This window comes from Entelurus aequoreus, linkage group LG15, assembly GCF_033978785.1.
Source record: "Entelurus aequoreus isolate RoL-2023_Sb linkage group LG15, RoL_Eaeq_v1.1, whole genome shotgun sequence".
Classification (NCBI taxonomy): domain Eukaryota; kingdom Metazoa; phylum Chordata; class Actinopteri; order Syngnathiformes; family Syngnathidae; genus Entelurus; species Entelurus aequoreus.
In genome coordinates, this window is record NC_084745.1 from 41,673,005 (window position 1) to 41,817,183 (window position 144,179).

The following is a 144,179-nucleotide window of genomic DNA, read 5'->3' on the forward strand; positions in this document are numbered from 1 at the left end:
CTCAGAGTTGTTTGTGTGCCATGTTGTTCCAGACCTCAGCAAATGTTACCCAGGTTGCAACGATTGTAATAAATCAATTAGAAGAAGACAGCCTGTCGTTTCCATTAACTTGGACACACACATCTATACCTTTTGGCCATTCTGAGCCAGTAATTTCCAGAAGTTCTCTCATCCTGTGAGAAGCCTCCATTTTACTAATGATTTCCAATGTTGCAAAAATGTGTAGAATAAAAATGAAAATACAACATTTCTGTCAACGAAGCTTTGCGTCAGCCTTTGATAGTAGGCAAATATAGCTAACATACAGACTTACATCATGTGTTGCCTTCATTCCAACAAGAATATAAGACTTTCAAAGTCATTTTGAAAGTAGGCTACTATAGCTAATATAGACACTTACATGGGCAGCACGGTGGAACAGGGGTTGGTGCATGTGCCTCACAATACGAAGGTCCTGAGTTCAATCCCGGGCTTGGGATCTTTCTGTGTGGAGTTTGCATGTTCTCCCCGTGACTGCGTGGGTTCCCTACGGGTACTCCGGCTTCCTCCCACCTCCAAAGACATGCACCTGGGGATAGGTTGATTGGCAACACTAAATAGTCCCTAGTGTGTGAATGTGAGTGTGAATGATGTCTATCTGTGTTGGCCCTATGATGAGGTGGCGACTTGTCCAGGGTGTACTCCACCTTCCGCCCAAATGCAGCTGAGATAGGCTCCAGCACCCCCCGCGATCCCAAAAGGGACAAGCGGTAGAAAATGGATGGATGGATAGACACTTACATCATGTGTTGCCTTCATTCCAACACGTATATAGGACTATTAAAGTCATTTTGATAGTAGGCTAATATAGCTTATATAGACACTTACATCATGTGTTGCTTCATTATAACACTTATATAAGGCTTTTAATTTTTTGCAGCTCCAGACAGATTTTTTTTTTTTGTATTTCCGGTCCAATATGGCTCTTTCAACAATTTTGGGTTGCCAACCCCTGTATGTACAATGACATGTACATTAACTGTAAAACCAGCCTGCATGTACACAGAGCCCTGGGAACTTTATGAATATTTTTTTTTTTTAGTGCGCATGAATGTGCTGCTGCAACCCAAAATAATAACATGTTTAACCAGCAACATGGTGATGTATTACATGTGCAGTGAAGTGTACATTATTTCTCAAATCAGCACGCACTACAGAGCCAAGGTTTTGCATATTTAAGTGCTTATATAAAGAACTGCAGAACTCTCGTGGAATTATAAAGCATTTAACCCTTGTGTGGTGTTCGGGTCTGTGGGACCCGTTTTCATTTTTTATTAAAAGAAAATGTATACAATTAATTCATTTTTCAAACTGACACTCACTGACTTTGCTCATTTTCTGTGAATAACATATATCAGAATACATATTTAATGACCACACACCATACACCCCCCCTACACATTTATATTACATATAAGATGTCCGGGTCCACTGGAACCGGGGCTAATAGAAGTGTGGAAATTGACACACACACTCACACACGCAGGCACAGACAGGAGGCCGAGACAGGAGGAGGACAGAGTGTAGGTACACAGAACATCAGAGGGTCAAATGTGCGAGAAAATGAGAGCAGACAGTGTTGACAAACAATGTTGCAACCTTGTGTGGGAACCGCAGGTGCAGAAACACAACAGAAGAATCCCTGTGGGATGCAGAAACTAGCAGAAGAAATTTTCCGTGCAACGTTCATATTGTTGTTACTCAGCTAGCGTTTGTGGGTCTGATGGACCCACAAACGCTGGCTGAGTAACAACAATATGAACATTACACAAGGGTTAAACATTGACATAGTGATATGGTACATGTGCAATGAAGTGTATATTGTCTTTAACATTAGTACACACTACAAGGAGGACGCTACATCATGTTGTTTTTTTAGTTGCTACGAAAATGGAATCAAAACACGTACATTAACTTCATGATTTGTCGTTAAATAAGGACTAAAAACATGAGATAAAGTTGCACCTTTCTTATGACACAGAGCAAAAAGTCAAAACCTTCACTTATCAAAGTTGTCCCATCAGGTGGAGGTTCCACAGCGGTCGTATCCAAAACAGCTGACTGTCATTAGTGTCGCAAAGCCTATTTTGACGTGTCTTTTTTAAATTAATGTAGAGTGAAAATAGCAGCATTTTTACGTTCAAACATACAGTAAAGTCCTCTTAGATGGTTAAAAGCCAGCAAGGCAGTGTTGTTAAAGTTAAAGTACCAATGATTGTCACACACACACTAAGTGTGGTGAAATTATTCTCTGCATATGACCCATCACCACTTGATCACCCCCTGGGAGGTGAGGGGAGCAGTGAGCGGCAGCGGTGGCCGCGCCCGGGAATCATTTTTGGTGATTTAACCCCCAATTCCAACCTTTTTGATGCTGAGTGACAAGCATTGAGCTTTTGGAAATGACGGCGCACAACAGTGACGTCATCACAAGTCTCCGTTTGTTTCGTAACGCTACACTTTGGCCAGCGTGAGCAAAAATCTGCGTTTTTAAGGACAAAAGTGTCACACGCTCTGTTTTGTCACCGTTTGTTTGGAGGGTAAGACCATTTAGGTGTTCAGTGTTTGGAGCAGTTAATTGGTTTTTCCTTTGTGTCGTGTGTTTTTTTTCATTGTTATCGCCCCTTTGTTTTCTGTTACAGACCTAACTAACCACTCCCAGGTGTGCGTAATTAACAGGCCTAATTAATCACACCTGTACAGGCAGGAAGGCACTAGCGGATTCCTCCTTGTGGACACAGGACTTCAGATTCATGCTCTGGGTTCTTCTCCTCGATTGCAGTTCTTGTAAGTCCTTTTGCCTTCTTGACCTGGACTGTCTTCTTCCCAGCTAAGGTAGCTACTCTGTTCTTGATGATCATATTTTACCTGTTGCACTATTTTTCGCGATGTTATCTTTTTTGTTCCCTTTTTTTATGCACCGTAGTTTTTTGTTATCTATAACACAGCAACATCTAGGTTGTTATTTCAACTCAAATAGTGTTAAAATCAACACTTTTCCCGAGTTTATATAATTCTCACGGACTTTGAGTTAAAATAACACTTCAATCAATCAATCAATGTTTATTTATATAGCCCGTCATAGTGTTATTTTTTTAACTCATTTATCGTGTTAACTTCTGACGCTTTCTGTGTTTTATGACACAAATGTGATTTTAACACTATTAAGTGTTAATTTTAAACACTAGTTTTGTTTAATGACACAAGTGTATATGTAACACTAAATTGTATAATTCCTTTTCACTGTGTTAAATTTAAACACCGGTTGTGTTGTTTAATGACACAAAAGTGTCGTTTTAGCACTACATTCTGTTAAATACCACATTAACAGTGGTATTTAACATCAAAATAAAAGTACACAGGATGTTTCGAAATCTGAAAATACTTCGCAAGGCTACAGAAAGTTATGAACACTAGTTGCTCTTTATCCCTCACAGCAAAATCTACACAAAAGTGTCCTTAGGGTGTTATTTCAACTCTAAATAGTGTTAAAATCAACACTTTTCCTGAGTTTATATAATTCTCACGGATTTTGAGTTAAAATAACACTTGATAGTGTTGTTTTTTTAACTCATTTATCGTGTTAATATCTGACATTTTCTGTGTTTTATGACACAAGTGTATTATTAACACTGAATTGTGTTATTTTTCACTGTAAGTGTTCATTTTAAACACTAATTGTGTTTTGTTTAATGATACAAGTGTCTATTTAACAATGAATGGCGTCATTCCTTTTCACTGTGTTAATTTTAAACACCGGTTGTGTTGTCTAATGACACAAAAGTGTCTTTAGGGTGTTATTTCAACTCAAATGGCGTTAAACACTACACTTTTCCTTAGTTTATAAAATTCTCAAGGATTTTGAGTTAAAATAACACTTCATAGTGTTATTTCTTAACTCAATCGTTTTAATATCTGACACTTTCTGTGTTTTATGAGGTGTATTTTTAACACTGAATTATGTAATTCTTTTTCACTATTAAGTGTTTATTTTAAACACTAATTTTGTTTTGTTTAATGACACAAGTGTCTAAATTGTGTCATTCCTTTTCACTGTGTTAATTTGTTAAATGTATTTTTAGCACTAAATTCTGTTAAATGCCACATTATCTGTATATATATTATATATTGTACACATATTATTTATATATTCGTATATATGTTATATTTTATATCGCTATATTTAGTCTATTTATACCTGCATTGTCCTTTCCATCCTTACACTTTCCATCATTGTAACTGAGCTACTGTGTTGAACAATTTCCCTTGTGGATCATTAAAGTTTGTCTAATGTCTAATGTTAAAAGTGTTCTTTAACACCAAAATAAAAGTATACAGGATTTTACTAAATCTGAAAATACTTTGAGTCACCTGCAAGACTACAGAAAGTTATGAACACTAGTTGCTCTTTCTCCCTCACAGCAAAATCTAGGGTGTTATTTCAACTAAAATAGTGTTAAAATCAATACTTTTCCCGAGTTTATATAATTCTCACGGATTTTGAGTTAAACTAACACTTGATAGTGTTATTTTTTAACTCATAATCGTGTTAATATCTGACACTTTCTGTGTTTCATGACACAAGTGTGTATTTAACACTAAATTGTGTCATTCCTTTTCACTGTGTTAATTTTAAAGACCGGAGGTGTTGTCTTATGACACAAAAGTGTCTTTAGGGTGTTATTTAAACTCAAATAGTGTTAAAATCTACACTTTTCCTTGGTTTATAAAATTCTCACGGATTTTGAGTTAAAATAACACTTCATAGTGTTATTTCTTAACTCAATCGTGTTAATATCCGACACTTTCTGTGTCTTATGAGAGGTGTATTTTTAACACTGAATTGTGTAATTCTTTTTCACTATTAAGTGTTTATTTTAAACAATTTGTTTTTTTAATGACCCAAGTGTCTATTTAACACTAAATGGTGTCATTCCTTTTCACTGTGTTACATTTAAACACCGGTTGTGTTGTTTAATGACACAAAAGTGTCTTTTTAGCACTACATTCTGTTAAATACCACATTAAAAGTGATATTTAACACCAAAATAAAAGTAAACAGGATTTTACTGAACCTTAACTTACCTTACCGTGGTAGAGGAGTTTGCGTGTCCCAATGACCCTAGGAGCTATGTTGTCCGGGTGGTAGGGTCTCCCAAGGCAAACTGGTCCTAGGTGAGGGACCAGACAAAGAGCAGCTCGAAGACCTCAATGAAAGATAAAAACAAGGAACCCAGATTTCCCTCGCCCGGACGCGGGTCACCAGGGCCCCCCTCTGGAGCCAGGCCCGGAGGTGGGGCACGATGGCGAGCGCCTGGTGGCCGGGCCTGTCCCCATGGGGCCCGGCCGGGCACAGCCCGAAGAGGCAACGTGGGTCCCCCCTCCAATGGGCTCACCACCCATAGCAGGGGTCATAGAGGTCGGGTGCGAAGTGAGCTGGGCGGCGGCCGAAGGCAGGGCACTTGGCGGTCCGATCCTCGGCTACAGAAGCTAGCTCTTGGGATGTGGAACGTCACCTCGCTGGGGGGGAAGGAGCCTGAGCTAGTGCGCGAGGTGGAGAAGTTCCGGCTAGACATAGTCGGACTCACTTCGACGCACAGCAAGGGCTCTGGAACCAGTTCTCTCGAGAGGGGATGGACTCTCTTCCACTCTGGCGTTGCCTGCAATGAGAGGCGACGGGCTGGGGTGGCAATTCTTGTTGCCCCCCCGGCTCAGAGCCTGCATGTTGGAGTTCAACCCGGTGGACGAGAGGGTAGCTTCCCTCCGCCTTCGGGTGGGGGAACGGGTCCTGACTGTGGTTTGCGCTTACGCGCCAAACTGCAGCTCAGAGTACCCACCCTTTTTGGATTCACTCGAGGGAGTACTTGAGAGTGCTCCCCCGGGTGATTCCCTCGTTCTACTGGGGGACTTCAACACTCATGTTGGCAGTGACAGTGAAACCTGGAGAGGCGTGATTGGGAAGAATGGCCGCCCGGATCTGAACCCGAGCGGTGTTTTGTTATTGGACTTTTGTGCCCGTCACAGATTGTCCATAAGGAACACCATGTTCAAACATAAGGGTGTCCATATGTGCACTTGGCACCAGGACACCCTAGGCCGCAGTTCCATGATCGACTTTGTAGTTGTGTCGTCGGATTTGCGGCCTCATGTTTTGGACACTCGGGTGAAGAGAGAGGCGGAGCTTTCTACCGATCACCACCTGGTGGTGAGTTGGCTGCGATGGTGGGGGAGGATGCCGGACAGACCTGGCAGGCCCAAACGCATTGTGAGGGTTTGCTGGGAACGTCTGGCAGAGTCTCCTGTCAGAGAGAGTTTCAATTCCCACCTCCGGAAGAACTTTGAACATGTCACGAGGGAGGTGCTGGACATTGAGTCCGAAAGGACCATGTTCCGCGCCTCTATTGTCGAGGCGGCTGATTGGAGCTGTGGCCGCAAGGTAGTTGGTGCCTGTCGTGGCGGTAATCCTAGAACCCGTTGGTGGACACCGGCGGTGAGGGATGCCGTCGAGCTGAAGAAGTAGTCCTATCGGGTTCTTTTGGCTCATAGGACTCCTGAGGCAGCGGACAGGTACCGACAGGCCAAGCGGTGTGCGGCTTCAGCGGTCGCGGAGGCAAAAACTTGGACTTGGGAGGAGTTCGGGGAAGCCATGGAAAACGACTTCCGGACGGCTTCGAAGCGATTCTGGACCACCATCCGCCGCCTCAGGAAGGGGCAGCAGTGCACTATCAACACCGTGTATGGTGAGGATGGTGTTCTGCTGACCTCGACTGCGGATGTTGTGGATCGGTGGAGGGAATACTTCGAAGACCTCCTCAATCCCACCAACACGTCTTCCTATGAGGAAGCAGTGCCTGGGGAATCTGTGGTGGGCTCTCCTATTTCTGGGGCTGAAGTTGCTGAGGTAGTTAAAAAGCTCCTCGATGGCAAGGCCCCGGGGATGGATGAGATCCGCCCGGAGTTCCTTAAGGCTCTGGATGCTGTGGGGCTGTCTTGGTTGACAAGACTCTGCAGCATCGCGTGGACATCGGGGGCGGTACCTCTGGATTGGCAGACTGGGGTGGTGGTTCCTCTCTTTAAGAAGGGGAATCGGAGGGTGTGTTCTAACTATCGTGGGATCACACTCCTCAGCCTTCCCGGTAAGGTCTATTCGGGTGTGCTGGAGAGGAGGCTACGCCGGATAGTCAAACCTCGGATTCAGGAGGAACAGTGTGGTTTTCGTCCTGGTTGTAGAACTGTAGACCAGCTCTATACTCTCGGCAGAGTCCTTGAGGGTGCATGGGAGTTTGCCCAACCAGTATACATGTGTTTTGTGGACTTGGAGAAGGCATTCGACCGTGTCCCTCGGGAAGTCCTGTGGGGAGTGCTCAGAGAGTATGGGGTAACGGACTGTCTGATTGTGGCGGTCTGCTCCCTGTATGATCAGTGCCAGAGTTTGGTCCGCATTGCCGGCAGTAAGTCGGACACGTTTCCAGTGAGGGTTGGACTCTGCCAAGGCTGCCCTTTGTCACAGATTCTGTTCATAACTTTTATGGACAGAATTTCTAGGCGCAGTCAAGGCGTTGAGGGGATCTGGTTTGGTGGCTGCAGGATTAGGTCTCTGCTTTTTGCAGATGATGTGGTCCTGATCGCTTCATCTGGCCAGGATCTTCAGCTCTCGCTGGATCGGTTCGCAGCTGAGTGTGAAGCGACTGGGATGAGAATCAGCACCTCCAAGTCCGAGTCCATGGTTCTCGCCCGGAAAAGGGTGGAGTGCCATCTCCGGGTTGCGGAGGAGACCCTGCCCCAAGTGGAGGAGTTCAAGTACTTTGGAGTCTTGTTCACGAGTGAGGGAAGAGTGGATCGTGAGATCGACAGGCGGATCGGTGCGGCGTCTTCAGTAATGCGGACGCTGTATCGATCCGTTGTGGTGAAGAAGGAGCTGAGCCGGAAGGCAAAGCTCTCAATTTACCGGTCGATCTACGTTCCCATCCTCACCTATGGTCATGAGCTTTGGGTTATGACCGAAAGGACAAGATCACGGGTACAAGCGGCCGAAATGAGTTTCCTCCGCCGGGTGGCGGGGCTCTCCCTTAGAGATAGGGTGAGAAGCTCTGCCATCCGGGAGGAGCTCAAAGTAAAGCCGCTGCTCCTCCACATCGAGAGGAGCCATCTGGTCAGGATGCCACCCGAACGCCTCCCTAGGGAGGTGTTTAGGGCACGTCCGACCGGTAGGAGGCCACGGGGAAGACCCAGGACACGTTGGGAAGACTATGTCTCCCGGCTGGCCTGGGAACGCCTCTGGATCCCCCGGGAAGAGCTGGACGAAGTGGCTGGGGAGAGGGAAGTCTGGGTATCCCTGCTTAGGCTGCTGCCCCCGCGACACGACCTCGGATAAGCGGAAGAAGATGGATGGATGGACCTGCAAGACTACAGAAAGTTATGAACAGCAAAATCTAGGGTGTTATTTCAACTCAAATAGTGTTAAAATCAACACTTTTCCTGAGTCTCTATAATTCTCACAGATTTTGAGTTAAAATAACACTTTTGATAGTTATTTTAACTCATTAATCGTGTTAATATCTGACACTTTCTGTGTTGTTTTATGACACATACATGTATTTTTAACACTGAATTGTGTTATTCCTTTTCACTATTAAGTGTTAATTTAAAACACCAATTTGTTTTATGTTAAAGAGGTTCATTTAGCCTACTAATGTGTATTTATAAATAGTTGATTTATATAGGCTAGTAAGGTAAAGTTTTGTACCTGACAAGGAAGGCTGCAGAAGCAAGATAGCCGAAACTTGTCAGGTACAAAACTTTACCTTACTAGCCTATATAAATCAACTATTTATAAAAACCAATTTGTTTTGTTTAATGACACAAGTGTCTATTTAATACTAAATTGTGTCATTCCTTTTCCCTGTAAGTGTAAATTGCTAACACCGGTTGTGTTGTTAAATGACACAAAAGTGTCTATTTAGAACTACAATCTGTTAAATACCACATTAAATGTGGTATTTAACACCAAAATAAAAGTATACAGGATTTTATCTGAAAATACGTTGTCCCCTGCATGACTACAGAAAGTTATGAACAGCAAAATCTTGGGTTATTTCAACTCAAATAGTGTTAATATCAACACTTTTCCTGAGTTTATATAATTATCACGGATTTTGAGTTAAAAGGCTCAGTGGCCTTGTGGTTAGAGTGTCCGCCCTGAGATCGGTAGGTTTTGAGTTCAAACCCCGGCCGAGTCATATCAAAGACTATAAAAATGGGACCCATTACCTCCCTGCTTGCACTCAGCATCAAGGGTTGGAATTGGGGGTTAAATCCCCAAAACGCTGCTGCTCACTGCTCCCCTCACCACAAGGGGATGGGTCAAATGCAGAGGATAATTTCACCACACCTAGTGTGTATGTGACCATCAGTGGTACTTTAACTTTAACTACACACCGTAGCTGTAAGTGAAACAAACGCCATTGGTGGATCTACACCTAATATCTATTGTAATGATACCAAGTACAGGAATGTATCTAGTCGATACTGATTACATCGATATTATTTAGCATCACATCTTCTTTTGTTTTCTTTTAATTTATATTATGTTTATAAATTCATGAAATACGTCCCTGGACTCCTGAGGACTTTGAATATGACCAATGTATGATCCTGTAACTACTTGGTATCGGATTACTACCCAAATTTGTGGTATCATCCAAAACTAATGTAAAGTATCCAAACAACAGAAGAATAAGTGATTATTACATTTTAACAGAAGTGTAGATAGAACATTTTAAAAGAGAAAGTAAGCAGATATTAACAGTAAATGAACAAGTAGATAATTCATTTTCTACCGCTTGTCCTTAATAATTTTGACAAAATAATAGAATGGAAAATGACACAATTGTCACGACGTGGACTATGGGGGGTTTGTTTTCCCGAGTTGCAAGGAAAGTTGGCGTGAAGGTATGTACATGATTTATTTTAACACTAACAAAAGGAACAAACAAAAGACGCTGACAAGGCGGAGAACAAACTTGGCTATGAACAAAAACTTACACTTGACGTAGACTAAGGACATGGAACAAAAGAACTGCTAAACGTGACATGAATAAACAAAACTTACTTGGTCAAGCATGGAAAGATCATGGAACTATGGCATGGAACGCGTAATCATGGGAGTAACAGGGGTAATGTCGCCTGGCCGACTGCCTGGCAACTGCAAGCTTAAATAATGGTGACATGATTAGTGACAACAGGTGCGTGACTCAAAATGTGAAACAGGTGAAACCAATGCTTGCTATGGTGACAAAACAATGGTGTGAAAACAGGATCCAAAAAGAGTCCAAAAACCAAACAGGACATAACTTAAACAAAAAATGATCACAGACATGACAACAATATGTTACTGCATATGTCAGCAGCTAAAGTAGGAGCCTTTGTTTGTTTACTTACTAATAAAAGACAAGTTGTCTTGTATGTTCACTATTTTATTTAAGGACTTAACTGCAATAATAAACATATGTTTAATGAAACCTAAGATTTTTTGTTAAAATAAAGCCAATAATGCAATTTTTTGAGGTCCCCTTTATTTAGAAAAGTATTAAAGTACCGAAATACATTTTGGTACTGGTACCAAAATATTGGTATCGGGACAAAACTACTCCTGCCTGTGTTTTGCATCTTGGGACCAGCTAGCCTCTGAGAGAGCATCACCAAGCGTGACACAAAATATATTTAGAAAAATTTGATGCAGTTAAATATTTGAGCTGAGGTGCAACATGATTATGAAGAACGTGTGAGGAGGAGGCAGAAGCAACATGGCCGCCATGTAATCATCTATTCAGACTAGTCAGTAGGAAATGGAGTCTTTGTGTCATTTTTTTTTTTTTAAAGCATGCAGATCATTTGCATGAACCACCGATAAGGAGCCATTAGAAATATAATTACTATTTCTTCTCCAAATACTGTGAAGTCATCTTTTCACCGCTAAATACCGGCGCCTGCCAAACTCTTTTCACGCATGACAGGCGGAAAAAAGAAAATAGAAAGGAGGACTTAAACACTTGCAGAGGAAAAAAATATATAAAAACGCTCCTCTCCGTGGAGATGCGGGGACAGGAGAAAGAGATCCTTCTTGTTTCACCTTCATGCCGTGTTTCATTTTTACTTTTTTAATAGAAGTGTCAAGGAGCTCTCAGGGGTCGTCCATTGGAGATGAATGAGAATTAATTGGAGGATTAGAGCTGCATTCACCCTGCATGCTGCCTGGCCTGATAAAATGTCTTCAGGGAGTGCAGCGCTTCAACGGTCTGACTGACTGGTTTTGTTGGAGCACTGGAAACCACAGCAATATAGTCTTCTTCTGCGGAAATCTATACTGCATTAAAAGTACTATGCAAGCAGCGCTTTTTAGCATTTGCACATATAGTAATGTAAATGTCATCCCACCCTATGTTTTCTAAAGTGTTTAACCACCTGCCTTGACTCACATATGAACTTGAAGTGCCATCCCATTCCTAACCCATAGGGTTCAATATGATGTCGGTCCACCTTTAGCCGCTATTACAGCTTCAACTCTTCTGGGAAGGCTGTCCACAAGGTTGCGGAGTGTGTTTTATAGGAATTTTCCACCATTCTTCCAAAAGCGCATTGGTGAGGTCACACACTGATGTTGGTCGAGAAGGCCTGGCTCTCAGTGTCCGTTCTAATCCATCCCAAAGGTGTTCTAGCGGGTTCAGGTCAGGACTCTGTGCAGGCCAGTCAAGTTCATCCACACCAGACTGTCATTCTTGTCTTTATGGACCTTTATGGACCTTGCTTTGTGCACTGGTGCACAGTCATGTTGGAAGAGTACCAAAATAAATAATTCTAACATCATACTAGCTTTTTCAGCTAATTTTACGGCTATACTTAGAATCATTTATTTTGGTACTTGACACATGCTAACATCGTACTAGCTTTTTCAGCTAATTTTACGGCTGTACTCAGAATTTTTTATTTTGGTATTTGACACATGCTAACATCGTACTAGCTTTTTCAGCTAATTTTACGGCTATACTCAGAATTATTTATTTTGGTACTTGACACAAGCTAACATCGTACTAACTTTTTCAGCTAATTTTACGGCTATACTCAGAATTATTTATTTTGGTACTTGACACATGCTAAAAACATACTAGCTTTTTCTGCTAATTTTACGGCTACATTCAGAATTATTTATTTTGGTACTTGACACATGCTAGCATCGTACTAGCTTTTTCAGCTAATTTTACAGCTATACTCAGAATTATTTATTTTGGTACATGACACATGCTAACATCATACTAGCTTTTTCAGCTAATTTTACGGCTATACTCAGAATTATTTATTTTGGTACTTGACACATGCTAACATCATACTAGCTTTTTCAGCTAATTTTAAGGCTATACTCACAATGATTTATTTTGGTACTTGACGCATGCTAACATACTAGCTTTTTCAGCTAATTTTACAGCTACACTCAGAATTATTTATTTTTGTACTTGACACATGCTAACATCATACTAGCTTTTTCAGCTAATTTTACAGCTACACTAAGAATTATTTATTTTGGTACTTGACACATGCTAACATCATACTAGCTTTTTCAGCTAATTTTACGGCTATACTCACAATTATTTATTTTGGCACTTGACACATGCTAACATACTAGCTTTTTCAGCTAATTTTACAGCTACACTAAAAATTATTTATTTTGTTACTTGAAATGCTAACATCATACTATCTTTTTCAGCTAATTTTACGGCTATACTCAGAATTATTTATTTTGGTACTTGACACATGCTAACATCATACAAGCTTTTTCAGCTAATTTTACGGCTAAACTCAGAATTAGTTATTTTGGTATTTGACACATGCTAACATCATACTAGCTTTTTCAGCTAATTTTACATCTACACTCAGAATTATTTATTTTGGTACTTGACACATGCTAACATCATACTAGCTTTTTCAGCTAATTTTACGGCTATACTCAGAATGATTTATTTTGGTACTTGACGCATGCTAACATACTAGCTTTTTCAGCTAATTTTACAGCTACACTCAGAATTATTTATTTTTGTACTTGACACATGCTAACATCATACTAGCTTTTTCAGCTAATTTTACAGCTACACTAAGAATTATTTATTTTGGTACTTGACACATGCTAACATCATACTAGCTTTTTCAGCTAATTTTACGGCTATACTCAGAATTATTTATTTTGGTACTTGACACATGCTAACATCATACAAGTTTTTTCAGCTAATTTTACGGCAATACTCAGAATTATTTATTTGGTACAGGACACATGCTAACATCATACTAGCTTTTTCAGCTAATTTTACGGCTATACTCACAATTATTTATTTTGGTACTTGACACATGCTAACATCATACTAGCTTTTTCAGCTAATTTTACGGCTATACTCACAATTATTTATTTTGGTACTTGACACATGCTTACCGTTAGTATGCCTATTGTTAACATGCTAGCATGAGCATGCCAGCTTTTTTTCAAGCTATTTTTACAAATTCAGAAGCATTTATTTTGGTGCTTGAAGCATGCTAACATTATTATTTTAGCATTATTTCAAAATTCACATGTGATTTCTACCAAAAATGGCTTTCACTTGTTATAATTATTGTATTTCTACACCTACTGGTGGTTAAGAAGAGACATCTGTTGATGCATGTTCACAGCTTTCTTAAAGCAGGGAACACATTTAATAGGAGTTGCTGTCAGTCACATCTCATGCTAACTGAGCTAACAAAGCTAACGCGCCATAAAAAAACAAAATACCTAGGGCTTCACAAAACCACAACATACCCTAAACTGTAAAAACATCCGGGGAAGGAAAAACTCCAAAAGCCAAAGCTGGGAAAAAGAATGTGAAAGCTACATCAGCACATCAATAATAACCTCGCCAACTAGTGCAAGTCAATGTGACAGTTGAAGACATGGCACAAGAGCCAAGCGTGCAGTTTTTAAAAACGGGTTTAATGTACATAGGTTTTTCAAAGTCTTTCTCCCCCAGAACGTGACTTTTCAGTCACGTCCGTATCCTCTCTGTCCTTCTGCTCCCGGCCGCTTACTGTTAAAGACAACAGTTGATTAGACTAACACGCACCACCTGTGAAATCTAATCACCTGTCAGCTGTGTCTCGCCGTCAGCACTGCCACGCCCCCGTCTGGATGGTGCTCTGTCCTCAGCACCATGGACAGAGGCGGTGACTTTTGCTCCTGCAGGCAGCGCTGGCTACATCTCCCCCCACAGTGACAATGATGTGTTTTATGAAGGAATCACACTTTTTCGTGGCTGTTTTAGAATGGTAGTGTTCATAGATGTATAGTTATCCATTGTAGCACTCTTATAGCAGCAATCACCGTGAAGAAACGGAATTAGATGGCAACACTCTAGCATACTGCCTTTTTGAGAAGTTACATGATGTAGGTTATGTCAAGTATAGGAAAAATAACATTTATTTACATAAGTTATACGGCGTATAGTGATACATCGTTGCTGCTGAAGTCTTGACAAATGACTGCCGCAAAGCGGCCGACAGCTTGACATATGATCCGGGCAATCTGTGAGGTTTCTAATGTGTTTATGTATGGGTGACTTTGGTCTGCACCATTTTGGCCTCAAATACAATTTTCTTTTCTTTCTCTTATAAGTTCCCTTTTTTGGGTAAAAACTACCACAGAGTGGTAGGGTTTGCTGATGTCAATATGTATAATAAAATAATCAAATTAGACTTAGACTTCCATTTTATTGTCATTCAAATTTGAACTTTACAGTACAGGTAAAAACGAAATTTCGTTACATAAGCTCATGGTAGTGCAGGCTAAAAAAAGCAATAAGGTGCATATATATACGTTTTTACTTCTTCTCACTCCTTTTCGGATATGTTTACATTAATGTTTATTTTCATTTCTTGTTTCTTTTTGCTTTTTATTATTACTATTATTATTATTATTATTGTTGTTTTTGTTATTCATTCTTGAATGGCTTTTTTGTTGTTTTTTTGCAAAATTTGTTTGTTTTTGTTTTGTCTACATATTCGAAATAAACATGAAAAGGAAATAAAACGAAAACGAATAAGGTGCATATATAAATAAATACATATATATATATATATATATAAATAATATATAAATATATATATAAAATAAATAAATACACTACCGTTCAAAAGTTTGGGGTCACCCAAACAATTTTGTGGAATAGCCTTCATTTCTAAGAACAAGAATAGACTGTCGAGTTTCACATGAAAGTTCTCTTTTTCTGGCCATTTTGAGCGTTTAATTGACCCCACAAATGTGATGATCCAGAAACTCAATCTGCTCAAAGGAAGGTCAGTTTTGTAGCTTCTGTAACGAGCTAAACTGTTTTCAGATGTGTGAACATGATTGCACAAGGGTTTTCTAATCATCAATTAGCCTTCTGAGCCAATGAGCAAACACATTGTACCATTAGAACACGAGTGATAGTTGCTGGAAATGGGCCTCTATACACTTATGTAGATATTGCACCAAAAACCAGACATTTTCAGCTAGAATAGTCATTTACCACATTAGCAATGTATAGAGTGTATTTCTTTAAAGTTAAGACTAGTTTAAAGTTATCTTCATTGAAAAGTACAGTGCTTTTCCTTAAAAAATAAGGACATTTCAATGTGACCCCAAACTTTTGAACGGTAGTGTATATATAAATAAATAAATAGATTACTGTACATATAAATATATTGCACTTTCTCACATGCGTCCACGTTTATGGATGTATGTTATATTGTCTTTTTTATTCCAGCGAGTTAATCCATTTTGGGGGGAGTTGAGGGGATAATTGTGATGCGTTCAAGAGTCTTACGGCCTGAGGGAAGAAGCTGTTACAGAACCTGGAGGTTCTGCTTCGGAGGCTGCGGAACCTCGTTCTAGAGTCCAGCAGCGAAAACAGTCCTTGGTGGGGGTGGGAGGAGTCTTTGCAGATTTTCTGAGCCCTGGTCAGGCAGCGGCTTTTTGCGATCTCCTGGATAGGAGGAAGAGGAGTCCTGATCATCTTTTCCGCCGTCCTCACCACTCTCTGGAGAGACTTCCAGTCTGAGGCACTGCAGGCTCCAGTCCAGGAAAGAGATGCTGTTGGTCAGCAGGCTCTCTATAGTGCCTCTGTAGAATGTGTAAAAAGGCTAAAGAAAAAATATACATATATTTAAGACAAATCTGTCTTTATTCATTAATTGTATCAACATTTCAGCCTTTTTCTCATAACATTATGCACTTTTGCTTAATTTTTTTTCCATTTATTGTTTAAATTCTACAATTTGCTACGGATCCATAAAAAGGTGCATTCCACAATTTGAACACTGCTGGTTTACTTATTGTTGCCAAACAACACAAGTGTGTTCAAGTTCTTAGAACTTATAGAAGTGATGAGTTGGATTGACTCTGATGGTTTTCTGGGTGTTGCTACTCGTCGAGTAACATTACCCAGAAGTCTTAGCGGTAGAGCGGAACCGAAGAGTTGATGCGAGCATCCTGCAGAGCTGTAAATAAAGTGTGTTTCTGCAGTCCTTGCTTTATCGAAACAAACAACAAACCCAACATTCTGTACGCTTTGCATGCAGTCGTATGCACACTCTTTGGGCTTGTGGAGGCGGAGCTATGCTCACGTGGCGAGTACTTTGGCTTTCGTGACCGCTTGTAAGGCATACACTCAAAGTCACAAATATTACAAAACCCGAAACCAGTGAAGTTGGCACGTTGTGTAATTCGTAAATAAAAACAATGATTTGCAAATCTTTTTCAACTTATATCCAATTGAATAGACTGCAAAGACAAGATATTTAATGTTCGAACTGAGAAACTTTTTTTTTTTTTTTTTTGCAAATAATCATTAACTTAGAATTTAATGGCAGCAACAAAAGTTGGCACAGGGGCATTTGTACCACGTGTTACATGGCCTTTCCTTTTAACAACACTCAGTAAACTTTTGGGAACAGAGGACACCAATTTTTGAAGCTTTTCAGGTGGAATTTTTCCCATTCTTGCTTGATGTACAGCTTAAGTTGTTCAACAATCCGGGGGTCTCCGTTGTGGTATTTTAGGCTTCATAATGCGCCACACATTTTCAATGGGAGACAAGTCTGGACTACAGGCAGGCCAGTCTAGTACCTGCACTCTTTTAGTATGAAGCCACGCTGTTGTAACACGTGGCTTGCTGAAATAAGCAGGGGCGTCCATGGTAACGTTGCTTGGATGGCAACATATGTTGCTCCAAAACCTGTATGTACCTTTCAGCATTAATGGTGCCTTCACAGATGTGTAAATTCCCCATGCCTTGGGCACTAATACACCCCCATACCATCACAGATGCTGGCTTTTCAACTTTGCGCCTATAACAATCCGGATGGTTCTTTTCCTCTTTGGTCCGGAGGACACGACGTCCACAGTTTCCAAAAACAATTTGAAATGTGGACTCGTCAGACCACAAAACACTTTTCCATTTTGTATCAGTCCATCTTAGATGAGCTCGGGTGTTGTTGATAAATGGCTTTGCATAGTAGAGTTTTAACTTGCACTTACAGATGTAGCGACCAACTGTAGTTTCTGACAGTGGTTTTTGTACATGTAAACAAACTACGTTGATTTTAAGGATCGCTGAAATTAGTAGGACAAAACGATGCTTGCCAAATCCTCTCATCAGTGAAGCATGTTTAACATAAACAGTGGGATTTCTAACAATTAGGAAGGTTTGTGTCATGTTTGTCCTCCTACAGAAAATATATTAAAATAAAAAAATATATATTTTTCCATTTTCACACATCTCTGAAAGAGGTCCAGGGAGCTCTAGAGCCGCGGGTTGCTGACCCCCGGCTTAGGGTTTATATCAACACTTTTTTGTTATTGGTATTTTGTTGTTGTTGTTGTTGTTGTTTTTGTTATGATGATAATAACAGTGCATTCTGGCAGCTTACTTTTCCAAGAGAACATCCCTCCATTTTCTACCGCTTGTCCCTTCCTGAGCCCATGTGGTGATATCCTTTACACAATGATGTCAGTTTTTGATGCAGTACTGCCTGAGGGATCGAAGGTCTTTAATATCATCGCCTACGTGCAGTAATTTCTCCAGATTCTATGAACCTTTTGATATTACAGGACCGTAGATGGTGTAATCCCTAAATTCCTTGCAATAGCTGGTTGAGAAATGTTGTTCTTAAACCGTTTGACATTTTGCTCACGCGTTTGTTCACAAAGTGATGACCCTCGCCCCATCCTTGTTTTTGAATGACTGAGCATTTCATGGAAGCTGCTTCCATACGCAATCATGGCACCCACCTGTTCCCAATTAGCCTGTTCACCTGTGGGATGTTCCAAATAAATGTTTGATGAGATTTCCTCAACTTTTTCAGTCTTTTTTGCCACTTGTGCCAGCTTTTTTGAAACATGTTGCAGGCAACAAATTCCAAATGAGCAAATATTTGCAAAAAAAACAACAAAGTTACATACATATTTTGTCTTTGCAGTCTATTTAATTGAATATAGGTTGAAAAGGGTTTGCAAATCATTGTATTTTTGTATTTACCATTTACACAACGTGCCAATTTCACTGGTTTTGGGGTTTGTTTGTACTTATTTAAGTCTCATCAAACATATGTCGACAACAAACGCCAGGTGTTTTAAGGTTCTTCAAAGAAGTTTGGATCTAGTAAAGAAGACCAGTGTCTTTTCTTGGGAAATGTACTAAAAGATTCATCAAATTTTGCTGGGATGTTGTGATTAGCTTGGTGTTGATTGTTACGATTGGACTGTGGAGGACTTTGACAGCTACTGTAACCCTGTGCTATAACGGAAACGTTATGATTAGGTTCACTGTGGCAGCAGCACAGGGAGTCAATGAAATACAGGCTGTAGTTTCCAAGAAATGAGGCATCATCACTGGGGGTCATGGATCATGTAAACAGTGTGCAAGGACAGCGCAATCAACGCTCTACCATCCCACAGCATCACGTCACACGCTTCTGGTTTGGCACTTTTCGCCGTATATGTGCTATGTGGACACCAAGGTACACTTTAGAGGCCTGAATGAGAGCAACATACACCACACACACACTGTCGTTGTATCGTAAACTGGGGCAACACAATCACACGTTTGCAGTTCATTGGGTGAGCATTACAACACCCAAGTCACACGTTGATACGGAAGCTTCTTTTACTCTTGTGTGTATTTTTTCCTCTTCCTTTTTTTCTTATTTAAGAATTTGTTTGTTTTTTAAATTATTGCTATTATTGTTTTTGAAATATGTTTAGATTTGCTGTTGTTTTCTTCCCCTTGTGTGGTGTGGTGTTTTACTAGCCCCCACATTACCAACATTGCAATATGCAATGTTGAAATGCTGTACTTGTGCAAAGACAAAGAGCATACCAAAAGGAAATGTTAATATAAATATTTGTATGTATTTATTTTTAAATCACACTACTGTATCATATGGCACGTTCTTTGGTAAATAGAGCCTTGTACAAAGCTTACTTCAATGCGTATTCACTGGGGTTTGTTTTTATCGGTCTGAGTCATGGTAGTGTTGGTCGTGACCCCAAGATGTAGAGATGACAGGCGAAGTGCAAATCAATTGTATTTAAGGAAAAACAGTCATGGAGGCTCAAAGGACAATTATTCAGCCCCCTCTAAAAGACAGGGTTGGCAATAAATGTGTCCTGATTTGCAAACCGGGAATGGGTGTGTCCTGATTGCCAATCATAAAAGAGCCAGCGCTCAGGCACGAGAAAAAGTGGCAAAAAAGAGACACACAGGAAATGGAAACCAAATCTAGAGCACTCGACAGGAAATATTACTACAAAATACCAGAAACTAATAATTGTCATGAGTGATTATGACACTCAGTTATCAAAAAAGCTCAATTTTTAGGCAAATTTTGATGAAGATGCATTAGGGCGGGGCAGATAAAATTATATCACAATAGACACGTTATCTATATCAATAAAATATGCGTTTGATAGAACGTTCTCTCTATATTTGCATATATATATGTATGTATGGTACTAGTAACTTGACAAAAAAAGGAGTGGTCAGTGAGCAATGGGAGGGACAAGCTTAAACAGCCAATCATGGAACAGCATAAACGATCAAGTTTGATTGCACCATCTCGCTGTTGATTCTCTGCACAGAGTGAAAAGAGAAAATACAAATGAGTGCTGCAAAGAGCGAATAAATTGTCGATAAAACAGAAAAAAGTCACAGAGACAATACGGCAGTTTTATTGATTTTTTTCAAACGGCACGCAGTCGTTAGCCACGCTATTTTTTTTTTCTTTTCAACCCACGTCCGTTCCCTATTCGGATGTACGGAAACAACAGGTAGGAACAAAAGTGCAGGACTGTATGAATAAAATAACAATATAACAGATGTTCTACTTTAAAATAATGATTTGGTCCAATAATACTTAAATAATAAGCACTGCATAACATCAATTAGTTTCCATACTTAAAGTACTGAAACCCTCTACTACCGACCACGCAGTCTGATAGTTTATATATCAATGATGAAATCTTAACATTGCAACACATGCCAATACGGCCGGGTTAGATTAGTAAAGTGCAATTTTAAATTTCCCGCAAAATATCCTGCTGAAAACGTCTCGGTATGATGACGTTTGCGCGTGACGTCACGGATTGTAGCGGACATTTTGGGACACCATTGTGGCCAGCTATTAAGTCGTCTGTTTTCATCGCAAAATTCCACAGTATTCTGGACATCTGTGTTGATGAATCTTTTGCAATTTGTTTAATGAACAATGAAGACAGCAAAGAAGAAAGCTGTAGGTGGGAAGCAGTGTATTAGCGGCCGGCTGCAGCAACACAAACACGTAGCCGGTGTTTCATTGTTTACATTCCCGAAATATGACAGTCAAGCTTTACCATTGGCCTGTGGAGAACTGGGACAACAGAGACTCTTACCAGGAGAACTTTGTGTTGGATACGCGCTACCGTGAGTACGCAGCTGCGGCTTCCAAACATATGATCGCTTGGCCGTACGTGCGTGCCGCTATGTGCATGTCACGTACGTAACTTTGGGGAAATATATGTGCTGTATGAACTTTGCGGAGGTGAACGGTACTTTGGGCTGTGGGATTGAGTGTGTTGTGCGGGTGTTTGATTTGTATTGGTGGGTTATATGGACGGGAGGGGGGATGTGTTTGTTATGCGGGATTAATTTGTGGCATATTAAATATAAGCCTGGTTGTGTTGTGGCTAATAGAGTATATATATGTCTTGTGTTTATTTACTGTTTTAGCCATTCCCAGCTGAATATCAGGTCCCACCCGCCTCTCACAGCATCTTCCCTATCTGAATCGCTTCCACTGCCCTCTAATCCTTCACTCTCACTTTCCTCATCCACGAATCTTTCATCCTCGATCAAATTAATGGGGTAATCGTCGCTTTCTCGGTCCGAATCGCTCTCGCTGCTGGTGGCCATGATTGTAAACAATGTGCAAATGTGAGGCGCTCCACAACCTGCGACGTCACGCTACTTCCGGTACAGGCAAGGCTTTTTTTTCAGCGACCAAAAGTTGCGAACTTTATCATCGATGTTCTCTACTAAATCCTTTCAGCAAAAATATGGCAATATCGCGAAATGATCAAGTATGACACATAGAATGTACCTGCTATCCCCGTTTAAATAAGAAAATCTAATTTCAGTAGGCCTTTAAATACGAATAACAGACCAAATAAATGTTACACAGACAACATAACTTCCTGGAAGGAAAACATGCAAAAAATAGTTCTAAATTTTTTCGGTTTACATTCTCACTTTTCTCTGTTTTGTTAGACTTTGTTAAGCAATTCTTACACATTCCTTATTTCTACACCTTTTATTTAAAGTAGTTATTAAGTGTTTATTGTGATTTTTGAATTTGGTTTACATTGAATGTTTTTTATGGTTGTGTTGACGTTTCCTTTCTTTTCTGCCTTGATTGCTGAGGGGATTATAATCAGAGGGAGGTTAACTTTGAAATAAAATGTTTGCATTTATTGTATTTTAATCCTGGTCCATATTCTCCATAGGTTATAAAAAAATATATGCATTCTTGATATCAACCAATATAAAAAAAACTATATCTAGATAGTTTTCAGCAGTTACCTTATGTTTTTTACGTTACGAGGCTGAACCTTTCTGGTGTGTGTATGCTAGCGACCCCGCCTCCACCCACAGAGACAAAGAGCGTGGATGACTGACAAGAGGCTTCGCTCTGTATTTTTCAGCAACGTAACTCTAAATGTTATGAAGATTAAAGGGGATACAGAAAGGGTTCGGGATTTTGTGGGTGATCCAGATCACCCTATTATTTCATATTGGCAGTGCTATTCCAGTTTTTCAATATTCCTTTAAAATTGACTACCCTTATTGACCTACCGCCCGAATGCAGCTGAGATAGACTCCAGCCCCCCCCCCCCCCCCCCCCCCCCGCGACCCCGCGACCCCATAAGGGACGAGCGGTAGAAAATGGATGGATGTTCTCTTGGAAAAGTAAGCTGCCAGAATGCACTGTTATTATCATCATAACAACAACAAAATATCAATAACAAAAAAGTGTTGAAATAAACCCTAAGCCGGGGGTCAGCAACCCGTGGGTCTAGAGCCGCATGTGACTCTTTAGCGCCACCCTAGTGGCTCCCTAGACTTCTTTCAGAGATGTGTGAAAATGGAAAAAAAATATATTTTTTGTTTTAATATATTTTCTGTAGGAGGACAAACATGACACAAACCTTCCTAATTGTTAGAAATCCCACTGTTTATGTTAAACATGCTCCACTGATGAAAGGATTTGGCAAGCACCGATTTTTGTCCTACTAATTTCAGCGATCGTTAAAATCACAGTAGTTTGTTTACATGTACAAATTTCTCAGACGCTGCCACAGAAAGACGTGTTTTATGCCACTGCTTCTTTGTCTCATTTTGTCCACCAAACGTTCTATGCTGTGCGTGAATGCACACACGTGAGCTTTGTTGATTTTATTGACTTGCTGGCATATTTGGTCAGTGCATGACTGCAAGATAATTGATGCTAACATGCTATTTAGGCTAGCTGTGTGTACATATTGCATCATCATTCCTCGTTTGTAGGTATATTTGAGCTAATTTAATTTCCTTTACTTATGTCCCTTGTGTATTTAATTTATATTTGCATGTCTCATGACACATTATCTGTATGCAATATTGGCTGCATTTCTGATAGTTGTTTGAGTGCCATGTTGTTCCAGACCACAGCAAACGTTACCCAGCTTGCAAAGATTGTAATAAATCAATTAGAAGAAGACAGCCTGAAGTTTCCTTAAACTTGGACACAAACATCTATACCTTTTTGGCCTTTGATAGTAGGCTAATATAGACACTTGCATCATGTGTTGCCTTCATTATAACACTTATATAAGGCTTTTAATTATTTGCGGCTGTATTTTTGGTCCAATATGGCTCTTTCAACATTTTGGGTTGCCGACGCCTGCCCTAAGCTGACATACATGATTACATTTTTTTTGTTTCTTTTTTTAATGGTATATATGAGTTTAACGCACAACTGAGGACCTCACAGTTTTTCCAATTCTTTCAGCATTGCCTTATTTTATTGCCTCGAACCACGTTTGTCTGCTTAAAAGGCTCCGTTTTTTTTTTTTGCTTCAGTAGCTCATAAATACTGCTGTATATTGCTCAGGGCTTCTTTACCCTCTTAGTAGTGCAGCCCACCACATTGCAGACACAATTCTCTTCTCTCTCTCTTTTTGTGTTGGCAGACGGAATTGACAATAAGGCGACGGAAGATGAATTGTTTGTGCCTCCAGTGTTGTGACTCAAGAAGAAAGAACAGATCTGATTCACTGAAAGTACTATTCTTTTTCACAGAAATTGTTATAAAGAACTATTATTACTAGTACAGGAATGAATAGGATAATGTGATAACAAACAATGATATATTACACAGTTAGTGTGTGATGGTAGTTGAAGTCATGCGTCAAAATGCAAATAAGCAGTGAGTACGAATAATATTTCAAGTTGTAAATGCCAGTAATGGCTTCAGTTTCCTTCTGAGAATATGTTTGCACCACCGAAAGATGGGGTGTGTTGGCTGTACTGGGAGCAGCTAACAAGAAAAAAAAACAGGAATTGATGAGGCAAATGGCAAACAGTTGTGCAGACAAACTGACGACACACAAGGGAAGAGACGCCTGTGAAGCAAAAACAATGACGAAAAACTGTATAATAATCACTCCAGAAAACAAAACTTTCTCCACAGCCCTTGAAAAGTGTACGTCCATCAGTGTTGGGACACTGTGTAACGCGTTACTGTAACCCCGTTATTTTTGGCGGTAACTAGTAGTCTAAGGCGTTATTTTTTATATTCAGTAACTCAGTTACCGTTATACATGATGCGTTACTGCGTTATTTATTTTACGTTATTTTTTATATAGTGTCGTCCTTCTGAATGTTCCTGTGTCACAAGGAAGAGGCCCACCGCACGCTCTGTGTGTGTGTGTGTGTGTGTGTGTGTGTGTGTGGGGGGGGGGGGGGGGGGAATGTCTGTGTTTACTAACAAGACATGGCGGAGCCGAAGCAGAGTTTCTTAACATGGAGATATTCTCACTACTTTTCTTTTGTCGAGCACAAATATAATACAATTTTAGTTAAATGTAAGTTGTGTCTTGGATCAAAGATCCTATCTACTGCCCAAAACAGCAATTCAAATCTGCTGAAACACCTACAAAAGCAACATGCTTTGACGAAGCTAGTAAAGAGAGACACACAGCTGCTGTATTTTAACGGAGGGACTGCTAGCCAGGACAACATTGATAGAGCCATTGCAGCGTGTGCTAGAAGACATGCAGGCTATTTCTACAGTGGAGTCACCCGCTTTCAGGCAGCTGGACACAGTGGACAGTGAGTACATAAACATGGAAAGCAAGCTAAAGAAAACACTCAAAATTCTGCCTCTGCTCATCATTCAGCACTGAAGGTACACACACTCTGTCAATTCTCTTATATACATGTACTCTTTCATTCTAGACTTGTAGAGTGTTTGATTATCACATCACTCTAAATGTATAGACTATAAAGTTCACAAACATAAAGAGAGATCCTAGTGGGCCAGGCCAATCTTTCCTTTTCTCTAAACTAAAACTGGGGAAATGCGTAGAGTGTTCTGTGCTTCAGTACAGCGTTGATCTCATGAAGACATGATTTTATTTCACAATTCCTTGAGTGAAAAAAACGCCTGGTTAGGCTTTGTGTGTATAGCAGTGTGTGCTGTATATAGTGACATGACATATCATGTTCGTCCTTCGTTTTCGAAGATGACCAGGTGACTTCACGTTGATTTGTGTGTGCGAAGATGGCTGATGAGGCCAATCCTTGCGCGGAATGACCGGCTGCAGTGAGGGCAGGTTATGGCTGGAGGGTGGCTGGCAGAGAGGGAGGAACTGTCTCTGGTCTTGCGGAGCTGTCGCTTCTGTTCGGCTTCATGGATGCGTTTTTCCTCGAAGTCTGCTACACCATGCCAAACTGCAGAGCGCCAGTTTGAACGGTGTTGGGCATCGGCTTCCCATGTCTCTGGGTCCAGACCACAGCCCTTGAGACTGGCCTCTAGGGTGTCCTTAAAGTGTTTCCGCTGTCCGCCGCGTGAGCGCTTTCCATGGTGCAGTTCACTGTACAGGAGCATTTTTGGTAGGCGTTCATCTGACATGCGGCAGACATGGCCAGCCCATCTCAGCTGGGAACGCTCGAGGATGGCATTGATGCTATCCATCTCAGCCCTGTGGAGGACCTCGGTGTCTGGGATCTTGTCCTGCCACCTGATGTTGAGCAGCCTCCTGAGGGATCTCATGTGGAAGGCGTTAAGCTGTTTAGCATGTCGGCTGTATACAGTCCAGGTCTCACAGGCATACAGCAGGGCGTGTAGGACAATAGCACGGTAGACCTTAAGTTTGGTCCGTAGGCTAAGCCCTCTGCGCTCCCAGATAGAACTGCGGAGTCGGCCAAATGCAGCACTTCCATGCGCTATCCTATGCATGACCTCCTCGTCGATGTTGCCCACGTGTGACAAGGTGCTACCCAGGTAGACAAACTTTTCAGCAGCTTTGAGGTCCTCGCCATTTACGCTGACGAGGGGCTCAGCGTACGGGTCTCCAGGAGCAGGTTGATGCATAACCTCTGTTTTCTTTGTACTGATGGTGAGTCCAAAGTCTGAGCATGCTGTGGCAAAGTTGTTCATGCTCCGTTGCATTTCCAGCTCGTTGGAAGCATTCAGGGCACAGTCGTCCGCAAAGAGAAAGTCGTGAACCTTGGTGGTCTGTACTTTTGTCTTTGCCTGGAGTCTTCGCAGATTAAACAGCCTGCCATCAGTGCGGTAGCACAGGTCTATCCCCATGTCCCCAGACCGGAAAGCATCTGTCAGCATGGCTGAGAACATCATACTGAACAGAGTGGGTGCCAGAACACAGCCTTGTTTGACTCCATTTTCCACATGGAAAGGCTCAGATGATGCACCGTTGTCCTGGACTTGTGCCTGCATTCCATCATGGAATAGAAAACTTGGCCTTGATCTTCCAGAGACACACATGACATATAATCATGTCATGTGTGTCTTCCTTGGGTGAAGCCAGGTTTACAGCTATGTTGTGACAGTTTCACAGTAACTCATTACTTTTTGGTGTAAGTAACTGAGTTAGTAACTGAGTTACTTTTGAAATAAAGTAACTAGTAACTGTAACTAGTTACTGTTTTTCAATAACCAACCCAACACTGACGTCCATAGAGGGAAACTGATACAGTAAAGTTTATTTCCTTAGTATAGAGGCAACGATATCAATAAAGTTACGTAAAAAAAAAAAAAAGCACGTACGTATTGGCAGGGCTGGCCAACACGATCATATTTTTGTTTTTCCCTTTTCATTTGTTTGAAATTATGTTAATCTGGGATTTACCAATCTTTCGGCCACTGGTCAGTATCGGCTGATTTTCCGTGAAAAAAAAAGATGTGATCGCCATTGCCGATTTAATACCTTTTAATGATGCTCACAAGCGACTAGCAGCTAATTATCAGTCTCCGTGCATCATATCCCATAAGTTAATAATAATCACCTCTATTATGGAGAATAACATATAATTTTTCGCATCTTAGTGTCATTGTCATGTACTATTATCACTGAAAGACGAGGCTAAACATGTTACACACCAAAAGCAAGCTTGAAACCGCAGAATAAATAAGTGCTTAGTACTGCAGAGATAAGAAATGTCGATGGAAGTGTTGCAGCAGAAAGTAAGCAGTTATTAACAGGACTAATAAGTTGGTTCAATATATTTGATCAAGTTCCTACAGCTGTAAGTCCAGTTTGCCCATCATGGTAAATGTTCTTTATTTATATAGCACATCACTTCATCTGAGTATATGTAGACATTCAGTACATACTTCATCATATTCACCACTTTACAAACACAAAGCACGAATCACAACCTTGACATGACCTTGGATCGAATCTGTTTACAGCCTGCAATTCTATAAGACAGCTACTAACCGAGCCATGAGAGAATTGACTACTCGTAATCTGTATCATGTAATGTTCGCCGGAAATCATTACTTAAGAGAACTTAAAAAAATGTTGGTTGAACTTATTTTATCAGACATTCAAGGTTCAACACGACGCGTGACGTCACATTGCAGATGCATACATGTGGGTTGACTTACTTTCCTAAGTTAACTGAATTTATTATTATGGGTTTTAATGAGTTTCCACGTTTTTTTCTTGTTGAAGTTATAAGTTTTTTTTCTTAGTTGTGATGGGCAATTTGTTCCGTCAACAATAGTTCTTCTGACTAAAAGCCAAAAGCACTTTTGACAGATATAGAGAACATACCAACCCTTTATTTATTGAATCAAAAATATTGAAATTCAACAATTTGGTGCATTTGCAAACAGCTAAAATGATGCACAAAGCAAACTATAACCTGCTACCCAAGAATGTACAACAATTCTTCTCAACAAAAGAGGAGAAATATAACCTTAAAGGAAAATCTACTTTAAAACATCTGTATGCTCGTACAACACTTACAACTTTTAGTATATCAGTATGGGGAATTAAATTATGGAATGGGTAGGATTAGGCAAAGAAATCAAAGAAAGCACCAATATGATTCAATTTAAGAGACTGTTCAAACTACAAGTGTTCCCAAAGTACACAGAACAAGAATTATGATGAACATCTTGAATCCTTTTTTTTTTTCCTTTTCTTTTTATTGAGACAAAGGTTATTTATGTATTTAATATTTGTATGTTTACTATGGTATATATATATATTTTTTTCATATTTATTTGTTCATTGTTCTGTTACAGAGAACAAGGAAATTGGATACAATTGCTATGGTATGAAAAGGGGTAGGTAGGGGTAGCTCTGCTTCTTCCTACTCCTTTTCGGACGTGCTGTAATGAAGCAACTGGAACTGTGTGATAAAGGACATTGTATCGTATGCATGTTCGAAATAAACTGAAGCTTAACTGAACAGTGTAGATGTGTAGCAATATGGAGGCTTGACTGTGTTTGTATATCACATTGTTTGAGATCCACAGTATTATCTTGCTTGAGGATCTGCTCTCAAGTAGCTTAGTGTGCAAACCGTAGTGTTTTTGTGTAAATACAGTATTTGAATCTTTATTGCTATGCTAAAAGAAGGTAGCAAATAGCTCGGAGCTACTAGTAGTGATGTGCTATACCACTGATTTACATTCCGATGCTATACCAAAATTCAAGCTGGTATCCAATACCGATACTTTCTGCAAATATACCTAACGCGTCTGCAAAAAATTGTATTTTCAATCAACATCTTTCAAAAAAACATGTTGTGTGCTGTGCAAGACAGCTGAGAAGAATCCAAGGATGCAGACGAATGTTGAGTTAATTAGTTCTTCACTGAACAAACAGTTCTCACAAGTTTCTTTGTTACAAAAGGAGTTGACAAAAGGCGACTGTGCAAAATGAGCAGAGTGAAAAAATGGAACAGCTAACACATTAACTCAGACGTGCAAGCAATAATACAAGATAACAAAATGGCACTGAGAAAAGCCAAGACAAGAAAAAAACGCTAAACTAACAGGTTCAACAGAGAAGCGACCAAGAAAACGAGAGATTTGCCGAGTGCCATCCGGTAGTCAGGACACGCTTAAATAGTCCCAGACATATTGGCTACAGCTTGTGCTCGTCCTGCAGGGTGAAACTGGAATCTGGGCAGAAAGAAACAAAGCAGTAAAATAATACAAAACAAGACCATAAAAAAAGAACAAAAAGTACAAACCAAAGCGTGGCTGACGCAACAGTCAAAATGTAAGAAAAAAAGAGCAAAAACTTGGAATTTAATGAGGCAAAAGCTGAAGTTTTTCAATCAATAATAATAATAATGATACACTTACTCACCTGTAAGACACAGTTTAGTCTTTAAATATATTTAATTTACATTTTTTGTTTTAAAAAAGAAAGAAAGAAAAAAAAAATCACCCCTAACCTAAAATATTAAAAGCTCTCACAATAAAATATACTTAATATAAACAAAGTTTAGTTAGTTGATTAGAAAATATAATTATACTAACTAATGAATTGATTTTGAACAATTTCAACAACCATAATAAACTGAACATTAATATATTCGTACAGGCAGAATTTTTGCACACTAGGTCATGCAGGTATTATTCTTTGTATTCTATTCTTACAGGGGAACAACAATAGTAAGAAAAAACAGCAAAATAATCGATATGTAATGAGGAAAAAGCCGACATGTTTTAATTAATAATAATAAACTTAGTCACCAATAATACTAGCTGACACTGTCTGTTTTTAGCATTTTTTTCAAATAAAAAAATAATAAATCAATATGGCCCCTACATATATAGACTTTTTAGTATTGTTTTGTTGGTGGAAAAGGTTTGGACACCCCTGAATTAAGTATGAAAAGTATCGATATTAGGGCACAAAGATCCTGTATCGGTGGTATCGATATTTCAGTATCGATCCGCACATCACTAGCTACTATCTCCCATTAGAAGATAATGAATCTACTCTCTGAGTATAAGGACAACAGCAACAGTGACTATTAATACAACTATAACTCCTCACTTGAACACATGACACCATCACCATCATGCACCGAATTCGTTAGCGTCATCATTTGTGAGTATAAATATTGTCACGATCACTTTGGAGTGTTGAAAGTGTTTGAGTGTGTGTGAAAGGTTAATAACCGTGAGTGGAGAGTTTATAGACACCTATCATGCATACAATACCGTATTTTTCGGACTATAAGTCGCAGTGTTTTTCATCGTTTGGCCGGGGGTGCGACTTATACTCAGGAGCGACTTATGTGTGAACTTATTAACACATTACCGTATAATATCAAATAATATTATTTAGCTCATTCACGTAAGAGACTAGACGTACTGTATAAGATTTCATGGGATTTAGCGATTAGGAGTGACAGATTGTTTGGTATACGTATAGCATGTTCTATATGTTATAGTTATTTGAATGACTCTTACCATAATATGTTACGTTAACATACCAGGCACGTTCTCAGTTAGTTATGTATGCGTCATATAACGTACACTTATTCAGCCTGTTGTTCACTATTCTTTATTTATTTTAAATTGCCTTTCAAATGTCTATTCTTGGTGTTGGGTTTTATCAAATAAATTTCCCCAAAAAATGCGACTTATACTCCAGTGCGACTTATACTCCGAAAAATACGGTACTCATATACCGTATTTTTCGGACTATAAGGCGCACTTAAAATCCTTTCATTTTCTCAAAAATTGACAGTGCGCCTTATAACCCGGTGCGCCTAATGTACGGAATAATTCTGGTTGTGCTTACCGACCTCGAAGCATATTTTTTTGGTACATGGTGTAATAAGTGTGACCAGTAGTTCGTAGTCACACGAGATGTGTAGACTGCAATGACACCAGTAAACAACTCCAAAACTTTAAATGTTCCATTGAAAATATAGAACATTAAACACAGCACTAACAAAACTATCAAAATGTTTTAGTATGACTTTGAAGTCGCACCGCTTAATGGATTGTCAGCCCATTACAGCTACTGTAGTCAGAGATACAAGTATTACTATGGTGTGTGTATAAAGACCGCAAAATGGCACCCATTAGCAGACATATTGTCTGGCGTTTTGTTTCACAATATTATGCAAAACCAACTTGTCTTACTTTCTGGTACCTGCTGATGTGTATTTGAGATTTGTATAAGTCCTGAAAATTGGCGCAAGTCCACCACTGTAGTCCGTGCCGATGCCATAGTCGATAAGCTTCTTCTTTTTCTCTATCTTCTTATGTGTCATTCACCCTCTGCTGTTGCCATTTCTAATATAAAGTAGCGTAAATTTCTAACTTATATCTCACTATGGGAGCGCTAAAAACTACCAGTGTAGTGAGTTTACATTATTCACCCACGGAACTTTAGTTATTAGAGTTCCGGTTGGACGGTTTTTCACGGGACACACTTTCTGCGTTGTTGCACTAGTGAGCCACGGATGAGGAGGTGCTGCTCCGTTATTGATTTAAGTAATGTCTGAATGTCATTAAAACAGTTAGCTCCACCTTTTGACACTTCTTCCACTCCCGTCCTTGCACGCTATACCTCTACAACAAAGATGACGGGGAGAAGACTGTTGAAGGTGAGCCACGGAAATAGGACCGCCCACAAAACGGCGCATCCTGAAGCGACTGTCAGAAAGCGGCTTGAAGATAGTCTTTAAAATATAATCTATGCAACATTTTGACCAAAGAACCACCATTACATGTTATGTAGACCACAAGGAAGTGTTTTACATTTAGAAAAAAAAAATCCTAATATGACCCTTTTTAATGCGCCTTATAATCCGGTGCGCCTTTTGGTCCAGAAAATACGGTAAAATAAAATATTGTGTCACTATTTTGCAAAAGTTAATCTCTTACAGGGAGCCTGGAACATACAGTAATAGAATAAAATAAATACATTTTTTTCCATAAAATTATTTAATTGTAAATTTAACAGAATAAAAATGTATTTGTGTCTTAAAATCTTCTCTACTGCGTAAAGGCCTACTGAAATGAATTTTTATTTATTTAAACGGGGATAGAAGATCCATTCTATGTGTCATACTTGATCATTTCGCGATATTGCCATATTTTTGTTGAAAGGATTTAGTAGAGAACATCGACGATAAAGTTCGCAACTTTTGGTCTCTGATAAAAAAAGGCCTTGCCCCTACCGGAAGTAGCGTGACGTAGTCAGTTGTTCACCTCCTCATATTTTCCTTGTCATGATCCGTGGTCCGGATCATGTTTTGTTTAGTTATGCTGTTAGTTTTGGACTTCCCGAGTTCCTGGTTTCACTTCCTTGTTTTGTTTTGTTTCCATGGTTACTCATTAGTTTTCACCTGTCACGCCACGCACCTGTTTTACGTTTTGAGTCACGCACCTGTTTTCACCAATCATGTCACTGTTATTTAAGTCTACCTTTGTTCATCACTCGTTCTGCCTGCATTGTCTGTGTCACACTGGTTCATGTCTCTTGCTGACCAAGTAAGTCATAGTCCAGGTCATAGCTTCTGCTAACTAGCAGCTTCTTTTGTGTTTTAGGCACGCTTGCCTTTTTGCTTTATTGTTTGTGTTTGTGATAATTTGAGTGATTTATGTTTAATAAATCCAAGCTCACCTTCACGCTGTCGTCCGGAGCCGTTTTTGCATCGGAAGAACAACCCCGCAGCGAGCTGCGGACCACCCCTCGTGACATTCCTATTGTTTTCAACGCAGCTAGAGCGATTCGGACCGAGAAAGCGACGATTACCCCATTAATTTGAGCGAGGATGAAAGTTTTGTGGATGAGGAACGTTAGAGTGACGGACTAGAATGCAGTGAAAGACATATCTTTTTTCGCTCTGACCGTAACTTAGGTACAAGCTGGCTCATTGGATTCCACACTCTCTCCTTTTTCTAATGTGGATCACAGATTTGTATTTTAAACCACCTCGGATACTATATCCTCTTGAAAATGAGAGTCGAGAACGCCAAATGGACATTCACAGTGACTTTTATCTCCACGACAATACATCAACGAAGCTCTTTAGCTACTGAGCTAACGTGATAGCATCTGGCTCAAATGCAGATAGAAACAAAATAAATAAATCTCTGACTGGAAGGATAGACAGAAGATCAACAATACTATTAAACCATGGACATGTAACTACACGGTTAATAATTCTCAGCCTGGCAAAGCTTAACAATGCTGTTGCTAACGACGCTGAAGCTAACTTAGCAACTTAGCAACCGGACCTCACAGAGCTATGATAAAAGCATTAGCGCTCCACCTACGCCAGCCAGCCCTCATCTGCTCATCAACACCCGTGCTCACCTGCGTTCCAGCGATCGACAGCGCGACGAAAGACTTCACCCAATCACAGATGCGGTTGGCGGCTAGCATCGGTTGGTGGCTAGCATTGGCTAGCGCGTCTGCTATCCAAGTAAGTCCTCTTGTTGTGTTGCTACAGCCAGCCGCTAATACACCGATCCCACCTACAACTTTCTTCTTTGCAATCTCCATTGTTCATTAAACAAATTGCAAAAGATTCACCAACACAGATGTCCAGAATACTGTGGAATTATGAAATGAAAACCGAGCTTTTTGTATTGGCCTCAATGGGGAAGCCATACCTCTGTTCTACTGGCTACGTCACGCGCATACGTCATATCCAAAGGAGTTTTTCAACCGGAAGTTTAGCGGGAAATTTAAAATTGCACTTTATAAGTTAACCCGGCCGTATTGGCATGTGTTGCAATGTTAAGATTTCATCATTGATATATAAACTATCAGACTGCGTGGTCGGTAGTATAGGGTTTCAGTAGGCCTTTAACTTAAGTGTAAATTATGTAGAAACATGGTAAACACTGCGAGGCTGCATATCTCCTTTACAGCTGAATATGGGATGTGTATTTTTTGTTTTGAAAACGAGACTATTTCGTTTTCCAAGGGATGATTGGCAACCCGCCATGAAGTCACAGAAGAACAGCAGTTGTGGCTCAGTTTTGAGTGTCAGTTCCAAACCAGAATATGTCTCTTTTGATACCCAGCTGGTTTGTTCTTTACAATGTAGCCTCTGCCCTCACTGTGTGAGGACCTTTTGTTCAACACAACCCTCCTAAATGGGTCACGGGGTGGACTCTGTATGTGGTCGCACTCACAACGGAATGAGGTGACCTCTTTGTGGAGGTGATAAGCACAGTGACAAGATTTAAAAAATGTTCTTTCTTCTCCTCACCTGGTTCCAAGATGTATTGCACTTTTTATTAGCACATTTTTAGTCTTCGCTTCCACTAAAGAAAACTTGCCTAAAGTTGCAAAATATAACACAGCTTGTACAGGTTTAAAACATTGTTTTTAATTGTCCGTGCAGAATTAAACGGTTGTCTTCAGCGACTTTGCTGTTTTTCCGGGATGTATTTAGTAAAAGAGACATTTCCGCTGCACATTTTGCCGTCCAAAAAATGATGGACACTTTTTAATACAGGCAAGTCAAACAATAGCCCCAAGCGAAAAACAGCTATTATTAACGCTTGTCCCTGGAAACCTTCCGTTTCTTGCCAATGTGGTCAATGATTGACAGTGTTCAGCAGCTGATCAATCAGCGGTCAGATTTGCTAACGGGCAGTTGGATGCAGGTGGATGATTGATGGATGTTTTATTGTCATTGCGACATGTACAACGAGATTCAAAGTGTCAAACAGTGCATAAGTGCTGAGCGCCGTGACCGACGGGCTTCAGTGTCTTGGCTGAATGAGCAAGTGTCGGACACCTCGGTCTCCTTAGACGCATCTTAGCTCTTCCATGCAGACTGGATACTGGCCGAGAGTTAGTGGGCGGCCGAGTGTGCAGTCGGCTCTCTTGGTTGCTTTGTTGGGTCTGCTCCTGTCTCTGGCCATGCTCCCCCGACCCCAGCAAACGACGGCGTGGAACACCACAGGGGCTACCACAGTGTATATTAGGGCTGTGAATCTTTGGGTGTCCCACGATTCGATTCAATATCAATTCTTGGGGTCACGATTTGATTCTAAATCGATTTTTTTTTTTCAAATCAACACGATTCTCGATTCAAAAACGATTTTTTCCTGATTCAAAAGGATCTACCCCAGTCTGCTGACACAAGCAGAGTAGTAGATTTTTGTAAAAAACTTTTATAATTGTAAAGGACAATGTTTTATCAACTGATTGCAATATTGTAAATTTGTTTTAACTATTAAATGAACCAAAAATATGACTTATTTTATCTTTGTGAAAATATTGGACACAGTGTGTTGTCAAGCTTGTGAGATGCGATGCAAGTGTAAGCCACTGTGACAATATTGTTATTTTTTTGTTTTTTGTTTTATAAATGTCTAATGATAATGTCAATGAGGGATTTTTGATCACTGCTATGTTGAAATTGTAACTAATATTGATACTGTTGTTGATAATATTCATTTTTGTTTCACTACTTTTGGTTTGTTCTGTGTCGTGTTTGTGTCTCCTCTCAATTGCTCTGTTTATTGCAGTTCTGAGTGTTTCTGGGTCGGGTTTGGTTTTGGAATTGGATTGCATTGTTATGGTATTGCTGTGTATTGTTTTGTTGGATTGATTAATTAAAATAAATAAATAAATAAAAATAAAATAACCTTTTTTAAAAATGAGAATCGATTCTGAATCGCACAACGTGAGAATCGCGATTCGAATTCGAATCGATTTTTTCCCACACCCCTAGTGTATATGTTTTTAAATTATTATAAAACCTTTTTGTAGCTGTATGTAGATATGGCTGGTTGCATCAGCTATGCTCTTTTATTGTCTTTAATGTCCTTTGTGTTCTTTGATGTTTGATGTTTCCCCTCTTACACACGTTTGTGTGCTATGGCATTGAGGTTTTTTTTCTTCCTTGGCCTCATTCTGGACCCCCTCTCTAGGGGTCCAGGCTTAGACTGATTTTTTTTTCTCCCTCCCGCGTTTATCTGTTTCTCACCTATTTTGTAAGGGGCGCCGGAAGTTGGCAGACCCGTCAGCGATCCTGTTCTGTCTCCCTAATAAAGTATTTCTGATTCTGATTCTGATTAAATACATACATTCAAGAATAGATTTAAAACATAGCTCAAATCTAGACATAAAAATAGCTAAAATAAATTCAAACGGGCTAAAAAAAACCAACCTCCAATGCAGTCATCCATCGTCATTTAATTCACATTTGTGTGTTAGAGAAGTTTTGAATTATTGAGTAGAGTTACCGCTGTTGGATAAAAGCTGTTTTTTCCTCTGTTAGTCCTTGCTTTCATCGACCTGTAGCGCCTTCCTGATGGCATCAACTGAAACAGGGAGTGTGGTGTGTCGTGTCCATCAGGATGCATCTGGCTCTCTTGAGGCAGCGGGGACTGAGTAGCTCTTCCATTGCGAAGAGAGGGCAGCCGATGGTTTTCTGGGCCATTTTTCTGACCCTCTGGAGTGCAGTCAACCAAACACCTATGCAGTATGTTAAAATGTTTTCTACTGTACACCGGTAGAAGGACAACGGCAGTCTCCGCTTGACGTTATTTTTCCTCAGCTGCCGGAAGAAGTAGAGTCTCTTTTGGGCCCTACTCTGCGGATTCGCAGTGTTGACGTTCCAGGTCAGGTAGACACCCAAGTATCGAAGGTCTCCTACCCTCTACACCAGGGGTAGGCAATTAATTTTTACCGGGGGCCGCATGAGCAACCCGAGCACTGCTGGAGGGCCACATCTACAATATTTCAATTAAATGTTGCTCAATATTATTTTTGATATACCATAATAACAATAATAATAATAATTAATAATAATAATAATACTTTCATTTAACCTAACTGAACTTTATACCAAAAGCAGATTGCTTTTGATGGTTTTATTTTTGACACTGTTTTACACTACACTTCCTGATGTATAATACAATGCAACAATGTTAATTTCTGCACAGGGTTAATTTAAAGTTTATCCTGCATCCTCTTTAAAAGTCCAACATTTTTCCCCGTCGGATTTGGACAACCATCTGTTGTCACGTCTGCCAGCTTGTCCCATTTCAGTCCTAACATGTCCAAACACGCATTTACCTATGTGAACAAGTCATTACCTGTGGTTGTCTCTTTAATTGACTGCATGGCTGCCAGCTCTTCCATGATTTGAAATTCAGCAGTTATCCAACGTAAGAAGATGAGCAGCTGGGCGGTGTCACGTACATCACAGCTCTCATCCAAAGCCAGCGAAAAACAGTCAAAGTCGGCCGTTCTGTTCTTCAGCTGAAGCTCCAAATTTCCGGGCATATCAGCGCAACAGAGTCCAATAAGCACTCCTTAATAAACTCTCCGTCAGAAAACGCCTTACTTTTTCTGGCGATTTTGTGAGAAATGACGAAACTTGTCCTGACAGCTGCATCTCTGGGGGTGTGAAATATGGCAAACAGTCCTTGTTGGGTTTGCAGTTTTACCATCAACGCATCAGCCTCCCTTGCGCGCTCTTCATCAGACAGATTCCGGTATTTTTCCTTGTGCTTCGTCGTGTAGTGGCGATTCAAATTATATTCTTTAAACACAGCAACCTGTGTACCACAAATTAAGCACACATCTTTACCTTTTAATTTCTGTAAAGAAATACTTGGCAGTCCATGTCTTGTTGAAAACACGCCATTCGTCATCAACTTTTCTCTTTTTAGCGTCTCGGGTGTAAACCGTGCATCACTTGTCGCTGTGCACCTTCACTCACAGGTTACACATGGACATACGTCCAACATTAACACTTTTCAAAATAAAAGCAGCACAGTTGTATTGTGCGCACGACATAGATGTTTTTTAAACTTTATTTTGTTATTTGTGATTGCCGCTGTTCACAGTCACTCACAATCACGCACGAGCATACGTCCACACGGAAGTAATACAAATAACGCTTTTCAAAACAAAAGCAGCACCGTTGTATTGCACACTCGACATAGATACTTTTTAAAATGTATTTTGTAATTTATGATTGGCCTCACGCGGGCCGGACAGGGACGCACAAAGGGCCGGATGTGGCCCGCGGGCCACAGAATGCCCAGGTCTGCTCTACACAGTCCCCTTCGATGTCTAGTGGCAAAATTTCTATTTTGTTCCTCCTGTAATCAATAACCAGCTCCTTTGTCTTTGCTGTGTTTAGGAGCAGGCTATTTTCCTTACACCAAGCCCATAGCTGCTCGATTTGGGCCCTAGAGGTGGGTGTCACCCACAAACTTCACCATGGTATTGCTGTGTTGAGAGAGGGTACAGTCATGGGTATAGAGGCTATAAAGCTGAGGGCTCAGCACACAGCCCTTCGGGGAGACTGTGCTAAGGCTCAGGGCAGTAGATGTATGTCGGCCCACGCTAACCCTCTGCGACCCTGGACGAAGCTGCTTATCCACATGAAGGTGGTGTTTGGTAGCCCCACGTCCCGGAGTTTGTCCACCAGTTTGCAGGGGAGGATGGTGTTAAATGACGAGCTGTAGTCTACAAATAGCATCCAGACGTAACTCTTAGACTTAGACAAACTTTAATGATCCACAAGGGAAATTGTTCCACACAGTAGCTCAGTTACAAAGGTTGGAAAGGGTAAGGATGGAAAGGATAATGCGGGTATAAAGTAGACCAAAAATGTACCCTAGTAGCAATATAAAATATAACATATACTGTATGTAATATTTACATATTATATATACAGTATATAATATATACTGATATATTATACTATATTATATTTTTTATATAATATATACAATATATTACAAATCCCAATTACCATGTACAATATTACAGTATATGTAATAGCTGCAGCAAAAAAAAAAAGGTCAGCATAAAAAGAAAATATACATTACAAACAAAGAGAGGTAGCTAACATGTCAGGTGTCAGGTAATAGACATATATCATCTATTGCTGTATGGCGAGTGATTATACAGCTGGATGGAGAGCGGAATGAAGGAGTTCTTGAATCGAACACTGTGGGAACGAAGCTGAAGAAGCCTGTTGGAGTATGAGCTCGGTCCCTCAATTGTCTGGTGGAGTGGGTGGGCAGGATTTTCCATGATGGCGAGCAGTTTGTCCAGTGTCCTCCTGTCCCTCACTGACACAAACGCCTCCAACTGCGTGCCGATAGTTTGGCCGGCTTTCTGGATCAATTTATCAATCTGGTTTAAGTCCCTTTTGCTGGTGCTGCTCCCCCAACAAACCACTGCAAAGTACAGGGCACTGGCCACAACAGACTGAAAAAAGATCTCCAACAGCTTTCTGCATATATTAAAGCAGTGTGTGGAGGTCTTGCTCCTCCGGGTTCGTTGGACCACCAATCACCGACATCACCACTCCTTTTCAGAGTTTACAACACCGTTTATTTTACAATAATTGGGTTGGATGGTGCAAAAGTCTTTGTGCTTTTCAGCAATCGTCTTTTGCCTCGATTGAGCACATCAATGGTCTCTCTCTCTGCTTCGACTCGTGTTCCACCATCAACCGCTCTCTCCTTCCTGACTGCTGCCTTTAACAGAGCGACAGGTGATCAGACAAACACTCTCAGCTGTGTCATCTACTCACCTGCCGCTAATCTCGAAGCCGATCCTGACACACTCCGCTTCGCTGCAGGTCCGCAAGCCACACCACCCCCCCACACAGTGTTTTTCAACCACTGTGCCGTGAGATACAGCCTGGTGTGCCGTGGGAGATTATGTAATTTCACCTAAATGGGTTAAAAAATATTTTTTGCAAACTAGTAATTATAGTCCGCAAATGTGCCATTGAGTGTCTGCACTGTCTAGAGCTCGGCAGCGTAACCATGTAATACTCTTCCATATCAGTAGGTGGCAGCAGGTAGCTAATTGCTTTGTAGATGTTTGTTGTGATCACAATATGCAGACGACAGCGGGAGGCAGGGTGCAGGTAAAAAGGTATCTAACGCTTAAACCAAAAATAAACAAAAGGTGAGTGCCGCTAAGAAAAGCCATTTAAGCTTAGGGATGGTTATGCAAAATGAAACTAAAACTGAACTGGCTGCAAAGTAAACAAAAACAGAATGCTGGACGACAGCAAAGACTTACAGCGTGTGGCGCAGACGGCGTCCACAAAGTACATCCGTACATGACATGACAATCAACAACGTCCCCACAAAGAAGGATAGCGTCTGCACAACTTCAATAGTCTTGATTGCGAAAACAAAGCAGGTGCGGGGAATAGCGTTCAAGAAAGACATGAAACTGCTACAGGAAAATACCAACAAAACAGGAAAAGCCACCAAAAATAGGAGCGCAAGACAAGAACTAAAACACTACACACAGGAAACAGCAAAAACTTCAAAATAAGTTACGACGTGATGTGACAGGTCGTGACAGCACACCTACTTTGAGACAAGAGCTATAGTGATGCATGGTTGGTTATGGTTTGAACTCATATTCAACAATTGCGAGAATGACTTTTTATTGTCAATATCGGCTGCTAAGTTTCATTTTTGAATGTTTTCTGCTGGTGGTGTGCCTTGGCTCAGAATAGGTTGAAAAACACTGCATTAAAGGACCTAAAGCGGCATAAAGAGCTGTGGCCACGGCATCCTCTGCGGATCTCTTACGGAAACTGGTGAGAATCAAAACCAGGAGGCAAAAAAGATATAATGTGACTCTGAACCAGTTTCTCAAAGAACTTCATAACCACTGTTGTGAGTGCTACTAGCCGGTAGACATTTAAATTAGAAATATGGGGTTTCTTTGGCAAAGGAACTATAGTGGAGGATTTTAGACCATTAGGGACTGGTTGAAGATCTTGGCGAAGATTCCCAGCTGATACCCACAGTCCCTGAACACTTGTCCTGGGATGCCGTCTGTTTCAGCGGCCTTCCTCAGGTTCACAGCCCTCAGTGTACACCTAACATGTTCTTCAACAGTGAGGATTGTGTTGCTGTAGGCTATGAGGTCTGGGGTGGTTGCCTCCAGGGATGCCACACCAAAACGGGTAAAGATGAGGTTAAGCTCCTCCGCCAGTGTGGTTCAGGGTTGGTCCTGTAGTTGATAAGCTGCCACACCTGTCTGCTGTGGTTATGGTCCAGGTGATCGTCTATTCTTCTCTGGTAATCCAATTTGGAATTTGTGATGCCTTTCTTTAGTCCTCGCTATGTCCTCCAGGATCTTATTGGGGTGGATGAACTGCCCTCGAAGCAAACTCCCACTTTTAGAAGGTCACTACGGTTGTAGCTGTAGTTCACCGCACAAAATATACTAAAACTGTGTAAAAAGAGGTGCAAAAAAAGCCGCACCAAGGCGCAGCAGCTTTGTGGACGGAGAGTTGGACCCCAAATATCAATATGAATCACGAGCATGTAAAATGAAGAAAAAGATCTAAACGAGAGGAGCCTTGTGATCCACTTTAAGGTGGTTATGTTGATGACATAAAACATACCACTGTTGAGTGAATAAGAACAAAAATTACTTACTTGTTACTAGGGATGTCCGATAATGGCTTTTTGCCGATATTCGATATTCCGATATTGTCCAACTCTTAATTACCAATACCGATATCAACCGATACCGATATATACAGTGGTGGAATTATCACATTATTATGCCTAATTTGGACAACCAGGTATGGTGAAGATAAGGTCCTTTTTAAAAAAATAGAATAAAATAAGATAAATAAATTAAAAACATGTTTTTGAATCAAAAAGAAAGTAAAACAATATAAAAACAGTTACATAGAAACTAGTAATTAATGAAAATGAGTAAAATTAACTATTAAAGGTTAGTACTATTAGTGGACCAGAAGCACGCACAATCATGTGTGCTTACGGACTGTATCCCTTGCAGACTGTATTGATATATATTGATATATAATGTAGGAACCAGAATATTAATAACAGAAAGAAACAACCCTTTTGTGTGAATGAGTGTGAATGAGTGTAAATGGGGGAGGGAGGTTTTTTGGGTTGGTGCACTAATTGTAAGTGTATCTTGTGTTTTTTATGTTGATTTAATTAAAAAATAAATAAATAAATAAACAAAACGATACCAATAATAAAAAAAACGATACCGATAATTTCCGATATTACATTTTAAAACATTTATCGGCCGATATCGGTAGGCCGATATTATCGGACATCTCTACTTGTTACTGTCAGTTCTTGGTAGCTACCTATTGTCGCAGAGCACCTGGTTCGAACCTCAGTCAGGAAATGTAAAATAAATTGTTATGCAAACTTGAAAAAAATAAGTAAAGTTATTTGTATTATTCTTGTGTTATTTTCTACCAAGAAGTCGTCCCTTGCCATGTTGGCCTTCAAATATTACGGCTTCATTACATTGAGTATTTTAATTGTTTTCTCTAAAGTGGCCCTAATATGCAAAAACAACTTTTCTTACCTATTGGTATCGGTTTTTGTGTATTTAGGATCTGCATATGTCCCGGAAATTTGAAATCGAACCATTAAGGCATAAAACAATCTTGCCTTCCTTCATACTTCCTCCAAACGAGCCGTTCGGAAGTTGCCCAATTTGTGATGTCAACAAATTTCTCCATATAAAGTTTATTCAAAGAGTTGTGTGTGACTCCGCCATTGTAGTTCCTGTGGGGCAGACTGTCTCGTACATGCACATGCATCCTCCACTGCTGCCATTTCTAATACAAAGTAGCGTATAGTTAACTTATATCTGTCCGTAGACTCGCTATGGAAGTGCTAAAAACTACAACATGGCTGACGGGGAGAAAATGCAGTCGAATGGAGGCACGTAAATAAGACCGCCCACAAAATGAAGAGATGGTCAAAAAGCGGCTTGAAAACGATCTGTAAAATATAATCTATGCGACATTTGGACCAAAAACCACCATTACATGTAATGTAGACCACAAGAAGTGTGACCCCAAGCATGCAGTGAATGGCAGGCGGAATGCTGGTAAAACTACTTTAATTGTCACAAGGAACAAACAAAAAACAGCACACCAAGCAACAGTCTACAAAGTACATTGATCCAGCCCTGAAGGAAGGGCCCGGGTGGAACTAAATAGAACTAATTAATGGGAATCAGGTGTGCTGGCAGGACATGGAACAGAAGTAAAGGTGGTTCGAAATTCTGATAAAACAAGAGCACCAGCAGAGAAAGTGATTCTAAACACAGGAAGTTGACAACAAAACCAAAAATCCAATTTGTAGCAATTACTCATTAGAGGTGTTTTAAATGTAGAAAAAGAAAAACATAATATGATCTCTTTAAAACATACTCTGCATATAACTAGTTTAGGTGTTAAATTAAGTCATATTTATGTCTAAAATATGTAAATAAATTTGCCAAGATGTTCATAATTCACAAATTGGTTGAATTTGGTGTGAGCGTGACATCGTAAATTCCTAGAGGCACTGAATATGCATATGCAAGAGTAAAACGATACTAAACAGAGTTAACATAAAAACTGTAATTTACCTAAATTATTTAAATTGAGTGTATTACATTTAGACTCAGAACAAAAGAAAATATGTGCATTTGAGTCAACAATGTAGCTCGTATTTTGACCTCATTGGCGGTCGAGGTAAAGCTCCGATAACTTCAACAAGATGATCCCCAGCGTGCATTTATATATAAGAAAAATACCCCTAGAGTCTGCGAGAGCGGGGGCGGAAGATGACTCACCGGTAGACCACACGGTAACAGACCCTGGAACGGAAACGACAACGAGTCAAATGATCAGCACGATAGTTAATGGAGTAACGGCACTGGCAGGACACAAGTTACAAAGCTGCATATGTGGCTGGAAAAAGTTTACATCAGAGAAGGGTCTCAAGATCCACCAGGGCAGGAAAAAGTGTCTGAGAGAGCTTAGCGAGGGGCCTCGCATTGACCACTACTTCCTCAGAGGTAGGGCAAATCAGTTGAGTGAAGCCCAGCGGCAGGATAGTCACCACAGTCCACAGGGTATCACAACCCCAGACGAAGCTCAATCAGGCACAGTTTCAACAACGAACGTGAGTCCAGAGCTCACTCAACCACAGACAGCAGTAGAGAGGAAGATGAATGGACGGAAGCCTCAAATCTTGTGGCCTAAATCCTGCCAGAAAAAGGAGTGGGAAACCACCGACACAGACCTGGTCCATCTTTTAGAAGGTCTGAAAGGGTGTGTGAAAAAAAGCTGGACAAGATTGGAGAGATTATTTACAGCTATGGAGCGGAGAGATTTGGGGTGAAAAGTAAGAACCTTACGACACAGACGGAACCGTCAGCCCCTCTCAAGTCCAGGAGACAACAAGAGATTGAAAGACTTGTGAAAGAAATAAGGGGCCTGCGAATGCAGTGGAAAAAGGCCACAGAAGTGGAAAGGAAAGGACTTGAAGCACTACAGGGCGACATCAAGCAGCGACTTGCAACACTGCGAAGAGCAGAATGCCTGAGAAAGCAACATAAAAAGAAGGAGCGAACGAGGACTGCCTTCTACAGAGATCCTTACAAGTTCGTCAAAGACCTCTTCGTCAAGGAAAAAACTGGAATCCTCAAAGTACCCATAAGGGAACTAGAGGAGCACCTGAGGAAGACCTACTCGGACAGCCAGAGGCATGTGCCAGCCAGCATTCCAGATGACATGCCACCAATCGAACCACCTGAGCACCAGTTTGAAACGAGGCCCCCCACATGGAGAGAAGTTGAGAGCACTGTAAAGCGGGCAAGAACAGCCTCAGCCCCTGGACCCAACGGCGTCCCTTATAGGCTCTATAATAACACTCCAGGCGTCTTGAAATACCTCTGGAAGCTAATGAAAGTGGTGTGGGAAAAAGGAATTATACCAAAGGCATGGCGAAGAGCAGGGGGGTCCTGATTCCCAAAGAGAAGAATTCCTCAACCATCGACCAGTTCCGCCAGATCAGTCTTCTGAATGTGGAAGAACATATTCTTCAGTGTTGTGGCCCACAGGCTCTCAGTATTCTTGCTGAAGAACAACTATGTTGACACCTCAGTGCAGAAGGCAGGGATAGGTGGTTTCTCAGGATGCCTGGAACACACAAATGTCATCTGGCACCAGATACAGACGGCCAAGAAGGACAAGAAATACCTGCATGTGGTTTTCTTAGATCTTGCCAATGCCTTCGGGTCAGTGCCTCATGAAATTCTATGGACAGCGTTCAACTTCTTCCAGGTCCCTGAGGGCATCACAAGGATGGTCAAAGCCTACTTCCAGGACCTCCAGTTCTGCGTCACAGCACAGGCTAGTACAACTGCCTGGCAGCACCTCGAGATAGGCATAATGGCGGGTTGCACCATCTCTCCACTGGCGTTTACCATGGCAATGGAGCTCATTATTCGAGCATCCCGATGGGTGGTTGGAGGGGAGCGGTTAAAGAGCGGGCTGCGTCTTCCTCCAATAAGGGCGTACATGGACGACATGACAACAATAACAACAACAAATGCATGCACCAAACGCCTGCTGGATAAACTCCAGGGAAACATCAAATGGGCACGAATGGAGGTTAAACCAAGCAAATCCCGCAGTATCTCCATCATCAAGGGCCAGCTCACCAATGAGAGGTTCCACATCAACAACGAGCCAATACCAACAGTTCTAGAAAAGCCTATCAAAAGCCTTGGCCGCTGGTATAGCGCAGAACTCAAAGACTCCAAGCAGGTGGACCAACTCAGGCAGGATACAATCAGTGGCCTCAATCAGATCAATAACACCGCTCTCCCTGGGAAGCTGAAACTGTGGTGCTTTCAGTTTGGGCTGCTGCCCCGTCTCATGTGGCCAATTTCCATCTATGAGGTAGCTCTATCCCATGCCAATCGGCTGGAGAGGCTGGTGAATGCACAAGTGAGGAAATGGCTTGGACTGCCGAGATGTCTTAGCAGCGTAGGCCTGTATGGCAACAGAGCCCTCTCCTTACCCATCTCAAGCGTGGTGGAGGAGTACAAATGTGCCAAATCAAGGCTGGAAATGACTCTCACAGACTCCCGGGATCCATTCGTCAGAGGTGCTGCTCCAACCCTAGCGACAGGGAGGAAATGGAATCCATCTGCAGCAGTCGCAGTGGCAAAGACTGCCCTCAGACACATATAGTGGGGCATGTCCAATATGGCAGAGGGGGCCTTGGTGTGGAAGCAACAACACCCACGTGGCAAAAGGCAACTGCAACCGAACGGCGGCACATGGTGGTGGAGGAAGTGCGCCAGCAGGAGGATGCAGCCAGGTGTGCCAAGGCAGTCTCCCAAGCCCAGCAGGGTCGCTGGATGAGGTGGGAGGGTGTGGAGAGGAGAACAATCACGTGGAACGAAATATGGAGCATGGAGTCTAATAGACTAAGTTTCATCATTAGAGCCACATATGATGTCCTGCCCTCTCCAACCAACCTACATCTCTGGTATGGAGAGGACCCAGCCTGTCTCCAGTGTACAGTCCCAGCAACCCTCAAACACATCTTGGTAGGTTGCAAGACCAGTCTGACTCAAGGGAGATACACCTGGCACCACAACCAGGTACTGAAGTGCTTGGCTGCCGAACTTGAGAATAAGAGAGTGGTCACCAATTCCATGCCTATAAATGCTCAGGCAACCTTCCCACGCAAAACAACTTTCATCCGGGAAGGAGAGAAACGGCGGACCAAGCCATCACCTCCAGACTTGGGCCCACTAAACGTAGCCCGAGATTGGGAAATGCGGGTAGACCTCAGCCAGAGACTTATCTTCCCACCCGAAATTGCAGCAACCAGCCTGCGCCCGGAACTGGTCCTCTGGTCCATGTCCTGCCGCCGTGTCTTCATCGTTGAGCTAACGGTCCCATGGGATGACGCCATCGATGAAGCATTCGAACGGAAGAGGCTGCGATATACCAACTTGGCAGCTGAAGCAGAGGCACGGGGCTGGAACGTGAAGGTGTGGCCAGTGGAGGTGGGCTGTAGAGGCTTTGTAGCCAGTTCCACCACAAGGCTCCTTAAAGAAGTAGGAATCAGAGGACAGGCCCAACGCAAGGCTATTAAAGAACTTTCCACCGCAGCAGAACGGAGCAGTCACTGGCTGTGGCTGAAGCGCAGGGATGCAGCATGGGCTGCCAAATAACCACGTGGTGCCACCATGCGACACACACCCAGGTCTGATCAGCCTGTGGTGGGCCAACCTCGGCAGAGGGTGTCTTGTGATAAATGGCCGAAACGCCCAATGACGTCGGGGAACACAACTGAAGATGTGTTGTACTGGTGGCACCACGTGATTAGTGCCAAACTCCACCCCACCCAAGAGGACATCTCCAACCCCATTTAATTGTTGTGCTGAATATTTAGGGATCTTTAACAACTAGTCCTATTAAGAATCCATTCAAATCCCCAGAGAACAGTAAAATAAACAATTGAACCGTGTCGTTAACGGGGCTACAAAGTGGAGGGGTAAGCACAGGGGGGCCCCTGGGTTTTTGGTAAGTTTGAATATCTCCTTTTTGTCATTCAAATATGAATATTCTAATAACAAAACTAATGTCTTAAATGTTCATATAAAATATAGTCGTAAAAGTTCAATAATAAGATTAAAAACGTCTACCCAAATCCCCGACCAAAAATGCTAAATAGTTCGTTCCACCTGCAAACACGCTTTGAATAATCCAAGTCATCAAAGCTTTACACACAAAACCAACATTTTAGAAGGAGGATGGTGATAGAAAAAGGTAAAAAATATAATAAATGTATATTTGGCGGCAAAGTTTCACTTTGTGGTGCATTCAAGGACCCTCAGTTAAAGACAGATGTTTTAAAAACGGGGGTAACCTTAACCCCCAGGAGATGCACTAATAATTAAAATAATAAAAATGATTATGATTTATATTATCCATTAATAATACGACATGAATCAGATAATCTTCATTTACACTCTGAAATAAAGGAACATTTGACAGATTTATAATCATATCTAAGTGAATAATGACATATTCTGGCAAGTATATATTGAATTTGATGGCACTAAAAAAAGAAAAAAAAATGTTTTCAACAATACCTAATTATTTTATGTTCTAGAACTGTCAATCCCATCTTTAAAAAAAATAGTCAAAAACCCACTTCTTTTAAAGGCCTACTGAAACCCACTACTACCGACCACGCAGTCTGATAGTTTATATATTAATGATGAAATCTTAAGATTGCAACACATGCCAATACGGCCGGGTTAACTTATAAAGTGCAATTTTAAATTTCCCGCTAAACTTCCGGTTGAAAACTTCTAGATATGATGACGTATGCGCGTGACGTCAACGATTGATACGGAAGTATTGGTACCCCATTGAATACAATACAAAAAAAGCTCTGTTTTCATTTCAAAATTCCACAGTATTCTGGACATCTGTGTTGGTGAATCTTTTGCAATTTGATTAATGAACAATGGAGACTGCAAAGAAGAAAGTTGTAGGTGGGATCGGTGTATTAGCGGCGGACTACAGCAACACAGCCAGGAGGACAGAGATGGATAGCAGACACGCTAGCCGCCAAACTCACCTTAACTTCCTCCGTCGCGCCGACCGCATCTGTGATCGGGTGAAGTCCTTTGTCGCACCGTCGATCGCTTGAACGCAGGTGAGCACGGGTGTTGATGAGCAGATGAGGGCTGGCTGGCGTAGGTGGATAGCTAATGTTTTTAGCATAGCTCTGTGAGGTCCGGTTGCTAAGTTAGCTTCAATGGCGTCATTAGCAACAGCATTGTTAACCTTCGCCAGGCTGGAAAGCATTAACCGTGTATTTACAGGTCCATGGTTTAATAGTATTGTTGATCTTCTGTCTATCCTTCCAGTCAGGGATTTATTTATTTTGTTTCTATATGCAGTTAAGCACGTTGCTATCACGTTAGCTCCGTAGCTAAAGTGTTTTGTCGATGTATTGTCGTGGAGATAAAAGTCACTGTGAATATCCATTTCGCGTTCTCGACCCTCATTTTCAAGAGGATATAGTATTCGAGGTGGTTTAAAATACAAATCCATGATCCACAATAGAAAAAGGAGAGAGTGTGGAATCCAATGAGCACTTGTACCTAAGTTACGGTCAGAGCGAAAAAAGATATGTCTTGCACTGCATTCTAGTCCTTCACTCTAACGTTCCTCATCCACACATCTTTCATTCTCGCTCAAATTAATGGGATAATCGTCGCTTTCTCGGTCCGAATCGCTCTAGCTGCATTGAAAACAATAGGAAAATGTGAGGAGACTTTCAACTGACTACGTCACGCTACTTCCGGTAGGGGCAAGGCTTTTTTTTAATCAGATACCAAAAGTTGCGATCTTTAGCGTCGTTGTTCTCTACTAAATCCTTTCAGCAAAAATATGGCAATATCGCGAAATGATCAAGTATGACACATAGAATGGATCTGCTATCCCCGTTTAAATAAAAAAAATCATTTCAGTAGGCCTTTAAAAAGATGTTTTCAACCACATTTTTGCAATAATTAATTTTTTAGGTTATGTAAACATACCATGTGTGTGTGGATGGGCTGGTGACTTTGGTTTTAGAGTGGGATGGGGGGGGGGGGGGGGGGGCTTCAGCTGTCTTGTGTATGGGGGCCCAAAATTTGGTGCTACGCCACTGATGCCATAGCAAATCAAATGATGACAATGACTGCCGCTGTACGTCACATGTCAGACATTGTAATTGCCAATACTTGAGCAAGAACTTGTACGGACCTTGCAAGGTTCCAGGTAATGTGCTCCCATCGGACGCAACACTAAAATGCTAAAAGCCGACTCAGCCATTTGGTATTCCATGTGCGACCGCTTCTCTTAATTAGGATCGTGTGGAATCTTCAACATCTTTTTTTGTTATGCAGACGACAAGATCTTAAGTGGACGGGCTTATCATGGCAGTAATATGTTCAGTAAACAACACTGCTGACACCAATCTATAGACAGAGATGACTGATGTCTTCTAAGGACACTGATGGTTTTAAATGGTGGCAAATTTCGTCCTGAGTATACTCGGGACGAAATTTAAAACGGAACCAAACTCGCCACAGAATGAACTACAAAATAGATTTTTCAAAAAAGATTTGAAAGATTGAAAGATCCGAATTGACTTAACTCTTATCTCAACTTGTAAATCTTAGTTAAGTCAACAATAGTAGTCAAAAGTTGAGAAAACGCAAAAATCTTGTTGCATCATGTTGCCATGAAAATTTGAGTTTTCTCAACTTTTTTTTTTATTTTTTTTTTACAGTGTAGAACATTAGCATGCAAAAGGCCACAATGGGTGCCCTTTTTGTAAAACACTCCTATGTTGATCTATTTAGGTAAATATCAACTTGCATGCAGAGGTGGGTAGTAATGCGTTACATTTACTTTACTTGAGTAATTTTCTGGATAAATTGTACTTTTAATGGAACATACTTTTTACTTATGTATTTTTTTTTCTTTGTTATGTTGAATTTCATTCCGACTTGTTAATATTATCATTATATTTATTTATAATCTATTTCTTATGCCCTTTGAGACACTTGTGATTTAGGGCTATATAAATAAACATTGATTGATTGATTGATTGATGGCTTGCAGAGATGTATTCATTAGGTTTTTTCAAGAGATTTCCGTTATATGACTCTATTTGCTTTTATGAAAAATCCAGAACATTTTGATTTAAAAGAAATTGTATTGTATCTAATTGCTGTGTATTGTAATTAGTTAAACCTTAGTAAAACAAATATGACCTACTATTGTCTATTTACATGCTATTAATGTAGAAATATATTGTACCACCCCTCCATAAGTCATCACTCTGATTTGTATAAACTACCCTGAACTGTGAAATGGGGTGTAAACACAAACCACACAGGTCTACAGGAACCTTTTAGTTCCTGGAACTAAAGTACCTGAACTTTTGGTAAAATAGTGCCTATCGTTTACTCACAAACTAAGAAAAAGAACACTTTTACCACGATGGATATTACCAAACTTATTTGACAATAAAAGCCTGATCAAAACAATCCACATTTTGTGTTATTAATGCATGGAACTTGTATCTAAACATGGAAGTGTAGCTCCTCCTCTGAATGCAAGTGCTCCTAAAGCAGGATTACAAAATATGTATTTCTACAAAATCTTGCGAGACACCAACGCAAATCAGGCATTTTTTAAATTTAATTTAATTTTTTATTCATTAAATCGTGTTTGTCCTTTTTGTGTTGAGCTGTTTAAAAATGTTTAAAACACATTTAATTAAAACAAATTAATTGTGCATTAATGTGTTAAAACTTGGAAATTATCTGTCTAGGGTACACTTATCAATGATGAAAAAGTATATCTGTCTGCGATTATCGCGATTAATTTTGAGTTAACTATGAACAAAATGCAATTAATTGCAATTAAATATTTTAAATATGTTAGACAGCACCAATATGTGTGTGTCTATCTATCGATCGATCGATCGTGCTGTGATGCCATTTCAAAGCCTTTTTAATTCATATTTTAACCTTGTAAAATTGTTCTTTGACTGTGAGTGTTTAATGTAGTGTAAGTTTTTCTGTTAAAATAAAGCCAATATTTACATTTTTCTTAGTTCCCTTTATTTGGAAAAGTATCGACATACATTTTGGTACCTTTACTAAATTATTGATATTGGGACAACACTAGTTCATAGTTAATATTATAATCCCACTGTCTTTATTTTAATGTGCATTCCGGGTGTCCCATTCAGTAAAAAACTGTAAAGTTCCATTCCGTTTTTTTGAGGTGGTCTGTCTTTAGAATTCTACTGGACATTGTGACTTTCCCAAACACACATATAGTACAGCAGAGTTTTACAGCTAAAAGTGTACATATAATGTATACTAGGGTTGTACGGTATACCGGTATTAGTATAGTACCGCGATACTAATGAATCATTTTCGGTACTATACCGTCTCTGAAACGTACCGGTCCCGCACCCTCCCGGGCCTGCGTCGAAGTCAAACCGTGACATAAGCTGATTTTATGAGCAGAGGTAGCGCACACACACGGAGTACTTACAAGCAGACACAGTGTGTAGACAGAAAAGGGAGAACGGACGCATTTTGGCTTAAAAACTAACGTTAAAGGTGAAGTTATAACACTGAAACGCCCTCAGGAAGAGGTGCTTTAAGACACGGCAGTGTTTTAGCTACTTCTAAATCACGGATCCTGGTCTCCATGGCGACAAATAAAGTGAGTTTCTTACAAGTATCATCCCTGCAGGACGAGGAATAGCGAAACATGCTTCACGGTAGCTCACCAGCATCAAAATGTAAACAAACGCCATGGGTGGATCTACACCTGACATCCACTGTAATGATATCAAATACAGGCATGTATCTAGTGGATACTACTATGATTACGTCGATATTTTTTGGCATCACATCTTTCGTTTTTTTTAAATGTATATTATGTTTATAAACTCAGGAAATATGTCCCTGGACACATGAGGACTTTGAATATGACCAATGTATGATCCTGTAACGACTTGGTATCGGATTGATACCCAAATTTGTGGTATCATCCAAAACTAATGTAAAGTATCAGACAACAGAAGAATAAGTGATTATTACATTTTAACAGAAGTGTAGATAGAACATGTTAAAAGATAAATTATGCAGATATTAACAGTAAATGAACAAGTAGATTAATAATTCATTTTGTACCACTTGTCCTTAATAATGTTGACAAAATAATAGAATGACAAATGACACAATATGTTACTGCATACGTCCGCAGACTAATTAGGAGCCTTTGTTTGCTTATTTACTACTATAAGAAAAGTTGTCTAGTATGTTCACTATTTTATTTAAGGACTTAACTGCAATAAGAAACATATGTTTAATGTACCCGAAGATTTGTTGTTAAAATAAAGCCAATAATGTAATTTGTTTGTGGTCCCCTTTATTTAGAAAAGAACCGAAAAGTACCAAAAAGTATCGAAATAATTTTAGTACCGGTACCAAAATATTGGTATCGTTACAACACTAATGTATACACACATACACATTGGCCCACCTGATTCTGTTCATAACTTTTATGGACAGAATTTCTAGGCGCAGTCAAGGCGTTGAGGGGATCTGGTTTGGTGGCTGCAGGATTAGGTCTCTGCTTTTTGTAGATGATGTGGTCCTGATGGCTTCATCTGGCCAGGATCTTCAGCTCTCACTGGATCGGTTCGCAGCCGAGTGTGAAGCGACTGGGATGAGAATCAGCACCTCCAAGTCCGAGTCCATGGTTCTCGCCCGGAAAAGGGTGGAGTGCCATCTCTGGGTTGCGGAGGACACCCTGCCCCAAGTGGAGGAGTTCAAGTACCTCTGAGTCTTGTTCACCAGTGAGGGAAGAGTGGATCGTGAGATTGACAGGCTGCTCGGTGCGGCGTCTTCAGTAATGCGGACGCTGTATCGATCCGTTATGGTGAAGAAGGAGCTGAGCCGGAAGGCAAAGCTCTCAATTTACCGGTCGATCTACCTTCCCATCCTCACCTATGGTCAAGAGCTTTGGGTTATGACCGAAAGGACAAGATCACGGGTACAAGCGGTACAATGAGTTTCCTCCACCAGGTGGCGGGGATCTCCCTTAGAGATAGGGTGAGAAGCTCTGTCATCCGGGGGGAGCTCAAAGTAAAGCCGCTGCTCCTCCACATCGAGAGGAGCCAGATGAGGTGGTTGGGGCATCTGGTCAGGATGCCACCCGAACACCTCCTTAGGGAGGTGTTTTGGGCACGTCCGACCGGTAGGAGGCCACGGGGAAGACCCAGGACACGTTGTGAAGACTATGTCTCCCGGCTGGCCTGGGAACGCCTCAGGATCCCCCGGGAAGAGCTGGACGAAGTGGGTGGGGAGAGGGAAGTCTTGGCTTCCCTGCTTAGGCTGCTGCCCCCGCGACCCGACCTCGGATGAGCGGAAGAAGATGGATGCATGGATGAACATTGGCCCACCAGACACATTTTTTTCCTATTTTTGTCAAAATATATAATATAGCTCTGCCATGCAGTGTGCCACTATCTCTCTATTTAAATGTGGTTATCTGACATAAACTGGATGTTCAGTATTTAATATGTGATGAACAATGAACCTGATTGGGTCAACATGTTGATATCGCTTTGTGTCAATATTTAACATACATCTACGTGGATGTTTCACTTCATTGTGAGCCTTTTACTGAAGCATAGCAGGAGTTCATGTCTCGGGGGTTAAAGGGGCTTCCCTTGCTTAGTCGAGAGCAGCAAAGTGAACAAAGTGTGTTGCTGTCAGGGCATTAATGTGTAAACATGACTCGGAGCTTTCGCTTTCTCTTCAAACTCATGTCGGGAGTCACGTCCCACGGTTCCGAAGCACGTCGTCGGTCCAAATTACACATGCGGCACACACACGTTGATGTTGTTGCCCTTGAGCAAGAACTCTGAAGAAAGCGGCTCTTATGATCCACTAAGCACTTGAAGGCAGAGCTTTAAGTCGAGAAGGAGCTATGATTACGTTGAAGTATGCGGAGACGGTCGCACATTTTTAGACCTCTCTAATCATTATTAGCATCTCTTATGATTCCTACACACCCAAATATTCCTCACCTTTGCACATAGTTTATCTTCATTATGTCAACAATTTTAATACAGCTTTAATTTTTATCCATAACATGTCTTCAAATATGTGCCTGGTCTGAACTCATTAAGTCCTCAGTTGGCAGATAGGAAACATTACAGTCATGTGACTATTAGCGAGTTAGCTAATATCCAACATCTTATATTTTGTAATGAAATGTCAATTTAAAGGAGTCGTATTGGGATTTTTTCTGTATTTGAAACACTTGTAATCGTGGTTCTTTGGACAACATTTTTCATAGATTACAGCATTTTCTGGACCATAGGGCGCACCCGATTATAAGGCGCACACATTTGTGGATATTATAAAAAACGTCCAATCAACATAAAAATAAATAGCCAAATAACGCTCATTTAAATCCATTACAAGTGTTGATGGGAAACATGCAAAAACCTCTTTCCACTATTACAAATGTTTGCCGCATTTTAGCTGCTTGATATTTCTAAAAGATTACAAAACTTTAAGAAGGTCGTCACGCATGTAAACAAGGTAGAAGTTGAACTTTCACATACTCTTTATAACCAATTTTAATAAATTCATTTTAATATATAAATTATATCCATTATATTACAAACCCCGTTTCCATGTGAGTTGGGAAATTGTGTTTGATGTAAATATAAACGGAATACAATGATTTTCAAATCCTTTTCAACTCATATTCAATTAAATGCACTACAAAGACAAGATTTTTGATGTTCAAACTCATAAACTTTATTTATTTTTTGCAAATAATAATTAACTTAGAATTTCATGGCTGCAACACAAGGTAGTTGGGAAAGGGCATGTTCACCACTGTGTTACATGGCCTTTCCTTTTAGCAACACTCAGTAAACGTTTGGGAACTGAGGAGACACATTTTTTAAGCTTCTCAGGTGGAATTCTTTCCCATTCTTGGTTAATGTACAGCTTAAGTTGTTCAACAGTCCGGGGGTCTCCGTTGTGGTATTTTAGGCTTCATAATGCGCCACACATTTTCAATGGGAGACAAGTCTGGACTACAGGCAGGCCAGTCTAGTACCCTCACTCTTTTACTATGAAGCCACGTTGATGTAACACTTGGCTTGGCATTGTCTTGCTGAAATAAGCAGGGGCGTCCATGGTAACGTTGCTTGGATGGCAACATAGGTTGCTCCAAAAGCTGTATGTACCTTTTAGCATTAATGGCGCCTTCACAGATGTGTAAGTTACCCATGTCTTGGGCACTAATACACCCCCATACCATCACAGATGCTGGCTTTTCAACTTTGCGCCTATAACAATCCGGATGGTTCTTTTCCTCTTTGGTCCGGAGGACACGACATCCACAGTTTCCAAAAAACAATTTGAAATGTGGACTCGTCAGACCACAGAACACTTTTCCACTTTGTATCAGTCCATCTTAGATGAGCTCAGGCCCAGCGAAGCTGATGGCGTTTCTGGGTGTTGTTGATAAACGGTTTTCGCCTTGCATAGGAGAGTTTTAACTTGCACTTACAGATGTAGTGACCAACTGTAGTTACTGACAGTGGGTTTCTGAAGTGTTCATGAGCCCATGTGGTGATATCCTTTACACACTGATGTTGCAGCCTGAGGGATTGAAGGTCACGGGCTTAGCTGCGTACGCGCAGTGATTTCTCCAGATACTCTGAACCCTTTGATGATATTACGGACCGTAGATGGTGAAATCCCTAAATTCCTTGCAATAGCTGGTTGAGAAAGGTTTTTCTTAAACTGTTCAACAATTTGCTCACGCATTTGTTGACAAAGTGGTGACCCTCGCTCCATCCTTGTTTGTAAATGACTGAGCATTACATGGAATCTACTTCTATACCCAATCATGGCACCCACCTGTTCCCAATTTGCCTGTTCACCTGTGGGATGTTCCAAATAAGTGTTTGATGAGCATTCCTCAACGTTATCAGTATTTATTGCCACCTTTCCCAACTTCTTTGTCACATGTTGCTGGTTAATGATTATTTACACAAAAAAAATGTTTATCAGTTTGAACATCAAATATGTTATCTTTGTAGCATATTCAACTGAATATGGGTTGAAAAGGATTTGCTAATCATTGTATTCCGTTTATATTTACATCTAACACAATTTCCCATTTCATATGGAAACGGGGTTTGTATTATAATATGTACACATATACTGTATGTATAGGCTTTATTTATACATATATATGTATGTATGTATGTATGAATGTCACTTTGCATGAAGGCGGCTTTCTGCCCCCGGCCTATTTTTTTAAGCCCGATTAGACATGACATACTGTATTTTCCGGACTGTAAGGCGCACTTAAAGTCCTTTTTTTCCTCAAAACTCGACAGTGCGTCTTGTATACCGGTGCGCCTAATGTACTGTAATGTTCTGGTTTTGCTTACCGACCTCAAATCTATTTCATTTGGTACATAAGATAAGTGTGACCAGTCAAACATAAGAGATGATGGCAATATGACTCAAGTAAACAACACCAACATTTTATATGTTCCATTGAAAATATAGAACATTACACACATCGCTCAAAAATCTATCAAAATGTTTTAGTACAACTTTGGTAAGCTATGAAACCGCACCGCTTGATGGATTGTACTGTGCTTCAACATACAAGTATTATCATGGTGTGTGTATAAGGTAAGACATATTATCTGGCCTTTTGTTTCGCAATATTATGCAAAAGCAACTTTTCTTACCTTCTGGTACCTGCTGATCTGTATTTGGGATCTGCATAAATCCTGAAAAATTGCGTGCATCCGCCTTTGTAGTCCGTGGCAACACCGTAGTCAATAAGCTTCTTCTTTTTCTCTATCTTCTTGTTATGGGACATTCATCCTCCGCTGTTGCCATTTCTAATATAACGCAGTGTAAAGTTCTTACTTATGTCTGTCAGTAAACTCGCCATGAAAGCGCTAAAACATACCGGTGTAGTGAGTTCACATTATACACCCAAGGAACTTTAGTTATTAGAGAGTTCCGGTCGGACGGTTTTTCACGGGACACATTTCCGGTGGTGTTGTTTCCGGATGAGGAGATGCTGCTCTGTAATTGATTGAAGTAAAGTCTGAATGTCATTAAAACAGTTAGCTCCATCTTTTGACACTTCTTCCACTCCCGTCCTTGCACGCTACACCGCGACAACAAAGATGACGGGGAGAAGACGCTGCCGAAGGTGAGCCACGTAAATAAGACCGCCTACAAAAGGACGCATCCGGACGTGACGGTCAGAAAGCGTCTTGAAGATGATCTGTAAAACATAATTACGCAACATTTTGACCAAAGAACCACCATTACATGTTATGTAGACCACAAGGAACTGTTTTACATTTAGAAAATAATAATAATAATAATATGACCCCTTTAATGCACCCTATAATCCGGTGCATCTTATTTATGAAAAAAAAATCAAAAATAGACCATTCATTGGCAATGCGCTTTATAATCCAGTGCGTCCTATGCATACTTGCCAATTCCGGGAGACTCCCGGAATTCAGCGCCTCTCCCGAAAACCTCCCGGAAGAAATTTTCTCCCGGAATTCAGCCGGAGCTGGAGGCCACGGCCCCTCCAGCTCCATGTGGACCTGAGTGGGGACAGCGGCGACAGTCTGTTTTCACGTCCGCTATCCCACGATACAAACAGCGTGCCTGCCCAATCACGTTATAACTGTAGAATGATCGAGGGCGAGTTCTTGGTTTCTTATGTGGGTTTATTGTTAGGCAGTTTCATTAACGTCCTCCCAGCGCGGTAACAACACACAACAACAGCAGTCACGTTTTCGTCTACCGTAAAGCAGTTCGTCTACCGTAAACAGCAATGTTGTGACACTCATAAACAGGACAATACTGCCATCTACTGGATAGCCTCCGGAACACTGAAATTCAAGTATTTCTTTTATGTATATATATATATATATATATATATATATATATATATATATATATATATATATATATATATATATATATATATATATATATATATATATCTAGCTAGAATTCACTGAAAGTCAAGTATTTCATACATATATATATATATATATATATATATATATATATATATATATATATATATATATATATATATATATATATATATATATATATATATATATATATATATATGAAATACTCGAGTTGGTGAATTCTAGCTGTAAATATACTCCTCCCCTCTTAACCACGCCCCCAACCACACCCCCCACCTCCCGGAATCGGAGGTCTCAAGGTTGGCAAGTATGGTCCTATGGTCCGGAAAATACGGTACATAATAAGTGTCTTTAATTGAACAATACTGCAGTCTAAAGCAGCACATTTGTCAATATAAACAAGTATCAACAAATTATAGTTGCATATTACTTACATGTTCAAAGGCTCCAAGGTAGAAGCATATTAGACGGTATACAGCACATATGTCAGAGTCAAGGCCCGCGGGCCATATCCGGCCCGCGAGAAGGTTTTTTACGGCCCTTGGGATGATCTTGATTTATTATTAGAACCGGCCCGCAGACCGCAGATCTTTTTTTTTTTTTTTTTTTTTTTTTTTTTTTTAGACCGCAGATCTTTTACACGCACCAAGCGGATGCCGGTCCAAGGTTCCGAAAGGGGGCGAGCGGCCCGCCGGGACGCGCCTGCCGGCCGAAGGGCTGCAGCCCGGCCGTCAGTCGCGGAGCCCGCCGTGCCACGCGCGCCAAGGGGGCGGGCCGAAACCCGGCCCCGAGGCCCTGAGACTTCTGCTTTGTTTCCCCAAACCGCGCGTCACCGCCGGGCCCGCACCACCGTCGGGCTGCAGCCCGAGCGTCGGTGGCGGAACCCGTCATGTGCCGCGCGCGCCAAGCGGAGCGGGGGGGTCAAGCGGGCCGAAACCCGCAGGCCACCCCCTCACCACGAGGCCCTGAGACTTCTGCGTTTGACCCCTACGCGCGGCCCGTCGGGACGCGCCCGCCGTCAAGCCACGAGGGCCAGCCGTCGGGTCGCGGAGCCCGCCGTGCCACGCGCGCCAAGGGGCGGGCCGAAACCAGCGGGGGGTTTCGGGCACCCAACTCGCCTCCCTCCCACGGAGGGAGGAGGGGGGTTTAATGTGAACATTACTGTGCAATCACATATTTAGAGTTTTTACTCAATTCAAGTTTAAAAGTTAAAGTTTAATATTTGTTTTCACTGCATGTTACTTCTCCTTAAACAAAGTGTTGTTTTTGATTTATAGATTTTTGCACTTTATTTTATTGTATTTCAATTTAATTATATTTTAAAAATATTTCAGTTGAGTGGATGATAGAAAATTGCTATTATTGTTTTTTTCTTTGAAGTAAATTTAGCCCACTTTTGCTAAAATAGAAAATATAGGCTACTGATGGTGCCTTGAATACCGGTTTCTTTCATTTAATGTTCATGTTATGGGGATTTTTATATAAAGGAAATGTGTCTTTTGTGTCTGTTGAAAATTAAAGATTACTGACAGAGCCATAAGAAAATATTGCTTTATTTATCTGATCATATTGGAATATATTTGTTAGGTTTTCAGTAGGTTCAATTAGGTTCACTAGACTATATGCGTCATTTAAAAATTTTTCAATGAACATTCGAACAGTCCGGCCCTCGGCTTGTAGCTAAATTTTTTATTTGGCCCTCCGTCCATTTGACTTTGACACCCCTGGTATACAGTAACAAACATGTCCGCATCAATTTACTGCGTCATGAGCTTCAAAGTGGCTGTTTGCAACTTGCTCAATTACATTTTTCAAAGCAAAAAAATGAGCAAGGACACAATTGGCTAGTTTTTGTTACCATTAGTAGTTCAACAGAACACATTGGTTTTAAAACTGTCTGTGTTTTTCCGAAATTACTATGTTAATGTAATAAACCATTTTTCCGGCCTGAAGAAAAATAATTGGTGATTACTCCTGTCACACACACACACACACACACACACACACACACACACACACACACACACACACACACACACACACACACACACACACACACACACACACACACACACACACACACACACACACACACACACACACACACACACACACACACACACACACACACACACCAGCAGTCCAAGAGAAGCAACACATAATTTGCAGTCATGTTGTTGTTATGTTAGAATATACATTCAGTGACAGCTAACACTAACTATTCAAATTGCTAATATAAGCTAACACCCAAAGATAATGCACGTGTTACGTACGTAATTACGTCATTACGCCCTATAAGTCGTAAGAGGGCGGGGGGGTTTAACGTTCAAAATACATTGGAAAGTTAGCGCTCTTTAGGCATCTTTGTGAAATATTGTGAGCATGAGGTACCAACACAGAAACAATCACCACTCTAAAAAGACAACATAAGACCATTCCAAATGGCTAATGATACATAGGTTAGTATTTTTCATATCTACCATTGTTCTCTGTATTTCTGGTCTTGTCATCCTCGTCCAGACAGAAGGGCGACACGGCAGTGCGGCTGGATCAAAAGACGTAGGAGTGTCATGATCTGTGGTCTAGATCATGTTTTTTGTTATTTTCTAGTTGTTGAAGAATCGTTTAGTTCCTGTTTACACTCCCTTGTTTGTTTGGTCACCATGGCAACTCATTGTTTTCACCTGATTCATTTGACACACACACACCCGGCTCTAATCATGACATTATTATTTAAGCCTGTCTTTTTCAGTTAGTCGTCCTGGCAACATGGACATAGTTCATTTCTGTTCATGCTCTGTTGATGTGCTTTTCATGCTCGGTTCATACCATAGTTCATGCTTCATGCCATGCTACGTAAGTTTTGTTTATTCAAGCCACAGTTTAGTGAGTTTTTTAGTTTCATGTCCTAAGTTTTTTTGTCTTTGCTTACACGTGCGTTAGGCATGCTCGCCTTCGGGTTGTTTTCTGTTTTTGTAGCACTCTAAATTCAAGAATAAATCATGTTTTTACCGTTTGCGTAATAATCCACGTCTTGACAAGGAGACGCTTTACTGAACCAAAAGTTGCTTTGTTACAAGCGAGCGTCCTTATACAGGACTGCAGTTCCTGGAGGAGGTCAGGTCAAGAAAAAGAGGCACCCCTAACTTGGAGAAGCCAAACCATCAGTTTTTATATTCTTCCTTCCTGTCTCTGTGTGTGTGTTAAGTCAGGAGAGCACATCCTGACCATAAAAGTAAGTGTCTGAAAATCAACTGCTCTAAGTCATAACTTAAAATTTGGCGTTGGGCTGGACATGTTGTCTCTTCTAGGGCTATCACTTTTGCATTCCAAAGTGCCAATTAGGGCCTCTTTCCTACGGATATCAAACTAACGGGCCTTATCTTATTATGTGCTCAAACTGAAATACTACAATTTAATTAGACTTGGTGGTTTGCTTTCTCCAAGATGAATATAAACATTCATCATACCGTATTTCCTTGAATTGGCGCCGGGAATATAGTATTCGCCTGCCTAGAATTACAGCCGGGTCAAACTCGTTTCGCAAAATAATTAGCGCATGCTTGGCACTTCCGCCGGGTCAAATATGAGTCATTAAATGACTCCCGCCTCCAGGTGGTAGAGGGCGCTAGTGATCCTTCTTGCGACTACCAGTACTGCAGGAGACAGGTACTGCAGAAGAAGACAACAAGCAGCAAGCATGCAGCAATTGTTTGCTTGCACTTTTAACATGGAGGATTACATATCTAAAATAAAACCGTTTTCTAAACTGGACTTTCAATCGAAGCAGGAGGTAATAATTAGAGGAATATCTCCAGAGACTTTTAAAATTGAAGAAAGATGAGAAAGACTGCCTTTGATCAGAAGCAGCTGCACATGGACCCATTTACAAGTAAAGGTAAGATCATAATAACGTTTTTTTTATTAAATGTGTTTTTCATGATAAGGTATGCGCCGGAGTGAGAAGAGGTTTTAAAATAATTAGAGCATGCTTGCTCATTCCGCATGGTTTTGGTAACCGCAGGAGTGAGAAGAGGTTTTAAATTAATTAGCGCCCCTGCGGCTATTCAAGGAAATACGGTATGCAAAACATAACGAGTTAATTAATTCACTTCAATCAAACTTTTTCCAACATTCCACACCACCAAATAACACAAATACATACTATGATTGGTACTGATATCGTAGCAGATCAAACCAATACTCAATCTTGCCAATATTGGTTTGGAAAGTGAAAATCATGAAGATTAATTAATTATGAGAAAATATCGCATACGTCAGCAACAATATTGGAAGCCACTAAAAACCATTTTGAAATGGTTCTATTATTTGTTTTATTTTGGTTGTTTTCATTCATATTGTTATCACAAGAGGCTGCAATATGCAGTTGTGGTCAAAAGTTTACATACACTTGTAAAGAACATAATGTCATGGCTGTCTTGAGTTTCCAATAATTTCTACAACTCTTATTTTTTGTGAAAGAGTGATTGGAGCACATACTTGTTGGTCACAAAAAACATTCATGAAGTTTGGTTCTTTTATGAATTTATTATGGGTCTACTGAAAATGTGAGCAAATCTGCTGGGTCAAAAGTATACGTACAGCAATGTTAATATTTGGTTACATGTCCCTTGGCAAGTTTCACTGCAATAAGGCGCTTTTGGTAGCCATCCACAAGCTTCTGGAAAGCCTCTGGTTGAATTTTTGACCACTCCTCTTGACAAAATTGGTGCAGTTCAGCTAAATTTGTTGGTTTTTCTGACATGGACTTGTTTCTTCAGCATTGTCCACACGTTTAAGTCAGGACTTTGGGAAGGCCATTCTAAAACCTTCATTCTAGCCTGATTTAGCCATTCCTTTACCACTTTTGACGTGTGTTTTTGGGGTCACCCAAGACCCAACCTCCGGGCTGATGGTTTTAGGTTGTCCTGAAGAATTCCTTTTTAATTGTCTCTGTAAAACGCCAGTTCCATTGGCAGAAAAACAGGCCCAGAGCATAATACTACCACCACCATGCTTGACGGTAGGCATGTTGTTCCTGTGATTAAAGGCCTCACCTTTACTCCTCCAAACATATTGCTGGGTATTGTGGCCAACCAACAACATTTTAGTTTCATCTGACATCATCACATGGACAAAGATAAGACTTTTTGGAGGAAAGTTCTGTGGTCTTGTGGAATTGCAGTGAAACTTGCCAAGGGACATGTAACCAAATATTAACATTGCTGTATGTATACTTTTGACCCAGCAGATTTGGTCACATTTTCAGTAGACCCATAATAAATTCATAAAAGAACCAAACTTCATGAATGTTTGTGCTCCAATCACTTTATCACAAAAAAATAAGAGTTGTAGAAATTATTGGAATCTCCATGACATTATGTTCTTTACAAGTGTATGTAAACTTTTATTGTGATATTGATTTTAGGTCTTATCACCCATCGCTAATTGATATGGTTCTCATTCTTATTGAACAGATAATATGTAACAGGATGTTCTAATTTTCACTTACATTGTCCCTCCTATTACCTCCATTTTTATTCAATGCTTGCATCATCACGTCCTTCCCTCATATCTGCGTATCGTCGGCCACTTGAGGCTACAGACACTTCATTTCCTCTGGCGGAGTAATTCTTTTTATTGTGAAATGCGTTGATGTCGATCAGCCTGCAGGGAAACAAATATATATATATTTTTTTGCCACCAAATGTATTGTATTGGCACTCTGCGGCTACTTAAACAGCATTTTTAACCTGGGGTGTTGGAGAGATTGCCAGGTTTGCTGCATATTAGAATTACGTGGCAATATTCCTGCAATATGCAATACAGAGACAGCCTGAAACAGTTGCTTGTGGACAGTCCATTTTAATAACATAACTCATAAGAATGCATGAGTCTTAGGGATGGATTTAGATTTTCACCATTCATAAAATGTGTGTGTGTGTGTGTGTGTGTGTGGGTGTGCGTGTGTGTGTGTGCGCGCGCGGTATGAAGGTCAGATATTGTGCCAAAAGAGATAATTAAATTATTGCACGCCCTAATCGGTGTTTAAAAATTAGTTGCATTAAGAAGGGGTTTTGCATTAATTGGTTCTTAATGTGTGAGCTCAACAGAACCAATATTTCATCTCGCTCGGCTGAGCGCTGGTGTCTCATTAAAGATGAGCAATGCACACCTTAAGTGTAATTGCTTATGCACGGATTATGAATTTTTCAATGTAGCTTAAATTGTGTTTTCCCCTCAAAATAAATTGCGTGAGCAAACTTTGATAATTTATTTTGGGATGCTGTTCAATATGTGATTTTTTTTCCGTCTGCATTAGAGATGTACGATAATATCGGACTGCCGATATTATCGGCCGATAAATGCTTCAAAATGTAATATCGGAAATTATCGGTATCGGTTTCAAAAAGTAAAATTGATGACTTTTTAAAACGCCGCTGTGTACACGGACATAGGGAGAAGTACAGAGCGCCAATAAACCTTGAAGGCACTGCCTTTGCGTGCCGGCCCAGTCACATAATATCTACGGCTTTTCACACACACAAGTGAATGCAACGCATACTTGGTCAACAGCCATACAGGTCACACTGAAGGTAGCCGTATAAACAACTTTAACAAATATGCGCCACACTGTGAACCCACACCAAACAAGAATGACAAACACTTTTCGGGAGAACATCCGCACCGTAACACAACACAAACACAACAGAAGAAATACCCAGAACCCCTTGCAGCACTAACTCTTCCGGGACGCTACAATATACACCTCCTAGCCCGAAACCCCGCAAGACAAATCTTATCAAATAGTTTTTTTCCCCTGAAGCGATCATGACAACCATTGAGGCAGTTAATTATGTTGCACGTTCGCACCATGTTTTGAACCGGTTAAAGAAAAGAACATAACTTTAGGTCAGTCTTGTATTCAGCCATGTAAATAAGCTATTCAGACGCCATCAAGAAGAACCACAATGCAATGCGTCTCCAGGTCACACGACATGCCCTCCATATTGCACGATTCCAGAAAGATGACCATGCACATGACAACTGCACATTTAGACACAATCACCATGATATTTCTGTTTATCAAATACCGTAAAATGAGAATAAGAACTCTGCCGTCATGTTGGAAAATAAATCAAGCACAAACAATCCAGCATGACACTTATTATGCGCCTGTGAAGTGTTGCATTACAGAAATAATCATCACAATCAAAATGCGACTGCCACACTATTTATTTGAAGCAATATTGTTAAATTTTTAAAGGACAGCTGGTGCTTTTACGTTGTGTATTTTTCTACCTGAGACTCCAGCAGTCGGGTTTCACAGCATCATTAACTGGCACATGGAGGAATTCATTTATATTAATGAATTGTTCTTTTTCTATCGCCAGTAATATTTCTTTATTATGGCACGTCAATAAAAAAAAAACAATAACACTTTTTTTTTAACGATAAAGTTCTTTTTCCGAGGCCTCAAGCATGTAGTGCGATAGTAAACTTTCTTTGGTGTCCAATTGGGAAGTTTTAATAGTCATTTTTCTCAAGGTCACTTTCTACTTTTGAGCCCCGAACGACAAGAAAACATATTTTAAAAGAAATCTGCACTTTTTAGAAGGATTTTTGCCCTGCCTTCACAATCAAGACAAGAACACCCTTTAAAGTGTTGCCCGATGACATAAGAGTGCCGCTAAGCCACAGGTGTCAAACTCAAGGCCCGCGGGCCAGATATGGCCCCCGACATCATTTTATCTGGCCCGCATACACCTGGAAATTATATGTGTCTAAAGTACATTAGAGTACTTTGAAGTATTTTTTTAATTTTGACATAAAAAAAGACATAACGTGGACTTTGGGGTTTGTTTTCCCGGAATGCAAAGGAAAGTTGGAGCGGGCAAGGCGTGAAGGTAAGGACATATTTATTTAAACAATAATAAAATGAACAAACGAAAAGCGTGCACAAGGGCGGAAGTACAAACTTGGCTAATGAAAACAAAAGACTAGCACTTAACTTCACTTAACTAGCAATTAACTATGAACATTGTTAACATTCCAAGCCATTGTTCCATGAAAAACGTGCATGGAACAATGGCTTGGAAAGAAAGGTAGCAGAGTTAATGTCGCCAGGCTGACTTCCTGGCAACTATCGGTTTAAATAATACAACATGATTGACAACAGGTGCGCGAGTGCAAAACGTGAAACAGGTGAAACTAATGGGTTGCTATGGTAACAAAACAAACAAGAGTGCACAAAGAGTCCAAAAACCAAACCGAACATAACCAAAACAAAACATGATCACACAGACATGACAAAAAATATATATACTGCTTGAAATTGAATACGTTTTAAACTTTAATAGTGTCCAATATTGCAACAAATTATGCAGTACTTCAGGGTTGTATGGTGTACCGGTATTAGTATGGTACCGCGATACTAATAAATCATATTCGGACTATACCACCTCTAAAAAGTACCGGTGCCCACCCGTCCGGAGCCGTACAGACTTTTCAATAGTTGACAAAATCAAGACAATATTTCATTATGTCCAGTCTTTTACTATTAAGGTGACCATTTTAATTTTCAACACACTGATCACATGTGAATGAAGGGCATACATGTCACACTAAGGGTGGCCGTATGAATAACGCCAACACTGTCATAAACATGTGCCATATAGTGAAACCATAATAAACAACAGTGACAATTACATTTTTGGAGAATATTTGCACCGCAACACAACATAAACACTACAGAACAAATTCCCAGAATTCCCTGCAGCACCAACTCTTCTGGGACGCTACAATATAAAAACAAACGCCATTGGTGGATCTACACCTAATATCCACTGAAATTATACCAAGTACAATAGTGCATCTAGTCGATACTACTATGATTACATCGATATTTTTTTGCATCACAAAATCTTCTTTCGTTTAAAAAAAAATTATATTATGTTTGTAAACTCTAGAAATATGTCCCTGGACACATGAGAACTTTGAATATGACCAATGTATGATCCTGTAACGACTTGGTATCGGATTGATACTCAAATTTGTGGTATCATCCAAAACTAATGTAAAGCATCCAAACAACGGAAGAATAAGTGATTATTACATTTTAACAGAAGTGTAGATAGAACATGTTGAAACAGAAAGTAAACAGAGATTAACAGTAAATGAACAAGTAGATTAATCATTCATTTTCTACCACTTGTCCTTAATAATGTCGACAAAATAATATATTGAGAAATGACAAAATATGTTACTGCATAAGTCAGCAGCTAAATTAGGAGCCTCCGTTTGCTTACTTACTACTAAAAGACAAGTTGTCTTGTATGTTCACTATTTTATTTAAGGACAAACTTGCAATAAAAACATATGTTTAATGTACCCTAAAAATGTTTTGTTAAAATAAAGCCAATAATGACATTTTTTGTGGTGCCCTTTATTTAGAAAAGTGCCAAAAAGTACCTAAATATTTTGGTACTGGTACCAAAATATTAGTATCGGGACAACACTACAGTATATTATCATACTTTCCAAACATGTTTTTGTCTAAAAAAAAATGTAAATACTTAACTTTACAGCAAACAAATCTTGCGTTGTTCTTTTTTAGCTGGGGACCGGTCAACGCTTGAAAATTTGTCCCACGGACCGAGGGGATTGTATTTCTTTATAAAAAAAAAAAAACAAAAAAATCATGTGTGCTTACGGACTGTATCCCTGCAGACGTATTGATCTATATTGATATATAATGTATATATTGTGTTTTTTATGTTGATTTATTAAAAAAAAAATAAAAACATTTTTTTTTTTTTTTTTTTTTTTTTTTAAATTTCTTGCGCGGACCGGTACCGGTGGTTGGGGACCACTGCTTCACAGCATCGTACTGTAAATTGCAAAAAAACTGCTACTGTTTTTTGCGTTAAAATTCGGTTGACTGAGCTGCCAGTTTTTGACTGTAAAATCTACGGTGGTTGTTTTTAACGGTGTATACTGTAAATGGAAAGACGGTACCATTTTTTTTTACGGTAGAAAAACTGGCAACGAAGTTCCCAAAATAAAAAAATATAACTTGTACTGTTTTTCCATTAAAGTAAAAAAAAAAGTTAAAGTACCACTGATAGTCACACACATATGAGGTGTGGTGAAATTACTCTCTTCATTTGACCCATCCCCTTGTTCCACCCCCTGGGAGGTGAGGGGAGCAGTGAGCAGCAGCGGTGGCCGCGCCCGCGAACAATTTTGGCGATTTAACCCCTAAATACCAACCCTTGATGCTGAGTGCCAAGCAGGGAGGCAATGGGTCCCATTTTTATAGTCTTTGGTATGACTCGGCCGGGGCTTGAACTCACAACCTACCGATCTCAGGGCGGACACTCTAACCACAAGGCCACTGATATGATAATGTTATAAAAACCAATGTAAATTTAAAACAAAAATTCTGGCAACTAAGCTGCCAGCTTTTTCCGTAAACCCCCCCTAAAAAAACACAACAGTTGTACTGTTTTTCCATTTATCGTAAAATGTTGTAAACAATTTTTTATTAAAAAATCCCACTATATTTTACGTAATATTTTGTAAATGTAAAGTTTTTACTGTAAAATCGACAGTCTACTTAAAACAATTTATTTAATTAATAATGACATTCAGAGGCAAATTTATACATTATTTGCTGTTACAAAGGGCCCTCTGATGGCAGCAATAACTACGATGTGGCCCTCAATGGAAACCAGTTTGACATCCCTGCTCTAAGCCATGTTTTCGTAGCACTTATGGAAGTGATAATAGTTGCCATGCACGCTTCAGCATACTGCGGTAATGCACACTCACTGGGCTTGTGGTGGCGGAGCTCCGCTCACAGGTTAGTAGGCTTGTATCTGATTAGCGGGGGAAAAAAATGCATCGCGCAAAATACACCTCTCCTTCACTTTAAATACTGTATTTTCCGGACCATAGGGCGCACCGGATTTTAAGGCGCACTGCCGATGAGCGGGTCTAGTCAGGTCTATTTTCATACAAAAGGCACACCGGATTATAGGGCGCATTAAAGGGATATATATATATTTTTTTTTCTAAATTGAAAACACTTCCTTGTGGTCTACATAACATGTAATGGTGTTTCTTTGGTCCAGATTCCAAATACAGGACACTAGGTACCAGAAGGTAAGAAAAGTTGCTTTTGCATAATATTGCGAAACAAAACGCCAGATAATATGTCTTACCTTATACACACACCATAATAATACTGGTATGTTGAAGCACAGTACAATCCATCCATCGGTGCGGCTTGTGTAATGTTCTATATTTTCAATGGAACATATAAAATGTTGGTGTTGTTTACTTGAGTCATATTGCAGCCTACACATATCTCTTATGTGTGACTGCCATCCACTGGTCACACTTATTTCACCATGTACCAAATAAAATAGCTTCGAGGTCAGTAATATATGATATGAGTTGGTGTATATATGATATAAACATATAATATATCAGTATATATCATATACTGTACATATATTATGTAAATATTACATATATGTTATATTTTATATTGCTACTACGGTACATTTTATACCTGCATTGTGCTTTCCATCCTTACACTTTCCATCCTTAATAACTGAGCTACTGTGTGGAACAATTTCCCTTGTGGATCATTAAAGTTTGTCTAAGTCTAATGTGTAATGTCTAAGTCTAAGTAAGCACAACCAAAATTATACCGTACATCAGGTGCACCGGCTTATAAGGCGCACGGTCGAGTTTTGAGAAAATGAAAGGATTTTAAGTTCGCCTTATAGTCTGAAAAAAAAAAAAAAATTCTACTTGCTAAATATAGCAACAAAGTAGCTAAAGTGCATCACGGATACATTTCTGCTACGTCTTATTCTCTGGCAAACCAGGCATGTTTGAACTTTGTGTTACATTGAGTTCAGCTCGCCCTGCGAGATGACAAAAGCTGTCTTTGATCCTACCAAGCAAAAGGCTTGTAAAACTCCACTGTGTAGGATGGGGAGCGACATGAAGGTGTCGGTTTCTTTGATGTATTGTAATCCACAGAAAGATTTTGTCTTGACCCGAGATCTACAAAGCGGAGAGAAAGCAGGGCCTGCCCAAGATCCAGGCACCTCTTTTTTTCTTTGAACTATTTTACGACCTTTTCTTTGAACTGTTTTTAATCAAAGGCGAAGGCTATTTACGACCCCCCTCCCTTAGAAACAGCTGTTGCCTTGTAACCAGGGAATGTCCAAATAAAAGAGGAGGCGTACACTCTTTCGTCAGAGCATGGTGGAGACTGTGCAAGAGTACAGTCCAGACGTTTCTCCTCAATTGAGCCAAATTGAATTCTGTCTCTGTTTAATTCCTTACTTTTTGTCTTGTTTAATAGATGTCATCAGTGTTTAAACCTGACACTCGCACGCTTCCATCATTATTTGTTTATGAGCAAGGGCCAACTAGAAACACCAAATCCGCATTTGTGACAGGCCACGAATAAATAAATATATTTAAAAATTTGATTTGATTGAGTGTTATGCAGTAATTTTTACTGACGATACTTAAAAAAACACGTATTTCGCAAGTTGGTATCTTAGTGTTCATACTTTTGACAACCCCAGTCCCTAAGAAATTTGTCACTTAGGGACTTAATGAGGTCAAGTTGATATTTGTATCATGGCTTCTTGTGGGTTCAAATGCATCAGAGGTTGTGTTGGATACAATAATATTAGAATTCTTCAAATAATACTTACTTTAGTAATGGAAGCTTCTCCACCAACAGATAATGCTCTTTGTTGGAAAATACATTCTTGAAAGGGTCAACAAAATGTGACCTGATGTGAGAAAAATGGTCTGCAGACTTTTCTTTGTTTGGAGTTAGGTATAGTGAGTGTGTTTCCCTCCCAACTGAAGCTCATTAGTTCTGACACACACATGCTATATATAGCAAACATACTGGAGATTTTATTCCCAATGCCTCATGGTAGAAACATAATGGAGGCAGGGCGAGTCCAAAGAAACCTTTTGCATCATTCTCGGGTGACTAAGGTTAGCGGGACAGAGGCAAAGTCAAGGCGACCATCTTGAACGCAAGAAAATGTCAGGAATGACTCAAAGCAAAAATAATCATTTTGCATCAGCCATGGCAGTGTGCCCTTTAAGGACAAAGCAAAAAATGTGCTTTCACGGTAATGTGCTGATGTACAAGGAGAAAAGTTTGCTCTATTTCTTATACCGTATATATACATATACACATACATTTATATATACACACACACTATATATATATATATATATATATATATATATATATATATATATATATATATATATATATATATATATATATATATATATATATATATATATATATATATATATATATATACAGTGGGGCAAAAAAGTATTTAGTCAGCCACCCATTGACAATCAATGGGTGGCTGACTAAATACTTTTTTGCCCCACTGTATATATATATATATATATATATATATATATATATATATATATATATATATATATATATATATATACACTACCGTTCAAAAGTTTGGCGTCACCCAAACAATTTTGTGGAATAGCCTTCATTTCTAAGAACAAGAATAGACTGTCGAGTTTCAGATGAAAGTTCTCTTTTTCTGGCCATTTTGAGCATTTAATTGACCCCACAAATGTGATGCTCCAGAAACTCAATCTGCTCAAAGGAAGGTCAGTTTTGTAGCTTCTGTAACGAGCTAAACTGTTTTCAGATGTGTGAACATGATTGCACAAGGGTTGTCTAATCATCAATTAGCCTTCTGAGCCAATGAGCAAACACATTGTACCATTAGAACACTGGAGTGATAGTTGCTGGAAATGGGCCTCTATACACCTATGTAGATATTGCACCAAAAACCAGACATTTGCAGCTAGAATAGTCATTTACCACATTAGCAATGTATAGAGTGTATTTCTTTAAAGTTAAGACTAGTTTAAAGTTATCTTGACTACAGAATGCTTGTAAAAAGAAAAACAAACTTTATAGAGATTTCATAAAAGTAAAAACAAAGGATGCTGAAACAAAATATAAGGTTTACAAAAACAAATTGATAACAATAATGAGACAAGCAAAAAGAGAATATTATAATAATTTACTAGAAAAAAATAAAAACAATATCAAAGGAACTTGGAATATTCTGAACAAGGTAATAGGAAAAACATCTGGGCCTACAAACCCACCAAGCCATTTTATCAATGAGGATAATAAGATGATAACAAATATGAATGAAGTGGCAAACGGATTCAATTCTTTTTTTGTGAATGTTGGACCCAAATTGGCAGAGAGTATTGGAGAACATAAAGATATACAGAGTGGATGGAGAGGGGGAAGCAAAGTGCTACAGTCCATGCTTCTAGGAGATGTTAGTGAAAATGAAATTGTATCGGTGGTAACAAAACTGAAAAATAAGACATCAACAGACAGTGATGGTATAGACATGATAATTGTAAAAAAGACTATTGACTGTATCATCAAACCTCTTTGTTATATTTTTAATCTTTCTTTTCAAACAGGGACCTTTCCAAATAAAATGAAGGTAGCAAAGGTAATTCCACTCTTTAAAACGGGAGATAAACATAGATTCACTAATTACAGACCAGTGTCACTACTGTCACAATTTTCTAAAATAATTGAAAAAATATTTGTAAAAAAATTAGATAGTTTTATTGAAAAGAACATGCTGTTGAGTGAGAGCCAGTATGGATTCCGGACCAATAGATCCACTGCTTCAGCTGTAATGAATATAATTGAGGATATAGCAACAGCAACTGATAATAAGAAATACACTATAGGGGTATTTATCGATCTTAAAAAAGCATTTGATACTATAGATCATTCTATATTATTGTCCAAGTTGTATTCATTTGGTGTGAGAGGAGTAGTTTTAGACTGGCTAAGAAGTTATTTAGATAATAGACAAGAGTTTGTGGATTTTATGGGTAATACATCTGAACAAATGAGGATTGAATGTGGAATTCCACAAGGTTCGGTTTTGGGACCAAAATTGTTTATTTTATATATTAATGATATATGTGAGGTATCAAAGTTATTGAAATTTGTATTATTTGCGGACGACACCAACTTTTATAGTTCGGGACACGACTTAAAAGCATTATCAAAAATTATTGAACAGGAAATGATTAAACTTAAGAGATGGTTTGATGCCAATAAATTATCATTAAATGTAGAAAAAACAAAGTTCATGATTTTTTGTAAGAGGAAAAGGGAGGAAACGATCAAATTGTCAATAAATGGAATAGATATTGAAAGGGTTTCTGAACTTAGATTTTTAGGAGTGATACTGGATGACGGTCTGACATGGAAATCTCATATTGCACATCTGCGGAAAAAGATGTCTAAGAGTATTTTTATATTAAATAAGGTAAAATATGTGTTAGATTATAGGGCAATGCGTATATTGTATTGTGCACTTATATTGCCATATATCAACTACTGTGTGGAAGTGTGGGGGAACACATATAAGAGTAACATAAAGGCATTGTATCAACTACAGAAAAGAGCTATAAGGATTATTCATAAAGTAGATTACTTAGAACACACTAACATATTATTCATTAATTCAGGTTTATTGAAATTACAGGAGCTAGTAAAGTTACAGACATTATGTGTCATGTTTAAGGCTAAAAGCAAAACATTACCAGCAAATTTACAAAAAATGTTTGTCATCACTTCTGAGAATGAAGAGCATAGAAGAAAAGGTCATTTCCAACATCAGTATTCAAGGACAACTTTAAAACAAATGTGTATATCAGTGGTGGGGGTTAAACTATGGAATTCTCTTTATAATGAGATAAAAGATTGTAAAAATATATTCAAATTGAAAAAAATATATAAAGACAGAACAATAAAATCATATGGACAGCCATAAGTGTTTACATTTTGCTTTATATTTATTAATTTACTTGTTTTTTGCCTGGTTTTGTATTTGTTTTGTATCATCCTGTGAGGTGTACCTGTATATTACTTCTTTTGTATTTTGTTCGGTTTGTACTTCATGAAGTTTTGCACTTGTGTTTTTTTTGTTTTGTTTTGTTTTGTTTTGTTTTCGTTATATTTGGATGTAATTGTTGGTTCACATATCATTAAGTAAGACTATGTATTATGTGAAGGGGGCAGGAAAATATAAGATTTTTCTTCATCCTGCTCCTTCTCAGGCATTGGTGTGTAACGGTGTAACTGAATAATTGTGGTATAATTGTCTATCAAAGATGCACATCAATGAAGGAGATAAATAAAAATGATGATGATGATGATGATCTTCATTGAAAAGTACAGTGCTTTTCCTTCAAAAATAAGGACATTTCAATGTGACCCAAACTTTTGAACGGTAGTGTATATATATATATATATACAGTATATATATATTTATTAGAGATGTCCGATAATATCGGACTGCCGGTAAATACTTTAAAATGTAATATCGGAAAAATTATCGGTATCTGTTTCAAAAAGTAAAATTTATGACTTTTTAAAACGCCGCTGTGTACACGGACGTAGGGAGAAGTACAGAGCGCCAATAAACCTTAAAAGGCACTGCCTTTGCGTGCCGGCTCAATCACATAATATCTACGGCTTTTCACACACACAAGTGAATGCAATGCATACTTTGTCAACAGCCATACCGGTCAAACTGAGGGTAGCCGTATAAACAACTTTAACACTGTTACAAATATGCGCCACACTGTGAACCCACACCAAACAAGAATGACAAACACATTTCGGGAGAACATCCGCACCGTAACACAATCTAAACACAACATAAACACAACAGAACAAATACCCATAACCCCTTGCAGCACTAACTCTTCCGGGACGCTACAATATACACCCCCCCCCCCCCCCCAACCCCGCCCACCCCTCATGCTCTCTCGGGGAGAGCATGTCCCAAATTCCAAGCTGTTGTTTTGAGGCATGTTAAAAAAAATAATGCACTTTGTGACTTCAATAATAAATATGGCAGTGCCATGTTGCCATTTTTTTCCATAACTTGAGTTGATTTATTTTGGAAAACCTTGTTACGTTGTTTAATGCATCCAGCGGGGCATCACAACAATATTAGGCATAATAATATATCGTGTTAATTCCACGACTGTATATATCGGTATCGGTTGATATCGGAATTGGTAATTAAGAGTTGGACAATATTGGAATATCGGATATCGGCAAAAAAAGCCATTATCGGACATCTCTAATAACAATATGATCCTTTAATGCGCCTTATAATCTGGTGCGCCTTTTGTATGAAAATAGACCTGACTAGACCCGCTCATCGGCAGTGCGCCTTATAATCCGGTGCACCATATGGTCCGGGAAATACGGTAAAATTGGTGGAATTGAGCCGTATGAGCAGAACTTGAGTTGATTTATTTTGGAAAACCTTGTTACATTGTTTTATGCATCCAGCGGGGGAGTGGTGCGTGAGGGAGGGAAATGATCTCGATGGAAAGTGGGTTCCGAGGCTGGATCAATCATCAATCAATCAATCAATGTTTATTTATATAGTCCTAAATCACGAGTGTCTCAAAGGGCTGCACAAGCCACAACGACATCCTCGGTTCAGATCCCACATCAGGGCAAGGAAAAACTCAACCCAATGGGACAATGAGAAACCTTGGAGAGGACCCCCTTCCCCCAGGGCAACCGGTGCAATGGACGTCAAGTAGATCTAGCATAATATTGTGAGAGTCCAGTCCATCGTGGATCTAACATAATAGTGAGAGTCCAGTCCATAGTGGGACCAGCAGGAGACCATCCAGAGCGGAGACAGATCAGCAGCGCACAGATGTCCCCAACCGATGCACAGGCGAGCGGTCCACCCCGGGTCCCGACTTTGGACAGCCAGCGCTTCATCCGTGGCCACCGAACCTGTGCCCCCCCCCCCTCCACGAGGGAGACGGGGGCAGAGCAGAGAAGAAACGGCAGATCAACTGGTCTAAAAGGGGGGTTTATTTAAAGGCTAGAGTATACAAATGAGTTTTAAGATGGGACCTAAATGCTTCTACTAAGGTAGCATCTCTAACTGTTAACGGGAGGGCATTCCAGAGTACTGGAGCCCGAATAGAAAAGCAGCTGCTCCGCCAGCTACTGAATGTTTGTGTGCTAAATTTTAGTTTCCTCTGACCACAGAACTTTCCTCCAGAATGTCTTATCTTTGTCCATGTGATCTCAGATAAAACAAAAATTGAGCTGTTTGGCCACAATACCCAGCAATATGTTTGGAGGAGAAAAGGTGAGACCTTTAATCCCAGGAACACAATTCCTACCATCAAGCATGGTGGTGGTAGTATCATGTTCCGGGCCTGTTTTGCTGCCAATGGAGGATTACCTCCAAATTCTACAGGACAACCTAAAATCATCAGCCCGGGGGTTGGGTCTTGGGCGCAGTTGGGTGTTCCAACAGGACAATGACCCCAAACACATGTCAAAAGTGGTAAAGGAATGGCTAAATCAGACTAGAATTAAGGTTTTAGAATGGCCTTCCCAAAGTCCTGACTTAAATGTGTGAACAATGCTGAAGAAACAAGTCCATGTCAGAAAACCAACAAATTTAGCTGAACTGCACCAATTTTGTCAAGAGGAGTGGTCAACAATTCAACCAGAAGCTTGCCAGAAGCTTGTGGATGGCTACCAAAAGTGCCTTATTGCAGTGAAACTTGCCAAGGGACATGTAACCAAATATTAACATTGCTGTATGTATACTTTTGACCCAGCAGATTTGGTCACATTTTTAAGTACCAATGATAGTCACACACACACTAGGTATGGTGAAATTTGTCCTCTGCATTTGACCCAACCCCTTGATCACCCCCAGGGAGGTGAGGGGAGCAATGGGCAGCAGCGGTGGCCGCGCCCGGGAATCATTTTTGGTGATTTAACCCCCAATGCCAACCCTTGATGCTGAGTGCCAATCAGGGAGGTAATGGGTCCCATTTTTATAAGTCTTTGGTATGACTCGGCCGGGGTTTGAACTCAGTAGACCCATAATAAATTCATAAAAGAACCAAACTTCATGAATGTTTTTTGTGACCAACAAGTATGTGCTCCAATCACTCTATCACAAAAAAATAAGAGTTGTAGAAATTATTGGAAACTCAAGACAGCCATGACATTATGTTCTTTACAAGTGTATGTAAACTTTTGACCATGACTGTATGTGTGGATATATATGTTAAAGGGCGCTCTAGTGGCCTGCTTGTCCGGCGGTGGTCGGCGTCTCAGGGTTCTGGGACCCGTTGTCCACCCCGTCTGGATGCCCGTCTTGGTTGAAGCCTACTGAGTCTAGTCTCCGCGTGTATCCTGGCAGCTCGGTGCGCTGCATGCTAATCTGGCATGTTGCAAGGCGGCCAGCTGCCGGGGTAGTGACCTTGTATGTCAGCGGGGTTTTTTTTCATTCTTTTTTCTTCCTCTTTCCTCAGTGGGAGGATCCGCTAAGGCAGTTGCTGGATGTTCCAATTCCATCGTTGGAGTCCCTGCAGGTAAGGTGGGTGTTTCCCGTGTTGGATGGTCCTGCAGCGGCCGACTTGGGTGGGACGGCCTTGGGCGGGCCCCACTATGCTCTCCTTAGGGGAGTTGGGCTCGTGGGGGCCCGGTTGCTGGAGGGGTGGGGCAGTCTTCCCGTCCAGCTGCGGGGGGTCTCTGGGCCCGTCTGGACGTGGCGTCCCGTCTTTCAGCCCAAGTGGGGTGTGGTCTCTCGCTGGCTTGGAGGCTGGCTGTCCCCTGCTTCTCCCATGCCTTGTCCTCTACTGGGCACTTCTGTCCATGGCCTGCTGCTGGCCTGCCGGGTGGTCGTGTCATTAGCCATGGTGTACATTCATTCATACATACATACGCACACACATAGGTACTTACCCACATACATAGGTAGTAGAATCATGATGCGGACTCTCTATTGATCCATCGTGGCAAAGAAGGAGCTAAGCCTGAAGGCAAAGGTCTCAATTTACCGATCAATCTACGTTCCTTTCCTCACATATGGTCATGAGCTTTAGGTTGTAACCGAAAGGACAACCTTTTCGGCTGAAATTAGTTTCCTCCATAGGGTAGCGGGGCTCTCCCTTAGAGATAGGGTGAGAAGCTCTGGGAGGAGTTCAAAGTAAAGCCGCTGCTCCTCCACATCGAGAGGAGCCAGATGAAATGGTTTGGGCATCTGGTCAGAAATCCCCACGGACGCCTCCCAGAGCAGGTGTTTAGGGCCATGGAAAAGACCCAGGTCACGTTTGAGCAGGGGTGTCAAAAGTGCGGCCCGGGGGCCATTTGCGGCCCGCAGCTAATTGTTTACCGGCCCGCCACACATTCTGGAAATACTATTGTAAAAATAATAAATAACATTAAAAAAAGTGGAATGAGAAAAAGTTGCAATGTTGACACAAAAGCTGCCATGCAGGCTGTTTTTTTTTCTTTTGTCTTTCTTCATTTTTCTTTTTTTGCCATTGCTCAAAAAAAAAAAAAAAAAGACAAAAAATCCATGTTATAATGAATTATTTTCAGAGCTCCAATTACTTCAAATATTTCACTTTAAAATGTTTTATGTGGTAAATATTGCATTTATTGTGTAGTAGCCATATAAAAACATCAAAGTTTTCTTTGACAAAAGAGCATAAAACAAACAAAATAATAGTTCCAGCATAAAATCGACAGATATATCTAAAGTTGATCTCGTAACTTAAGTGTTGAAATTAAAAGAAAAACCTAATAAAAATGTATCACTTTATGAGTGGGGCACCTTTTGCATCCCAAATATATTTAGTGATTTTTTATTTATCTTTTCACTGTGATTACTCAAAAATATGAAATAATTAAAATCCTGCATTATTGATCTTTTAGGGCTCTAATTACCAAATACTGCATATTTCAGTTTTACTATAAAAAAACTAAGTTGTTTTTGACAGAAAAGCCATAAAACATTTTTTTTTAATTTGTATTACTTTATATCAACTTGAAGTTGATATAGAGATTTACTTTTAGCGTTAAATAATTAAAAAATAATAATAATCTGACTTATTTTTATCATTTTAATGACTGAGACCCTTTATGGTCCCCGGGACCCCTAAAGGTAAAATAAATAAAAAATGCATATATTTTGTTATGGTTTGAAAATGAAAAATATCAAAATGGCCCCCACATGCTTTGATTTTTCCGTGTGCGGCCCTCAGTGGAAAAAGTTTGGACACCCCTGCGTTGGAGGGACCATGTCTCCCATCTGGCCTGTCAACACCTCGGGATCCCACGAGAGAAGCTGGATGAAGTAGCTGGGGAGAGGGAAGTCTGGGATTCTCTGATTAGGCTGTTGCCTCCACGACCCGACTTCGGGTAAGCGGAAGATGATGGATGGATAGATTAGTTTAGTGTCTTATACTGTATATCGTATGTATGTATATGTGTATACATATATATATATATATATATATATGTATATGTATGTGTGTATATATGTATATATATATATATATATATAATTTTTTTTTTTCTTTTTTCTTTATTTTCATTTTGTATTTTTTTCCCCACCAATTACTGAACGATTTAGTTACTTTGCACTGTGTTCCGGTTAATGATATACATTATCTGAGATAACTCAAGTATCAAAAGTATCGATTGTATCCGTGGTCGGATCATGTTTTGTTTAGTTATGTTCTGTTAGTTTTGGACTTCCTTGGTTGTTTTGTGCACTTCGGGGGTTTGTTTTGGTCACCACAGGTACTAATTGGTTTCACATGCCTCTGATTAGTGTTCGGCACGTTCACCTGCTGTTGAGCACTAATCAGAGAGCTATTTATTCACGTTGCTCGCCCCACTCGGTCTGGCTTCCTTGTTTGCGGTATGCTATTGACAGACAGACAGACAGACAGCAGCTTTATTATTGTCCATTCTTAACATGTACAAGTAACATTTTCGGCACAATCCCAATAAGAGCAGACATACTTTACAGAGGTACAAGACGATTGTTATGTTGGTTTATTCATGTTCTCGATTCCTGTGCTAAGTTGTTGCCTTAGCGTCCCGTGCGTTCGGCACGCTTTTCTTTGGTTTGTTTCTGTCTTTTTGGTACGGTGTCTTATTTATGATTAATAAATCATATCCTACCTTCACATTTTCGTCTGGAGTGTCCGTGTTGCATCTGGAGGAACGATCCCGCATAAAGATGCGACCCCCACGTGAAAAATGGTTTGATTTGAGAATCAATATTAAATCGTAAATATTTGGTATCGGAGGTATCGATATTTAAGGACCGATCCGCATGTCACTACCAAATACACAAAAACAGGTAGACTTAAAGGCCTACTGAAATGATTTTTATTTATTTAAACGGGAATAGCAGATCCATTCTATGTGTCATACTTGATCATTTCGCGATATTGCCATATTTTTGCTGAAAGGATTTAGTAGAGAAAATCGACAATAAAGTTTGCAACTTTTGCTCGCTGATAAAAAAAAAGCCTTGCCTGTACCGGAAGTAGCGTGACGTCACAGGAGCTAGTATTCCTCACAATTCCCCGTTGTTTACAATGGAGAGGGAGAGATTCGGACCGAGAAAGTGATGATTACCCCATTAATTTGAGCGAGGATGAAAGATTCGTAGATGAGGAACGTTACAGTGAAGGACTTGAGAGGCAGTGATGGACGTATCTTTTTTTGCTCTGACCGTAACTTAGGTACAAGCTGGCTCATTGGATTCCACACTCTCCTTTTTTATTGTGGATCACGGATTTGTATTTTAAACCACCTCGGATACTATATCCTCTTGAAAATGAGAGTCGAGAACGCGAAATGGACATTCAGTGCCTTTTATCTCCACGACAATACATCGGCGAAATGCTTTAAATACGAGCTAACGGGATAGCTTTAACTGCATATAGAAACAAAAAAATAAACCCCTGACTGGAAGGATAGATAGAAAATCAACAATACTATTAAACCGTGGACATGTAAATACACGGTTAATGCTTTCCAGGCTGGCGAAGGTTAACAATGCTGTGCTAACGACGCCATTGAAGCTAACTTAGCAACTTAGCAACGAGACCTCACAGAGCTATGCTAAAAACATTAGCTCTCCACCTACGCCAGCCAGCCCTCATCTACTCATCAACACCCGTGCTCACCTACGTTCCAGCGATCGGCAGAAGGACGAAGGACTTCACCCGATGCGTTTGGCGGCCCGGAGACGTAGGAAGTCAAGGTGAGGTCCGCGGCTAGCGCGGCTAGCGCTCCAACAAAGTCCTCCTGGTTGTGTTGCTGTAGTCCGCTGTTAATACACCGATCCCACCGACAACTGTCTTCTTTGCGGCCTTCATTGTTCATTAAACAAATTGCAAAAGATGTCCAGAATACTGTGGAATTATGAAATGAAAACAGAGCTTTTTGTATAGGATTCTACAGGGTATCATAACTTCCGTTACTCTGACTTCGTCACGCGCATACGTCATCATACCGCGTCGTTTCAGCCGGATATTTCCCGGGAAGTTTTAAATGTCACTTTATAAGTTAACCCGGCCGTATTGGCATGTGTTGCAATGTTAAGATTTCATCATTGATATATAAACTATCAGACTGCATGGTCGGTAGTAGTGGCTTTCAGTAGGCCTTTAATTTAGGACAAAAAATATGTACAATATGCTGAAAAAATGTATGAAAAATGTGCGAAATAGGGAAGCTACAATGAAGTGTTGTGAAAGCATGGAATTCTCTAGACAAAGACTTAAAAAGTTGCAAGAATATCTTTGAATTTAAAAAGAGTTACAAAAAGAGACAACTGGAATTATACCTATCAAACTGATTTTTGATTTTGATTGGACGTGTCATTTTGAAAATGCTTAAACAGAAATTTTAAGTATTTTGGAATTCGGGTGTTGGTGGAGGGAACAGTGATAAAGTCATCTAAAATAATTTAGGTTAAAAAGGGGGCAGATAAATATAAGAATAGTATTCTTCCATCTGCTCCTTTCTGATCATGGAAATGTATGAGAAACAAAAAAATCTGTCATGTCTGTGTGATCATGTTTTGTTTTAGTCACATTCGGTTTTGTTTTTGGACTCCTTGTGCACTTTTGTTTGTGTTGTCACCATAGTAACCCATTAGTTTTCACCTGTCATGTCACGCACCTGTTTCACGTTTTGAGTCACGCACCTGTTTTCACTGATCATGTCACTATTTAAGCCTGTTTGTTTCTGTTGTTCGCCCTGGTGACATCCTCTATCATTTCATGCCATGCTTCATCTACCCACGAGATTGTTTATTATAGTTTATTCTTCATGCCATTGCCAAGTAAGTTTTTGTTATTGTTCATAGTTTTTTGTCTTTGTGCATGTCCTTTGTTTTCATTGTCAAGTTTTTGTACTTCCGCCATTGTGCGCGCCTTTCGTTTATTCTTTTTTGAGTGTTAATATTAAATCATGTATATAAATTCATGGCTTGCCCGCGCCCACTTTCCGTTGCCTTCTGAAAAAACAAAACCCCAGGACCAAGTCATGACAGAATGTCACCAGCACGAACAACAGAAACAGACAGGCTTAAATAGTGACATGATCAGTGAAAACAGGTGCGTGACTCTAAACGTGAAACAGGTGCGTGACATGACAGGTGAAAACTAATGGGTTACTATGGCGACAACACAAACAAAAGTGCACAAGGAGTCCAAAAACAAAACCGAACATGACTAAAACAAAACATGATCACACAGACATGACAAAAACAATGAAAGTGTCAACTGTATATGGCTTGTATATATGCATTTTCATGAAAGGAATAAAAATAACTGACGAAAAATGACGATGACGAAGTGTAATGTGGCGAGGGATGACTGTGATTTATTAATATTAAAATATTTTTTGTTTTTTTATTCGGATTATAATCATTATCAACAAATTAAAGGCAAAAACACAAAATCAGTTAAAGTATCAGTTGTGGCGGATATTAGGACCTGGCCTCTCACACAGTAGGCACGCAGGTGAGGGTGTAGTTGGAGACACCGTCTTAGTGCAATTTATAGTGTATTGCAAATATTTTATGTTAGCAGTCTTGCAATAAATACGTGTTCGGAAATAGCAATGTCTGTTTCCTTAAACTGCCACATTGGCAACCTCTATACTATTTTTTCAAAAATACTGGCATCGTATTTAATTATGGGATCAATACCAACATTCGAACTATCGGTCTCTCCCAGACCAAACAGACAACTTCAGGAAATGATGAGGGTGCACTATTAGCCTAAGATATATATTACTGTGATAAAATACTTCTAATATGTGAGGACTGTCACTAGGTCTGCAGTGATTGACGTAACTCTGACATGAACTGTTGAAATCAGGTCTGACAGTAGCAGGCTGAGGATGTACTTGAACATGTGCTGCACACAGATAACCAGGAAAAACCCACAGTGAAAAGCAGCGGGAAAACGGCTACTGCATCAAGTATTAATTATCTATGAGGTTGTCATAACAAGCACCCATTTTCATATGACACAAGGTTATGCAATATTAATTATAGAAGCCTTAACCTCAATCAGAAAAAACTTTACCCAACATTAGCCCTAACAACTGAGCCCAAACTCCCCATTCATCTCCCCCAAATCATTATGAATTCACAGCCCGAGAGACTGTGAAAAAAGAAGAATATACGTGAGGAAATGCAAGAGTTGAGACATTGCAGGCTGTTTTCCAGTTCAAACATGTCACCTCTGAAGCCAATAACAAGAATGTTATTTGTGGCAAACAAGAACCTATTACAGTTATGCAGCGTTGTATTAGATGTGATTGAATTGACTTCCTACTACATTTACACTGTAACATAGATAGAAATATGTGAGATATGTCATCAGATCATGTGTCTGATTGTGAAAATATATGTATGAAAAAGGAACATGGCAAAAAATATGGACTCACCAGACTTGCACTGGTTTAATTTTGTCCAGTAAAACAGATAAACATGACACAAAACTATAGGCATTACAAATGGCAACATTCAGGCTTTAAGAAACACTCAAATAAATCAAGAAAATACATTGTGGTAGTCAGTAACATTTCATTTTTAGATCAAGCAGAGTAAAAAAATATGGCATCATTCAATAATGTGGTGAAAAATGATGGAATCACCCTGTAAATTTTCATTTTCAAAGCTAACACCTGCATCGGACTTAATGTGTTTATTAGTCTGTAGTTAAAAACGGAGTGTTTACACTTTCGAGAGCTGTTGCACCCGGTGGACTGACATGAATCATGGCTCCAACACGAGAGATGTTCATTGAAACGAAGGAGAAAACGATCATCCTTCTTCAAGAAGGTAATTCATCACGCACTGTTGCAAATTATATTGATTGTGCAGAGTCGGCCGTGTCTAAAATCTGGACCAATGCCAAACACGATGGGAAGGTTGTAAAAGGCAAGCATACTGGCAGACCAACAAAAAGATATCAATCAATCAATCAAAGTCTATTTATATAGCCCTTAAGGTGTCTCAAAGGGCTGCACAAGCCAAAACGACATCCCACATCAGGGCAAGAAAAAACTCAACCCAATGGGATACGATGAGAAACATTAAACCAGGGGTGCTCACACTTTTCCTGCAGGCGAGCTACTTTTCAATTGATCAAGTCGCAGGGGTCTACCTCGTTCATATATATAATTTATATTTAGTTATTTATGAAATATATGTTTTTGTTAACAAGTTAAAGGTGTTTAATGATAATGCAAGCATGTTTAACACATATAGTTAATATTGTTAATAAATTAAAGGTGTTTAATTATAATACAAGAATGTTTAATACATATAGTTAATATTGTTAACAAGTTAAAGGTGTTTAAAGATAATGCAAGCATGTTTAACACATATAGTTAATATTGTTAATAAATTAAAGGTGTTTAATGATAATACAAGAATGTTTAATACATATGGTTAATATTGTTAACAAGTTAAAGGTGTTTAAAGATAATGCAAGCATGTTTAACACATATAGTTAATATTGTTAACAAGTTAAAGGTGTTTAATGATAATACAAGCATGTTTAACACATATAGTTAATATTGTTAATAAGTTAAAGGTGTTTAAAGATAATACAAGCATGTTTAACACATATAGTTAATATTGTTAACAAGTCAAAGGTGTTTAATGATAATACAAGCATGTTTAACACATATAGTTAATATTGTTAACAAGTTAAAGGTGTTTAAAGATAATGCAAGCCTGTTTAACACATATAGATTCCTTTCTTTCATGAAGACAAGCATATAAGTTGGTGTATTACCTGATTCTGATGACTTGCATTGATAGGAATCAGACAGTAGTGCTGACAACGTCCGCATTTTCAAATGGAGGAGAAAAAAAGTCCTCCTTTCTGTCCAATACCACATGAAAGTGGTTGGTTTTTGGCATCTTATTTGTCCAGCTTCCGTACTCCTTTGTATTCACTTTACAAGAAATACATTGGCGTCAACTCCGTAGCTTGCTAGCTTGTGCACGCCATCTTTCTGAGACTCTTATTTTGTTAGCGCAGGCAGGATGAAGCAGCGCTTTTATTGTGCAACTGTGCAGTCGGTCTTTGGAGTTTTGACGACAGGTACAGCGCCAGAGTCTGTTGAAATAAAAAGTGTTTCTCGCCTTCCTGTCGGTAATTTTTTCTTAATAATGAGCTGGCAGCAGCCAGCGTCATCTCAGAAGACCCTCGGGTGCCGTGAATGTCAATCAAGTGACGAAAGTGATGTCATAGTGAAGATTTATGATCGCTCATTTTTAGGACTATTTTTTTAATGCCTGGCTGGCGATCGACTGACACACCCTCCGCGATCGACCGGTAGCTCACGATCGACGTAATGAGCACCCCTGCATTAAAGGGTCAAGACAGAAAACGCACAACATGTCTTGAAAACAGAAAATGCACAACAACAAAAAACTGGAGTCACCGAACTGTAAAAATCCGCCTTTAAGGAAATGAGATTTAAATACAGAAAAGCGAAATGAAAGTTGTCATTAACACCTAAACAGAAACAAAGTTCCAATGGGCTAAGGAAAAGCAATCGTGGACTATGGATGATTGGATGAAAGTCATAGTCAGTGATAGGATTGTACGGTATACCGGTATTAGTATCGTACCGTGATACTAATTAATCATTTTTGGTACAATACCGTCTCTGAAACGTACCGGTCCCGCACCCCGCATTGCCCGCGTCGAAGTCACGTTGTGACATTGCTGGTTTACGAGCAGAGGAGCATGTTCGGCAGTGCACAATCACAGAGTACTGACAAGCAGACACAGTGTGCAGACAGAAAAGGGAGAACGGACGGGCTTAGAAAAATAAAGATAAAGGTGAAGTTATAACACTGAAACGCCCTCAGGAAGAGGTGCTTTAAGACATGGCTAGGTAGCTAGCGGCTAACGTTCATCCGCCGTCTGCAGTGTTGTAGCTACTTCTAAATCACTAATCCTCACCTCCATTGCGACAAATAAAGTGAGTTTCTTACAAGTATCATCCCTGCAGAAAGAAGAATAGCTAAACATGCTTCACTACACACCGTAGGTCACCGGCGTCAAAATGTAAACAAACGCAATTGGTGGATCCACACCGAACATCCACTGTAATGATACCAAGTAAAAGCACATGTCGAGTCGATACTACTATGATTACGTTGGTATTTGTTGGCATCACAACATCTTCTTTCGTTTTTTTTAAATGCATATTATGTTTATAAACTCAGGAAATATGTCCCTGGACACATGAGGACTTTGAATATGACCAATGTATGATCCTGTAACTACTTGGTATCGGATTGATACCCACATTTGTGGTATCATCCAAAACTAAAGTAAAGTATCAAACAACAGAAGAGTAAGTGATTATTACATTTGAACAGAAGTGTAGATAGAACATGTTGAAACAGGAAGTAAGCAGATATTAACAGTAAATGAACAAGTAGATCAATAATTGATAATGTTGACAAAATAATAGAAGGATAAATGACACAATATGTTACTGCATATGTCAGCAGACTAATAGGAGCCTTTGTTTGTTTACTTACTACTAAAAGACAAGTTGTCTTGTATTTGCACTATTTTATTTAAGGACTTAACTGCAATAAAAAACATATGTTTAAGGTACCCTAAGATTTTTTGTTAAAATAAAGCCAATAATGCAATTTTTTGTGGTCCCCTTTATTTAGAAAGGTACCGAAAAGTCCCGAAAAGTACTGACATAATTTTAGTATTGGTACCAAAATATTGGTATCATTACAACACTAGTCAGTGATGAATCACAAAAATCTAAATTGGGCAAGGTGATAATGCTGGAACTTTTGTTTGGTGGTGTTCCAATGAGATTTATGAAGACGACTGCCTGAAGAAAACATTTCCACAGTCATTGATGCAATGGGGCTGCATGTCAGGTAAAGGCACTGGGGAGATTACATTACATCTTCTCTAAATGCACAAGTTTTCATTGACATTTTGGACACTTTTCTTATTCCATCAATCGGAACTATTATTTGGGGACATTTTTCAGGTTGATAATGCATCTTGTCATAGAGCAAAAACCGTAGACACTTTCCTTGAAGAATGACACATTGGGTCAAAGTAATTCCTGGTCTCAATCTAATTGATAGCCGTTAATGGAAATTGAAGAAAATGGTCCATGACAAGACTCAAACCTGCAAAGCTGATCCGACAACAGCAATCAGAGGACGTTGGAGCAAGATTAATGAAGTTAAAGGCCTACTGAAACCCACTACTACCGACCACGCAGTCTGATAGTTTATATATCAATGATGAAATCTTAACATTGCAACACATGCCAATACGGCCGGGTTAACTTATAAAGTGCAATTTTAAATTTCCTGCTAAACTTCCGGTTGAAAACGTCTATGTATGATGACGTATGCGTGTGACGTCAATCGTTGAAACGGAAGTATTCGGACACCGTTGTATCCAATACAAAAAGCTCTGTTTTCATCTCAAAATTCCACAGTATTCTGGACATCTGTGTTGGTGAATCTTTTGCAATTTGTTTAATGAACAATGAAGACTGCAAAGAAGAAAGTTGTAGGTGGGATAGGTGTATTAGCGGCTGGCTGCAGCAACACAAACAGGAGGACTTTGAGGTGGATAGCAGACGCGCTATCCAACGCTAGCCGCCGACCGCATCGGTGATCGGGTGAAGTCCTTCGTCGCACTGTCGATCGCTGGAACGCAGGTGAGCACGGGTGTTGATGAGCAGATGAGGGCTGGCTGGCGTAGGTGGATAGCTAATGTTTTTAGCATAGTTCTGTGAGGTCCCGTTGCTAAGTTAGCTTCAATGGCGTCGTTAGCAACAGCATTGTTAAGCTTCGCCAGGCTGGAAAGCATTAACCGTGTAATTACAGGTCCATGGTTTAATAGTATTGTTGATTTTGTGTCTATCCTTCCAGTCAGGGGCTTATTTCTTTTGTTTCTATCTGCAGTTAAGCCCGATGCTATCACGTTAGCTCCGTAGCTTAAGTGTTTCGCCGATGTATTGTCGTGGAGATAAAAGTCACTGTGAATGTCCATTTCGCGTTCTCGACTCTTATTTTAAAGAGGATATAGTATCCGAGGTGGTTTAAAATACAAATCCGTGATCTACAGTAGAAAAAGGAGAGAGTGTGGAATCCAATGAACCCTTTTACCTAAGTTACGGTCAGAGCGAAACAAGATGCGTCCTGCACTGCACTCTAGTCCTTTACTCTCACGTTCCTCATCCACAAATCTTTCATCTTGGCTGAAATTAATGGGGTAATCGTCGCTTTCTCTGTCCGAATCGCTCTCGCTGCTGGTGTAAACAATGGGGAAATGTGAGGAGCCTTTCAACCTGTGACGTCACGCTACTTCCGGTACAGGCAAGGCTTTTTTTTATCAGCGACCAAAAGTTGCGAACTTTATCGTCGATGTTCTCTACTAAATCCTTTCAGCAAAAAATATGGCAATATCGCGAAATGATCAAGTATGACACATAGAATGGATCTGCTATCCCCGTTTAAATAAAAAACAATTCATTTCAGTAGGCCTTTAAGTTAAGTCCATGCCTCAGACACGGCAAACTGTTATAAAAGCCAGAGGTGGTACAAAAAGTATGAGTGGTGTGTTGTTTTTTTTCAAGATTCCATCATTTCTTTCCACAGAATTGAGTGATTCCATAGGTTTTTTTTTTCCAACTTTGCTTGATCTAAAATGAAACTCTTACTGACTACCACAATTTATATTCTTGATTTATTTGACTGTTTCTTAAAATGACTATAGTTGTGCGCAATGTTCCCTCTGAAGTGTGCGCCTGTCTTTGTGTTCTCTGTATGCAGCACACAAAATCCCAATCCAACCTAAACTCTAAACAAAATAAACAGATCGCAATTTATTCTGTACCATTTTGCAATACAACTCTGTGAGTTACATGTGACAACAATGTGTTATAACAGATAAAACTGTGGTGTGCCGAAACGGTTTAGGGAGGAGAAGGAGGCGGTGTGCAGCGATAATCATTTTATTGAGAAAATCTGATTACCGTTGGCCATAACCACACCAAAACAACATCAGCAACAAAACTACCATCTAGCTAAAATGGGCGTTTTTTTGCCGTAATCGCACCCAAACAAACTATATGTCATACTGACAGCAGGGTTAGAAGCACACCCTCTGCTCAGCCAGTGATGCATTCATGGCCACAAAAACAATCGGACCACTCCAACAACACACATAAACGGTAACTACCAGGTGGAAATACTAAGTCGGTTCACACGCAGCCAATCAATGTCAATAGCAGCGTGTTGCTGTTTTGCACGTTGGCTTATTGCAGTTAAAAGAGTCAAATGATGCATGCTAACTCTTATTTTAGCAAAACGAACGGGCACTACATCTACACCCAAACTCCGCAATCAGATTTTTGCTTGTTCTAGTGCGGTGGTTTTAAATAAATAAATGGGTTATACTTGTATAGCGCTTTTCTACCTTCAAGGTACTCAAAGCGCTTTGACAGTATTTCCATATTCACCCATTCACACACACATTCACACACTGATGGCGGGAGCTGCCATGCAAGGCGCTAACCAGCAGCCATCAGGAGCAAGGTTGAAGTGTCTTGCCCAAGGACACAACGGACGTGACTAGGATGGTAGAAGGTGGGGATTGAACCCCAGTAACCAGCAACCCTCCGATTGCTGGCACGGCCACTCTACCAACTTCGCCACGCCGTTTTCAAACTCTTTCCACCAAGTACCACCTCAGAAAACTCTTGGCTCTCCAATTACCACCATAATGACTGACTTTAAAATACAGTAGCATAGTAAGCCTACTGTAAGTGTTCATTAAAAACGAGGCAGAAGTATGATTTAACAAGTATATAGTGTTGTCCCGATACCAATATTTTGGTACCGTTACCAAAGTGTATTTCGATACTTTTCGGTACTTTTCAATAATTTTCTAAATAAATGGGACCACAAAAAATTGCATTATTGGCTTTATTTTAACGCTAAATCTTACGGTACTTTAAACTTATGTTTCTTTTTGCAAGTTAAGTCCTTAAATAAAATAGTGAACATACAAGACAACTTGTCTTTTAATAGTAAGTAAGCTCCTAATTTAGCTGCTGACATCTGCAGTAACATATTTTGTCATTTATCATTCTATTATTTTGTCAGAATTATTAAGGACAAGTGGTAGAAAATAAATTATTGATCTACTTGTTCATTTACTGTTAATATCTTTTTACTTTCTATTTTAACATGTTCTATCTACACTTCTGTTAAAATGTAATAATCACGTATTCTTCTGTTGTTTGGATGCTTTACATTAGTTTTGGATGATACCACAAATTTGGGTATCAATCCGATACCAAGTCGTTACAGGATCATACATTGGTCATAATCAAAGTCCTCATGTGTCCAGGGACATATTTCCTGAGTTTATAAGCAAAATGTAAATGAATAAAAAAACGAAAAAAGATTTTGTGATGCTAAAAAAATATCGATGTAATCATAGTAGTTTCGAGTACATAAGCTCCTGTACTTGGTATCATTACAGTGGATGTCAGGTGTAGATCCACCAATGGCGTTTGTTTACATTTTGACGCCGGTGAGCTACGGTGTGTAGTGAAGCATGTTTAGCTATTCCTCATCCTGCAGGGATGATACTTGTAAGAAACGTACTTTATTTGTCACCATGGAGACGAGGATTAGTGATTTAGAAGTAGCTAAAACACTGCCGACTGCGGATGGACTTTAGCCGCTTGCTAGCTAGCCATGTTTTAAAGCACCTCTTCCTGAGGGCGTTTCAATGCTATAACTTCACCTTTATCGTTAGTTTTTAAACCAAAATGCATCCATTCTCCCTCTTCTATCTACACACTGTGTCTGCTTGGAAGTACTCTGTGATTGTGCGCTGACGAACATGCTCCTCTGCTTGTAAAAAAACAGCAATGACACGGCGTGACGATGACGGTTGGGTCAGTACTTTTTAGAGGCGGTATAGTACCGAATATGATTCATTAGTATCGCGGTACAATACTAAAGATATTGTACAACCCTACAAGTATATTTGATTTTTTGGACACTGTAACATTACACACAGTTTAAAGGACCAGTAGAATGACAAAAAGATGACTTTATATGCTTTTTGTGTTCCATTTTATCCATTAAACAATATCCAACTGTATTTCCAATCCGCAGAGTATGTGAAAATACCGCCTAAACGTCACAAAATGCCACAATTTCAGACTGCCTTTTTGAATATTCCTCTTCTGCAATTTCCGTTGATTCGGGGTTCTGATCAGCAGATCAGTCGTACTGGAAATATAAAAAAAATTTGAACGACATATTCTGTCTATCATTCACCATCCCTATGTAGTACATGAACACCTATATTTTCTTTATTTATGCATTTTAAGTAGGAAATAAATAAAAACCTCTGCTAACAAGTGAGTCAATGGGGGCTCTCTATTCCCCCCACAAAGCCCTGTAAATAACCATCCAACAGTCCTCCATTTACATATTGTGACCTGAATATTAACCAAATGTTATAGAGTAAATGTAATGCGTTACTACCCACCTCTGTTCATCTGTGACATTCAATTTAAACCTGGAGATGGAAACTGAGACAACAAGCGACGGTCTGTGATGCAGCAACTTTTCCTTTTAACCCTTCGTGTGTGTCAGGACGTGGACTATGGCGACGCAAGTTACTGCGTGGGTTGCTTTCCCTGTGTGCAAAACGACTTGACTGGACACGGCGTGAAGGTAAAGACATGTTTAATTACTCTATCAAAAAGTGTAAACAAAAGGCGCGCACAAGGCGGAGATACAAACTTGGCTAAGAAAACAAAACTGACACATGGACAGAAACTATGGACATAAAACAAAACTCGCTAACTGTGATATGAAAAAAACAAAACTTACGTGGCATGGCATGAAGTATAAACTATGGTCTCAAGGGTAAACAAGAGTATCGGGGTAACATGAGTAGTAATGTCGCCAGGCCGACTGCCTGGCAACTGCAAGCTTAAATAATAAAGACATGGATGACAACAGGTGCATGAGTGCAAAATGTGAAACAGGTGAAAACTAATGGGTCGGCATGGTAACTGAAACAATGGAGCGTAAACAGAAACTAAAAAAAGTCCAAAAACCAAACAAGCATGATCAAAAGACATGACAGTGTGGATTATGATTAATTCTTCATCTAAACGGGAAGATATGAACCTAAAAACCTAAAAACTGTTGGTTTTTTTTTTTTTAAAGAAAAACAAGCAAATACACTGAGCAGCTGTTTTTTTTTTTGGTGGCATCTTTTGGATGCGTTTGCTTACTGCAGGTGCTGCAGGTGTTAGCATTAGCTAATATACTAATAGGTTTATGAGTGTCTGTGGTAGTAATTGTCAGGTTCAAACACTGTTGACATCCATTAATCAGACAAGAGGCAAAGAACCAAACAGAGACAGAATTAAATTTGGACTCAATATTGAGGAGAGACATGGCCACTGTACTCTCTGCACAGTCTTGCACCACGCTCTGACGAAGAAGCTTTTCGTCTCCTCTTTTATTTAGATGTTCAATGTTTACGCAACAACACCTGTCTCAACAAGAATAGGGAGTATGTAAACAGTCATTGTTTTCGGTCACATTGAAGACAAAAGAAGAAGATCCCTCGGGCTTGGGTTTGTCCTGGATCCAGCTTGAGCAGGTTTTAAAGGGCAATGGACAACCCCTCCCGTTTAATTCCACCGTACACAGCGGAATCTTCCAAGCGTTTGGCTTGTTGCAACAAAGACAGCTTCTTGTCTGTTCATTGAAACTCAGAACGGAAAGTTTTTTGATAATTTGAATACAATTTTTCTGACAGTAATATTAACTTACAACATTATTTTTATTTTGTTTAAGTTTCATAGATTTCTGGTATGGTGTTGTTGCCTCTTCTATTCAGTGAAATGCACGCATCAATGGTGTTAATATCGACATCAATTCCCTTTGATTGCAGAAAGTTGACCACTTGTTGCTCTGTTGAAGCAGCATCCATGTCATCTGGTTCTCTGATGCCAACTGCTCTTGCAGAGGATGGAGGATTGATGCGTAGCCCTGCAATGATGATGTAATTCTGACATGATCCACTTCTTCTTTGATGTTTTCCAAAACACTGATTTTCTCCATATTGGTGACATCTTGTTGTCTGGCATTGGGCTGTTGTCTCAATGCAGCCATGTCCTCCCCGCACGTTGAGTTGGCATGCAACTGTTGGCACACTCCATTTTAATGTTCTCCACAACACTGCTGTTGTATCAATGACTGTTGTCTTGCTGCTTGGCAATCGACTGTTGGCCAATGTTGCATTCTCCTCGTTCAGCTTCTCCACCTCCCGTTTTAATGCATTGTGGCCTTCACAGAGAATCTTCATTTCTTCTCTCTAAATTCCATCATTTCATTACGATATTCTTTTCCATTTTTGATCATCTGTTCTTGGATATCCGCAACATCTTTTTGTACACCGTCTTATTTGTATTGTTTTGTAGAGTTCCTACTAGTGTTGTCCAGATACTTTGGTACCGGTACCAAAATGTATTTCGATACTTTTTGGTACTTTTCTAAATAAAGGGACCAAAAAAAATTGCATTATTGGCTTTATTTTAACAAAAATCTTAGGGTACATTATACATCTGTTTGTCCATAAATAAAATAGTGAACATACAAGACAACTTGTCTTTTAGTAGTAAGTAAACAAACAAAGACTCTTAATTTAGCTGCTGACGTATGCAGTAACATATTGTATCATTTTCTGTTACGATTGTCAGGGGAAGGAGACGACACCGCGAGGAAGGTCTGTTTAACAGGTTCAGTCAAACCTTTGATGAGGGAGTGGGAGGTGTATGCTACTTTAAAGGCCTACTGAAACCCACTACTACCGACCACGCAGTCTGATAGTTTATATATCAATGATGAAATCTTAACATTGCAACACATGCCAATACAGCCCGGTTAACTTATAAAGTGCAATTTTAAATTTCCCGCTAAACTTCCGGTTGAAAATGTCTATGTATGATGACGTATGCGCGTGACGTCAATCGTTGAAACGGAAGTATGCGGACACATTGAATCCTATACAAAAAACTATTTTTTCATCTCAAAATTCCACAGTATTCTGGACATTTGTGCTGGTGAATCTTTTGCAAATTGTTTAATGAACAATGAAGACTGCAAAGAAGAAAGTTGTAGGTGGGGTTGGTGTAGTAGCGGTGGACTACAGCAACACAACCAGGAGGACTGAGAGGTGGATAGCAGACGCGCTAGCCGCCGAACTCACCTTACCTTCTTCCGTCTCCGGGCCGCCGACCGCATCTGTGATCGGGTGAAGTCCTTCGTCGCACCGTCGATCGCTGGAACGCAGGTGAGCACGGGTGTTGATGAGCAGATGAGGGCTGGCTGGCGTAGGTGGATAGCTAATGTTTTTAGCATAGCTCTGTGAGGTCCGGTTGCTAAGTTAGCTTCAATGGCGTCATTAGCAACAGCATTGTTAATCTTCGCCAGCCTGGAAAGCATTAACCGTGTAGTTACAGGTCCATGGTTTAATAGTATTGTTGATTTTCTATCTATCCTTCCAGTCAGGGGTTTATTTCTTTTGTTTCTATATGCAGTTAAGCCCGATGCTATCACGTTAGCTCCATAGCTAAAGTATTTCGCCGATGTATTGTCGTGGAGATAAAATGTCCATTTCGCGTTCGCGACTTTCATTTTCAAGAATATATAGTATCCGAGGTGGTTTAAAATACAAATCCGTGATCCACAATAGAAAAAGGAGAGAGTGTGGAATCCAATGAGCCAGCTTGTACCTAAGTTACGGTCAGAGCGGAAAAACATATGTCTTGCACTGCATTCTAGTCCTTCACTCTAACGTTTCTCATCCACAAATCTTTCATCCCCGCTCAAATGAATGGGGTAATCGTCGCTTTCTCGGTACGAATCGCTCTAGCTGCATTGAAAACAATGGTGAAATGTGAGGAGCCTTTCAACTGTTGACGTCACGCTACTTTCGGTACAGGCAAGGCTTTTTTTTATCAGCGACCAAAAGTTGCAACTTTATCGTCGATGTTCTCTGCTAAATCCTTTCAGCAAAAATATGGCAATATCGCGAAATGATCAAGTATGACACATAGAATGGATCTGCTATCCCCGTTTAAATAAAAAAAAATCATTTCAGTAGGCCTTTAAGTGTGTGGTGCCAGACGATGTGTAGAATTAATGATGTAAATGTTACCAGGGTTTTTGTGAGTGCGCGTTGGGTGAATCCTTCGTCAGTCCAGTGGGGAGAGGCAAAGAGGAAGTCCGTGGGCAGGAGAGAAGCGACGAGGTCCGTGTCGAGGTCGAGGATGAAGGGAGGCAGTCCAGAATCTAGAGGGAAGTCGAGGCACACAACTCGAAGACGGGAAAACAGGAAGGACACTGTGGAGAACACAAAGGACATCAGATGCAGGAACTAGGAAGACAAGGAGATAGCAAGTATGCGGGAGGGAAGCCAGAGACGGGATGCTTACTGCAAGAAGAAACTACGTTCTGGCGTCAGCTCCATGGGTCCACTGGTCTTTATGTTGCCTGTCTTGATTAGTTCCAGGTGCGCAGATCGATGATTGTCTGCAGCTTCGCGAGCAGGGGCGTGTCCTGGCGTGCTGCCAGCAGAGGTGCCGGCAGAACAAGCGGGCCGAAGAAAGTCAGGTTCGAGACATTTTCCATTCTATTATTTTGTCAACATTATTAAGGACAAGTTGTAGAAAGTTAATTATTAATTTACTTGTTCATTTAATGTTAATATCTGCTGACTTTCTCTTTTAACATGTTCTATATACACTTCTGTTAAAATGCAATAATCACTTATTCTTCTGTTTTTGGATGATTCCACAAATTTGGGTATCAATCCGATACCAAGTCGTTACAGGATCATACATTGGTACTTTAAGAACCATACTTTATTTGTTCCCACGGGGACAAGGATTAGTGATTTAGAAGTAGCTAAAACACTGCAGACCGGGGATGGACGTTAGCCACTAGCTAGCTAGCCATGTCTTAAAGCACCTCTTCCTGAGGGCGTTTCAGTGTTATAACCTCACCTTTATTGTTAATTTTTAAGCCAAAATGCGTCAACACTGTGTCTGTTTGTAAGTACTCCGTGATTGTGCGCTTACCTAGGCCTTCAGTGATGTCCTACTTAGTCCGACTTCACCTCTCAAAATACTGTAATTTATGTCACCACATGGACACAACTAGAGATACTATACAGAAACACACTTGCACGTTACTGGGTATTAAATCCCTTCAACAGTATACAAAACAATTTATTTTTCAATACACCCGCTTCAGCCATTAAAACATATCGTACGTGGTACTGTCAAAATTAAAAGAATTGTATAAAACAAATGAAACATGAAAATATTAAGAAATAAAATACTTGAACTAACAATTTGTAGCACCCATTCGACGCCGTATAAGCCAGTGGTTATTGCTCGTAGTCGGTAGTTGGTCGTAGTCGGTTTATTCGTGTGAAAGTGGCGGGCAAACCATTTCACCGCCGGGATAGCTTCCGGTGTCAGCCGACCTCGTCTCACAAGACGTAGTTTCTCTTAAGTATCCTTCTTGAAAATGGCCTTGCAAATGTATATCTGCCACCTACTCAACATGTTGCTCTCCTTCTTTGTGAGTACCGGTGAATTTTCTGTGGCTTTCTATGGCTCGAATGGCTCCGGTGCCACTTCCTGTTTTCGCAACTTGTGATTGGACACTCACTTGGGAGTCCCAAGTGAGTGTCCAATCACATTACGCGTAAATGTCAGGGTCATCGAGAAGGCCTTACTGACAACAACATGTGATCTGATTGGCTATGGCAATTGTCTATCAACTCTATGTCCCGGTTCACTTACAGTGCACAGACGCTTGCATTGTTGATTCTGAAGGCCGTGGGCAGATTTGGTACAGCATGGCAACATAAGCTAGCTGAATTCTGATTGGATACTAACTCTGACCTAATATCAATAGCAATGGAAGGCGCATAATATGACATGAAGAGAATATGAATACTTTTAGATATTTAGGGAAAGTACATTTTGTCACCGATTCTGTTCATAACTTTTATGGACAGAATTTCTAGGCGCAGTCAAGGCGTTGAGGGGATTCGATTTGGTGGCTGCAGGATTAGGTCTCTGCTTTTTGCAGATGATGTGGTCCTGACGGCTTCATCTGGCCAGGATCTTCAGCTCTCACTGGATCGGTTCGAAGCGACTGGAATGAGAATCAGCACCTCCAAGTCCGAGTCCATGGTGCTCGCCCGGAAAAGGGTGGAGTGCCATCTCCGGGTTGGGGAGGAGACCCTGCCCCAAGTGGAGGAGTTCGAGTACCTCTGAGTCTTGTACACGAGTGAGGGAAGAGTGGATCGTGAGATCGACAGGCGGATCGGTGCGGCGTCTTCAGTAATGCGGACGCTGTATCGATCCGTTGTGGTGAAGAAGGAGCTGAGCCGGAAGGCAAAGCTCTCAATTTACTGGTCGATCTAAGTTCCCATCCTCACTTATGGTCATGAGCTTTGGGGTATGACCGAAAGGAGAAGATCACGGGTACAAGCGGCCAAAATGAGTTTCCTCCGCCGGGTGGCGGGGCTCTCCCTTAGAGATAGGGTGAGAAGCTCTGCCATCCGGGAGGAGCTCAAAGTAAAGCCGCTGCTCCTCCACATCGAGAGGAGCCAGATGAGGTGGTTCGGGCAGCTGGTCAGGATGCCGCCCGAACGCCTCCCTAGGGAGGTGTTTCGGGCACGTCCGACCGGTAGAAGGCCACGGGGAAGACCCAGGACATGTTGGGAAGACTATGACTCCCGGCTGGCCTGGGAACGCCTCGGGATCCCCCAGGAAGAGCTGAACAAAGTGGCTGGGGAGAGGAAAGTCTGGGCTTCCCTGCTTAGGCTGCTGCCCCCGCGACCTAACCTCGGATAAGCGGAAGAAGATGGATGGATGGATGAAATTTAATAAATTACTTTTATCTTTAATTATGATCATGATTTCTGGTTATGTTAGGCCAGCAGAGAAGGCCTTGCTGGCACACCACTGCCTGTAATACACCATAGTTGCATTACATGGGAATGATGATGGCCAGTTCTGAATCACTACAGAATAATCAGTAAGCTTACATAAATAACGGGAATTTAGTCGGCAAAAAGCAATGCAGTGTTTGGTTACAGCGGCTGGAGATGTACGACTGACTAAAACAGCGTCTGGAGGGCGTTGATCGTAAATAATGGAATGGGGTTTGAAACGTAATGTGACATAATGCATCAAAAACAACACTTTACTGCACAGTGTCCATAAGGGAGAATGGGGAAGTCCACAATAATATTACACTATACATTGATAATATAGTTTCATGCAATCTCCAAACTCCAAAATTCACTTTTCCTGTAACCCGGGGGTCAGCAACCCGCGGCTCTCGAGCCCCATGCGGCTCTTTAGTGCCGCCCTGGTGGCTCCCTGGAGCATTTTTTTTAAAAAAGGATTGAAAATGGAAAAAGATGGGGGAAAAATATATTTTTTGTTTTAGTATGTTTTTTGTTTGAGGACAAACATGACACAAACCTTCCCAATTGTTAGAAAGCCCACTGTTTAATATGTTTGTGTGTATGCTTCACTGATGAGAGTATTTGGTGAACATCGTTTTGTCCTTTAACTCACCACAGTGTGGACTGTGACGCAACAGTTTGTTTACATGTAAAATCTTTCACTCTTTCTTTGTCTCATTTTGTCCACCAAACGTTGTATGCTGTGCATGAATGCACACAGGTGCGCTTTGTTGTTATTGACTTGTTGGAGTGCTAATCAGGCATATTTGGTCAGTGCATGACTGCAAGCTAATCGATGCTAACATGCTATTTAGGCTACCTGTATGTACATATTGCAGCATTATGCCTCATTTGTAGGTATATTTGAGCTCATTTAATATCCTTTACTTGTATCCTATTTGTATATAATTTAGTTTTGCATGTTTCATGACACATTATCTGTATGTAATATTGGCTGCATTTCCGATAGTTGTTTGTGTGCCATGTTGTTCCAGACCACAGCAAATGACCAAGCTTGCCAAAGATTGTAACAAATCAATTAGAAGAAGACTTCCTGCAGTTTCCTTTAATTGGACACACGCATCTATACCTTTAGCCAATAAAAGCCAGCAATTTCCAGGAGTTATCTTACCTTCTGAGTAGCCTTTTTGTAAAAATGTGTAGAATAAATATAACATTTCAAAGATTTGCTGCAGCCTGCGACACATAGTCATTTTGATAGTAGGCTATAATAGCTAATATAGACACTTACGTCATGTGTTGCCTTCATTATAAGACTTAAATACAGCTTTTCAATTTTTGCGGCTCCAGACAGATTAGTTTTTCGTATCTTTGGACCGATATGGCTCTTTCAACGTTTTGGGTTGCTGACACCTGCTTTAGCCATTTCAAACTGCAGGCCGCTTGGTCGTGTCTGTTGCTCGATACTTTTGATTGATTGATTGAAACTTTTATTAGTAGATTGCACAGCACAGTACATATTCCGTACATTTGACCACTAAATGGTAACACCCGGATACGTTTTTGAACTTTTACACTCATTCACACAAAAGGGTTGTTTATTTCTGTTATTAATATTCTGGTTCCTACATTATATAAAAATGTAACAATACAGTCTGCAAGGGATACAGTCCGTAAGCACACATGATTGTGCGTGCTGCTGGTCCCCTAATAGTACTAACCTTTAACAGTTAATTTTACTCATTTTCATTAATTACTAGTTTCTATGTAACTGTTTTTATATTGTTTTACTTTCTTTTTTATTCAAGAAAATGTTTTTAATTTATTTATCTTATTTTATTTTATTAATTTTTTTAAAAAGGACCTTATCTTCACCATACCTGTTTGTCCAAATTAGGCATAATAATGTGTTAATTCCACGACTGTATATATCGGTATCGGTTGATATCTGTATCTGTAATTAAGAGTTGGACGATATTGGAATATCAGATATCGGCAAAAAAGCCATTATCGGACATCCCTAATTACAAACCCCGTTTCCATATGAGTTGGGAAATTGTGTTAGATGTAAAAATAAATGGAATACAATGATTTGCAAATAATTTTCAACCCATATTCAGTTGAACATGCTACAAAGACAACATATTTGATGTTCAAACTGATAAACTTTTTTTTTTTTTTGCAAATAATCATTAACTTTAGAATTTGTTGCCAGCAACACGTGACAAAGAAGTTGGGAAAGGTGGCAATACATACTGATAAAGTTGAGGAATGCTCATCAAACACTTATTTGGAACATCCCACAGGTGAACAGGAAAATTGGGAACAGGTGGGTGCCATGATTGGGTATAAAAGTAGATTCCATGAAATGCTCAGTCATTCACAAACAAGGATGGGGCGAGGGTCACCACTTTGTCAACAAATGCGTGCAAACAGTTTAAGAAAAACCTTTCTCAACCAGCTATTGCAAGGAATTTAGGGATTTCACCATCTACGGTCTGTAATATCATCAAAGGGTTCAGAGAATCTGGAGAAATCACTGCACGTAAGCAGCTAAGCCCATGAGCTTCGATCCCTCAGGCTGTACTGCATCAACAAGCGACATCAGTGTGTAAAGGATATCACCACATGGGCTCAGGAACACTTCAGAAACCCACTGTCAGTAACTACAGTTGGTCGCTACATCTGTAAGTGCAAGTTAAAACTCTCCTATGCAAGGCGAAAATCGTTTATCAACAACACCCAGAAACGGCGTTGGCTTCGCTGGGCCTGAGCTCATCTAAGATGGACTGATACAAAGTGGAAAAGTGTTCTGTGGTCTGACGAGTCCACATTTCAAATTGTTTTTGGAAACTGTGGACATCGTGTCCTCCGGACCAAAGAGGAAAAGAACCATCCGGATTGTTATAGGCGCAAAGTTGAAAAGCCAGCATCTGTGATGGTATGGGGGTGTATTAGTGCCCAAGACATGGGTAACTTACACATCTGTGAAGGTGCCATTAATGCTGAAAGGTACATACAGGTTTTGGAGCAACATATGTTGCCATCCAAGCAACGTTACCATGGACGCCCCTGCTTATTTTAGCAAGACAATGCCAAGCCACGTGTTACATCAACGTGGCTTCATAGTGAAAAAGTGTGGGTACTAGACTGGCCTGCCTGTAGTCCAGACCTGTCTCCCATTGAAAATGTGTGGCGGATTATGAAGCCTAAAATACCACAACGGAGACCCCCGGACTGTTGGACAACTTAAGCTGTACATCAAGCAAGAATGGGAAAGAATTCCACCTGAGTAGCTTAAAAAATGTGTCTCCTCAGTTACCAAACGTTTACTGAGTGTTGTTAAAAGGAAAGGCCATGTAACACAGTGGTGAACATGCCCTTTCCCAATTACTTTGGCACATGTTGCAGCCATGAAATTCTAAGTTAATTATTATTTGCAAAAAAAAATAAAGTTTGAGTTTGAACATCAAATATCTTGTCTTTGTAGTATATTCAACTGAATATGTGTTGAAAATGATTTGAAAATCATTGTATTCCGTTTATATTTACATCTAACACAATTTCCCAACTCATATGAAATTTGTATTATCCGCAACATGTAAGTGTAAAAAAAAAAAACAACAACATTATGATTTGTACATTTTCAGAATGTGCTGGTTCTATTTTTAAACAAAGAAAACAATCTGAAGTTGTCTTTATTTTTAAGTTATCGTGTCGTGATTTTACCAGTCCGGCCCACTTGGGAGTAGATTTTTCTCCATGTGGCCCCCCATCTAAAATGAGTTTGACACCCCTGCTTTACACTTTCTTGTACTTGAGTTGGGGGTGTAGAATATATTTTTAAAAAAAATACAAGTTAATATTATCACCATGCTAAAACAATAAAAAAATTTTAAACATTGTAACTTTAATGAGTCGCAAGTGATTAAACAGTCAAGTTTTCATGCAAATGTGGGAATATTTCAATTTTTTCATATCCGTTGTTCAAAAGGTTTGAGTGTATTTAAAACAAAGTAATTAATCCGAATTGTTTGGGCAGTTATTGTAATGAAAATATTCCATGCTGTGTTTTTCAATTTCCTCGTTTTGGTTTCTCTTGAAAAAGTCCACTGGCTTTAATGTGCATTGGATGTTGGCTTTCTGGATGTGGCTTTCTTTTGAAGGCTTCAACGCTTCAGTGAATAACATTAGCGAGGACTGCTGTGTTCACAAAGCCATGCTTAATGAAGTCAGGCACTCAGAATGAACATGAATAAAGGATTTTGGATTTATAATGTCAAGTGGGAACTGTAAAACATTGAACAGCAACAAATATGTGAACTGTGGTTGCAGACCTTTTTTTTGTCCCTGGTGGAACTGTAAAAAGTCGGGTTTTTTTCCAAGTAAAAAGCCTTCGTCGCACTTAAGGTGTCGTCAGGATGAAGAATCAAAGAAAAACAGGATTTTGCTGGCGTTTCCCATTTCGATTGGAGGTGAACTGCACTTTTTTGGAATTTTGCCTATCGTTCACAATCACTTTGAAAAACAAGTTGACTGTTGTTGTTTTTTTTTAATGCATTGTAACTTGTAGATCAGGGGTTTTAAACATGCGGCCCGCGAGACGTTATTGTGCGGCCCGCACCTCAATATGAACGTTTAATGTTAGTGCGGCCTGCGAGTTTTGTATGACTGGCGCTTGACAGCGTTGTGTGCGGAGCTGAAGCATTCTTGCCAACCCTCCCAATTTTTACCCGTCAACATTACTGAGGACAACAATATTGAGGGCATGAGGTTTATCCGTACAAGCAATGTGCCTGCACAGTCACATGTTATATGCGGCTTCATCAGACACACACGTATGCGACTGCAAGGCATACTTGCTCAACAGCCACACATGTTACACTGAGGGTGGCCGTATAAAAAAAACGTTATCAATGTTACAAATATGCGCCACAATGTGAACCCACACCAAACAAGAATGACAAACACATTTTGGGAGAACATCCACACGTAACACAACATAAACACAACAGAACAAATACCCAGAATTCCTTGTAGCCCTATCTCTTCCCGGCTACAAGGAATCTACCAATCATGGTGTGGTATATGGCTCTCGAGGGCGAACATTGACGTCACTTGTGTGATGCAAGCAGAGAAACGTTTTGCTGCTTTTCCACGAGACCCGCACGGCCCTCTTCCTCCCTCCCTCGCTCGCTCTCTCTCTCTTGCTCTCTCTCGCTGTAAACTCCACAGCGAGCCCCCCAATCCCCCGCCCCCTCCCGTTGGCTCCAGACAGAGATGATTTGTGTTATTTGGGTCCAAAATACCCCTGCGTTAGTGGAAAATCGGCAAATAAGTGAAAGCGAGAGAAACGTTGCCATGGAGACGAGGGTTGTTTTACGTGCCTGGCTGCGGTCCCACGGCGACACCTGTCCGTCAGTCATAAAGTCCCCGATAACCTGGACCAACTCAAACCGTTATTTGTTTTTTTTAATTGTTTAATTTGCATTGCCTCACACGATGAACACTACATATATTTTTATATGACGCCATATAACACTCCGGGAGCCGTCACTTTTTCCCGGTACTTTCCGCCGATTGCCGTGTTGCTGTCGGGAGGAAAAGCGGAACGACACACATTGCGGAAATAACATTATTCTCCGTGCGTCGGCTAAATACAAATATATTCCACAACCCCAAACATGTCTTTTTCAAAGCGCGCAGTGATGAGCAAAGACAATTCCAGGAAAAGTGGGAGATGCAATATTTCTTTGTTGAGCACAGGGGCACCCCGACGTGTCTTATTTGCACAGAGAAAGTTGCAGTGCACAAGAAATACAATTTAAAACGTCATTATACAACTAGACATGCTGAGGAGTATGCAAAATACCAGGGAGATGAAAGAGTGAACCGGGTTGCACATTACGTGTATGTGTATACATTGTTGCTGACTGGAGAAATCTAATTATTATTGTTAGAATAGAATATAAAGTACTTTATCGATCCCTGGGGGAAATACAGCACCACAGTTCGCTCACAATAAACAAGAATAACAATAAATAATATAATATATATATATATATATATATATATATATATATATATATATATATATATATATATATATATATATATATATATATATATATATATATATATATATATATATATATATATATTATATATAAATAATATAAATAATATAAATATATTCTACTTATACTACATATACTCTACATTTAAGTGCAGTCAAGGAACATATGCATTATACAGTCTGATGGCTGTCGGTATGAAGGACTTCCTGTGTTGTTCCGTGTTGCATTTTGGGAGTCTGAGCCTTCCACCGAACATGCTCATTCTCCCCGCAAGGTCCGAGTGTAGTGGGTGGGAGGTGTTGTCCATAATGGCTAGGAGTTTTGCTAGACTTCTCCTCTCTTGTTATTACTTATGACTGATTTATTTACTTAATTCTCATTTTGTTCATTTATATTTTGATTTTATTTTGTGTTGAAAATAAAAATAAAGACATTTAAAAATATTTTTTTTAAGAAATCTTTTCTTGCGGCCCAGCCTCACCCAGACTCTGCATCCAGTGGCCCCCAGGCAAATTGAGTTTGATAAAAGTCCTCCATTCCGCCCATTAAATCCAATAAAAAAACATCCAAAAAGTGGCAACAATACTCCATTTACATTTTGTGACTTTAATATTAATCATGTCTTGTTATTATAAGTGCTAACACTGACAAACTATTCATAGCGTGCTTGTGTGTAATGTATACATCATCGAGTAGTCAGCTGTTTCCTTGCTTCCCTGCTCCCTGGAAGTTTACTGTAGATCGAAGAATCAAAGAAAAACAGGATTTTGCTGGCTTTTATTGTGATTGTCGCAGCCTAAAATTCCCCACTTCGCTTGGAGGTGAACTGCACCTTTTTGGAATTTTGCCCATCGTTCACAATCATTTTGAAAAACAAGTAGACAGATGTTTGTTTTTTTAATGCATTGTAACTTGTAGATAAAAGTCCTCCATTCCGCCCATTAAATCCAATAAAAAAACATCCAAAAAGTGGTAACAATACTCCATTTACATTTTGTGACTTTAATATTAACCATGTCTTGTTATTATAAGCGCTAACACAGACAAACTATTCATAGCGTGCTTGTGTGTAATGTTTACATCATCGAGTAGTCAGCTGTTTCCTTGCTTCCCTGCTCCCTGGAAGTTTACTGTAGATCATAAATCATGCCTCAGAAGGATGAGGACATATTCCGACTCGGGTTGTACGATATACCGATAGTAGTATAGTATTGCGGTGCTAATGAATCAAAAGCGGAACTATACTCTTTTTGAAAAGTACCGGTTCGTCATATTTTTTTTTTTTTACAGGCATGACGGCGCGTCGTCTTCACGTCGTGTCATTGCTGGTTTTACGAGCAGAGAAGCATGTTCGGCAGCGCACAATCACGGAGTACTTACAAGCAGACACGGTGTGTAGACAGAAAAGGGAGAACGGACGCATTTTGGCTTAAAAAATAAAAATAAATGTGAAGTTATAACACTGAAACGCCCTCAGGAAGAGGCGCTTTAAGACATGGCTAGCTAGTTAACGGCTAATGTTTATCCGCAATCGGCAGTGTTTTAACTTCTTCTAAATCACTAATACTCACCTCCATGCAACAATAAAGTGAGTTTTTACAAGTATCATCCCTGCAGGACGAGGAATAGCTAAACATGCTTCACTACACACCGTAGGAGGATACAATAGCTCACCGGCGTCACAATGTAAACAAATGCCATGGGTGGATCAACACCTTGAATCCACTGTAATGATACCAAGTACAAGTGTATCTAGCCGATACTACTATGATTACATCGATATTTTTTATCGTCACAGAATCTTTTTTCTTTAAAAAAAAAAAAGTATATTATATTCATGAACTGAGGAAATATGTCCCTAGACACATGAGAACTTAAATTATGACCAATGTGTGACCCTTTAACTACTTGGTATCGGATCGATACCAAAATTTGTGGTATCATCCAAAACTAATGTAAAGCATTCAGGCAACAGAAGAATAAGTGATTATTACATTTTAACAGAAGTGTAGACATAACATGTTGGCAAATAAAATAACCAGATATTAACAGTAAATGAACAAGTATATTAATAAAATATTTTTACAGCTTGTCCTTTATAATTTTGACAAAATGATAGAATGATAAATGACACAATATGTTACTGCATACGTCAGCAGACTAAATTAGGAGCCATGTTTGCTTACTTACTAATAAAAGACACGTTGTCTTGTATGTTCACTATTTTATTTAGGGACATAATTGTTCTTTGATTGCAATAAGAAACATATGTTTAATGTACCGTAAGATTTTTTGTAAAAATAAAGCCAATATTGCAATTTTTTTGTGATCCCCTTTATTTAGAAAAGTATTGAAAAATTATCAAAATGTTGGTACCGGTACCAAAATATTGGTATCGAGACAACCCTAATTCCGACAAGTTGTAACACTTTGTCAGCCAATTTAGAACCGGAAATAGCGAAAACGACATGAAAAGATGCTTGCCTCCACCTTCCTTTTCTTCGCCAGGATTATGAGTCATTCTTCATCTAAATGGGAATACATGAACATCCCGCCAGTCGGCATCCTAATGACAGCAGACATTGTACAGTAAGTGATGTTTTATTATGTTTGTTGTCTCTCATAAAGTCTGCAGTGAGCAATAATCAAGTAGACTTTTGATCAAATGTATTTAATATTTAGAATGCATTTTTAAAAATCTATCCGACGTCATGTCTTTTGGATAAGCAAAATTCCAAAAAAAAGTGCAGTTCCCATTTAAACTTTTTCAAAAAGTTGTGCTGTTTTCAGGCTTGTATGTTTTAATCTGCTAGTTTTGCTCTACATTCTGTTTTTATGTTTCCTTTTTAAGCATCTTGTTGAGTTGCACCACTGATTTTGTTGTTTGTAAGTCATATATTTTATATATATATATATATATATATATATATATATATATATATATATATATATATATATATATATACTGTATATATATATATATATATATATATATATATATATATATATATATATATATAAATATATATATATATATATATATATATATATATATATATATATATATATACTGTATATATATATATATATATATATACTGTATATATATATATATATATATATATATATATATATATATATATATATATATATATATATATATATATACAGTCGCCATCAAAAGTTTACATACACTTGTAAAGAACATGATGTCATGGCTGTCTTGAGTTTCCAATAATTTTTACAACTCTTGTTTTTTTGTGATAGAGTGATTGGAGCACATACTTGTTGATCACAAAATAAAATAATGAAGTTTGGTTCTTTTATGAATTTATTATGGGTCTACTGAAAATGTGACCAAATCTGCTGGGTCAAAAGTATACATACAGCAATGTTAATATTTGGTTACATGTCCCTTGGCAAGTTTCACTACAATAAGGCACTTTTGGTAGCCATCCACAAGCTTCTGGTTGAATTTTTGACCACTCCTCTTGACAAAATTGGTGCAGTTCAGCTAAATGTGTTGGTTTTCTGACATGGACTTGTTACTTCAGCATTGTCCACACCTTTAAGTCAGGACTTTGGGAAGGCCATTCTAAAACCTTAATTCCAGCCTGATTTAGCCATTCCTTTACCACTTTTGACGTGTGTTTGGGGTCATTGTCTTGTTGGAACACCCAAGACCCAACCTTCGGGCTGATGATATTAGGTTGTCCTGAAGAGTTTGGAGGCAATCCTCCTTTTTCATTGTCCCATTTAAAGGCCAACTGAAATTATTATTTTTTTATTCAAACGGGGATAGCAGATCCATTCTATGTGTCATACTTGATCATTTCGCGATATTGCCATATTTTTGCTGAAAGGATTTAGTAGAGAACGTCGACGATAAAGTTCGCAACTTTTGGTCGCTGATAAAGAAAGCCTTGCCTGTACCGGAAGTAGCGTGACGTCACAGGTTGAAAGTCTCCTCACATTTTCCCATTGTTTACACCAGCAGCGAGAGCGATTCGGACCGAGAAAGCGACGATTACCCCATTAATTTGAGTTTTGATTGATTAAACATCGTTACAAGTAAGAATCTTCTTTGACACCCCTAGTCGTAAAGCTCTGACAATCCATCAAGCGGTGCGGCTTCATAGCTTACCAAAGTCGTACTAAAACATTTTGACATACTTTTGAGCACCTTTTGAACATCAGGTGTCAACCTGCAGTCCACACATATCTCTTATTTGTGACTGCCATCTACTGGTCACACTTATCATTACACTATGTACCAGATAAAATTGCTTCGAGGTCGGTAAGCAATATCAGAATTATTCCGTACATTAGGCGCACCGGGTTATAAGGCGCACTGTGGAGTTTTGAGGAAAAAAATAATTTTAAGTGCGACTTATAGTCCGGAAAATACGGTATCTGTTGAATAGGGGTACCGTCCAGCCTTGCAAGAGTAAACACCCTGCAGGACTGCATGTATCGGACAGTTTCTATGCAAGCCGATATCATCCTGTACTTGTTTTTTTTTTTTATATCAAACCATTATCAATATCAGATCAGGACATCCCTACTATTGAAGCCAGGATTAGACTTCACTAGACTTTTATGGTCTGATTCCCAGGATATTTGTTTGACTGTATAGAAACCACAAACGCATGTTTTGGAGGTTAGGGAAATGGTTATTAAACTGCAACTGACTGTTCTTCGGCTGAGTGTGGCGAAAAAATATTGTGTGAAACGCAAATGAGAAGAGTTCAAAATAATCTATGAATAACAGAGAGCAGGAAGAAAGCGAGGCAGGGGGTGCAGAAAAAGTTAGTCGACAAAAGAATTAAAGGCAGCACACAGTGTGGATGTGATAAAAAAAGATGGCCTCAAACTGAACTGCTGCCAGAGAATTCCACTCAAAAAATCCGAGAAGCAGGTAAATCTCTCGAGGTTTGATGGAGATGCTGATTTCCAAGATAGTCACATTTTGCAGATTGTTCCAGACAATGAGACAAGTTGCACACTAGACAAATAGAGCAGCAGCAACATAAATACTGTGTAAAGAAAGGTTGATTGATAATTGTGCAGACCGGAAAGCGCGGCGGCAATCATGAGTTCCTGCAGAAGATAAAATATCTTATCTGCTGGTTAGAAATTCTCAACTTTGTGTTTGTTAAATTGCTGACCGTTTTAAAGATATCACTGTATTGACCTGAATATGCAGTAAGACCAGCATTCATTCAATACACATTTTTTAAACATGTTTTTTTTAGGGCAAATGTAATCTTTTTTTTTAATCATGTTTATTCATCTATTTAACCATAACTTATTATAAACCATCAACAAACCCCGTTTCCATATGAGTTGGGAAATTGTGTTAGATGTAAATATAAACGGAATACAATGATTTGCAAATCCTTTTCAACCCATATTCAATTGAATGCACTACATCGACAATATATTTGATGTTCAAACTCATAAACTTTATTTTTTTTTGGCAAATAATAATTAACTTAGAATTTCATGGCTGCAACTCGTGCCAAAGTAGTTGGGAAAGGGCATGTTCACCACTGTGTTGCATGGCCTTTCCTTTTAACAACACTCAGTAAATGTTTGGGAACTGAGGAGACACATTTTTTAAGCTTCTCAGGTGGAATTCTTTCCCATTCTTGCTTGATGTACAGCTTAAGTTGTTCAACAGTCCGGGGGTCTCCGTTGTGGTATTTTAGGCTTCATAATGCGCCACACATTTTCAATGGGAGACAGGTCTGGACTACAGGCAGGCCAGTCTAGTACCCGCACTCTTTTACTATGAAGCCACGTTGATGTAACACGTGGCTTGGCATTGTCTTGCTGAAATAAGCAGGGGCGTCCATGAAAAAGACGTTGCTTGGAGTGCAACATATGTTGCTCCAAAACCTGTATGTACCTTTCAGCATTAATGGTGCCTTCACAGATGTTTAAGTTACCCATGTCTTGGGCACTAATCCACCCCCATACCATCACAGATGTTGGCTTTTCAACTTTGCCCCTATGGTTCTTTTCCTCTTTGTTCTGAAGAACACGACGTCCACAGTTTCCAAAAAAAATTTGAAATGTGGACTCGTCAGACCACAGAACACTTTTCCACTTTGTATCAGTCCATCTTAGATTAGCTGCGCCTCAGTGAAGCCGGCGGCGTTTCTGGGTGTTGTTGATAAATGGCTTTTGCTTTTCATAGTAGAATTTTAACTTGCACTTACAGATGTAGCGACCAACTGTAGTTACTGACAGTGGTTTTCTGAAGTGTTCCTGAGCCCATTGGTGATATCCTTTACACACTGATGTCGCTTTTTGATGCAGTACCGCCTGAGGGATCGAAGGTCACGCTTATTCAATGTTGGTTTCCTGCTTTGCCGTTTACGTGCAGTGATTGTTCCAGATTCTCTGAACCTTTTGATGATATTACAGACAGTAGACGGTGAAATCCCTAAATTCCTTGCAATAGCTGGTTGAGAAATGTTGTTCTTAAACTGTTCGACAATTTGCTCACGCATTTGTTGACAAAGTGGTGACTCTCGCCCCATCCTTGTTTGTGAATGACTGAGCATTTCATGGAAGCTGCTTTTTATACCTAATCATGGCACCCACCTGTTACCAATTAGCCTGTTCACCTGTGGGATGTTCCAAATAAGTGTTTGATGAGCATTCCTCAACTTTTTCAGTCTTTTTTGCCACTTGTGCCAGCTTTTTTGAGGCATGTAGGCATCAAATTCCAAATGAGCTAATATTTGCAAAAAATAACAAAGTTTTCCAGTTCGAACGTTAAGTATCTTGTCTTTGCAGTCTATTCAATTGAATATAGGTTGAAAACAACGTTCCCTCTAAGGTGCACGCCTGTGCAATTGCGCACTGCTCAAGCGTCCTCTTAGAGGAAAATCTAATATACAACTGTTATGTTTCAGAGTGGAGATGATGGCTCAGACAGCAGGGGGAGGTACTGTTCAATAATGTATTATATATATATATATAGTCAATATATATATATATATATATATATATATATATATATATATATATATATATATATATATATATATATATATATATATATATATATATATATATATATATATAGATGTAAGCACAAGTTAACACTTGCAGGGCATTACTGCCTGACGCACCTCCGACAGTGCCATATATATATATATATATATATATATATATATACAGTGCCGGCCCAAGCCTCCATGGGGCCCTAAGCAAAATTTTGGGGCCCTCTATTTCTGCCAATAATATTGATTGTTGATCATTCACACACCTACTATAAACTCATTGCCGCTCTGGCAGTGTTGTTTACATTATCCTATTGTCAGCCTGGCATGTCTTTACAAATGACATGTCATTTATAAAGATATGGGGGTGGCCCAGTTAAGAACATAAATAATACCAATGAATGAACGAATGATGTCCAGAGTGCCACATATGGTTCCAAATCTTAAAATGTAGAAAACATTCAGCTACAAGAGTGGCCTGGGGTTGAACAGTCCAAGTGATAAAGCTTTGTATTTACAGTAAAAGTGTCATCTTGTCTCATCAGTCTATATTATGTATATATTAGTCTTTAATTACTAGTTTATATTTTTAGTTAATTGTTCATATTTAATGTTTACTTTGTACAAAGATAGCGCAGTCTACTGAAGTTAAATTCCATGTGTGTTAAACATAACAGGACAATAAAGCTGATTCTGATTCATTTTATTATTTTTGGTAACAAAAACCTGAAACAGCAATGAGCAAAAATAATTCGTAGTGCAAGAAAAACAATAAAGTGCAACAATAAAATCACTTAAATATATATAAAAAGGAACAAATTCAATTGTACAAAAAACAACATAATTAAATTAAATATCAAGCAAATACTTAAATAATATTAATGAACAGAGTTACCAGAAACAAGGTAACATAACGGTTTATAAACAAATATAAAGTTACTACATATTAAAACTATGTAAATGTACATAAAGATGTGCAAAACATTTTTGGGGAAAAAATCAAAATAAACTACCTTAAATTAAGGTCCTTAATTCACACATTTGACCATCACATCACAGTTTTGTTCCTCTGTTCTTCACCACCCACACCACTCCACCCACTCCTTAAAACCTGTGCTTTCTGGCTTTTCTGGAGGCAAAGTCATTTATGACATCACTGTAAGAAATCTGATGGCCGACTTTATTATTAATACTAATCACTGCCAGTCCACTCAGTCTTTCTTGAGCCATGGAAGATCTCAAGTAGTTTTTTATTAATTTGAGCTTGGAAAAGCTCCGCTCTGCAGATGCAACAGTCACGGGAAGAGTGCAGGCTATCCGCAGAGCTACCCAAAGATTTGGGTACAACTCACAGATCTCATTTTGAGAGAGGTAAGTGAGCAATTCAAAGGGGGTCATCTGTGCTCTAGGGAGTTCTGGAAGGTTCTCCATCTCTGTGGCCAGTGCACTCCCATCAATACCAAACTGTTCTCCAAAGGTGAGTTTGTCTCTGAGAACTTTACACTGGTCCTTCCTTGCCTGTGCATCAAGTTGGCTAAAGTTGAAAAGCACTCCAAAAATGCTTCTAACCTCCCCTACGGATTGAAAGCGGTCCTCCAAAGACTGGATGGTACAGTCTACCACAACATTAAAAAAGGTTACTTCCAGCCCCTTCATGGCATCAGATTGTGGCTCATCAGTCATCTCATAGGCAAAGTGCCTTTTTGTGGTTCGCAACCTCTTATGTTTCAGCACTACTTCAGTGTTCATTTGTTCACATGTCTCTTTTAATAAATAATAATTTTTTGTTAATTGCTTTTGGGGGCCCCCTGGTGGCCGCGGGGCCCTAAGCAAGCGCTTAGGACGCTTATGCCTTGGGCCGGCTCTGTATATATATATATATATATATATATATATATATATATATATATATATATATATTAAACAGTACTAACAATAACTAAACTAAGGAAATAGAGTGTGACAAAACCCAGGAGTGTGTGTGTGTGGCTACGTGTAAGGTTAAGTGAGTGTGTGTTACCAAGTGTTGATGAGAGCGAAGGAACGAGGCAGTCCGTGGGGCAGGCAGGTGATCCAGGGCAGGAGAGGAGTGACAAGGTCCGTGTCCCGGCGAGGGTCAAGGATCGAGGAAGGCAGTCCAAAGTTCACAGGGGAAAACAACGGAAGAATCACCAAGGGAACAACTCGGGAGGGCACTGAGGGAGGACAAATAAGGACGTCAGGCACGGAGGGAAAACGCAGAGAGAAAACAGAGAGCATCAAGCTAGAGTAGGCTTACGGTCCACCATTGAGAACTAAGTTCCTGCAAGGATCCTTGGGTCCACTGGTCCTTTATCCAGCTCGCCCTCATCAGGTGTGCAGATTGCCAATTGTCTGCAGGCTTGTACATTTGTATCCACGTACAACACTTGAACATTTAACATATCAGTATGTAGAATTAAACTCTGGAATGGATTAGGTAAAGAAGTGAAACAATGTACTAACATGATCCGCCTCAAGAAACTGTTCAAACTACACATGTTTGCAAACTACAAAGATTAATAATATTGGTGAATGTCTTGAACTTAAGGAAAATGAGATATTACTTATCTAATCATAAATGACTTACCTAGTCATGAAGAAAAGTGTTGTATTAACACTACACTGATATGTAATGTATGAAACATTTGAAATGTGTACAAACCGAGTACGGCAGTGAACACGTGTGGAAAAGGAGTGGAATTAAATAAGCTTTGCTTCTTCCTGCTCCTTTATGGACATGTAGAAATGTGGTTAGAGATGTCCGATAATGGTTTTTTGCCAATATCCGATATTCCGATATTGTGCAACTCTTAATTATTGATTCCGATACCAACCAATATATACAGTCGTGGAATTAACACATTATTATGCCTAATTTTGTTGTGATGCTCCGCTGGATGCATTAAACAATGTAACAAGGTTTTCCAAAATAAATCAACTCAAGTTATGGAAAAAAATGCCAACATGGCACTGCCATATTTATTATTGAAGTCACAAAGTGCATTATTTTTTTTAACATGCCTCAAAACAGCAGCTTGGAATTTGGGACATGCGAGAGAGCATGAGGAGGTTGAGGTGGGCGGGATTGGGGGGGGGGGCGGGGTTGAGGTGGGGGGTAGGGGGTAGCGGGGGATGTTTATTGTAGCGTCCCGGAAGAGTTAGTGCTGCAAGGGGTTCTGGGTATTTGTTCTGTTGTGTTTATGTTGTGTTACGGTGCGGATGTTCTCCCGACATGTGTTTGTCATTCTTGTTTGGTGTGGGTTCACAGTGTGGCGCGTATTTGTAACAGTGTTCAAGTTGTTTATACGGTCACCCTCAGTGTGACCTGTATGGCTGTTGACCAAGTATGCTTTGCATTCACTTTTGTGTGTAAAAAGCCGTAGATCTTATGTGACTGGGCCGGCACGCAAAGGCAGTGCCTTTAAGGTTTATTGGCGCTCTGTACTTCTACCTACGTCCGTGTACACAGCGGCGTTTTAAAAAGTCATACATTTTACTTTTTGAAACCGATACCGATAATTTTGAAACCGATACCGATAATTTCCGATATTACATTTTAAAGCATTTATCCGCCGATAATATCGGCAGTCCGATATTATCGGACATCTCGAAATGTGATGCATAATTTTGAAACTGAATATACACTATTTTGCCAAAAGTATTTGGGCACCCATCCAAATAATGAGAATCAGGTGTCCTAATGACTTTGCCCGATTTATAAAATCAAGCACTTAGGCATGGAGACTGTTTCTACAAACATTTGTGAAAGAATGGGCCGCTCTCAGGAGCTCAGTGATTTCCAGCGTGGAACTGTCATAGGATGCCACCTGTGCAACAAATCCAGTCGTGAAATTTCCTCACTCCTAAATATTCCAAGTCAACTTAATTATAAGAAAAGTGAGGAGTTTGGGAACAACAGCAACTCAGCCACCAAGTGGTAGGCCACATAAACTGACAGAGAGGGGTCAGTGGATGCTGAAGCGCATAGTGCAAAGACTTTCTGCACAGTCAGTTGCTACAGAGCTCCAAACTTCATGTGACCTTCCAATTAGGCAAGTACAGTACGCAGGGAGCTTCATGAAATGGGTTTCCATGGCCAAGCAGCTGCATCTAAGCCATACATCAACAACTCCAATGCAAAGCGTCTGATGCAGTGGTGTAAAGCACGTCGCCACTGGACTCTAGAGCAGTGGAGACGCGTTCTCTGGAGTGATGAATCACGCTTTACCATCTGGCAATCTGATGGACGGGTCTGGGTTTGGAGGTTGCCAGGAGAACGCTACATTTCAGACTGCATTGTGCCGAGTGTGAAATTTGGTGGAGGGGGGATTATGGTGTGGGGTTGTTTTTCAGGAGTTGGGCTTGGCCCCTTAGTTCCAGTGAAAGGAACTTTGACAGCTCCAGGATACCAAAACATTTTGAACAATTCCATGGGATGGCACTTCAAGTTCATATGTGAGTAAAGGTAGGTGGCCAAATACTTTAGGCAAGATAGCGTATGTTAAAGTAACACCAATCTGGATCCGCATAGACAGTATGTGCCGCAATGTTCCAACACCTTTGCAGAGCTGATGCAATACAGCAGTTTCATTTTCAGTCGTTCTGTTGTGCAAGGTTTCAGTTTTTCATTCGGAACATCACATGACGAGGTGATTGTGGATGATTTGCAGTCTTATTTCAGGTGCCTGTGTTTGTTTCCAGTGTGCGACGAGGCGGTTATAACTTGTGTCAGAGGAGACGGTGGGATATTGTCTTGTCAATTTTGCTGTCAAGACATTTTCCATTTCTTGGTTAAATCCTGATTAATGAGTATCATCCTAATTTATTCAAAAAAAAACAAGACTACAAAAGAATATATTACCTTTGTTTAGCAGTTTAAAAAACATCTTTCATTCTTCTTTCAGGCAATCTGGGCGTGATCTTCATTTTTTAATGAGCTTGTTTTTTCTCTTGAAGAAGCACCTGGAATGACTAATTTGTCTGGATGAGCGCATATAATTCCTTGTTTTAAAGCCATAATTTTTATGCAAAGCGTAATCTCACCTTGAGTGCGTCGCAATACTTTGAAGTTGGATTTCCCCGAGGGAGAGAACTGTTTGTTTCAAGTTGTCTTCATAGGCACGTCATGCAAATTAATTTCATCAAAAGATGGCGAGCCTTCACCACTTAACCCTTGTTTTTATTGTTCATATTGTTGTTACTCAGCCAGCGTTTGTGGGTCTGATGGACCCGTTGCATTTTGTGGCTTTTAATGCCTCACAATCAAACACTTTTATGTTAGAATACTGAACAGATGTTTATTGGGATAAGGTAATCCATCAGACCCACAAACGCTGGCTGAGTAACAACAATATGAACGTTGCACGGAAAATTTCTCTGCCAGTTTCTGCATCCCACAGAGATTCTTCTGTTGTGTTTCTGCACCTGCGGTTCCCACACAAGGTTGCAACATTGTTTGTCAACACTGTCTGCTCTCATTTGCTCGCATATTTGACCCTCTGATGTTCTGTGTACTTACACTCTGTCCTCCTCCTGTCTAGGCCTGCTGTGTGTGTGTGTGTGTGTGTGTGTGTGTGTGTGTGTGTGTGTGTGTGTGTGTGTGTGGTACACAGAACATCAATTTCCACACTTCTATTAGCCCCTTATATGTAATAGAAATGTGTAGGGGGGGTGTATGGTGTGTGGTCATTAAAGGCCTACTGAAACCCACTACTACCGACCACGCAGTCTGATAGTTTATATATCAATGATGAAATCTTAACATTGTAACATGTGCCAATACGGCCGGGTTAACTTCTAAAGTGCAATTTTAAATTTCCCGCTAAACTTGCGGTTGAAAACGTTTTTGGATGATGACGTATGCGCGTGACGTAGCCAGTGAAACAGAAGTATCGGTACCCCATTGAAAACAATACAAAATAGCTCTGTTTTCATCTCATAATTCCACAGTATTCTGGACATCTGCGTTGGTGAATCTTTTGCAATTTGTTTAATGAACAATGGAGACTGCAAAGAAGAAAGTTGTAGGTGGGATTGGTGTATTAGCGGCTGGCTGCAGCAACACAACCAGGAGGACTTACTTGGATAGCAGACGCGCTAGCCGACGCTAGCTGCCAACCGCACGGATGATCGGGTGAAGTCCTTCGTCGCGCCGCCGATCGCTGGAACGCAGGTGAGCACGGGTGTTGATGAGCAGATGAGGGCTGACTGGCGTAGGTGGAGCGCTAATGTTTTTATCATAGCTCTGTGAGGTCCGGTTGCTAAGTTAGCTTCAATGGTGTCGTTAGCAACAGCATTGTTAAGCTTTGCCAGGCTGAGAATTATTAACCGTGTAGTTACATGTCCATGGTTTAATAGTATTGTTGATCTTCTGTCTATCCTTCCAGTCAGGAATGTATTTATTTTGTTTCTATCTGCATTTGAGCCAGATGCTATCACGTTAGCTCAGTAGCTAAAGAGCTTCGCAGATGTATTGTCGTGGAGATAAAAGTCTCTGTGAATGTCCATTTCGAGTTCTCGACCCTCATTTTCAAGAGGATATAGTATCCGAGGTGGTTTAAAATACAAATCCGTGATCCACGATAGAAAAAGGAGAGAGTGTGGAATCCAATGAGCCAGCTTGTACCTAAGTTACGGTCAGAGCGAAAAAAGATATGTCTTGCACTGCATTCTAGTCCGTCACTCTAACATTCCTCATCCACGAATCTTTCATCCTCGCTCAAATTAATGGGGTGATCGTCGCTTTCTCTGTCCGAATCCCTCTAGCTGTATTAAAAACAATAGGAAAATATTAGGAGGCGAACAACTGACTACGTCACGCTACTTCCGGTACAGGCAAGGCTTTTTTTTAACCAAAGACCAAAAGTTGCGGAACTTTATCGTCATTGTTCCATACTAAATCCTTTCAGCAAAAATATGGCAATATCGCGAAATGGTCAAGTATGACACATAGAATGGATCTGCTATCCCTGTTTAAATAAAAACATTTTATTTCAGTAGGCCTTTAAATATGTATTCTGATATATGTTCTTCACAGAAAATGAGCCAAAGTCAGTGAGTCTCAGTTTGAAAAATTAATTCATTGTATCATTTTTCTTTTAATAAAAAAATGAAAATGGGTCCCACAGACCCGAACACCACACAAGGGTTAAAATCATGACAACAAGACAATCCAGTCATGTGGAGATGCCAAACATTTGACCAAATATGTTTGAAATGAAGTCATTTGGAGACAACAGATTCAATTTGTTTTCAGGAAAATCATCAAAAGGCGAATCCAGGTGTCAAAGTCAAAGCCCGCGGGCCAGATCCGGCGCAATGAGTGTTCAACTTCAGCCTAAACCCTTTCAGTCTGTAACATTGTCAATTTTTGAATGTACAACTGTTTGGTTATGTAAAACTGTTTATTTTGTTGACCACTGACCGAAGAAATGATAAACTAAACTAAACTAAAACTATTGAAACCGGCCCGCAGGCCACAGCCGCCTGCTGCTGTTTTTGCACGCACCAATACTCCATCAGTGTTGGTGCTAGGAATTTTCCAAATGGGGGGTCCCTGCATCAACTCATAAAAACGGGGTTCCACAGTAAATCTTTGGGGTCCCACATTTTTGTAACCGTTTTGAAAACAAATGATAAATTTATGCATTATCCTGTTATATCTCACATTTTATGTTGTGTTTTGGAAAAAGGTTGTCATAAACGTTACTTAATTCATGAAAAAAAATAGTAAAAAAGAAAACACATTTTTTTGCACATGGAAATGTATTCAGTAATAAACATTCATTCACTTTCGTCTTACCTTCATGGATGTAAACTTTACCGCTGCTGGTATTTTTTTTCTATATTTTTATTGTAATATTTTCAGAATGTGTTTGTTCTTTTTTTGGCCAAAGTAAGACAAATAAAACAATATGAAGTTGTCTTTAATTTTTAGTTTTAATGCCATAAGTTTAATAGTCCGGTACGCGTGTGCACAGATTTTCCTCCATGCGCCCCCTGAGCTAAAATGAGTTTGACGCCCCCGTTTAACCCTTAAGAAGCCACTATGACACACCTGTCATCAACACTACACTACCGTTCAAAAGTTTGGGGTCACCCAAACAATTTTGTGGAATAGCCTTCATTTCTAAGAACAAGAAAGTTTGGGGTCACATTGAAATGTCCTTATTTTTGAAGGAAAAGCACTGTTCTTTTCAATGAAGATAACTTTAAACTAGTCTTAACTTTGAAGAAATACACTCTATACATTGCTGATGTGGTAAATGACTATTCTAGCTGCAAATGTCTGGTTTTTGGTGCAATATCTACATAGGTGTATAGAGGCCCATTTCCATCAACTATCACTCCAGTGTTCTAATGGTACAATGTGTTTGCTCATTGGCTCAGCAGGCTAGTTGATGATTAGAAAACCCTTGTGCAATCATGTTCACACATCTGAAAACAGTTTAGCTCGTTACAGAAGCTACAAAACTGACCTTCCTTTGAGCAGATTGAGTTTCTGGAGCATCACATTTGTGGGGTCAATTAAACGCTCAAAATGGCCAGAAAAAGAGAACTTTCATCTGAAACTCGACAGTCTATTCTTGTTCTTAGAAATGAAGGCTATTCCACAAAATTGTATATATATATATATGATATGTGTGTGTGTGTGTGTGTGTGTGTGTGTGTGTGTGTGTGTGTGTGTGTGTGTGTGTGTGTGTGTGTGTGTGTGTGTGTGTGTGTGTATGAGGTAGATCACCTCGACTTGGTCATTTATTAAGTAGTTGATTAACGTTGAAAAACTTGTTCGGGTGTTACCATTTAGTGGTCAACTGTACAGAATATGTACTGTACTGTGCAATCTACTAATACAAGTTTCAATCAATCAATCAATCAATGCCTACTGGGCCTATGGTGCTGTTACGTTATTGTGGCTCAATCTGCCTTAATTTTTTTTATTTTAATGTATTATTATTTAATATATATTATTATTTTAGTTGCTTATGAGATATTCCTGGCTCGGAATTTGCTCATTGCGATTTTTTTGTTTTTGTGCATTATTTGTTGCCGTCATCATTAAACGAACAGGTTACTCATCAGTTACTCAGTACTTGAGTAGTTTTTTCACAACATACTTTTTACTTTTACTCAAGTAAATATTTGGGTGACTACTCCTTACTTTTACTTGAGTAATAAATCTCTAAAGTAACAGTACTCTTACTTGAGTACAATTTCTGGCTACTCTACCCACCTCTGCAAGTGACATATAGCAAACATTTAGGAGGGATTGTCATCCCAGGTAACAAGTGAACGTTATGTGAACGTTAGGAGAACGTAGTGGCATTGTTCTGGGAACGTTAGTTTATAACGTTCAAAGAACGTGAGGTTGTGGAGTTCTTGCTTGGTTAGCAGAACGTTAGCCAAGAACGTTTGGCTAGAACGTTTAGGGAGCTGTTTAGGAACATGCTATTTACATCTGTTTTTATGCTATATTGTCAGGAATAACACTCAAACAGAAATTTCAACAGAATTAATTTGTTATTAGTAATAGTGATTAGTGATTTCAACAGAATTAATTCTTTATTAGTGATAATTATAATACAATAGAAATGGAATGCAGTGGTCTTGGTCGTGCGCGTCAGTGTACTCCTGCCCCTTCTTGTTGGTTCTCTTCCTGGAAGTAAATAATTATAGATATTCACAAATACAACAAAGACAGCAATGGAATGTAGATTAATTGAATTCAATGAAAACATGGCATAATTTACTCCTTGTTTACCTGCTCGATGCTCACTGGTCTCACTATAGTCCATTTGCTTGGTTGTTTTCCCTTTCCCTTTCCCTGTTTTCTTCTTCGCGCTTCCTGCAAGTAGTTATAATCGCAAATTCAACAAAGAACTGGGATCTTCATGAATTGAATTAAACAATTGGCATAGTTACTTTATCATTTACCTGGCCACTCTCACTGTCCCTTTCCTTTGTGCACTTCTTCGCCGTCGCTTCCTGCAAGTATTTATAATTGCAAATTCAACACAGAACTGGGATCTTCATGAATTGAATTAAAAAAATGGCATTATTACTTTATCATTTACTTGCATGGTCACTCATCTCACTGTCCGTTTTCTTGGCTTTATCCTTGTTCTTCGCCGTCGCTTCCTGCAAGTATTTATAATTGCAAATTCCACACAGAACTGGGATCTTCATGAATTGAATTAAAAAATTGGCATAATTACTTTATCATATACCTGGTCACTCATCTCACTGTCACTCTCACTGTCCGTTTTCTTGGCTTTATCCTTGTTCTTCGCCGTCGCTTCCTGCAAGTATTTATAATTGCAAATTCAAAACAGAACTGGGATCTTCATGAATTTAATTCAAAAATTGGCATAATTACTTTATCATTTACCTGCATGGTCACTCATCTCACTGTCACTCTCACTGTCCGTTTTCTTGGCTTTCCACTCTTCTTCAGAAGTCATTCGTAGGTCTTTGGTCAGTTTGGAAACTTTATAACAGCCAACCTGCACGAGAAATGTATGCTAGTTAGCGCCGGCGCATGGCGCGCGTTTGACACAACGCTAAAACCGTAAAATGGTCTGAAATTAATCATGTAGGTTGGAAATTGTTATACAAAAACGTGCTTCGTATTTCACTCTATTTCTACTTACTTGTGATAAATGGATGGCGCACCCAATTGCCTGAATATCGGGATTCTGGAACTTGCAGCTTAGCCTTCGTCCTTCTTTGTCTCACGGAACAGCTTCAACGCGCATGCGTGCAGCCTTCTTCTTCTTCTTCTTTTGATTTTTTATGGCGGTTGGCAAGCAACCTTGTGGTGTGCATTACCGCCACCTACTGTGCGTGCAGCCTTGACTCAACCGACGTCAGATTGTTCACAAAACACAACACGTTCGCGGAACGTTAGGGAAACGTTACAACATACTGTATAAAAAGTAAATTTGCAAAAAAAAACACTTTTAAAAGTAAATTATATTTGGTAGTGTGTGTCAGATAGTTTTTGATACGTTCTAAGAATGTTCTTAGAACGTTCTCATCTTGCATAACCAAAAGAGAACCAAACAGTACCGTTACGTTAACGTTAGGTGTTACCTGGGATGTGACTATGCAGTGGTGGGCTGACAGGAACAGCAAGGCCTTCTCTGCAGGCCTAACATGAATCATGATCATACATTTAAAAAATCAATCAATCAATTCCTTTATTGTCATTGTCATAATAACACAAGTCATACATGTCATTGAGGTTTTGTTGAAGCTTAGTCTGGCGGCATAGAAACTGCATTGATGTGCAGGTTGACAGTAGTTTTCATTAGCATTGTAAAGGAGATAGATAAGGGGGAGTGCGGGGTGGGCGAACCGTCAGATGTCTGAAGAGTGTTATGTCGATGTTGCAGCAATGCAATGTACAGGGCACAATTATTGAGGTGGTGAAGAGTGCGGCATTAAGATGGACGGGGGCAGTGAAGGGGCAGGCTGTTCATTTAGCAGTCTCACAGCCTGGGGATACAGACTGTGAGACATTCTCCTGGTCCTGGCGCGAATAAATCTATACATTCTTCCAGAGGGTAGCAGGTTGAAGGGTCATGTGCTGGGTGGTGCCTGTCTTTCAGGATGTTGCACACCGCATTTTTCGGACTATAAGGCGCATCCTTTAATTCACTGTATTTTTCGGAGTATAAGTCGCACCTGCCGAAAATGCATAATAAAGAAGGAAAAAAACATATATAAGTCGCACTGGAGTATAAGTCGCATTTTGGGGGAAATGTATTTGATAAAACTCAACACCAAGAATAGACATTTGAAAGGCATATTTAAAATAAATAAAGAATAGTGAACAACAGGCTGAATAAGTGTATGTTATATGATGCATAAATAACCAACTGAGAACGTGCCTGGTTTGTTAACGTAACATATTATGGTAAGAGTCATTCAAATAACTATAACATATAGAACATGCTATACGTTTACCAAAAAATATGTCACTCCTTTCCGCCAAATCCCATGAAATCTTATACGTCTAGTCTCTTACGTGAATGAGCTAAATAATATTATTTGATATTTTACGGTAATGTGTTAATAATTTCACACATAAGTCGCTTCTGAGTATAAATCGCACCCCCGGCCAAACAATGAAAAAAACTGCGACTTATAGTCCGAAAAATACGGCACATCACAGACATGCTGACAACGCTCCAGACAACGGCGTGCGTCTTGTTTACATCCGGGTTCGACTGTTTTCGGTAATCAAAGTTTTTTTCCGGTGGTCACTTGTCAGTAGTGCGAAAATTATAAGCTATATATATATATATATATATATATATATATATATATATATATATATATATATATATATATATATATATATATATATATATATATATATATATATATATATATATATATCACAGTGCACCTTATAACCCGGTGCACCTAATGTACGGAATACTTCTGGTTGTGCTTACAGACCTCAAAGCAATTTTATTTGGTACATAGTGTAATAAGTGTGACCAGTAGATGGTTGTCACACATAAGAGATACATGTAGACTGCAATATGACGGCAGCAAACAACACCAAAACTTTAAATGTTCCATTGAAAACAAAGAACATTACACACGGCACTCAAAAATCTATCAAAATGTTTTAGTACGACTTTGAAGCATTACAACTACCGTAGTCAGAGATACAAGTATAACTAGGGTGTGTATAAGGACCGCAAATGTCACCCATTAGCAGACATATTATCTGGCATTTTCTTTCACAATATTATGCAAAACCAACTTTTCTTACCTTCTGGTACCTGCTGATGTGTATTTGAGATCTGCATAAGTCCTGAAATTTTGCGCATGTCCACCACTGTAGTCCACACCGACACCATAGTCGATAAGCTTCTTCTTCTTCTCTATCTTCTTGTTATGGGACATTCATCCTCCACTGTTGCCATTTCTAATATAAATTAGCGTAAAGTTCTAACTTATATCTCACTATGGAAGCATTAAAAACTACCGGTGTAGTGAGTTTAAATTATTCACGCAAGGAACTTTAGTTATTAGAGAGTTCCGGTCAGACGGTTTTTCACGGGACACACTACTGGTCACACTTATTATTACACCATGTACCAAATAAAATAGCTTCGAGGTGCACCTTATAGTCCGGAAAATATGGTAATCGGGTCACGTTCATCCAATCTGTCATCAAAAAGCGACAAACATCATAGATGTTTGCCAAAATAGGCGGCGGCGGAAAACATATCGGCATTATCTGCACGTAACCATAGTTAACGTTGTTCAAAGTCCACAAAACACCTGAACTTCATCCGTCTAAGTTTGTTAGTTAATAAGCTGAAGGTGGATTAAGTGATGTTGTTTAAATGTTTCCAACACACTCAAGGCCATGCACTGTACGCTGAATGGTAATTTATATTCATCGCTGGTTAGAAATAAAAGCCATTAGTCAGCTTTGTTCACATCCTTTGCCACCGACAGGCCACTAAGTGGTATTTACTTTTGAAATAATGACCAAGGACACGCTTTAAAACTGTTAGCAAAACATTCCTCTTCAGTCTGCAGTAGAAGAAGATGTCAACATTGTAGTCAAGTCATGCATGGGGTTCTGCCAATGACTCGACTTGAACATTGACTTCCCAAACTTTCACACCTACAAAGCTGAGCTTCTGTAAAGTTTATAAAACAACATTCTCTTTAATTCAAATATGGCAGCTGTAAAACAATATTATAATTTTCTAAAATATAATACGCACTGAAAAAAAACTCACAATCTCATTAAGTATATACCGTATTTTCCGCGCACTTAAAATCTTTTTTTTTCTCAAAACTGGACAGTGCGCCTTATAACCCGGTGCGCCTAATGCACAAAATAATTCTGGTTTTGCTTACCGACCTCGAAGCTATTTTATTTGGTACATGGTGAAATGATAAGTGTGACCAGTAGAGGGCAGTAACACATAGGAGATACGTGTAAACTGCAAAATGACTCAAGTAAACAACACCAAAATGTTATATGTTCCATTGAAAATATAGAACATTACACACGGCGCTCAAAAATCTATCAAAATGTTTAGTATGACTTTGGTAAGCTATGAAGCCGCACCGCTTGATGGATTGTACTGTGCTTCAACATACGAGTATTATTATGGTGTGTGTATAAGGTAAGACATATTATCTGGCGTTTTGTTTCGCAATATTATGCAAAAGCAACTTTTCTTACCTTCTGGTACCTGCTGATCTGTATTTGGGATCTGCATAAATCCTGAAAAATTGCGAGCGTCCACCTTTGCAGTTCGTGCCGACACCATAGTCGATAAGCTTCTTCTTTTTCTCTATCTTCTTGTTATGGGACATTCATCCTCTACTGTTGCCATCTCTAATATAAAGTAGTGTAAAGTCAGTAAACTCGCCATGAAAGCGCTAAAATATACCGGTGTAGTGAGTTTATTATTCACCCAAGGAACTTTAGTTATTAGAGAGTTCCGGTCGGACACATTTCCTGTGTTGTTGTTGTTTCCAGATGAGGAGATGCTTGCCCGTTATTGATTTAAGTAAAGTCGGAATGTCATTAAAACAGTTAGCTCCATCTTTTGACACTTTTTCCACCCCCGTCCTTGCACGCTACACCGCTACAACAAAGATGACAGGGAGAAGACGCTGCCGAAGGCAAGCCACGTAAATAAGACCGCCCTCAAAACGGCGCATCCTAAAGCGACTGTCAGAAAGCGGCTTGAAGATGATCTGTAAAACATAATCTATGCAACATTTTGACCAAAGAACCACCATTACATGTTATGTAGACCACAAGGAAGTGTTTTACATTTAGAAAAAAAAAAAAATATGACTCCTTTAATGGGCCTTATAATCCGGTGCGCCTTATATATGAAAATAGACCATTCATCGGCAGTGCGCCTTATAATCCGGTGCGCCCAATGGTACGGAAAATACGGTATTTGTACTTTATAGTCAAAAGATCTAAACAAACTTAATACAAATCACAATTCCCTGAGTAGTAATTTGTCAGTGAAACATAATAACTTGTTTCAAGCAATACATCTTCTGAAGAGAAAACATTTTTTTGAGCTTTACAAGTTTGTTATAAGACTCAAAACTTCTAGTAAGCATAGCTAATATGTTTTAATTGCTCATTTCAAGATCACTTTTTAGTTTTTAAAGCTGAAATATAATGTCCTATTTCGAAAAATATTACCAGGACAATATCCACTTGTTCCCTTGGCAGATTGTTTTTCTCACAGCTAATGAGCAAAACAGTTGTTTTTTTTTGCTCATTACAAGCAAAAATAGCTTGTAATGAGCAAAACAAATCTGCCAATGGAACAAGTCAAAATTGTCTTGGTAAGATTTCTTGAAATGAGACTTTATATTTAAGCTTTAAAAACCTAAAAGTGTTTTTGAAATTAGAAATTAAATAAAATAAAAATATATTTACAGTAACCATCAATATTTTCTTTTTACCTTTATACCAACATGTTCAACATGTAAACTGAAATTCATTTTGGATTTGGATTTTTCTAGCAAGTTATCAAACCCAGAGATTAAGGGCGTGATTTACTATGATTCAAACCCCATATGGTAAACAGTGTATGTGTGACGATCGGTCACTTCCTTTCTGTTTGTCTCCTTGGTTTTTGTATTACTTCCGGTCAGTGCTCTTATTTTGTTAAAATTCCTGTTCCGCGGAGCACTGTTTTCTCTTCACCTGCCGTTGATTGGCAGCCGGTCCACACCTGCTGCCAATCAGCATATGTCTATTTATGTTTTCTCTCGAGCACTCTTCAGTGCTCGATGATAGACTTCTATGTTTGGAACAACTCTGCAAGACTGCTTTATTTTCTGTTTATGTTAATTAAAATCATCTTACCTGTACATCCTCCTCCTGGTTCTTGCATCTTGGGGACACACAAACTGCAGCCATGCGAGTTCCTAACAGTATCATCGAGCCAGAATGCTGTGTCCTCGCGAGAACCCCTGTCGGCGACGCACAGCCGACGTTCTGGACCGCACAATTCATAGAGGACTTGAAAGCCAGGTTTGTGCGGTCCCAGCCCACAGCAGGCTCGGACCTTCTCCCTCCGCCTCGACCGCCGGTTCCGGTTCTCCGACCGGCGCGGCCACCGCCGCCTTCCCTCCTCCCGGCTAGGCCGCCGGCTCCGGCTCTCCGATCGGCGCGGCCACCGCCGCCTTCCCTCCTCCCGGCTAGGCCGCCGGCTCCGGCTCTCCGACCGGCGCGGCCACCGCCGCCATCTTCCCCGTCGCCTGCTGTGCGTCCTGTCCCGGCTCCACGGCAATCGCCTGTGCCGGCGCGTCGACCTCCGGTTCCCACACCGCGTCGCACGCCGGTCGCAGCCCCGCGTTGCACGCCGGTCGCGGCGCCACGACGACCAACACCGGCTGAGCGCCCAGCACCCGTTCCTGCTCCTAGGCAGCTTCCAGCAGCTGCACCACGGCTGCTATCCATTCCAGCACCCGCTCGTCCTGCCAGTCCGGCGAAGGCTCCAGTGGAGCCCACCATGATGTCCCTCCTGGCCTCCTGCTGGGACTCGGCTAGGGACGTGTCTTTTTCCCTCCTCCTGGCCCCCTACCGCCCGTCCCTGGTTTTCGCACCGGGGGACATCAACAACCCGGAACTCCTTCTCCCAGTGGTGAACGGCGTCTGGCATCCGCCTACTGGAGGGGGGGCTACTACCAGCAGCGGTGCAGCCAAGCACACGCCGCTGTCATCCCCGCCATCGTCTCCTCCCACGGAGACATCATCGTCTCTGGCGGGCTTTCGCACGGCGCCGCCATCTCCATCATTGGTGGGACTCCGCACGACACCGCTATCTTCCTGGTCGGCAGCGGATCCACCCACGACCACATCTCTGGCGGGCTTTTGCAGGGCGCCGCCATCTTCATTGTCATCATTGTCGACAACTCCGCCCATGACACCAGCTTCATCGTCGACGACTCCGCCCACGATGACATCTTTTCTGGCGCGCCTTCTCACGGCGCGGAGGTCTTCCGCGTCACCGGCGGGACTCTGCACGGTGCCGCCATCTTCTTCGTCGGCAGCGGATCCACCGACGACGCTGTCATCATCATCGTCGCCGCCAGCTGCGCGACCTCCTCCTTGTCGGCCACTAATGTGGCCGTTCCGCGGTCGCCCACCTCGCCAGTGGCAGCGGCGTTCAACGCGTCGCCGCCACCTGACGCTCCCTCGCTGGCTGCGAGGACATTTGGCCTGGCGACCCTCCACCAACTCCTCCCTCCACCCTCCCGTAATTTTTGGACTTTTTACATTATTGTTTCCAGGGAACATCTGGAATCTGTTCCTTGAGGGGGGGGTCCTGTGACGATCGGTCACTTCCTTTCTGTTTGTCTCCTTGGTTTTTGTATTACTTCCGGTCAGTGCTCTTATTTTGTTAAATTTCCTGTTCCGCGGAGCACTGTTTTCTCTTCACCTGCCGTTGATTGGCAGCCGGTCCACACCTGCTGCCAATCAGCATATGTCTATTTATGTTTTAGACTTCTATGTTTGGAACAACTCTGCAAGACTGCTTTATTTTCTGTTTATGTTAATTAAAATCATCTTACCTGCACATCCTCCTCCTGGTTCTTGCATCTTGGGGACACACAAACTGCAGCCATGCGAGTTCCTAACAGTATGAAGACTATACACTATACCTCACTGTCTGACGCCTTAAAGGCCTACTGAAGGCCTACTGAAACCCACTACAACCGACCACGCAGTCTGATAGTTTAAATATCAATGATGAAATCTTAACATTGCAACACATGCCAATACGGCCAAATTAGATTAGTAAAGTGCAATTTTAAATTTCCCGCGAAATATCCTGCTGAAAATGTCTCGGTATGATGACGTTTGCGCGTGACGTCACGGATTGTAGCGGACATTTTGGGACACCATTGTGGCCAGCTATTAAGTCGTCTGTTTTCATCGCAAAATTCCACAGTATTCTGGACATTTGTGTTGGTGAATCTTTTGCAATTTGTTTAATGAACAATGGAGATAGCAAAGAAGAAAGCTGTAGGTGGGAAGCGGTGTATTAGCGGCCGGCTGCAGCAACACAAACATGTAGCGGCTACGTCGTAGCCGGTGTTTCATTGTTTACATTCCCGAACGATGACAGTCAAGCTTTACCATTGGCCTGGGACAACAGAGACTCTTACCAGGAGGACTTTGAGTTGGATATGCATGCTTGTGGAGATGGGACAACAGAGACTCTTACCAGGAGGACTTTGAGTTGGATACGCACTACCGTGAGTACGCAGCTGCGGCTTCCAAACATTTGATCGCTTGCCCGTACGTGCGTGCCGCTATGTGCATGTCACGTACGTAACTTTGGGGAAATATATGTGCTGTATGAACTTTGCGGAGGTGAACGGTACTTTGGGCTGTGGGATTGAGTGTGTTGTGCGGGTGTTTGATTTGTATTGGCGGGTTATATGGACGGGAGGGGGGAGGTGTTTGTTATGTGGGATTAATTTGTGGCATATTAAATATAAGCCTGGTTGTGTTGTGGCTAATAGAGTATATATATGTCTTGTGTTTATTTACTGTTTTAGTCATTCCCCGCTGAATATCAGGTCCCACCCGCCTCTCACAGCATCTTCCCTATCTGAATCGCTTCCACTGCCCTAAGTCCTTCACTCTCACTTTCCTCATCCACAAATCTTTCATCTTCGCTCAAATTAATGGGGAAATCGTCGCTTTCTCGGTCCGAATCGCTCTCGCTGCTTGTGGCCATGATTGTAAACAATGTGCAGATGCGAGGAGCTCCACAACCTGCGACGTCACGCTACTTCCGGTACAGACAAGGCTTTTTTATCAGCGACCAAAAGTTGCAAACTTTATCGTCGATGTTCTCTACTAAATCCTTTCAGCAAAAATATGGCAATATCGCGAAATGATCAAGTATGACACATAGAATGGATCTGCTATCCCCGTTTAAATAAGAAAATCTAATTTCAGTAGGCCTTTAAGAGTCGTGCCGGACAATGAGCTGGCAACTTTTAGCTAGTTGGCAAGTGCTCTCAACCCCAAATCTGTGGACCCTGGTTCGACATGCTTAATTTTGACGCATTGACCGTGACCAAGTTTTCTAGTGAAGTTAATTAATTAACACATATTTTGTTGTACATATGGTGAATGTTTATATTCAACTTGGAGAAAGCGAACCACCAGGTTCAAGTAAATATTGGTTGAGCCCATAAAAAATTAAGGAGCCTTAGTTGGACATTCGCATGTGGACTGGGTTAACTCTCTAAAGAGAAGAGGCAATAAATTCAGACTTTGGAAGAGACTCCATGTCTATCTTCACGTCATAATTTAAGTTACAACATATAGAGGTTGTTTTCCGGTCACTGAACATCTCCTTACATGGTCAAGTTGTACTCTCCTGAATTAACACACACCCTGACAAAAAAAAAAGGAATATAAGACTGCTCGCCGTCTGTTCGCTGTTGCGAAAAAGGCTAAGTATCGCTCTATCTGTGTGCTTTTAATTGTTCTACAGCTTTCTTTATCACTTCTCAAACATATTTAGTGGTACTATTTAACTTGCAAATCACCCGATCTCTGTCCCACCACCCTTTCCTCAGCTAGCTAGCTGCTAAGCTAGCGCGGAGAAAGGCAGCGCCGGTCAGAAGGTAAGTAGGAAGCTACTCCCGCAGACTGCGACCACTTCCCTGAGGACAGCAGGAACTTCACTCGGTGACAGAAAACACTGTGAGTAATGGCTTCCTGCGCGTCTTGCACCATACTCACGGAGAGGTTGGCTCTGCTAGAGGGCCGTGTCCGCCAGTTAGAGCAGAGTAATGTCGTAACTTTAGATGTTGCGGACACATCTGCTAGCGTTAGCTGTAGCGAGCTAACTAGCCCAGCTTGTAGCAGTCCTAAGCGGCCTACAAGCTACGGTGTACCGGTTGAGACGCATAATAGATTTAGCTCTTTAGCTAGCCCTACACCCCAGTCTACCGGGCACCACACCTTAGTCATAGGGGACTCCATCACCCGAAACATAAAGCTTAGCAAACCAGCCACAGTAAAGTGTATCCCCGGGGCCAGAGCACCTGACATTGAAGCTAATCTTAGGGAGCTAACTCGCAACAGGCCTAGTAAACACGTACGACAGGCTAATCGCACCACTAATTATGCGAATATAGTTGTACACGTTGGCTCCAATGACACTAGAATGAGACAGTCAGAGATTACAAAGAGAAACATAGCCAGGACTTGTGATCTCGCCAGAAAGATGTCCAGGCATCGAGTAATTGTCTCTGGCCCCCTGCCTGCGAGAGGCAATGATGAGAGATATAGCAGATTAGTCTCGCTTAACAAGTGGTTGGCTAGCTACTGTAGGCAACAGGGACTAACGTTTATTGATAACTAGCCCTCTTTCTGGGGCAAACCAGGCTTGCTGATGAGAGACGGCCTTCACCCTAACCAGGAAGGCGCCATCATCCTGTCTAGAAACATAGGCTACTATTTAAGTCTCACTTGACTGACTACACTAGAGCAAGCCCGGTCACAGGCAATTACAATGTCTGTTAGTCCGGGTGAGGAGTCAGTTAAGCTAGAACTAGCCAGCGCCAGGCTGGATAATCCATGTACGCATAGCAATTCTCTTAGAATAATACACAATTCACATAATGTTTTTTCTGTTGTGTCTGTGTCAGAGGTGGACATGCATTCTACTGAGGTGGCAAATTATGATATGTCCAGTCTATTGCAGCACCAAGCAAACAATCGGAAAATTCCCGTCATATCAATTCCTAGATATGGTCGAAACTATTTAAAGTGCACTACGCATAATAAACGCAACATTGTTAATATTGCCACTACGGATAATCTTAACAAAAACTCGTCAAAACAGCCCAATACCTATAATATGGGCTTTTTAAACATAAGATCATTGTCTCCCAAGGCGTTATTAGTTAATGAGGTCATTAGAGACAACAATCTTAACGTCATTGGTCTTAGCGAAACCTGGCTCAAACCAGACAAATTTTTTGCGCTCAATGAGGCATCTCCTCCTAACTATACGAATGCGCATGTTGCCCATCTTCTTAAAAGGGGAGGGGGTGTCGCACTAATATACAATGAAAATTTCAACCTTACCCCTAACCTAAATAATAAATATAAATCGTTTGAGGTGCTTACTATGAGGTCTGTCACACCGCTACCTCTCGACCTGGCTGTTATCTACCGCCCCCCTGGGCCCTATTCGGACTTTATCAGTGAATTCTCAGAGTTCGTTGCTGATCTAGTGACGCACGCCGACAATATAATCATAATGGGGGACTTTAATATCCATATGAATACCCCATCGGACCCTCAGTGCGTGGCGCTCCAAACCATAATTGATAGCTGTGGTCTTACACAAATAATACATGAACCCACGCATCGCAACGGTAATACAATAGATCTAGTGCTTGTCAGGGGTGTCACCACCTCCAAAGTTATGATACTTCCATATACTAAAGTAATGTCCGATCATTACCTTATAAAATTTGAAGTTTTGACTCATTGTCAACAAGCTAATAATAATAATAACTGCTATAGCGGCCGCAACATTAATGCTGCCACAACGATGACTCTTGCTGACCTACTGCCTTCGGTAATGGCACCATTCCCAAATTATGTCGGCTCTATTGATAACCTCACTAACAACTTTGACGATGCCTTGCGCGAAATTATTGATAGTATAGCACCGCTAAAGCAAAAAAGGGCCCCTAAAAGGCGCACCCCATGGTTTGCAGAAGAAATTAGAGCTCATAAATTATCATGTAGAAAACTGGAACGCAAATGGCGCGCGACTAAACTTGAGGTTTTCCATCAAGCATGGAGTGATAGTTTAATAACTTATAAACGCATGCTTACCTTAGCTAAAGCTAAATACTACTCAATGAAATTAAACAATGTATGTCCGCTAACTTTTTGCAACTCAACGCTAAGAAAACGGAAATGCTGATTATCGGTCCTGCTAGACACCAACATCTATTTAATAATACCACCTTAACATTTGACAACCAAACAATTACACAAGGCGACTCGGTAAAGAATCTGGGTATTATCTTCGACCCAACTCTCTCGTTTGAGTCACACATTAAGAGTGTTACTAAAACGGCCTTCTTTCATCTCCGTAATATCGCTAAAATTCGTTCCATCTTGTCCACTAGCGACGCTGAGATCATTATTCATGCGTTCGTGACGTCTTGTCTCGATTACTGTAACGTATTATTTTCGGGTCTCCCTATGTCTAGCATTAAAAGATTACAGTTGGTACAAAATGCGGCTGCAAGGCTTTTGACAAAAACAAGAAAGTTTGATCATATTACGCCTATACTGGCTCACCTGCACTGGCTTCCTGTGCACTTAAGATGCGACTTTAAGGTTTTACTACTTACGTATAAAATACTACACGGTTTAGCTCCAGCCTATCTCGCCGATTGTATTGTACCATATGTCCCGGCAAGAAATCTGCGTTTAAAGAACTCCGGCTTATTAGTGATTCCCAGAGCCAAAAAAAAGTCTGCGGGCTATAGAGCGTTTTCTATTCGGGCTCCAGTACTCTGGAATGCCCTCCCGGTAACAGTTAGAGATGCTACCTCAGTAGAAGCATTTAAGTCCCATCTTAAAACTCATTTGTATAATCTAGCCTTTAAATAGACCCCCCTTTTTTTAGACCAGTTGATCTGCCGTTTCTTTTCTTCTCTCCTCTTCTCCCCTGTCCCTTGCGAGGGGGAGTTGCATAGGTCCGGTGGCCATGGATGAAGTGCTGGCTGTCCAGAGTCGGGACCCCGGGTGGACCACTAGCCTGTGCATCGGTTGGGGACATCTCTGCGCTGCTGACCCGTCTCCGCTCGGGATGGTTTCCTGTTGGCCCCGCTGTGGACTGGACTCCCGCTGATGTGTTGGATCCACTGTGGACTGGACTTTCACAATATTATGTCAGACCCACTCGACATCCATTGCTTTCGGTCTCCCCTAGAAGGGGGGGGTTACCCACATATGCGGTCCTCTTCAAGGTTTCTCATAGTCATTCACTGACGTCCCACTGGGGTGAGTTTTTCCTTGCCCGTATGTGGGCTCTGTACCGAGGATGTCGTTGTGGCTTGTACAGCCCTTTGAGACACTTGTGATTTAGGGCTATATAAATAAACATTGGTTGATTGATTGATTGAAGACAAGTTAGGAGAGACACATTTTCTTGACCTGACCTCCTCCAGGAAATGCAGTCCTGTATAAGGACACTCGCTTGTAATAAAGCAACTTTTAGTCCAGTAAGGCGTCTCTGACGTGTCTTTTGATCCAGCCACGCTGCCGTGTTGCCCTTCTGGCCGGACGAGGAAGACAAGACCAGAAATACACATCACTAGCTAGCCTCTCGAGGCCAGGGTTCAGGAAGTCAAAAGACGAGGGAACATTAACGCTGTACTAACATAATCCTGCAAATTAGCAGAAAGCTGTGCTGGTGCACACAAACGTGTCTCTCTCCTGGCGATACAGGCCAGTGATGGACATGAATCAATACAACACTCATGGTATCGTGTTTCGCGGCAGCTGAGTACGCCATCCATCACGCCGACTCCTCCTCTCTCCTGTGCAGTTTTATCTCACCTGCAGACTGAGTAGGTAGACAATGCATTCAAAGAGAAGTGTGTGTGTGTGTGTGTGTGTGTGTGTGTGTGTGTGTGTGTGTGTGTGTGTGTGTGTGTGTGTTCTTGTATTTATACCCTTCTTGAGACATCAACAAGGAAAAGTACCTTCCATATGAGGACCGGTGAACAAGTTAGGACATAAATCATGGTCCCAATACGGAAAACCGTTGCATCTAATAGAGAATGTCTCATTTGCACTACTGGTGGTGAAATCTATCAAAATTAGGGTGGTTCCAAAAAGGAGGGATTTTTCAAATTGACTGTGTGTCACTTTTAAACATGCTCCCCCTCTGGTCAACATATGAAATAACAAGTGTGTGTGAAAATTTGAAGTGCTCCCCCTCTGTTCAACATATGAAATAACAAGTGTGTGTACGAAATTGAAATGCGCCCCCTCTGGCTAAAATTAATTAAAACAAATAAAAAAATATGTATATAGAGACATACTGTAGTAACTTGAAGTAAATAATGAAGATTAAAAAACAATTACAAACAAAAAATTAACTAAAAGCAGTCTTTTTCTCAAAATGTGTCAACTTTGTTCTTATAAAATTGGGAACAATTTCTCATATTTTTTCTGTTTCTGTAATATTGCAATATTTTCTCGTAAAATTATTACTTTTTTATGTAAAATTATTACTTTTTAATGCAAAATGGTGACATTTGTCATATACAATTCTGACTTTTATCACAATATTGCCAATGTTTTTGTTTTTCTAAAATAGTGACATTTTCTGAGTAAAATGATGACTTTTGTCATTGTTTTGCCAAGTAAAATTCCGACTATAATTATAATATTGACAACATTTTTAAGTTTTCTTATAAAATTGTGACTTTTGTCAAGTAAAATTACGACTCTTTTCATAAATTGCCAACATTTTCAAGCTCTTCTTGTAAAATTGCCACTGTTATTGAGTAAAATTCCAACTTTTATCGTAATATTGCACAAGTGTTCAGTTTTCCCTGTAAAATGTTGACCTGTGTTGAGTAAAATTATGACTTTTATTATAACACTGCCAAAATTCTAAGTTTTTCTTGTGAAATTGTGACTTTTTTTCTTGTGAAATTCCCGACACAGTTTTCACAACAAGCTTTTTTATATTTGCATACTATGTATATACTATTAATGTTGTAAATACAAATCTTTATATATCTGGAAAGGGTGGTCTTAAAGAGGTAGGCATTTTTCGGAGGCCTCAAGAAGGTAACAAATACAAGAATGTGTGTGTGTGTGTGTTTGTGTGTGGGTGGGTGTGCTACGAGCGACAGAAGAAAACGGCAAGCAGGTAGATAGAGTTAATTCCTTGGAGGGTTTTGAATGAATGCTGACTGCAGGAAATGAAATGCTTGTGAAAGTTATACTCTGGTGAGAAGCTTGCTCTGGGCCGTCATGCACACACACACACACATACAGACACGCACACACACGCGCACACACCAAACACCTCATATTTAAGTACAGATGCATCGTCGCTTCTCCTAGACCTCACACATAAAGAGATCTCCAGAATCGTGTATCTTTTCTCTTCCTATTTCACTGAAGGCACATTGAGATGAAACTTTCCCCCAAAAAAGCTTTCATCGTGTGTGTGTGTGCGTGGGTGTGCATGTGTGTGTGCGTGCGTGTGTTTGTGTTTGAAAACAGACCTTCTCGGTGACTTCGTGTTACTAGACTTGTGTTTCTGACCCTTCTGGCCTCTTCAAAGAATATGTGACATCTGAAGAAGCATCTTCTCGGTGCTACTTTAATGATAAAGGTCTTGGCAGGAGTCTTTGGTCTGGAGAAACTTTCTTGGAAAGACACACCCAAACATACACACACACACACCAAACTCTAGTGTCTATTTTCTAAGTGTCTAATATCTGTGTTGGGTCTTTTGTTTTACAGGTGTTGCTCCTACTTCAACCCTAAATATATGTGCCAACTTATTATGAATACAGTAGGACCTCAAACTTATGAGCTGGTTCAGTTGGTTCTGTGACTCAAAACGCTTGCAGTATATCAGATTAGTGTTGCCCATTTAAATGAATTGAAATCCATTTAACCGGTGCTTGACCCTGCCAAAACAGCACAATTTAAACATGCCTTTTAAGAGGAAAAACTAACTTTTAGATATCAAATATCTCAGTAATACAGTACCGTATTTTTTGGACTATAAGGTGCACTTAAAATCCTTTAATTTTCTCTAAAATCGACAGTGTGCCTTATAACCCGGTGCGGCTAATGTACGGAATAATTCCGGTTGGTGATATCCTTTACACACTGATGTGTTGCTTACCGACCTCGAAGCTATTTTATTTGGTACCTGGTGTAATGATAAGTGTGATCAGTAGACTGCATAGACTGCAATATGATGGCAGTCACACATAAGAGATGGGTGTGGACTGCAAAATGACTCAAGTAAACAACACCAACATTTTATATGATCCATTGAAAATATAGAACATTACACACGGCACTCAAAGAGTTTTAGTACGACTTTGGTAAGCTATGAAGCTGCACCGCTTGATGGATTGTACTGTGCTTCAACATACGAGTATTATTATGGTGTGTTTATAAGTTAAGACATATTATCTGGCGTTTTGTTTCACAATATTATACAAAAGCAACTTTTCTTACCGTCTGGTACCTGCTGATCTGTATTTGGGATCTGCATAAGTCCTGAAAATGTGCGCGCTACCGCCTGTGTAGTCCGTGCCAATGCTGTAGTCGATAAGCTTCTTCTTTTTATCTATCTTCTTGTTATGGGACATTCATCCCCCGCTGTTCCATCCATTTTCTACCGCTTATTCCCTTCGGGGTCGCGGGGGCGCTGGAGCCTATCTCAGCTACAATCGGGCGGAAGGCGGGGTACACCCTGGACAAGTCGCCACCTCATCACAGATAGACAGACAACATTCACACTCACACACTGTTACCATTTCTAATATAAAGTAGTGTAAAGTTCAGTCAGAAGGCGGCTTGAAGATAATATGTAAAACATAATATATGCAACATTTTGACCAAAGAACCACCATTACATGTTATGTACACCACAAGGACCGAAAAAATAAATAATAATATGACCCCCTTTAATGCGCTCTGTAATCCGGTGCAACTTTTGTCTGAAAATACACGTGCTCATCGGCAGTGCGCCTTATAATCCGGTACACCCTATTGTCCGGAAAATACGGTATATGAACTTTTAGCTGTCATGACCTGTCAATTGGGTCATGTCTTGTTTGGAGTTTGTTGGTGTATTCCAATTTTTGGTGTTTTAGTTCCTGTCAAGTGCTCCTATTTTGGTTGTACTTTCTGTGTGTTAACCTGCAATGACCTAACTCCTGCCTCATGGCACTGGCTCCACACACCTATTTTCCATTGACAATCCTTGTCTATTTAAGTTGAGCCCCCTGCTAGAGTTTTTTTGGAACATTATTCTTTGTGGTCGCTTTCTCTGCTGCACGAGTGTACCAGGGAAGCGGAAAAGAAAAGGGGAGGAGAACAGCCCAAATTGTGAAAAATGTCAAAAATTATCCAAAATACCGGGAAGAGCCACAATGACCAAAATGTCAAAATTGCAACCAGGAATGACGCACAGGGAAGAGGGGAAGAAAAAGACAAAAACAGCCATAAATGTGAAAAATGCCCAATAACGTCAAAAATACCTTGAGTTCCATAGGTCAGGGGAATAACCCAAATTAGGAAAGTTTCACCCAGAAATGACGCACAGGGAAGTGGGGAAGCAAAGGGGGAAAAACTGCCCAAAATATGAAAAATGCCGAAAATTATCAAAAATACCTCCCTGTGTTTGAGTTCCATAAGTGAAGGGAAGAGCACAAGTGAGGAAACATTTCAAACATACACCCAGGAATGACGCACAGGGAAACGGGGAAGAAAAAGACAAAACCAGCCCAATATGTGAAAAATGTGCAATAAAGTCAAAAATACCTTCCGGAGTTTGAGTTCCATAAGTCATGGGAAGATTCCTAATTAGGAAAAATGTCGAAAATACAACCAGGAAAGGCGCACAGGGAAGCAGGGAAGCAAAGGGGGAAAAACATCCCAAAATGTGAAAAATGCCAGAAATGATCAAAAATACCTCCCCGGGATTGAGTTCCATAAGTGAGGGGTAGAGCACAAATTAGGAACATTTTCAAAAATTCACCCAGGAATGACGCACAGCGAAGCAGGGGAGAAAAAAACAAAACCAGCACAAAATTTGAAAAATTCGCAATAAAGTCAAAAATATCTCCCGGAGTTTGAGTTCCATAAGTCATGGGAAGAGCCCTAATTAGGAAAAATGTCAAAAATACACCCAGGAATGACGCACAGGGAAGCGGGGAAACAAAAGGGGAAAAACATCCCAAAATGTAAAAAAAATGCCGGAAATGATCAAAAATACCTCCCAGGGTTTGAGTTCCATAAGTCAAGGGAAGAGGCCTGATTAGGAAAAATGTCAAAAATACACCCAGGGATGACGCATAGGGAAGCAAAGGGGGAAAAACAGCTCAAAATGTGAAAATTGCCAAACATTATCAAAAATATCTCCCTGGGTTTGAGTTCCATAAGTGAGAGAAGAGCACAAATGAGGAAAAATTAAAAAAAATCACCCAGGAATGACGCACAGGGAAGCGGGGGAGAAAAATAAGAACCAGCCCAAAATTAGAAAAATGCGCAATAAAGTCAAAAATACCTCCCGGAGTTTGAGTTCCATAAGTCATGAGAAGAGCCCTAATTAGGAAAAATGTCAAAAATACACCCAGGAATGACGCACAGAAAAGCGGGGAAACAAAGGGGGAAAAACATCCCAATATGTGAAAAATGCCGGAAATGATCAAAAATACCTCCCGGGGTTTGAGTTCCATAAGTCAGGGGAAGAGGCTTAATTAGGAAAAATGTCAAAAAATACACCCAGGAATGACGCACAGGGAAGCGGGAATACAAAGGGGGAAAAACATCCCAAAATGTGAAAAATGCTGGAAATGATCAAAAATACCTCCCGGGATTTGAGTTCCATAAGTCAGGGGAGAGGCCTAATTAAGAAAAATGTCAAAAATTTACCCAGGGATGACACATAGGGAAGCAAAGGGGGAAAAACAGCCCAAAATGTGAAAAATGCCAAAAATCATCAAAAATACCTCCCCGGGTTTGAGTTCCATAAGTGAGGGGAAGAGCACAAATGAGGAAAAATTAAAAAAAATTCACCAAGGAATGATGCACAGGGAAGCGGGGGAGAAAAAGACAAAACCAGCACAAAATTTGAAAAATGCGCAATAAAGTCAAAAATACCTCCCGGAGTTTGAGTTCCATAAGTCATGGGAAGAGCCCTAATTAGGAAAAATGTCAAAAATACACTCAGGAATGACGCACAGGAAAGCGGGGAAACAAAGGGGGAAAAACATCCCAAAATGTGAAAAATGCCGGAAATTATCAAAAATACCTCCCGGGGTTTGAGTTCCATAAGTCAGGGGAAGAGGCCTAATTAGGAAAAATGTCAAAAAAAACACCCAGGGATGACGCATAGGGAAGCAAAGGGGGAAAAACTGCCCAAAATATGAAAAATGCCGAAAATTATCAAAAATACCTCCCTGTGTTTGAGTTCCATAAGTAAAGGGAAGAGCACAAATGAGGAAACATTTCAAACATACACCCAGGAATGACGCACAGGGAAACGGGTAAGAAAAAGACAAAACCAGCCCAATATGTGAAAAATGTGCAATAAAGTCAAAAATACCTCCCGGAGTTTAAATTCCATAAGTCATGGGAAGATCCCTAATTGGGAAAAATTTCGAAAATACAACCAGGAAAGGCGCACAGGGAAGCAGGGAAGCAAAGGGGGAAAAACATCCCAAAATGTGAAAAATGCCGGAAATGATCAAAAATACCTCCCCGGGATTGAGTTCCATAAGTGAGGGGAAGAGCACAAATGAGGAACATTTTCAAAAATTCACCCAGGAATGACGCACAGCGAAGCAGGGGAGAAAAAACCAAAACCAGCACAAAATTTGAAAAATTCGCAATAAAGTCAAAAATACCTCCCGGAGTTTGAGTTCCACAAGTCATGGGAAGAGCCCTAATTAGGAAAAATGTCAAAAATACACCCAGGAATGACGCACAGGGAAGCGGGGAAACAAAAGGGGAAAAACATCCCAAAATGTAAAAAAAATGCCGGAAATGATCAAAAATACCTCCCAGGGTTTGAGTTCCATAAGTCAGGGGAAGAGGCCTGATCAGGAAAAGTGTCAAAAATACACCCAGGGATGACGCATAGGGAAGGAAAGGGGGAAAAACAGCTCAAAATGTGAAAAATTATCAAAAATACCTCCCTGGGTTTGAGTTCCATAAGTGAGGGAAGAGCACAAATGAGGAAAAATTAAAAAAATTCACCCAGGAATGACGCACAGGGAAGCGGGGGAGAAAAATAAGAACCAGCCCAAAATTAGAAAAATGCGCAATAAAGTCAAAAATACCTCCCGGAGTTTGAGTTCCATAAGTCATGAGAAGAGCCCTAATTAGGAAAAATGTCAAAAATACACCCAGGAATGACGCACAGGAAAGCGGGGAAACAAAGGGGGAAAAACATCCCAAAATGTGAAAAATGCCGGAAATGATCAAAAATACCTCCCGGGGTTTGAGTTCCATAAGTCAGGGGAAGAGGCTTAATTAGGAAAAATGTCAAAAAATACACCCAGGAATGACGCACAGGGAAGCGGGAATACAAAGGGGGAAAAACATCCCAAAATGTGAAAAATGCTGGAAATGATCAAAAATACCTCCCGGGATTTGAGTTCCATAAGTCAGGGGAAGAGGCCTAATTAAGAAAAATGTCAAAAATTTACCCAGGGATGACACATAGGGAAGCAAAGGGGGGAAAACAGCCCAAAATGTGAAAAATGCCACAAATCATCAAAAATACCTCCCCGGGTTTGAGTTCCATAAGTGAGGGGAAGAGCACAAATGAGGAAAAATTAAAAACATTCACCCAGGAATGATGCACAGGGAAGCGTGGGAGAAAAAGACAAAACCAGCACAAAATTTGAAAAATGCGCAATAAAGTCAAAAATACCTCCCGGAGTATGAGTTCCATAAGTCATGGGAAGAGCCCTAATTAGGAAAAATGTCAAAAATACACCCAGGAATGACGCACAGGAAAGCGGGGAAAAAAAGGGGGAAAAACATCCCAAAATGTGAAAAATGCCGGAAATGATCAAAAATACCTCCCGGGGTTTGAGTTCCATAAGTCAGGGGAAGAGGCTTAATTAGGACAAATGTCAAAAAATACACCCAGGAATGACGCACAGGGAAGCGGGAATACAAAGGGGGAAAAACATCCCAAAATGTGAAAAATGCCGGAAATGATCAAAAATACCTGCCGTGATTTGAGTTCCATAAGTCAGGGGAAGAGGCCTAATTAGGAAAAATGTCAAAAATACACCCAGGGATGACGCATAGGGAAGCAAAGGGGGAAAAACAGCCCAAAATGTGAAAAATGCCAAAAAATTATCAAAAATACCTCGCCGGGTTTGAGTTCCATAAGTGAGGGGAAGAGCACAAATGAGGAACAATTTTAAAAATTCACCCAGGAATGAGGCACAGGGAAGCGGGGGAGAAAAAGACAAAACCAGCCCAAAATTTGAAAAATGTGCAATAAAGTCAAAAATACCTCCCGGAGTTTGAGTTCCATAAGTCATGGGAAGAGCCCTAATTAGGAAAAATTTCAAAAATACACCCAGGAATGACGCACAGAAAAGCGGGGAAACAAAGGGGGAAAAAACATCCCAAAATGTGAAAAATGCCGGAAATGATCAAAAATACCTCCCGGGGTTTGAGTTCCATAAGTCAGGGGAAGAGGCCTAATTAGGAAAAATGTCAAAAATACACCCAGGAATGACGCACAGGGAAGCGGGGAAACAAAGGGGGAAAAACAGCCCAAAATGTGAAAAATGCCAAAAATGATCAAAAATACCTCCCAGGGTTTGAGTTCCATAAGTGGAGGGAAGAGCACAAATGAGGAAAAATTTAAAAAATTCACCCAGGGATGACGCATAGGGAAACAAAGGGGGAAAAACAGCCCAAAATGTGAAAAATGCCAAAAATGATCAAAAATACCTCCCAGGGTTTGAGTTCCATAAGTGAGGGAAAGAGCACAAATGAGGAAACATTTCAAAAATACACCCAGGAATGACGCACAGGGAAACGGGGAAGAAAAAGATAAAACCAGCCCAAAATGTGATAAATGCGCAATATTGTCAA